Genomic DNA, 134944 nt, shown 5'->3' with positions numbered 1-134944 from the left:
AACAATTGGATCAGTTACAAATGGTTCAGTGTTTTAGTGTAGATAAGGCGCTATTATCTCAGACCTGGCCTGGAAGCCTCCAATCTAGAGAGGAAAAGGTAAACTAGTCTCTGGCACCATTCAGTCACTGAGGCTACCCACAAAGGGAACAAGCAAATGCTTGTTGGGTGGTTTGATCAATTGTCTAGTACAGGGGTCAGCAACCTTTCAGAAGTGGTGTCCCAAGTCTTCATTTAGTCACTCTAATTTAAGGTTTCGCGTGCCAGTAATACATTTTAACATTTGTAGAAGGTCTCTTTCTATAAGTCTATAATATATAACTAAACTATTGTTGTATGTAAAGTAAATAAGGGTTTTAAAATGTTTAAGAATCTTAATTTAAAATTAAATTAAAATGCAGAGCCTCCCGGACCGGTAGCCAGGACCCGGGCAGTGTGAGTGCCACTGAAAATCAGCTTGCGTGCACGTGCCCTAGGTTGCCTACCCCTGCTCTAGTAGCAGTAGCTGGAGTGTCACAAGGTGTCAGTTTTCTGCTGAAAGGGAAAGGGTGTCATTACTATTTAGCAAACAAGAGTCAGACATGCATCACCAAGGGCCTGTGGGCAGAGACTCTCCTGCCATTTTAAAGTGAGTTTAGTGCTGGTGGAAGTTGTAGCTAGACTAACAGCCTAAGAGAGTGGGTGAAGGCTTCTCCCTCCCATATAGAGCCTATACACCCCTTAGGGAATGTCCACATTGCAGCCAGGGATGTGAATGGCAGCTCATGTACAGTACCCGTATTGTACTCTTACTAGTTAGAAGTCAGTCACTGTAGCTTGGGCTGCACAAGCTCAGGTGACCACTTTGGGCACACATTCACTTGTGCATCCAGCACAGAATCCTGTATTGTGGTGCCCACGCTTCCATTTTTAGTGAACCTAGCAAGAGTACAACTAGTATGGGTACCTCTACGTATGCTGCTATTCACGCCCCCAGCTGCAGTGGAGATAGGGTTGCCAGACATTCAGTTTTTGACCGGAATGCTCGGTCAAAAAGGGACCCTGGCAGCCCTAGTCAGCACAGCTGACTGGGCCGCTAAAAATCTGGCTGACTGCAGTGCTAGCAGGGCGGCAGGCTCCATGCCTGGTTCTGTGTGGTGCCCAGGAAGTGGCTGGCATGTGTCTTCAGCTCCTAGGCGGAATGGCGGCCACGGGGGGCTCTGCGTGCTGCCCCAGCCTGCAAGCACCACCCCAAACCCTGGCTCAACAGCTCCCATTGGCCAGGAACCGTGGCAAGGGCAATGCCTATGGGCAGGGGCAGCGCATGGAGCTCCCTGGTTGCCCCGCTGTCTAGGAGCTGGAGGGACATGACAACTACTTCCTGGGAGTCACGTGGACTTTCTCCATCCCTGGGAAATGCCGGGGCTGCCTGAGGTCAGCACCATCCGGAGTCAGCACCCCGAACTCCCTCCTGCACCCCAACCCCTGCCCCAGCTCTGAGCCTCCTCCTGCACCCCAAACCCTTCTCCCCAGCCCCACCCCAGAGCCTGCATCCCTAGCCAGAGCCCTCACCCCCTTGCACCCCAACCCCTGCCCCAGCTCTGAGCCCCCTCCTGCACCCCAAACTCCTCCTCCCCAGCCCCACCCCAAAGCCCACATCCCCAGCCGGAACTCTCCCCACCCTAGCGGGGTAAGGGCGGGGCAAGGCTGTTAAGTTTTCTGCAATTGGAAAGTTGGCAACCTGTGGCAGGGCAACGACTCACCGGTGCAGCGCCTCCTGCTGGTTGTCTAGGGAATTAGCTCTTTTCCAGCTCCAGAGCGCCCTCTGCCGGCTGATATCTTGCCGGCCACTGACCCCGTGTCCCTCCCGGACCCCAGTGCCCTTTGCCCAGGGATTCTGCCCACTGCACTACCCCCTCTGTCTGGGTCTCCCGTCCCAGGGGAACCCCCACCCCATATCCTCACCTTGCCTCAGTGGCTACTGCCATCTCCATTTAGCCCCCGCTCACTAGGGCAGATGGCAGTCTGTAAACCACTCATCATCGGCATGGGGGGTTGGACCAGCTGCCCCTGCCTATTCCTGGGCTGCCCCTCTGCACCCCTAGTACCCTTTTGTGGGCCTTTTACTCGGCCTGAAGCCTGGGGCTTTGCTCTAGGCTGGAGCTCCCCAGCTCCCTCTGCCCTTCTCCAGCACTGCTCCATCCTAGGTACCCTCCTCAGCTTCCCAGGCAGCCAGGTCCTTCTCTCTCTTGAAAGCTAGAGAGAGTGTATGTGTCAGTCTCTGGCCCTCAGCCCCCTTTTAGGGCCAGCTGTGGCCTGATTGGGGCATGGCCCCACTTGTGGCTGCTTCCCCCAATCAGCCTAGCATTTCCCCCCCCCCCACTACAGCCCTCTCCAGGGCTGCTTTTACCTGTCAGGTCAGGAGCGGGGTGACCACCCTGCTATACAACCCTAAATGGAGATGTACCTGTAGCCAGCTCCAGTATGGGTACTGCATAGAACAGATATGTACTACCCTACGCAGGTTCCCTTGCACACCCCAGCCTTGCCAGTAGGGGGCAGATGGGAGCTTGCCATAGTGCAGATCATTACAGAAATTCTGGGGCAACTCCAGATTGCAGAGCAACCTAAGGGCAGCCCATGTAGGGTTGCTGTAACTTAGGGTACATCTACATTGTACACTCCTTATGGTGACATCCCCCATAGTGCACACGGGTCCCTAGCACAGGTATAAATACCAGTGTAGATGGTGAGGCACAGCTTAGTTGAGTAAGGGCATGCCTGAACCCTTAGGGTATGTACCCTACACAGCTCTGTACACACCCAAGCAGCCTCCCCTGTCCACGCGGTTGTTCTTTGCAGTGTATAGTGTTCTGCTGCCTTACTGCTGCCTCAGTCTTTCCCCATGGCAGTGCAAGACCACCAGCAGTGAGAGAAGTCTCTGGCTAAGGGAGGCAGTGGGGAAAGACTCTGTCATCTCCCTGCTGCTGGAACCTTTCCCCGCTGCTTCCCGGCCCTGTCAGAGCCTTTCACTGCCATGTGTAGCTACACACTGCAGTGTGGACACAGCCTGCTTTTCATTATGGTAATTTCGCATACCCTACATGCTGCCACTAGGGGTGTGCAGTGTTGATGTACCTTTAGAGTACTCTGCCTAAATTATGCCTGGGATTGTTAAATCCTGGAGCATCCCAGAATTCCAAGGATGCAAAGGTCACTTAATGCCACCTTTGCATCCCTTCCTTTTGAGCTGCAAGTTCTGTACCATACCTCCTGCAGAATCCCAGCCACTAATCTTCTATTTGTCCCCCATTCAGCACAGCAAGTTTCCCCACCTTGTCCCACCAGTGTGTCCCTCATTTAATTTGAAGGGACCACATCTAGGGGTGAGAAGGGAATTCACTGACCGTGCCTATTAGTTCCTTTGCCTCTCTACTCAGACTCTCCACGAGGGTCATGTACCCACATAAACACCTAGACTTATGATATGTGTGTTAATGGGGCATGTTGCATGGCTGAAAGATGGAAGAGTTATGGTTGCATGGGCAACCTTACTGTGGCATTTCCTGGTTTTCAGACGTTTGAGTTTTGCTCAACTCAGCATTCCACAAGGCAGTGACATGCCACAAAGCAACCTTAACTCTGCCCTAACGTATTTTTTTGTCATTGACTTTACTATTTTTTTTTAATGGAAAAAGAACATTGTTGGTAGAAGTTAATAGTCATTTAGGCAGTTGTACATATCATGTCCTAGAATTAGCATACTGAGCCAGATGCCCCTTCCATGCCTGCCTACACTAGCTGTGCCTCCCCAGCCCTGCTTCAGCACCTCCCAAGCCATGCTCCTGACCCATTCAAAATGTTCCCCCCTCCAACTTGGTCCCTCCCCATGACTGTACCCAGGCCTCCCCATTGGAAGCAGGGAATGGATCTCCCTGAAGTTCTCACTTCCTAGTATACAAATGTTTCTATTGTTGTAACTTCTCCCCTCCTATAACCCAACTCACATGCAGTGCCTGGAGCAAAGGACAACTATGTTACAGTGGAATAGTGCTGGGGTGCAGGGAGCTTGGGGTGAACTGGCGGAGCTGGGGGGCAAGAAGGTTGGGATGCACTGGCAGAGTTGGGGGTGCCGGAAGTTTGGGTTGCAGGGTATTTGGGGTGCACTGGCAGAGCTGGGGGTGCAGGACATTTGGGTTGCAGGGTATTTGGGGTGCACTGGCAGAGCTGGGGGGTGCAGGAGGTTGGGCCACTGGCAGACCTGTGGAGTGCAGGGGGTTGGGGTGCAAGGGCAGAGCTGGGGCATGCTAAGGAGTTGTGACACTTCCCAGAGGAACTGTTGTGAGGCACCTCACTACCACCTGCCCAACCGTGAGGAAGACTTGTCTGTTCCTGTTGGGCGGCAGCTCCCTGACTTCACTGACTACAGGCAACACAAGCACTCTCCCCTTAGCCTACATAGGTTCCCTCTTCAGGTTAGCGATAGACAAGCTCCAAGCCCTGAGACCTCTGAGCATCTTCCTGGAGTGTCCAGCCCCTGGTCCACTGGGCACTCAGAATTCACAGATTCGCTGTGTCTGAAGGAACAGTATACCCAGCTTACTGGTTCCACCTCAGAGCACCATGATGCTGTACACACAGCACTTGGATACATTTATAGCAAAATCAAGCAAAAGTTGATTGAGCACAAAGAGCTGAGATTCAAAGGAAAGCAAGTGGAAATATTGGAAACAAACGGTTACATATAAAATAAAAACATACTGCGCATTTTAGAACCTAGATGGACTTAATTAGTTACTGCCAGGTCTTATAGGGTAAAGCTCACTCAAAATCCTTCCAATGTATTACAGCCAGGCATAGTTGTGACCTTCCATTCACTAGACAAGCCACACTGTTAGCTTGCTCCCTCAGTGGAAAAGATCCACGGGGTCTCCTTATGCCCCAGTTATACTCTCCCAGAACCATTGTATTTACTCAGAAACAGGATGCCCCCCGGCTGGTTATTTTTTTCCTACGTGCCTCTTTCTTGTGGATTTTGCAGTCTGCAGACAGACCTCTGTCGTGAAGCAGACAATACACATATGACCAGCCAGAGAGAAATAAGTGTCTCTTCCCTCCTATCTGACAGAAGCATGTTTATCACTTTCTGGTGACCTACCTTAACAACGTAATTTTAAGTACCAAGGCATAATTTCTTAAATATCATCTGTGCATGTGCTTCACAGTGATTATAACAACCAGTAGGCTGTTGGTTCTTGGTAGAGATCTCAAACACCACCCTTTGATACACTTAGTACGCATACATCTGACACAAAGGATCCCTGACCCCCATGCACCTCCGGGGCCCTCTGCCAGTTGGCACCTAGAGGTTTCTGTGTCACAGGGGTGCAGAAAGATTAGGGTCCAGGGTGCTTGGGGTGCACTTGCAGAGCTGGGGGATGCAGGAAGTTTGAGGTACAGGGTGTTTGAGGTACAGTGGCAGACCTGGGGGTGCCATGTGTCCCTCACCTGAGCCACCAACTTCCTCTGCCTCCCCTGCCAGCCATCCCCAATTATCTCCCTCACTGTAGTCTCCCCCGCTCCGCAAACCATCCCCTAACATCCCTCCCCTCCCAGGAAGTGTTCACATCTCTATTTTTCCCCAAAAATACTTTGATTAAAGTCCCCCCCCAAATGAAACTGCCACCCATGATTCACAAACCTCCAGCCGCTCAGTCCTAAACTCCTTTTGTCTTAGGTGAGGGCTTGTGATTAATTTATCCTTAGTTCTGTTAATTGAATTGAAGGGTGAGCACAGGGCCATCAAGAGGTCTGTGATTCATCCAGTCATTAGTACCTCTCAGTTTTACAGTACAAGGCAATTAAAGGAAACTGGGGTGTTGGTTTTTTTTGGAGGGGGAGGGGTAGTGTAATTCAGGAACATCTCAGTCAAAGAATCCCAAATTTGGATCATTAATGCCTCTTTGCACTCCCATGAGGCACACTAAATGTCAAGCAATCAGGGTAACCGTTTGGATTCTAGAACACTTACACAAGCTGAGCTTTAAAACATATAAAATGGTGGGAATAGAAACCCTGTAGTTGTTTTTCTGTGAGTGAGACCATTTTGATTCACATCACATCAACAGTCTGATCTCTAGCTCTGGGCAAAAATACAAAACAAAACCAACACACCCCTGCCACAAAAAGCATTTGGAAACTTTTTAAAAAATGGTTATTTTTTTCATAGATCATAGCTCCGGAACCCCTGGCTCCAATAACCCAAATTTGGGTCACTAACTTCTGCCTGAGACACCAAATTGTAAAGAAACAGGACTAAGCACGTCATTTTCAGAGGACTTAGAAGTCCGTCAAGTTCCACCTTGAAATGGATGTTGTGATGCAATCGTAACTCTAGTAGTGCTGGCACACCCCTATCATCCTGTCTCTCTTGGCTCACTGCTGAGCCTCTGCCTAGAATCTTCTCCAGCCTCCATCCAGCCTGGCTTCCCAGTACAGAGTTAAAGAAACAGCCCACATATTATCACAGTTTCAGGTTTAGACTTTGTCAAAAAAGATAAAGTCCAACTGCTCAAGCCCATCTCTCTTTCCTAATGGAACTACTGGTTTGGGGGAGTGTTACAAAGAGGTCACACAGCCGTGCGGTGTGCGCTTCTTGCATGACAGAAGGCATATTAATCATCTCTTCCCTTCTGCAGGAAGATAGCCCCTTGAAAAACCAAACTAAACTCTGTAGCCACTGGGCGTAAAGAATGGTCTCTGAGAGATAGGACTAGAGCCCAGACCTAGGTGTTGTTACAGGGAACTGGTCTGCAACAAGTGTTTTGTAGTCTGCCCTAAAGTGGACCCTGAGCCTCTCCCGAGTGTAATGATATCGGATGTCGTCTATAAAGGTGATATCATTACACTCGGGAGAAGCTCAGGGTTGGCTTTAGGGCACTGTGCAGCAGCACAGAGATGCACACTACTGGCTGACAGGGGACGCAGCAAACTCACAGAGGTAATGTGTGGAGGGGCACCCAGCTTTCTCCCTGCTTCCTTCCAGCAGAGGAATGGGGAGGAAGCTGTGATGCACAGATAGTTCTCGCCCTCCAATGTTCCTCTGTGCTCCCGCCTAGGGGGTTGTGTTTGTGAGGTGGGGAGCGAGGGGCAACACCCAGTGCTCCGTGCATCCAAGTCACTTTCCCAACCTGGCCTGTGCTGTGAAGAGAGCATCAGGAGATGCTGCGCTCCTGCCTTCCGCTTATGTAGACTAGGTGGGGGGAGCGAGCAGCAGTGTCAGCTGCTCCATGCATCCAGGTCAGTTTTCCCATGTAGGCGCTGATGGGGAGTGCAGGGGTTAGGGGCATAGGAGGGAGGTCCAAGGGTTGGGGTGAAGGGGACACAGTGCAGCACAAGGTAAGGGTGGTAATACACCGTATACCGTGCCAGCCTTAGTTCTCCGCTGCTGCTGGCGGCGGCACTGCCTTCAGAGGTAGGCATGCAGCCAGCACCCACCTCTCTCCGGCCACCCAGCCAGTGCTTACGTTGTGCTTACGTTGTGCTTACGAGGTGCTGGGGCACCTCTTTCAATACAAATTAAGCACTGGGGGGAGGTAGTGGGGCCCTGACTGGGTGGGAAACCTGGGGAGCACGTGGGGGCCAGGGTTGATGGGGAGCCTGGGACACCAAAATACAAGTTTGCTCAGGGCACCATTTTCCCTAAGGACAGCCCTGGAGGGGCTCCCCTGCACCCTCTAAACTGTAGAGTAAATTGAGATGCAGATTAGTCAATGGCCTTTAAGGAGTTGTATTACAGTCAGAGATTGCCTATTCCTTTACCTCCCTCTGGTGGTTAGAGTATGTCAGTGCTGGTGAGCTACTCAGGAAAATAACTGGAAGCTCTATCTCCATGACCTTGTCTACACTAGGAAAAAAAATCATAGTAATTCACATTCCAGCAGTGGTACAAATTGAGGAAGCTTTAGCACAGATAAGGCACAGGCATTTTTACCACCATGTCATCTAATTCTCTTCAAATATGGGTTGTGACAAAATGTAGACCCATAAGACCTGTTACAAAAGGGGGATCCAGATTGAAGTGTTACCGATAGCATTTGAACCTGGATAAAACATGGATACTGCAGCCTTGTCATATGAGGATGAGAACACATATTTCAATCCCATCTAATGACTTCAGTGGGATCCACACACACGTAGCAAAGTTACTTCTGTCCCAGAGTGACTTCACTCATGTAGAGGTTCAGTATTCCTGGAACTGAAGCTTGCAGATTGCAATGCATTGAAACCATTTGGAACCTTCATTGAAATCCTTTATGAACAGAGTTTTGCTACAAAAGAGTTCAATCTATTTGCAATCTAGTTGCAGTAGGTAATGCCAGGTTTTGTGGAGGGGGGGCAGGGGGAGCTGGCTCTTATGGGCAGAGTTGAATTGACTTCTCTGTGATATCATCTGTTAACTGGCACCCCATCTGATGTCATCAGTGAATAGTGTTTTTTGTATTGTGTCCTCTCAAGACACAGTACGCCCACAGTGGACTGAAGAGCTGTCTTGTTTCAAGGTTAAATGGTCCAACAAAATATTATTACTATTACAAGTGTTTGTTCCTGGTTCACTGTATCCACACTGAGCAGCTTGCATTGTGTAAACCAGTCCAGCATGTCTATGCCTGCAGTCCCTCCAACCATTGCAGTACTAGTGCTTTGTGTGTCTTCTGAGACACCTATCTGTCAATCTAGATAGCTACCCATAAAGGTACTAGTGGTGGTGGGGTCCCTCAGGTGTAGGCAAGCAGTGCTTCACAGCTACAGCCTTCACACACTAGATGTTACCTTCCTGTGGGCCAGACTATCCCTTGCTGGAGCACAGGTGGAGGGAACACAAGGAGCGTTCCCACTCTGTGCCCCTGGGATGCAAACCATCCTAGTTGGCTTGAAGTGGAGGCAGGGACATGGCCACTTCCCCTCCATATTGACTGGTCCACAGAGCTGGCCAGGGCAGTGGGGCCAGAAGGTTCCACCCTCCTTTGGGATGTCATAGTATTTACACCCCACTGAGCACTGCTGGGGGAGGTTGTGCAGGGAGGGATTGTGCTTCTCTAGGCACAAACCTGCAGCGCTCTCGCTGGGGCGCTCCCTCTAGTGAGTCAAGTTACCCACAATCCTAAGTATCAGAGGGATAGCCGTGTTAGTCTGGATCTGTAAAAGCAGCAAAGAATCCTGTGGCACCTTATAGACTAACAGACGTTTTGCAGCATGAGCTTTCGTGGGTGAATACCCACTTCTTTGGATGCAAGAGGATTCTTTGCTGCTTTTTCCACAATCCTAAGAATTTGCTGTACTGGGTCTTTAGGGGGGAACAGAGCCTTAGATCTGCATTTGTGTGTGATAATAGCACCAATTTCTGTTTAGACTATCTAGAAATAATATCTCACTTGAAAAGAATGAGCCTGATTCTTGCCTCATGCTAGGATAACTGCAAAGACCAGTGTAAGTGAGAAGAAAATCCCGCTCAGTGTGTCTGAAATCATAATGATCACTGGGAAATGGGGGGAGAGGGGTGTTTTCACCAGTGACAGGATTTTTAAATAAGCCCTTTGATTCATGATTTCTATTCTGCTGCTTTGCAAATAATCTGCACTTTCATGAGGTCTTTACCAGGTGAACATAGTCTTCAGGCCAGCTGGGCAACAGATTTCTGCAGCATTTCAAGCTGAACATCCATCCAACCTTCCTGCCCTCCCCCAAGAATTAATTAAATATTAAAGAACAAATCAATTCAGCAATAATTCCCAGCCTCAATATCCCTTTCATCTCCTTCTTTCACAAGCATCTCCATGCTTTCTTCTAGGCCAGCCGCTGTGCTTGAAAGGCATTTTCTATACCTATTCCCCAAGCCAGCTCCCTCAGCTCACCCAAATCCCTCCTGATGGGCACAGCCCGGTGTGAGATATCTGCGTGCAAACTGAATCAATCCAGAGTAAATCCAGAATTACACCACAGAAGTTAATGGAGTATCTTCATTCCATATTTATGGCAGTGTAACTTAGATCAGAATCTGCTCCCTTAGATTTGCTGCAATGCCATGAGGGAAGAATTCCAGATTCCAAGGGTGAAGGGAAATTGTGGCATTTGTTAGGCCTTCAAATGAAAAGAACAGGAGTACTTGTGGCACCTTAGAGACTAACAAATTTATTTGAGCATAAGCTTTTGTGGGCTACAGCCCACTTCATCAGATGCATGCAGTGAAAAATACAGTAGGAAGAGATACACACACACACACAGAGGGAACATGAAAAAATGGGTGTTGCCATACCAACTCTAATGAGATTAATTGATTAAGGTAGGCTATTCTCAGCAGGAGAAAAAAAACTTTTGTAGTGATAATCAGTACGGCCCATTTCAAACAGTTGACAAGAAGGTGTGGGTAACAGTAGGGGGAAAATTAATATGGGGAAATAGTTTTTAGTTTGTGTAATGACTCATCCACTCCCAACCTGTATTCAAGCCTAATTTAATGGTGTCCAGTTTGCAAATTAATTCTATTGCAACACCCATTTTTTCATGTTCTCTCTGTGTGTGTATACACATGCACACACGCACACACACACATCTTCCTACTGTATTTTCCACTCCATGCATCCAATGAAGTGGGCTTTAGCCCACAAAAGCTTAGGGTCAAATAAATTTGTTAGTCTCTAAGGTGCCACAAGGACTCCTCGTTCTTTTTGCTGATACAGACTAACACGGCTGCTACTCTGAAACCTGCCTTCAAATGAGGCTGCTTGGGGAGATGGCTGGCTCAGGGGGCAGGAAACAAGATACAGAGCTTGTCACCTCTAGATCCTTTTTTTGAACCTAGACCAGGCAGTAATAACAACTGATAGTTGTTCCCATCTGAACAGCCCTGTGGTGGCTTGTGTGAAATGAGCTGGTCTCTTTCCAGTTTCCTGTGGACAAATAACCACAGCACAAAACCACTACCATGACTGGCACTAACAGGCAATCTAAGCAGAAAGGCTGAGTTGTAGGCAATGGCATGTGAGCTATTTTCTCCCTCCTATGTCAGGGCTCGGGGCATTAGGTAGGTGGGAAGCTTCTGTTGCTGCTACCTGCGCTGCCCGTGCACAGAGGTCAGTCACCCGGGCTGTCAACCCGAGTGCTATTTACACAAAAGAGAGAAAGAACCTGCCTTGGCAGGTGCCCCATCTGGTGAGTCCAGGCATACTTATCACCGTGCGGAGTCCTTCTGACTGCTGGATATTGAGCTATGTGCTGTATATGAGGGCTTAACTATTGCATGAGATTGCTCCATCTGCATTTGGCCCTGCTGCAGATGTCTGGAAATCTGATGAGTCAAGAGATCTGTGCTATTAGCAATTCTTTATAAACACTCCACTGAAACATGTTACCACAATCACACATTTCAGTAGACATGAGAAATGTCAGCACAGGGATCAGCTGAGACACAAGAGAGCAGATGCAAGACCTAGTGCATTAAATCAAACATGGGGGCAAATCCACTCCCCAAGAAGCTGGACACTGGGGAGATTCACAGGGAAGTGAAGAGGAGGAGGTAGAAGCCTCCCAAATGGGCACACAGCTTCTGTGCAGAGACCAAGGCCTTGTCTACACTAGGGATTTACTCCTAGTATGGATTGGTGTAGCTGCACCAATACAAGTGCCTACTGTAAACAGACAAAGCCATAATGAGCTGTGATCTTCAGTGGTTTCAGACAGGAGTGAGCTGCTCTGGAACAAAACCCTGCTTTGCCTCTTTGCACTAGGGGTTTGCACCAACACAGGCACTGACTTTTCAAAGTGCCGGGAGGGTGCTCAACCCCCAGCTCTGACCTAGGCCCGGCCCCCACTCCACCCATTCCCGCAAGGCCCCACCTATGCCCCACCTCTTTCTGCCCCCACTCGACCCCGCCCCTCCTCCTGCTGCCCAGTTCTGCCCCTTCCCGAGTGCACCGCATCCTTGCTCCCCCCCCAGCCTCCTGCACACTGCGAAACAGCTGTTTGCAGCTGGAGGGAGGCACGGGGAGGAAGGGGGAGGCGCTGATCAGCAGGGCCCATCGTCAGGTGGGAGATGCTGGGGGGAGCTTATAAGGGGGCTGCTGGTGGGTGCTCAGCACCCACCATTTCCCCCCAGATGGTGCTCCACCCCTGGAGCACCCACAGAGTTGGAGCCTATGTGCACTAATGCAGCTACACTGTGGCTAACCACTGATGGCTGCAATCCCCAGCATGGAGAAGGCCTAACCTAGTTTAACACAACGCCTGTGACAGCCTTCATTGCTGCCAGCGTGCTCCTTCTAGCTCCACCCCAGTATCCCCAGAGACTCTGCCATGGACAGCTTCTGTTCTATGGGAAGTGACTCCCTTTCATCTGGTGTCACTACCTAGGAGCCACTACAAATAGATGGAAAAGAATGGTTAGATGCACTTCTTAACTATTTTATAATTTGTCTCAGTATTATCCATCAGAGAGCCCAGCTCTGTAGTTGTACGATTAAGTCAATATTAAATTGTTTATTGAGATAAAATAAAGTTCACTCTGGGTCAAAGACTATGTGGCAGACTGGTGTTATGGTAAGCTGATCATAACGGCAATTCACATGATGGGGAAATAGCTCGTCATTAGTAACATTGCATGGGATGCTCCCTAGAGCAGGGGTTCTCAAACTGGGGGTCAGGACCCCTCACAGGGTCACGAGTTTATTACATGGGGAGGGTCGTGAGCTGTCAGCCTCCACCCCAAACCCCACTTTGCCTCCAGCATTTATAATGGTGTTAAATATATTTTAAAAGTGTTTTTAATTTATAAGGGGGGGGAGAGGTTGCACTCAGAGGCTTGCTATGTGAAAGGGGTCACCAGTAAAAAAGTTTGAGAACCACTGCCCTAGAGTATTTTGCAGGATATTGTCAGAGACTGGCATCTCTCTCTCTCTCTCTCTCTCTCTCTCTCTCTCTCTATATATATATATAAATAAAGTAAACTAAAAAGTGTTAAGATGGGAGAGTTCCCATACCCTGAGCTATGTGTACTTGTGGTAAGTGGCACAAGTCCCCGACTCCCCACCAGGTGATGAGTGGGGCTGCTAGGTATGTGGGTTACACTTACAGAGTCCTTCTCCCATTTGTGGCACCCCAGGGATTCTCAAAACAAAAAGGTTCTTTTCCCTCCCAGGCAGAGGGAGAACAAAAGTAAGAGACAAAGGTGGCCAGTCTCTTAGGCAGGTTTTTGGTCACCTTTATGGGGTTCAGCTTGTCTGCAGGTTCTAGTGTCTTTGATCCAGTTTAGGGTCTGCCTCCACCCCTTCTTTTTGGTCACCTGGTCCATACGGTCTCAGGGGCAGCAGGGTCTGCAACTGTCTTCCACTTTGTTGATTTGTTCCTGTCGCTGGCCCAGCTGCCTTCCCCCTAACCACCACACCTTTCTGGCTTTTCCTTTCAAGCTTCCTCCTTCCAGGCAGAGCAAGCCTTACAGGTGTGTCTGGTTAGTGCTGTCTGAGCCCATAAGAGATCATTAGTCTCCTCTCTTCTAGAGTGGGGTGTGCCTCCTCCCAGGACTGTCAAGGAAACTTAAACAGCCCAGCACTTGACTATGTTTATAAATTGCAGAGCAGGTTTAGTGACAGTGTCACAAAAAGGCATTCTGTGAGGGGGAAAAGGAGTTTTGTGCCTTGGTTGGGTTTGTTTTTGTAAGAGTGCGACTCACTACCAGAATGCACCTCTATGGCTTGGCAAGGCATTGCAAAGCCTTCCTCTCACTCATCTCCAAACAGCCATGTAGGCCTGCTGATTGTCCACCCGTTCTTATGATTCGGCCCTTCTGGCTTAAGCCAACAAACAATAGCCTGCCAACTTCACATTGGATCTTCATCCTCACTCCAGACATGCTAGTCCCTACCCCTTGGGTCAAGGGGTCTCAACAGTCCTTACTCCTTGGATCAGGATTTCCAAACCGCCTTCCTCACTGGGCCAGTGTGGTGCCCAGGCCCTCCCTCTCCTCTGAGTTCCAGTCTAGGACCCCTTTAATAGGCAACCAAGACCAGTAAATGCAGACCCCTTGCTGCCTTCATGGACCACTGCCTACCTTCACTGGTTTTAGCCTTTCCCACAGTCTCTTGCCCAGCTCATTGTGTATCAGCATCACTGTCTCTAAGCCTCTCCCCCAGGCTCATTGCAGAGCTTCTTAGCACTCTCCACTGCCCAGCTGGTTCTGCTGCAGGAGAGTTTTCTCTGCTACCCTCACAGGGCAGTCCCTGGCCCAGCAGGAGTCTCCCTGATCCCCACAGGTCTCTCCACCAGCATAGAGAATCCTGGGCCAATTCACTTCCTCCTGCTTTCCTTCCCCACTGCCTGAGGCTCCCAGTTACAGATGTACCTATAACATGAGAATTGGAATTGGAGTCAAGGACCCATATGACCTGGAGGGATTGTTATTGATAGGACACCAGTGGAAACAGGGAATGTGGGGAGTAGGCAGTGCTCAGGGTTTAATACAGTTCCACTCGTTCAACTTAATGTGCATTCATCTGCGCTCTGTGCTAATGAAACAGTACCTTCCTTCAGGGAGGTTCTGTCCACCAGCAGCCCAACTCAGCTCCCTGGCTCCAGCCAGCCTTCGTTCTCTGAGCAAGAGCCAGAAATCTCCTCTCCTTCCCTAGTCAGTCCTCAACTAAGCCAGATTCAGCCCTTTTAGCTCCTCTCTCCAGCCTTGACACCTACTGCAGGCATAACAGGGCAGGGCTGATTGCACCCATGGCCTGTCATTAACCCAATGTGAGGTTTCTACATCCCATCACATTTTTCTTTTGTTTCTCCTTGAAGTGTAAACAAAGCAGGAAAGGCTGGTTGCTTTGTCTTTGTTGTTCATAAGGTGGGGAGGAAGAATGTTTGTGTTTTGCAGAAATATCAGGCATGTTAAGTCTGGCCTTTCCTAGTTGTACCAGGAGACTCATTGGAGATCAGAGAGATGTGAGCTTTCTCAGCCCTGATCTGAAGGGACCGGAATGTTGAATCTGTAACAAAAATATTTTTTCTCTCAAGTTTTTGAATTGAATAAATATGAACCGAAACAAGGAACACAGAGTTTAAGTAGTCCACATAAATACTTCCCCTCTCAATAACTAGGCTTCACTGGCACGGTTATCGCTGACGTCACAATCTTATCAGTTCTCCAGAAATCATAGAGTTTCCCAGGAAAAAAAGAGTAGACAAGATCCACATTTCTAATGTGAAACACAAGTAGAAATAAACCCACTGAAATAAACAAAACCAGACAATCTTTCAGCCCTTCTGGGTTTAAATCTTTTTTCTTTATTTCCTTTGCATGTCTTTCCTTTTTGAACACGTATTCCCTCTGTCTGTTTTATCTACAGCCCTGGCAGAAATGGATAAACCCCAGGTCTAAGGACTGTGTTTTAAAAACTAGAAAACACCAACCCACACATGTATGCATGTTACTGCTGTGCACTGAGAAGCTGGATTGCTATCATTATTGTAATAGCTGAGCTGGTAATTGTTGAATGAGGTGACAGTACTCATTTCAACTACTGGAGAATGTGAGCATCGTGGAATTGGTTGCTAATTGCTTAAATGATCTCCAGATTGTAAAGAAACCTTTATTTTAGACTCAGAAGTGAATGTAGACGGTGTATCATAATTGGTTATTGTTGTAAATCTCTAGTTGGCATTTCTACCAGTAGATGGTGCAATTGAGCATTGTCCATTGATAAAAGTACACCAAAGGGGGCGCTGTCATTTTAAGAGGTGTGCTGGAGGTTGCACTTGAGCGGAACACTGAGTGGAGTTTAGTGCAGTCTCAGTTGTGGATGTTCCAGTCTGGGCGTGTGTGACACAGTAAAACATCAGAGAGCTTCCTCTGGAAAATATTCTAAACTGGGCAGAACTTAGATTAATGAAAATATTTTTGAACAAAACTAGGCCTGCTCTTGAAGGAGCAGGTCTTTTCCAACTCTAATTCCTATGATTCCACGAGTCAGCGGATAACTGGGGCAAGGCATTCTGGATGTTCTGTAAAAATCCTTTTAAGATTTTCTGGCTCATGGGTCTACACAAATTCACCAAGCTCTGAGGAACGCGTTATCAGTACCACCAGGGCCCAATTCTTCATCACATTGCGGCTCTTGTGCCCCATTGGGACTGGCAGAGCTGGTCACCGGTGACTCCTCCCAGCATCAGAGGCTTCCCCAGACAGCGCAGAGTCAGGCAGGCCCCTGCAGGGCTGGGAAAAGGGGAAGTGCAAAGACAGCTTAATGCCACCTTCATTCACTACTTCCATTTCTGGGCCAAGTGTAGCTGAGCCGGAACAGAGAGTCTAGCCCCTAGTTTAGATTCACTGTGGAATGCTTGTTACCGTCTGGTGATAAAAAATGGTTGTACAGGAAGTGGAATCCAGGCATGCTGGGGGATTGGAGTCAGGAAAGGAGGAGATGTTAAAGTAAGAAGCTTTTAAGGAGTTTCACAGAATGGAACAGAAAAAGGGTGGAGAATTTCAAGCAAGGCTGTGTGTATAGGCCCTGCACTGGTGATGAAGGGCTTAAAGAGCTGCTGTGGGCAAGGCTGGCCCCATCCATCCACACTTGTCGATCATGTCAAGGGTGGAATAAGGACTTAAAAACAGGCTGTTTCCAGCAGTTCGTGGTCAGCTCTGGGAGAGAGCAGATGGTGGCTCTACTACAGCTCCCAAAGGAGATTCCTGGAAGCCTTCAAGGGAGCTGCCCTCAGGAAGGCTATTTGCCATTTGTCCCTGTGTTTACAGTTAGACAATGACCCTGCTATGGTGGCTGGGTGGGACAAGTTTGGCAAACCTTGAGGCAAGCTGTTTAGGTGGTTGATGCTGCTTCCCTCTACCCTTTCAGGGTTAGACAATCTGAGGACAGGCCCAAAGGACTAGGGGAGTGGGAGCCAAAAGCCCCACCCCATCAACCTCCAAAAAGACTATCTAACGTAATTTGTGTCACAGAGACTCTAACTTAGGGTATGTCTACACTACAAGAGTAGTTTGATTCAACTTAACTTGAATTTGTGGAATCGACCTTACAAAGTCAAATTTGTGTATCCACACTAAGGACACTAATTCGACTTTGTGAGTCCACACTAACGGGGCAAGCGTCGACATTGGAAGCGGTGCACTGTGGGCAGCTATCCCACAGTTCCCGCAGTTCCCGCTGGCCATTGGAATTCTGGGTCGAGCCCCCAATGCCTGCTGGGGGAAAAAATGTGTCGAGGGTGGTTTTGGGTAACTGTCGTCATTCAACCGTCACTCCCGCCCTCCCTCCCTGAAAGCGCCGGCGGGAAATCTGTTCGCGCACTTTTCTAGTCAGTGACAGCGCGGATGCCACAGCACTGCGAGCATGGAGCCCGCTGCGATCATCGCTGCACTTATGGCCATTGTCAACTCCTCACACCTTATCGTCCACCTCTTCCACAGTCAGCTGCTGAGAAATCGGGCGAGGAGGCTCTGGCAACACGGTGAGGACATGAAGTGTCAGAGTGGCACAGACCTCTCAGAAAGCACAGGATCCCGCGCCGTGGAGATCATGGTGGCAATGGGTCATGTTCATGCTGTGGAACGGCGATTCTGGGCCCGGGAAACAAGCACAGACTGGTGGGACCGCATAATGCTGCAGGTCTGGGATGAATCACAGTGGCTGCGAAACTTTCGCATGCGTAAGGGCACTTTCCTTGAACTGTGTGACTTGCTGTCCCCTGCCCTGAAGCGCAAGGACACCCGGATGCGAGCAGCCCTGACTGTGCAGAAGCGAGTGGCCATAGCCCTCTGGAAACTTGCAACGCCAGACAGCTACCGGTCAGTAGCGAACCACTTTGGCGTGGGCAAATCTACCGTGGGGGTTGCTGTGATGCAAGTAGCCCACGCAATCGTTGAGCTACTGCTCTCAAAGGTAGTGACCCTGGGAAACGTCCAGGTCGTCATAGATGGCTTCGCCGCGATGGGATTCCCAAACTGCGGTGGGCCTTAGATGGAACTCACATCCCTATCCTGGGACCGGCCCACCAGGCCAGCCAGTATATTAACAGAAAGGGCTACTTTTCAATGGTGCTGCAAGCACTGGTGGACCATAGGGGACGCTTTACCAACATCAACATCGGGTGGCCGGGCAAGGTTCATGACGCGTGTGTTTTTAGGAACTCTGGTCTGTTTAGATGCCTGCAGGAAGGTAGTTTCTTCCCGGACCACAAAATAACTGTTGGGGATGTGGAGATGCCTACAGTGATCCTCAGGGACCCAGCCTACCCGCTAATGCCCTGGCTCATGAAGCCCTATACAGGCGCCCTGGACAGTGACAAAGAACTCTTCAACTACCAGCTGAGCAAGTGCAGAATGGTGGTGGAGTGTGCTTTCGGACGTCTCAAGGGGAGATGGAGGAGCTTACTGACTCGCTCGGATCTCAGCGAAACCAATATCCCCATTGTTATTGCAGCTTGCTGTGTGCTCCACAATCTCTGTGAGAGCAAGGGGGAGACCTTTATGGCGGGATGGGAGGTTGAGGCAAATCGCCTGGCTGCTGATTATGCTCAGCCAGACACCCGTGCGATTAGAAGAGCCCAGCGGGAAGCGCGGTGCATCCGGGAGGCTTTGAAAGCTAGGTTCCTCAGCGAGCAGCGTGACCTGTGACTATTCAGTTTCTTTACAGAGAAGCTGAACCTGCCCCTGTTTCTTTACTCAGTTACTGCTGACTATCCTCTGCAGTTACATACCCCGTTCACCCCGTTTCCCCCCTTCCAACACACGTGTAAAAATAAAATACATGTTCCATTGTTACTTAACAAAGGTTTCTTTGTATCAGAGGGGTAGCCGTGTTAGTCTGGATCTGTAAAAGCAGCAAAGAATCCTGTGGCACCTTATAGACTAACAGACGTTTTGCAGCATGAGCTTTCGTGGGTGAATACCCACTTCTTCAGATGCAAGTGGGTTTCTTTATTACTGACTTTGCGTTAAAGGGTTGAAACTGGGACGCAGACTGTGCTGGGTAGGGTGTGCAGTGATGTAAAGACCGCCTCTAAACTCGAGGAATGACAGGCTCCTGCTCCTAGAGCGGTCCGCAGTGCCGGACTGGTTGTTTCAACGGAGCCTGCCATCCCTCCTTTTTGGGACTCTGTGTGCGGGGGCTATGTGACCTTGTTGCGGGGGAGGACGGGTTAACAGATTCCCCTGCTGCGTGGCTCTGTGGTCCAGGACAAGGACCGCTGTATAAGATCTGTAACCGCCCTCCCCCGCTACAAAGTCACGTACCCCCCCACCCACACAGAACATGGAAACCACCTCCCATACCGACCAGGGTGCCTACTGACTGCACTGTGTGTGTGACCTGCTGCTGATCCTGCCCCCGTGTCTGTACCCTGGTAAAGATGACTGTCCTATGCAATTACCAACCCCTTCCCCCCGCACCCCTTCAAACACAGTCTGTACAAAAACATGACGGAAACAGTAATTAACAGCAAAGTATTTTTAATAATCAACTAGACAGTTAGGGGATGAAACTGGGATTGGGGCTTGGGTGAGTCTGGAAGGGAAGGACTTCTCAACATTTAGGGAATGAGAGCCTTCTTGTATTTGTGCACTCTGCAGGGGTGCAGTGACAGTTTTCACGGCCCCTGTCGCCCCTCCTTCTTGTTACTTTGGGTGAGGGGGGTTTGGGACTTTGTGGCGGGGGAGGGCGGTTGCAGATACAGTGCAGGGGGGCTCTGTCCTCCTGCCTGCGGTCCTGCAGAACATCCACAAGGCACCGGAGCATGTCCGTTTGCTCCCTCATTAGTCCAAGCAGCGTTTGAGTCGCCTGCTGGTCCTCCTGACGCCACCTGTCCTCCCGTTCGCTGTGTGAGCGCTGGTACTGAGAGAGGTTCTCCCTCCACTGGCTCTGCTGGGCCGCCTCGGCTCGGGAGCAGCCCATATGTTCAGCGAACATCTCGTCCCTTGTCCTTGTCTTGCGCCTCCTAATCTGCGCCAGCCTCTGTGAGGGGGATGCTGGAACAGGTCTGGATACAGTGGCAGCTGTGTGATGGGAAAAAGGGAGTGAATTCCTTACAAAGATACATTTTTGCGAACTATGAACATAGTCTAGTCAGTCTCTGTGAACAAGACCATGCACAGCACCTATCTCATGAGCACTGACTCAGGACAAGTTCTAATTTTCGGCTTTCGTTTTCATTGCCTGGGGTCTTGCACTGGAGATCAGACAAGCGGGGCAGGACAGCAGAATCCGTGCAGCAGGCAGGCATGGTAAGCCATAGACTTTAGGCTGCTTAAAACTAAATGTATGGCACTGTCCTCTTGCTGCAGGCAATCCGGAAAGCATAAACTCTGCCCCTGTTCCACCTCCTCGCGGCTGTTCCCTGGGAAAGATCCCTTTATGCTGCCCCTCTGCAGCCTCCACCACGTGGCTCTAAACGGAGGCTTATTGTCATGCAAAGGAACAGTCAAGCATTCCCAATACTAACAGTACACAAATTACTCTAATTAAATGCAGGAGTCTCCGAGCGAGATCACCCTGAGGAGGATCACAGGGCGAGATAGAGAGCGCATGCTGCGTGAAAGCCAGCACAAACCAGGGGCCTATGCTGCCATGCTCGTGGAGGCAATGCTCCCAGAATACCTCATGAAAGCCTGGCGCGGAAAAGTGTGCTACCACGGAGCACCCAATAAGGCAGCTCTCCCCAGGAACCTCATGCGGAGGCTTTTCGATTACCTCCAGAAGAGCTTCGTGGAGATCTCCCAGGAGGATTTCTGTTCTATCCCCATATATATAGACCTCCTTTTCACATAGTTCAGATTCCTGTTACATTAATAATAAAAGTTTACATGTTTAAAGCACTTACCGACTGATCCTTCCCCTGATTCAGGGTCCGGGGTAACTGCTGGGGAGGGTTGGTAGGGGATCTCCGTGAGGGTGATGAAGCGATCCTGACTGTCGGGGAAATCAGCGTTGTAAGAGCTGTCGACTGCCTCCTCCTCCTCATCTCCTTCCTCATCTTCCCCGTCCGCGAACATCGCCGAGGAACTGGCCGTCGACACTATCCCATCATCGGAGTCCACGGACACTGGTGGGGCAGTTGTGGCAGACCCACCGAGAATGGCATGCAGTGCCTCGTAGAAGCGGCATGTCTGGGGCTGGGCTCTGGAGCGTCCGTTTGCCGCTTTGATTTTTTGGTAGCCTTGTCTCAGGTCCTTGATTTTCACGCGGCACTGCATTGCATCCCGGCTGTATCCTCTGTATCTCATGGCTTTGGAGACCTTATCGTAGGTCTTTGCATTCCGTTTTTTGGAGCGCAGCTCCGAAAGCACAGACTCATCGCCCCACACAGAGATCCAAGACTTCCCGGTCAGTCCATGCTGGGGCCCTCTTTCTACTCTGAGATTGCATGGACTCCTCTGCTGGAGAGCTCTGCATCGTTGCCATTGCTGCTGAGCTCGCCACGATGTCCAACCAGGAAATGAGATTCAAACTGGCCAGACAGGAAAAGGAATTCAAATTTTCCCTGGGCATTTCCTGTGTGGCTGGTCAGAACATCCAAGCTCGGACTGCTGTCCAGAGCGTTAACAAAGTGGTGCACTGTGGGATAGCTCCCAGAGCTACTAAGGTTGATTTCCGTCCACACATAGCCTAATTCGACATAGCCATGTTGAATTTAGCGCTACTCCCCTCGTCGGGGAGGAGTACAGAATTCGAACTAAAGAGCCCTCTAGGTCGAACTAATTAGCTTCCTGGTGTGGACGGGTGCACGGTTAAGTCGAATTAACGCTGCTAAATTCGACATAAACTCCTAGTGTAGACCAGGCCTTAGGCAGGACTTTTCAGTGCCCATCCAGTAGGAGGTGCCCCTCAGCAGCCTGAGAACTGTCACACTATGTTAGCATAAGGAAGAATTGATAAAGGAGAACTAATAATGCGTCTATATGTGGGAAATAGAAAGAATTATATAGTTTGAAGTCCATATAATAAAGATTTACGCTCCCTTCAGTTAGTCTTCTTTGCATGAGCTAGAGAGAGAGGAAATTGTGCGAGGCTCTGTAACTTGCTGTCAAATTTGGAACAGGGTCAGGGCTTGTCTACACAATCTGCATTAATCTGTATTAAATCAAGTTAACTTGGTTTCAAAATGCTTGCATACACACAAGGCAATCCATCACAGCGCACTAACTGCATTTATCACAAACTCTGGAGTCCTTTTGCAAAGTGGACTAAGTTTGCTGTAAATCAAATTAGTTTGATTTATTGTTTGTGTGCACAATGTTGCTGTGCACCACTTTGGCATGCCTCCAATGGCTATCCCACACTGCTTTGCAGGCAGTCATTACTGACCTGTCTGTTTACCTGTGTGCCCTCCCCCACAGTGGTATCAAGTTGCCAGGACATCCCCTCCTCTATTTAAAAGCTGTGCGGGACCAGATTTTGCCCATTTGTTCAGGGATTTCATTGTATCAGCACTGCTGCAACACTGCTGCGATAGTACTCCAGAAGCCCCACAACATGACTCGTGCAGCCATGTGAAGCTGTGCATCACCATCTGGGGTGAAGCATTGGTGCAGGATGCTCTTGTGGCCAGCCATGGGAATAAAGATCTCTTTGTGGACATTGGAAAGCAGACATCCAAGAGGAGTCATGGCCAGGACACCAAATAATGCTGGATAAAAAGCAAGCAGCTCAGGAGGACCTATATTTAAACCAGGGATGAGAGGAAAAATTCAGGAGGGGACAAGTAACCTGTCCATTTTTTGAGGAACTGGATTGGATTTTGCACCACTACACAACCACCCAGCCCTGGAAGACTGTGGAACCAGCTGCCTGTTCCACACCTCCTCCCAAGGCTCATTGGAAGATGAGCATGAGGAAATCAGCAAGAAGCTGTCCCCTAAGAGCCAAGATCTCTTTGGGACTCAGGCCCCTGACGCTGGCCAGGTAGAAAGCCAACCTAATTCCTGCCCTGCAACAACGGAGCTCAAGCCCCAGCCAGAAACCCAGCCCAGGATCCAAGGGACAGATTCTCTGGCAGGAACTTTGGCAGGTAAGTACCTATCTTTAAATTAATTATTATTGTGCTGTACTACCGTGCTGGCTTCTGTTATGGGTGTCCCATGGCCACAGCTGAGAGCTAGGAGCCTATCTGAGTCTCCAGCCCCCGCCTCCCTGGGCTCATGCTATCTACTCATGCCTCCCATCCCCATACATATTTCCAAGTTGGCAACTGCTCTGCCTGGGTGATAGGCTCTGTCACATGCTAGAACCCTGACCACGGACTGTTTTCAGGCCCATGCCACAGAGGGCAAATGCCCATCTACCTTTCTCCTCCCCTCATCTCTCCTGCCTATCAAACCCCTTCCCTCTCCGCAGCCCCTGTTTGCCATCCACGGTGACCAGATGTCCTGATTTTATAGAGACAGTCCCAATATTTAGGGCTTTTTCCTTTATATAGGCCCCTATTAACCCCCACTTCCTGTCCCGATTTTTCACATTTGCTATTTGGTTCAGGGCCACCCAGAGTATTCGGGAGGCCTGGGGAAAAGCGGGGGAACTGTAGCACTTGTACTCACCCGGCGGCGGTCCAGGTCTTCGGCGGCATTTTGGTGGCGGGGGGCCCTTCAGTCGCTCCGTGTCTTCGGCAGCACTGAAGGGCGCCCCGCCGCCGAAATGCCACTGAAGACCCAGACTGTCGCCGGGCCAGGGCTCGCGGGGCTCCTGCAGGGCCCGGGGCCTGGGGCAAATTGCCCCACTTGCCCCCCCGGGCGGCCCTGATCTGGTCACTCTATTGCCATCTCAAAAAGGCAGCTGGCAGCACGGTGGAGCCACAGCCTCCATCCCACCTTGCCCCCCTGCTGCAGGAGATTCAAATAATGAAAAAATTCATTTGTGCAAAATTCAACAGTTTATGGAGACAGCAGTTACAGGAAAAGATGTTGGGTTAGTATTCTCAGTGGACGTGAGGTACATATGGACATTGCAGGTAGGATGACCAGACAGCAAATGTGAAAAATCGGGACAGCGAGTGGTGGGGTAATAGGAGCCTATATAAGAAAAAGACCCAAAAATTGGGACTGTCCCTATAAAATTGGGACATCTGGTCACCCTAGTTGCAGGCCAATAAAGGTACAAAAAGTACTGCTTCCCATTACTGCCCTGTAACAAGCATTTGGACAGGAAAAGAAGTGACAATCATTGCCGAACCCTATCTGTTTTGCTCTGCGCTTTCTCCATGTATGCAGGGGAGATAAAGCAGAATCTAAGACACAGCAGACATTTCTCCATTTTTGTCTGGACGTTATGGCAGATAGCCACATGGTGATGCCCCCCAACAGAGCTTGCAGCTCCCTTCCATTCCTGCAGCACTCCTGGGGGGACCATCTTGGTGAATAATGTCACCGTATATCTTGCTGGTCTGCCCTTTGCCTTTATGAATAAAGCCATGTTCTGCTTCCTAGTCACCCACCTCAGTGTAATATCATCGAGAGTATGGACAGCCTAGAAGGGGTTACTACCCAGTTCTCCCCAGTATGCGCCCCTTAGTCCCTTCGACACCATATAAGCACCTCCAACACACGACAAAACTGCAAAGCCAAACCAGGAACGTAATTCCCCCTCCTTGTCCTCCTCCCCAGCCTCCAGGGCACCATGGCAAAACCAAACAGCATGTACTGCACAGACAAAACCCCCAATGTGCACACCACTTACCAACTCTGAGATTCCCCCAAAACTGGGAAGAATTTCAGGGAGGTAGAGTCACAAATGCATATAAAAATGCTATCATAGCCTATCTGAAATATGAACAATAACTGTGTTTTTTCATACTCCCACAGCTGCAACAGCCAGACCCTCAAGGACAGGGCATCTATGAACAGCCGAGTGGCTGGCCGGCCTGAGGGGATGAAAATGGAAAACTCAGGATTCAATGTTTGCAGACCTCATCAGAGAGTCCCCGTCCCCCCCGCAAAAAAAATCAAAGTAGCGGAGAGGTGAAGGCAGTATTATCAGATTGAGATGGAAAAAGACAGGGAGCTCTCCCAAGAGAATGTGGCATCACCAAGGAGAGCATGGCAGTTGCCAGGGAAAGCATCGCCATGACCAAAGAGAGCATGGAAAGAGACAGGAAGATGTAGAGGCAACTCATGGATTCAATATTAAGCCAAAATGCTCTGCCGCAAAGCATGCTGTTGGTAGGGCAGCAGGCACTGCCGTCCTGTCAGCCAGGACCCAGCCATGTTCTTCAGACCCTGGGCAATAAAGGCTACTGAAAACACGAGCAACTCCTCCCTGCTGTACCCCCACAGGAGTACTCCCAAGTGCCACTCCCTTCACAAAGCCAACCTCTGGGCACAGGGAACAGTTGCACCTGGGAGCCCAGCTCTTTTGAGCCTTCCAACACCACATGTAACTTCAAGCCACACCACTCAACCCCAGAAGTACCCACAAACAAGAAGGGGCAGAGTCAAGGTGTAAAGTCACCTGTGACTCGAAACCCATCCCCCCCATATTTTTCTTCTGCGCTGCTGTACTTTCAGTTGTGGCTTCGCTGTTGTTTTAATTAAAGGTTTCTTTACCATTGTTAGTTAATATATTCTTTTTAAAATGTATTGTTTTGTACTAAAAATTGTTTTTTTATTGGTTCAGTCGAAACTCTTTTTTGTTTGTTACATAATTGCTGTTTAATAACAAAATGATAAAAATTCATTCCTAGTGGGTCATCACTGCATTAAACACAGAAAACCCTTAAAAGTGAAATAAACCATAGGGTTTAACAAAAATATGTAGGCAGAGACACATGGTAAAATAATCATTACCACAGTGTTCCACTTCCACCACCCAGAAACCAGAGTGTCCAGTTCACATTCCATCCCAGCCTCACCCCCGCCCCTCCCATAGGTTAAAACTGGATGGACAGCTGCACATTTTCAGGCCTGAGACTCCCAATAAGAACAATAGGCTTCCCCGGCAATATTGTCCTGGCTGTTTCTATTTTCTGTGGGATGTGTTGCTGGCTGCTCGAACTTCTGAGCATGCATCCACCCCTCAGTTTCCCACCCATCATTTGGGCTTTCTCCCTTACTCTCACAAATATTGTGCAGAATGCAGCTATAATAGTTGGAATGGAGTTTTTTTCTGCTGTTTGCAACCTATTCCATAAACAGCACCACCCTCCTTTCTAACAGCCACATGCACACTCCACTATCATTGTGCAACTGCTGAGTCGGTAGCTAAAAATGTCCTTCCTTCTGCTCAACCAGCCTGTGAATGGCTCCATTAACCAGGTAAGCAGAAGATAAGCTGGGTCTCCACACCTTTAATGTCCGGAGTGATCATGGGGGCAAACAGTCCTTTCTCCATGAATGTAACCAGAACGGAGTCCCAAAAAATCCTAGCATTGTGGGCCCTTCCAGGCTACCCTGCATTTATGTTCATAAACTTGTCACAGTTGTCAACCAGCCCTTGGAGCACCATGAAGAAATACCCCTTTCTGTTTATAAATTCTGCACCTTGGTGGGGGGAAGGGGCAAGTTATAGGCACATGCCCAATACAGTTTGGGAACCCCATGCTTGCAAAACCATCAATAATCTCCCGTTAAGCTTTTTAACCCAGTGCCACAGTACCTTTTCCATGGCATGACACACCTGCATGACGATAAGCCCAAAGCTGATGTCCCTACACCAGATTGGTTGGCTACAACCAGTAGCATGCAGGGCTGGCCAACTTCCAGATGACAATGGTGACCCACTTCTCCATGGACGTGGGGTACTGCATGTTGGTACACTGCTGCTGCAGCTCCAGCGTCAGTTCAGCGCAGATCTCAAAAAAGGTTGCTTTCCTCAGCCTGAAATTCTCTCGCCATTGCTGGTCATCTGAGGTCTGTAGAACAATCCTTTCCTACTGATCCATGCAGGTTTCCTGAGCCCAGAAATGGTCCTGCACGGTGTGTAGCTGATCCAGGAGTTGGTCCCCTAGCATCCACCACCTGGTGAACTCCTTTTTTTCATTTTCCTCATCCCGCTTCCTCCACTGCTGAATCTCCTCCTGCTGCCAGAGGAGTGGCTGCTGCCATCTCATCACCTGCTTGCATGGGTGTAGTTTGGAGGAGCAGGAGGGCATTGCCCCCCCAAACTGCAAGCCTAGGGCAGGTGTGGAATTTTTCCACCTCCTCCATGTGCGGCCCCATTAGCCTGACTGGAGCTGCTCCTCTCCAAATATAGAAGTGAAACTATGCCTGTGTCTGTTTGGCAGTGCGATGGGTGAAGTCCACAGCTGAATTCAAGTAGTATCTGTGTATTTGCAGTTTCCAGTATAGCAATACAGACCATTGCTGGAGCCATGCTAGTCAAAAGCAATGCAAAAATGGCGCTAGCCTGCCCAAAAAGGAAGTACAGGGTGGTGACATGGAATTAAAAAAAAATTGGAATCTGCCTGGCTTTCCAAAATTCATAATGCAAAAACTCCCAGGATGCACACTGCTCAGCAGCGAAGCAAAGGAGCCTGGGATACCCTCCAAGAATGCCATGCCTGTAGCACACAGCAAGCCAACACTGTGTGTATCCTCAATTTGAACTGAAAGATGGAACCAGGCACTCCGTGTGCACACTCTTGGTGTGGCTTCCGCACTGCATGTTACCTGATGCGCAGCAAAAAGCTTCAGATTAAATCTCCCATGTAGACAAACTCTTAATGTTTCTCCGAAAGTGCTGAACACAATTTTTTTTCAATGAGTAAGTCAGCCTTATGCAGCTGCTAGAGCCCATTGCTGTCTGGGTCAAAATGTTAGCAAGGAAAATACATTGCATGGTTAGAGAAAGGTGCTATTTGGCAATAGCAGGGACAGTATGGTAGTGCCACACAACCCTAACTTCCTTCCCTGGCCAGTGCAGTCCCAGACTGTCACACTCAGCTCTTGTCTTACCTCATGTGTATCTCACTGCCACCCAGCAACTGAGAGCTCCAACTGACACAGGAGCTGTGGGAAGCAGCGTTGATGATTCAGTTGGCAGAGTGCTTTGCTGTGGATGTGGACCAGTACTCCTGCATGGAACTATGTGGGGACCTGACTGCTGAAGGTGCAGACTTAGGGATGTTGGATCAGACTCTGTGCTGTGTATCCCTGGAGCTGCAGCACAAATAGCTCTAACTTTCAGTAGCAGCCCATAGCCACTGGTGGGCAGTCTATAGGCACTGGTGGGCAGTCACTTCCTTCCTTCCTTTCCCACCCTCAGTCACCTCCCAACATGCCTATTCACCAGCTGCTGTGTGACCAACCTATAGCCATCTATGCTCACCACGCACTGCCCCTTCACTGGGGTGTTCCTCAAGAACTGGTTAAGCACCTCAGCCACCAGAAAGGGGCCTCAACAGAGCCCAGAATCAGACCCAAGACATAAAATTGACCTCTTGGCCATTCATGTTCATTAAAGATCTCCTGATACTTTTTATAAGAGCAGGTGTGTTAACTCAGGTGTCTTGGCCGAATCCCACTTTGGAGAATTAGATTCTGCCTTCTGAAAACACTGTTGCTGTTTCACAAAGACATAAGATTCACTTCCATACTTTAACTGCTATGTAGAGTTGCTGTGTGCTGTTAAACAGCTGCCACATTTTGCTTTAGAAATGGCTGCATTTCAGCCCTTGGTGAGGTGAAGGTCCTTGTGAACAGTTTGCAAACTGTTCTGGGGATCCTTTGGGATGAAAGTGTCTGTCAAAATGTCAGCAATTATTAAGGTAGTTCTCTGTGTAAACACAAGCATTTGACCAGTATCAGAGGGGTAGCCATGCTAGTCTGTATCCACAAAAACAACAAGGAGTCCGGTGGCACTTAAAAGACTAACAGATTTATTTGGGCATAAGCTTTCGTGGGTAAAAAAACCACTTCTTCAGATGCATGGAGTGGAAATACAGATACACACATAAATATACTGCAACATGAAGAGAAGGGGGTTACCTTACAAGAGGAGAACCAGTGCTGACAAGGCCAACTCACTCAGGGTGGATGTGGTCCACTCCCAATAATTGATGAGGAGGTGTCAATACCAAAAGAGGGAAAATTGCTTTTGTAGTGAGCCAGCCACTCCCAGTCCCTATTCAAGCCCAGGTTTTAATGATGTTAAGTTTGCAAATGAATTGTAGCTCTGCAGTTTCGCTTTGAAGTCTGTTTTTGAAGTATTATTGTTGAAGGATGGCTACTTTAAAATCTGTTATTGAGTGTCCAGGGAGATTGAAGTGTTCTCATACTGGCTTTTGTATGTTACCATTCCTGATGTCTGATTTGTGTCCATTTGTTCTTTTACATAGTGACTGTCCAGTTTGGCCAATGTACATGGCAGAAGGGCATTGCTGGCACATGATGGCATATATCAGATTAGTAGATGTGCAGGTGAATGAGCCCCTAATGGTGTGGCTGATGTGGTTGGGTCCTCTGATGGTGTCATTAGAGTAGATATGGGGACCGAGTAGGTAACGGGGTTTGTTACAGGAATTGGTTCCTTGGTTAGTGTTTCTGTGGTGTGGTGTGTAGTTGCTGGTGAGTATTTGCTTCAGGTTGAGGGGCTGTCTGTAAGTGAGGACTGGCCTGCCTCTCAAGTTCTGTGAGAGTGAGGGATTGTTGAGTCATCTTCAGTTTCTCTCATTCAGTCATCTCAGTATCTTCAGCCAGATGGCTCGCAAGGCACCCATGGCTTCCAGCATCCTTTCCCCCAACAGTGTCTTGTGCAACCCCCCACAGATCCCTCCATTTGCTCTCCTGCTTCATAAGGCCTCATTTCACAAGCACCATCCTCCCTGCTGCGAACTGCAAGGGATTCCCTTTATCATCCATAACGTTTGCCGCTGGGCAGCATGAGGCAATCCTTCCCCCAAAGCACTGTCACTAAATCACTCTGCCAGCTCCACTCTGGCCTGGGCTCTGATCCAAGATAGTTATGATGACTCTGCAAAGACTATGAGCCTGATCCAAAGACCATTGAAATCAATGGTAGTCTTTCCATTGACTTTAATGGGTTTTGGACCACGCTCCAGATGAGCATAAGACAATAACACACTCTGACCTAATCATGCCTGTGTCTTTGTGATGCAGTGAACCACTCAACACATGTGTGTGAGGAAGTTGTTGGAAAGGAATAGGATGTTAGTGCTGGGGCTTCTCCATCAAGGGACGCAAGTACCTTTTGGCTGTGACCTGTCATGTGGAGATATTGTGGACACCAAAATAATCCCCTGATGGTGTTTCTTTCTCTTGTTAGCCTGCAAGGACTTCTGCCAGGGCAAGATCATTCAGAGGGTGAGAGAGAGGATAGGCTGGCTATGCTAAAGGAGAGCAGAGCAGGACCAGGACAAGAAGCTGAAATAATATTTTCAGCATAGGCAAACAAGAATGGGGATGGGAGGAGATCTCCTAAGTATCGACATGAGGGTGTCTGTAATGGAAAAGTTGGGTCAGAGCACCAATGCACTGTATCCATCCACCTGCCACTGCCAATATGTGAGCTGGGAAATGGCAAACCTTTTCCATCTTTATCACAATGCCTCTGACCATTTTTCCATGTCTTGCAGGAAGGTCACTTTGAGGATGCTAATAAACTAAAACAACTATTCCCATCAAGGGAAAATGTGATCAGGAAAGATTGGTGCCTTCACTCTCTCCTGTCTCTTCTATCTTCTTAGTAGCTGATCTTAAGAGGCGGTCAAATTATTCACTGCCAAGAATATGCCTAGCAAATGTAGGCCTTTTGCTGCTTGCAAGTCATTTAGGAACCAATCCTGATTTCAGCAAATGTATTAGTTATTTATGATCTATTCGCTGGATTATTTGGATGAACAGTTTTCACCCTGTGGGTTGCTCGAGAACCATTCATCTTAGCTGTTTCCTATTCGTTATTCATGCTGTATGCTTGGTCACATACGCCACATGGTATTGTCTCTAGTACCTGATTAAATGAATGAAACATTTAAACAGGAAAATATCAAAAAGAAAATACAGAATAAGGCGCCTCTTACACAAATTTTCAGATGAAAGGTCGTTCATGCTAGAATTGATGAAACAGTCAGGATTCAAGAACATTTTCATGAATACCTGCCAGGCTGCCAGTCATCCAAATAGCCATGCAAACCAAATAACATGACCATTGTGAACAGCCGTGGAGTGAAGTCAGGCTGTTTGTTTGCAAATCCATTTTTCACTGTTCGCCATGGTTTACACTTTCCCATGTGGGGTTCTGGCATCAGCGAGTTAAAGGAAGTCATCGGGGGGGGGGGCGGTGGGGGAGAGGGGAGTGTTTCTTTTAAAAAAGAGAGTGAGATCGAGAGGAGGACACAGGCTCTCAAATACCCTGTCTGTGCTTGGTATATTAGGCAGCCCGTGCTCTTGGCTGGGAGCCCAGACGAGGCTTTTGTAATCAAAACATGATCTTGTATGCTGTGCAACCAGTGCTGAGAAAGGCCGTCTGATGGCTCTCCTCTTTTAGCTCTGCTTTGGAATCCACCAGGCTTCACCACCGAGGTCCAAAATGCAGCGATCTGTGAGTGCTGCCTTTGTTGGTACTGGGAGGGGAATGAGGGGGATTCATTTCTCTTTTAAAAAGCCAAGAAGTGACTTGCGCTCACTCTCTTTTTGTTGTTGTTGTTTTGGGGGGTTGTTTGTTGCCAACAGCTGTGTATCTAAAATGATCTGAGACGCGTGGGAGGGAGGGGAGTGGATTTCATATGCCGGATTTCATGTACTGATCACTGGGGCAGTTTGCGGTTGCTGGCTCAGGATGTTCTTATCCAGAAGGGTGGGGGCATTTGGAGGAAAAAGCCCATAAAGCCAGGTCATGCTGGCCGGTACTCATCCTGGTACTGGAAGTCAGGGGGCTTTCAGCTACAGCTGTCAGATCAGAGGCAGAGAATATTTCTTAGAGAGCTTGTGCACTGGATTTCATAGAGAAATGCTAGTTTAGGGGCCTGTCTCTCTCTCCCTTTCCCTTCCCCCACCTTTTCTCTCTCTCTCACCCTCACTCCCTTCTGAGCTCTCACTTCAGAAACAGCTGATTGTGAAAGTCTGCAGGGAAAGATGCACATAGAAAGATGATTCCTGAGACAGGAGGTGCTCTCAAGCACTGATGAGTTGCATAATGGGGTGCGTGTGATAGGAGTGGGGGGATAGAATGCGACATTGCCTCTTGCTTCCCTCGCCTCCTTTTGTTACATTTTCATTTTTAATAGAAAGAGGTCTTTCTTTACAGTGCTCTCTCTCTGTCTCTGAGGCATCAGGCTCTGCTTTCTGATTCATAGCACACTGCACACTTGTTCTGCCAAACCCATTTATAACTCCCTGCTCTAGTCACTGTGACATACGGGTGCCTTGGTTCCCCGGAAGAGCTTTATGCCGGGTAGGGTGAAGTGTAGCCACTTTTCATCCTAAGTGGCAGCGCAGCCAGCATTCTTCCCAGAGACTCAGGAATGGGCACATACCCTTGTTAGCGACTGGCTCAGAGCAGCAGCTAGTAAGAAAATGCTGACCGTGCTTGGGCGTACAATCAGTGCTCCCCAGAGAATCAATGTCAGGGCTCAAAATGCTGCTCTGCGTTTCTGTGGACAAGTTGTTTTTGTTCGGTTGCTATGTTTTTCTCAGTGGGGCGGGTGTGGATTTCCCTTTGCTTCCCCCAAGTATTTTGATGAAACTGAGCACCCCTTCCCATCACCCAAAAATAGGCTGAATAGCAGCAAAACTTTTCTAGCAGGGACATCTATCAGGCTGGAATAATCTCCCTAGGGAAATGGTGGAAGCCCTGTTGCTAGATTCATTTCAAATTGGACAAAACACTGACAAATATACAATAGGGAACAATCTTGCACAACCAGGGGAAGAACTAGATGACCTAACAGGTCTTTTGCAGTCCTGATTTGCCTTCTAAAAAAATCTGGGTTTGCAATGGCTTCCTGGAATGCAGCTCTGCGGTTCTCCATTTTCGTGAAATTAAAAGTTAAATGTGTATATTTCAAGGAACACAATACACTGATCCCACCCTGAAAAAGGCAACATGCCCACCACTCTGCAAATACATAACCTGCCAACTCAGCACACTCAGAACAGAATCTGTTTAGGGAGACCCTAAATTCAGATTAAACCAGTCTTGCAAAATTATCATAAAATGTACCTTCCCAGGTGCAAAATCTGCTCACCTGCCACTAGATGATTGATGATAATGAAGAAAGAATATTTCAATCATCTGCAAAAATAAAACCAATTAAAAATGGCCCATTAGGAAAATTTTGCAGGACTGGCTTGCAAATTGTGGATCTTTATGAAGGACTGTTACAGCATCATTGAAAAAGTATGATGGAATTCATATTCAATCATGACACAAATGAAAATATGTTGAAACAGAATGGGAGGTACATTTTAGCAAACCAGTTTAGCTATCTTTTCCCTCACTGGTTTCTGACTAGCGACACATTCACTCCTGTTCCTCGATCCCATTGCATCTTACAGTCTAGGTCCTGGTCATGCAATGAGCTCTATGCAGTCAGATCTCTGTGCCCACAGGGGAGCCCATTAATGTCAATGAGGCTCTTCTTGGGGCCAGAGGATCTGCCTGCATGGAGCTCATTGCAGGATCAGGGCCAAAGCACAACTCGGTCAGTACTAGGATGGGAGACCCCCAAGGAACACTTAAGTGCTGCAGGAAGTGAGACTGGTGACCTAGCTGGCACCCTTCCCCACTGTGATGTTAAAAAAAATTGTGGTCCTGGCCCCCTCTAGTTACTAACGATCTCATAGCACTTTTTTTTAAGAGCAGTGGTATTAAATTCTGGCCAAATTCTAGTTTGGTAATTATTATTACTTGTTGTTTTGTATTATCACAGTATTTAGGCTCCGTAGTACTAAGTGCTGCACAAACACAAAACAAAAAGACAGTTGCTGCCCCAGACAGCTTACAACCCAAATATTCTGTTTGATCTGATCTATCATGGTGCTTGTATGGTGCCCTTCTCCTAGGTATCTGAATACCTCTCCAAATTATATGGACATATAATGAGTTAATTCTCGCGGCTTACCTAAGGTTCTCCCTGCACTTTCAAATGGGCCTGGTGTTCCTCTTCACTTTTGTGATGCTTTAGGGGGCTCACCCAGACCAGTAAGGGGTTGTATCACTGCCTTCCCAGTAACCCTGGGTGCTTCTGTGCTGTGCTGCTTTGGCTCCGAGTCCTGACAGCAGCAGCTTCCTCCCAGCACAATGGCATGACCCTGACTCCCACCAGCCTGGTTACTCTGCCCCTCCAGTCCTCAGGCTCCCCAAAACTGTCTCCCCTGCAGCACCCAGTCCCTCTCTCTGCACCCTCACAGAAATGATCAACTTTGCTGCTCCTGGAAAGAGAAAATACACAGCAGGCTGTTGGCTTCACTGGGGTTTACACGCCCTCTACTTCAATGCTCTGCACTGAGTTGGTTTATAGTAAACATCAAACAAGTTCATTAACAAAACAACATAGGCTTAAGTGACATGGAATTGGGACAGAAATGGTTACAAACAAACAAGACTTAAAATATACTTCCAGCATTACAGTCTAACTTAACAAACTAGCATGGGCAGCACATGAATCATCCATCGGGGGAGGCTACCCCCCGGCTCTGCCCCTTCTACCCCCCGGCCCCTCCCGTGCCCTCCCCCACCAGATCCCAGAGTCCCCCGAATGCAGCTGACTGCCTTTCTGCTCCAGCCCCAGGCCGCTCAAATGCCCCCAACACCGCAGTGCTGATGGGATCGCATCATAATGCAGGCATGGGATGACAAGCAGTGGCTGCAGAACTTTAGGATGCTCAAGGCCACATTCCTGAATCTGTGTGCTGAGTTTGCCCCAGGACTCCAGCTCAGGGACAATGAAATGGAAGCTGCACTGGCAGTGGAGAAATGAGTGGCGATCACACTGTAGAAATGTGCAACACTGGATTGCTACAAATCAGTGGGAAAAATTATTTTGGAGTTGGAAAATCCACTGTGGGGGCCATTGTCATGCAAGTGTGCAGGGCCATTAATCATCTCCTGCTACGAAGGTTTGTGATTCTTGGCAATGTGCAGGACATAGTGGATGGATTTGCAGCTATGGGGTTCCTGAACTGCGGTGGAGCGATAGATATCAAGCATATCCCTATTAAGGCACCAGACCACCTTGCTACAGAGTACATCAAACAGAAAGGGCTACTTTTCTATGGTTATGCAAGCATTGGTGGATCACCAGGGATACTTCACTGACATCAATGAGGGCTGGTCGGAGAAGGTGCATGATTCTCCCATCTTTAAGAACACAGGACTTTTCAGAAAGCTACAGGCAGGGAATTTCTTGCCCAACTGGCAGATTATCATTGGCAATGTTGAAATGCCAATAGTGATCCTGGAGAACCCAGCCTACCCCTTGCTCATGAAGCTGTACACCAGTCACCTTGACAGCACCAAGGAAAGATTCAGCTACCAGCTCAGCAAATGCAGAATGACAGTTAAATGCGCTTATGGTAGACTGAAGGAACGCTGGCGCTGTGTACTCACAAGATTTGGTCTCAGTGAGAAAACGATCCCAATGGTTATAGCTGCCTGATGTGCCCTGCATAATATCTGTGAGCGGAAAAAGTTGCCACTAGGTTGGAAGTGGAGCAGCTGTCTGCTGAGCTTGAATAACCAGATATAAGGACTATCAGAAGAGCTTGGTGTGGAGCTATACAGCTCCGGGAGGCTTTGAAAGAGCACTTTAACAGTGAACCACAGTAATGGGTTATGGTGTATTGTGCTCTACCTGGCCCTGCAGTTTGGGGGCCTGTTAGGAATTGTGTGGTGCTTGCTGTACATTTATAACTATTTCACTGTTTGTCACAGATCCTGTTTACAATCACAAAGTTTACAATCACAGGTGCATGGGTGCTTTCAGTACCACCAGCCATACTGCAGAATATGTTAGGAACCAATAAAGATGAATTATTTTAATTTTATTGAGTTACAAAAACATTTCAAATAATTTTGTGCAAGTTAAAAGCAAATACATTAAAACCTTAACAAATTTATGGAACATAATTTAAAGAAGGGGAAGGAACATTCATGTCCATTTTAGCTACATATACATCAACCGTGGCTCTTACTGGCCAATGTATGAGAAGTTGTGGTTGTCAGTGTCCCCCGAAGTGAAGTGGTGGGGTATGGATGTGTTCTCCAATGCCATGTGGAATGTTGAGAGGGATGTAGGGAGGTGCTGCAGTGGAGTTTTCCATGAGTCTGCAGCATCTGTGCTTGCTACCAGAGAAGACCCATCTCCCAGTCTGACTTCTGGGCTTTTCTCCTGTCCACTCTTTCATTCTCCACACAGTCAGCAATGTTCACCCCTCAGGCCCTCTGTTCAGTCTGATGCAGCACTGGCTTGAAGGAATTTACTGAACATGTCAGTCTGAGTCCTCTTCTTTCTCCTCCTTATCTGGCTCAAGATTTCCATGGATCTAGAGGAGGAACCTCAAGGCCACAACAGCAGCAGCTTCAGATAATACACAGAGAGTGACTGTCAGTATAGTCACAATGGAAAATGAAAGTTAAGATTCAGAAGTCCTTCCCTTGCTCCCCTAAAGTTTTAAACACAACATACTTATTGCAACTTCTGCTTTGGAATGCTTGTGCATGGTGCCACTCACAGCACCAACCATAAGTATGGTTCACCAGGAGTGAGAGAACTGAGGATGGAATTGCTCAGTTGCATGAAATATGATAGGGCAATGGCACTGAATGCTGCACCATTTTCCACAGGCAGTGGGGATTTTAGCTGAGATCTCACTCCTGAGTTTTACAAAAGCACAGACAGCACAGCTGCTGCTGCTGTCCTGAAACTGCCCAGGCCCAAAGACTGCTAGTCTGTTTACTGCAATGGTGCCTGACGAAGTTATCACTGACTGGCATGGGAAAGCGTCCTACCGCAGAGGGAGAAATAAGGTTGCCCTCCCTAGAGGCCTTCAGCAGAGGATTGCAGAGTACCTCCGTGAAAGTTTCATCAAGTTCAGACAGGAGGATGCAAGGGATGTCTCTGTGTACATAAACAAACTGCTCCGCATCCCACCCCCAGAGTCTAACTCTACAGGGGAATGACAAGCAGATAACAACACTACCTGTGCTGTACTTATACCTCTTCTAGTATGAGTAAACTAATGAAAAGTCACTAGACATGTCCTGTTAAGTTAGGGGTGCCATCAGTACATCATTGTAACTGGAAATAAATTTACACACTTACCCCAGGTTACTTCCCCTGCGTTGGGCTCGCCCATGTTCGACTGCCAGGACTGACTGCGGTGGAGTCTCAAACAGCTTCTGGCTCACAGCATAGCTTGACCCTCCTGTTGCATGTCCCCCATCCTCCTCCTCCTCCACCTTCTCCTTGTCGGCACCAGGGCCTGTGACACAAACCTAGCCCAATGATGGACCTGGTGGAAGGAGGAGTTCGAGCTGTTCATAGGCCTGGCCATACAGGATGACACAGCAGGAAAGTAAAATTGTTATTTGACCTCACTGGGGAACAAGGCAGAGAAGCCTGCAGCACTCTGAAACTCACCCCTACCTCAAGCCTCGCAGTAGTACAGTCCTAGGAGCCCTGGGGACGTATTGCTCCCCAAAGCAGAATGAAACTGTGGAGTGACACAGGCTTTGCACTAGAGACCAGTCCAAAGGGGAGGGGAAAGACCCCTTATGTTACTGCCTTACACACACTGGCTGCTACATGAAATTCTGGGGACTTGACAGACTTCCCAATTCAGGACAGGATAGTCTGTGGCACTTGGGATCACCACCTGTGGGAGTGGCTGCTCCAGGAAGGCAATCTCACATTAGACAAATGCTTAGACATGGGCTGCAGCGGAAACGTCAAGAGAAAGGATGAAAGCCCTTGGAGGCACAAACACCTCCAGAAGTACATGGAGGGAGGCAACAGCAGAGGCGAGCAGGTGACCAGTGGTCCGTACCCATAGTGAGATGAATTTACTGTGTGAGACAGCAGGAGAAGGTATCGGACATGCGCCCCACACAATGACAGCACTGCAAGGAATGTGGCAAGCTGAACCATTTTAGCCATGTGCACACAAGCAGAGGAAGGTCCCAGAAAGATTCAGTCAGACTTGTCCAAGAGGGGGATCATGGGCAGCGGATATCAAAGGCAGGTGAAGGCTCAGTCTACCCAAACTGCCTGCGTGGCCACACCCATACTCCCCCCACCCCCAGGTTCCCCCCTGCTTCCCGCCGTGCTCTGCTGCAACACTTGGCCGGGGCCCCAGGCCAGCGGTGCTGGAACCGGGGGAGACAGGGGGCCATAGCCCTCCCACTTTTTGAAAGTGGACGGGTCTGGCCCGTCCGCTTTTCACTAGGGTGAACCCCCTCCTCTCCTTTTCCTCCCGAGTCCCCATTCCCGGCCAGACCAGCTTGGAGCCCGGCCTGGGGCAGCTCCCCGCCCCCCCCACCCCGAGGTGCCCCCCACTGCGGCAGCTCCCACCCCCCCGGGGAGCTGTGCGGCACCTCCCCACCCCAGCTCACCTCTGCTCCACTTCCTCCCCGAGCCGCCCCCGCTCTAATTCTCCTCCCAGGCTTGCAGCGCCAAACAGCTGATTGGCACCACAAGCCTGGGAGGCGGGAGAAGTGGAGCAGCGACCGCACGCTCGGGGAGGAACGCTGTAAAAAAAAATTGGGGGTGCCGCTTTTTGGGGCCCCAAAATCTTGGCGCCCTAGGCAACCGCCTAGTTCACCTTAATGGTAGCACCGGCCCTGTGTGATTCTGAGGGGCAGCATTGCCAGAACTAACACAAAATGCTCTAGTGTTAGTAGTGCAGGAGGTGCTACTCAGCCTGGTAATGACGGTTATCGTTCTATAGGGCACTCTAAACTGAGGGCTAATAGTGAGCCAAGGCAGTGATTTGCATCTTACAGGCTGGGAAAACCAACCACATTGTGGTCTGTAGTTCCCAGGACCCTTTCTATGTCATAGGGTAGGGAACGGAGAAGTTGTGACCAGAAGAAGTAGGAGTTTAGTTCTACAGCTTCTCTTCAGTGAATATGTTAAATGTGAAACCTTCACCAGCTCAAGGCATAAGGAATGGTGAGTGTTGGTCTTGCTACAACCTGGCTTTCTTTTATTATAGAACAGCAGCTGTGAAATGTTGCCCTAAGCTAACACCTGCTTAATGAGAGGTTGGTGATAGTGTCATTAAATGCATTTCTAACTCCCTTAAGACTTTTCTTATTCTATTTATTACTGTTACACATAACAGAATGCAGATAACATATCTGATGACTCACAAGGCAGTTCTACAGAATATGATCAAAGGGAATAGAGTCCAGCCTTAAAAAGCAGGTTGATGCCAAAGCAGTAAAGTGGTGGCACTGTACACTCAAGCTTGCAGTGCCCACAAATCCAACACAGTCAACTTGCTATGCCCACAAACCCAATATTCACATCCCTCCCCTTTGCCCCTCAGCCCTTGTTACTTGGTTGTGTGTGTGAACAGAGCAGAACAGTGAATTTGCCATGATCTCTGAAGCATTCAGATACTCTGGTGACTGATAAGCATTATAAAAACACCTTTTAAAAAAGCAAACTGATGTAGCACTTCAGAAATCTTAGCAATTTCATCTGGCTGCTTCACTCAAACACAGACTAGAGCAGAGTCTAGAAAAATGTGCCAGTATGTTATATTGATGTGTACCCATAACAGTCAAATTGGACTAGCTGTTGTTGGCTCACTGAGTCAGCACTTTGCTCTGGGGGTTGCTATCTGCTACTCCAGAATTTTTCAAATGTACATCTGTAAGCCCTGTGGTTGCCAAGATACCCATCAAAATGCAAACAGAATGGGGAGTGTGCTTGAGAGAGACTGACATAATAATTCAAAGAGTTGTGAACTACCCCATTCAACTGAATAGGGTGTTAGCGTGGAAACCTAACAACGATGATTTAACTACTTCATTGCTGATCAAAACATATAAGAAAAGAGAGGGACGACTCTGTTATGATGAATTCAGCCTACTGCGAGTAGCCTCTTGTTTTGGTCTTTTAAGTAGACAGAGCTTGGTTGTGGGCAGAGCTTGGTACAGGACCATTCCTTTTTTCTGCCCAGTGTGACCCTCTACCTCTCGTTGATAAAAACAGAGTGAAGGGGCATTGTGGGCTGTAGGTGGAATCAGAAAAACTGTCCTTGTATCATCAGGCTGCCACGGTGGATGATGCCGTGCTGCGGAAGAAAGAGCAGAAAGATGTTGAACTGGATAAGAAAATCCTGGCTTTGCGGAAAAAGAATGAAGCTCTCATACGAAGGTACCAGGTAAGTTTGCCCCACTGCCTGCCTAGATTTTATCTTCTTCAGGCCCATGTCAGAGCCATCTCCCCTAACACTAACCAGTGTGTCTGCTGAATGTTGCCCATTTTAATAAATCCTGGCAGGGATGTGGAACCTCGCTAGATAAGATCCATCACATTGGAAAGTGTTCAGGTTCTGCCCTTGCGTATGGCTGCTTAATGGCAACTGGCTTCAGAAGGAGTTGTGCATGACCATGCAAGGGCATGTGTTTAGGAAGACAACATTTAGAAATATGCATGAGCTCATTGGATCAGATCCTCAGTTGCCATGAATGAGCCTAGCTCCATTGATTGCACAGGAGTTTTGCCAACGTACAGCAGTTGAAGATCCGTCTGACTATTGGAGTTGGGGTTACATTACCAGGCAGACCTTTACTTCCTCAGTCCCCCATCTCTCTCTCTCTCGCCCTTCACCCTCACATCTTTCTTGCATCTTTTTTTATTTCTTTCCTATCGTTCTCTGCTCTTTCTGGCTTTACCCCTTCTCACACTATGTCCACCTACATATAACTTGCTTTCTCCATTCATCCCCACATGGGGTTCCTCTCTGGCTTTCTATTCCCCCTCCTTCTCCCATCTATCTTGGCTTCTCCCTTTTTGCCCCTTATCTTTCCTATTGCCCCAATCTTGTTTTCCTGTGTATCTAGGAGGATCTAGACTCTTTTGAGCCTCCAAAAAAATCTTTTGCAATCTCCTCTTCCCTTGATTACAGGGGATCCCTTATCCTTTCCATTGCTGCTGGATGGGCCAACAGACTAACTCCATATTTTGTTGTCTCTCTCCTTGCATTCTTGCTCTCCATTACCATGCCCTGCATTAAATCATAGAATCATAGAATCATAGAATTCAAGATCAGAAGGGACCATTATGATCATCTAGTCTGACCTCCTGCAAGATGCAGGCCACATTAGCCGATCTACCCACTCTTTTAGCAAGCGACCCCTGCCCCATGCTTCGGAGGAAGGCGAAAAACCTCCAGGGACACTGCCAATCTGCCCTGGAGGAAAATTCCTTCCCAACCCCAAATATGGCGGTCAGCTGAACCCCGAGCATGTGGGCAAGACTCTCCAGCCATACCCTCTGAAAGAGGTTAAGAATATCATATTATTGACCCAATTTGACCCAATTAAGTACCAGTTTGGCACTTAATTGACCTATTGACTAAGCCCGTTATCCTATTATACCATCTCCTCCATAAACTTATCTAGCTTAATCTTAAAGTCATGATCCAAGTATTCATGCAGAGCACTGACACATTCAGCAAAAGTGCTAGGAGGCACGGTAGGAAAGAGGTGTTGGCTTTGTCAAAAAGCACAGCTGGGATGGGGCAGTCTGTGTGCTGGCTCCCATACTGAGATAGACATTTAAAAATTAGCTCCGTTTGTGGTGCAGTCAGCATCTGCCAATGTTACTGCGGACTGGCTGGGGCCCTATGCCAGGCCATATACTAAACGTAGGCTTCATTAGCCCGTTGGTTATTTCAGCCCTGGTCACCTAGGTAGGAAAAAGAACTTCCAGCCACGTCTTATTTTTCTCCCTTGGATAAATATCTTGTGTGCTGAGAAAGTCTGAAAAAGAAGAAATATTGCTCACCATGGCAGGAGCCTCCTCTTCTTGGCTGAAGATGTTCCCCCAGCACGAGAGATGGTCAGCAACCAAGGTCCAACACCTTAGAGCTTGGGAGTATTTCATATTTAACCTGGACCCAAATCCAAATTTGGCAAGTAGCCTCTGGTTCAGCAATTGGCTGAACCAAACCCCAAGATTAAACTTTGGGGTGTTTGAAATTTGGATCCAGATTTGAATGATTAAGAGTGATTAAATGCCGTGCCTTTCCTCAGCAGGCATCCATCCTTTACCTCCTTGCCACATAAAGCCTGCATGGACTCCCCCTTCCTTCTGACTGCAAGGAAAATGGGCACAATGAAAGGCTATGGGAAGGCTTAAATGTCACGCATGGTCGGGGAAAAGAACTGACAACCATGTGTCAATCAATTCCCTAGCCTCCATCACTTGGCTTGTGGAGTAGGAATCCAGGCCTCAGTTTCCCTCTCTAGGCTCACCGAAAATGCCCCCTCCTACTCTCTATGTGGTTCAAGTAACATTCCCACCCTTGGGACCTGGTTCATAGACACAATGCCATTAGTAAAAGTAGCTCCTCCCCTGGGCAGCAGGGTTCACAAACTGGGCATAGTCCTTTCTGCCCCCTTGGCTTCGGAGCGTGTGCAACCCATTAAACATAAACAGTTCCCCCTCTCTTCCCCTGGAGCCAGGTCTCACAGCCTTCTCCAGGCTCCATAAGCAATCAGCCCTCTGCTTGGCTCATAGTCTCATTGCCTGGTGCAGGATGCTCTGCAGCTCAGCCCCATCTCGGTTTTCTAGTCCATCAGCCTCTCTGCCTGGCTGCTATGGAGAGCCCTATACTTCCACAGGCCCAGGTCTCTCTCCCCGGCTACCCACCTGGTCCATGTGGTAAGCCCCCTCCCAGGTCATTGCCCAACCCTGGAACTTTCCTCTCTGCTGTTCCTGTCTGAGGGTACCTCTACACTGGAGCTGGGAGCATGTGTCCCAGCTTGGTTGAACAGACACACACTAGCTGTGCTCAAGCTAGTGCACTAAAAATAACCGTGTAGTCAGGGGTAGCACGGATGGCAGTTTGGGCTAGCTGCCTGAGTACAAAACTGCCCGGACCCGCTGCGTATGTACCCTGGCAGCTAGCTCAAACCGCCCTGCTACACTGCTATTTATAGTGAGCTAGCTCATCTGTCTACCTGAGCTGGGAAGCATGCTCCCAGCTGCAGTGTAGACGTATCTGGAGCAGGGGCGCTGGAACAATTTGTATAGTGGGGGTGCTGAGAGCCATTGAACCAAACTGTAAACCCTGTATATGATGGAAACCACTTCAAGCCAGGGGATGTGGCAGCACCTCCCGAACTTTTAGTTCCATCACCTATGACGCAGAGAGACAGGAAGCCTTGTCCTATAGATCACATGCTTGTTCCTTGTCAGATACCCTGGGACTACAGTTCCCAGTTCTAAAGGCCTGGGGCTGCTAACAGATGACCAGGGAGCACATGCACTCAAGGAACAGAACTCTGGTACACCTTTCTTGGAGAACAAGCTGTGCTGAGAGTGCACTGACAAAAGACACACAGCAAGTCAACTTTCTTTCAGAATGTTGGTTGGCCCCATGTACTCCCCAGTAGGAATGCAAAATAGGAAAATGGGCCATGACTGTACCTAGCCTGAGGTCCCAGTGAGCATAGAAATCACCTAGCCTTTGCTTCTGTGATTCATTATGGCAGCTCTGGCCCCCTGATGTTGTACATGCAAAGCTCATGGCCCTTTCCTCTCCCTGCCTGAGTGGGTTTGATTCATCACAGGCCTTTGGAAGATCTGATGTTGGATGTGGACTTGCCTGTTTCAGGAAATAGAAGAGGACAGAAAGCGAGCAGAGCAGGAGGGGATGGCTGTCACATCCAGGAGACCCAAGCAGGATGGTCTGACTATTACTATCACCAAGGCCCATAATGTAAGTCTTGCTTCCCTTTTAGTACAAGTGAACTTCTCACTAAAGAATCCCTTCCTTACGAACTCAGAGCTGCTTTCTCTGGAGTAGGTAGCATGTACAACAGGCATTCAGAGTATCAGGAATCAGAACCTAACCACACCCCTAAAGACTTAAAGATTCTGAATAGATTCATGCACAGATATACATTAGCCTGCACACACAAACCTGTTCCCACAAATGCAAGCATGTACACAAATACAAGCAAGCAGATATGTGTGCATGTACATATGCACACTCACATGTATATGAACTCCCAGACATGAATAAAAACATGGTCGCAGACATATATCCAAAATAGACGTGCTTTATCTCTGCTGTAGGGTGAAAAATAGGAGTTCCAAATGTGTGTCAAGGCATGGGTTTAACTGCAGAACACACATAAGAAGAAAATATCATAGGTCCAAACAGGGCATTCTCCCTCCTTCCCTTAAACAACGGTCAGCCTTAAGAACAAGCGAAACAAGTGGCCATTAGGGATTCCTACGCATGGTTTCCAATAGTGTTTCCCATGCAAACTCTGCAACTCATGGGCTGTCCCAGTCTTTTTTTTAATATCTCTGGGTCTAGAGGGGGATTAAACAAATCACCAACAGACAGTCCTCCCCATTCACTAGCAGCAGGATTAGAGAGGAGGCAATTCATGGCCTGATCCACCCCTCCCAGCACTTTAGACCCAACACGTCACAAGGCCAGTCCTCCTTGACACTCTGCATGCAGCAATGTGTTAAAGGGAATGCAATGACAGCAGAGCTCATGGAATAAGTAGCCCAAACATACCCTTGTCTCTTTCCCTGATGTTGGATTGTTCACACAATTACTTTATTAGGTTCATTTGTAGACTGTCTTTCCCTCTTTCCAGCAACCCACTGGCCCTTGCTTTACTGTAGGCTTGCACTGTTGCACAATTTTCCCCTTTCATACAGGAGATGAAAGATGTTATTAACCAGAAACTGAACATTCTGCGGACTAGATTGTCCAACTCTTATAATGGTGAGCACTTACTCACACCAGTAGTCTGCTGGTGTCAACAATAAATGATCAGCACTAGGAGTTAGGGTTGCTGTATGCAATCTAGCTGTAAGCGTTAACAAGAAAATGATGACATCTGTTTCCTAAACCTTTGACATTTTAGTCTGAAATGTCAGATTTGTAAATGCAATGGGTTTTCCGGACCCACTTAGATTTGTGGGTTTCACAGCTAATCAGACAATGTGCCTGTTGTTTTGCTCTTTTGGAAGAATGTCATGGTATTGTAATGGGAGCGAAAAGCAACTCATGGAGCAAGTTCTAACATTTCCACAGCTGCCCTCTCCCAGCTGTTGAAGCAGAGGTTTTTCCTAAAATGGAAACACGCCGGTAACCCCAAAAGGACTTGTTTTCTAACCAGACCGATTGGCTTTTCAGGAGAAAAGGGTGGTGAGTGAGAAATGGGGCAGCAGCTGCCCCACCAGCCCAGGGTTTGGAGTCGGCAGTGAGGAGGAAGATGAGGAGGAAGCAGATCATATGTTTACATTCAGGATGGGGAAGAGGATGCAGCTGGCTGTTACTATGGACAACAAAGCCAAGGTGGGTCTTTAAAATGATGCATCACTCAAGACTTAATATATTGCTTTCTCTGTGCTGTAAGGGGTCCCTGTTCTCATTCTCTCAACTTGGAGCTTTGTTCAATGTCTTCCTGTTCCTTACTGCACTGATGCTTGCAATTACTTCCTCGAGGACTCCCTGTTTAAATATGCTCCTGTGATCTGTGTGTACATGGTGCTACTCTGGATTCCTCCTGCCAAAGGCATCCTATTTCCAAGCCTGACAGTAATTTCCATACCTTTCCCCATTTTATACTCGTGGCTTACTCTCAGAGATGAGATACCATCCATAGTCAGTTACAGCTGCAAGTTAAACTGGACTTGAAAAACATTCAGATGCTAACTTGAAGCACAAGTTGGTGCCTTAACAAGGGAAACTTTTAAAGTGTGTCAGACTTAGACTTTTGCTTCTAGGTCACTGGCTTGAACTAGAAATGGACCTGAACCTCACACTTTAGGGACGTTCCAATTTGAATGTGGATCTGAAATTCACAGCTTGGGACCATTTCTAGTTAGAATCCAACCCAGGTGGGTGGAACCAGAAATCTGATGACTGGTTTTTGGCCTATTATTTTTATATATTCTATTTATAAAATGCACTCATAGCATCCTCTAGACATACAAACCATAACAACAGCTGGCAATCTCAATCCAGTTCCCAACGGACAGATGTCCACATCACTAGTCACCATCACAACTGGCACTAATTGGCACCCTAGCTAGCAATCTCTGCAGATTGACTGGGCACGGAAACTGACCATTTGTTTCAATTTTAGGTATGGTCCCTCCAAATCGTGGTTGAGACACGAGGAGGGTTACATCCTCACAGCCCTTTCTATGCCTATGGCTGTCAATACAACACCTTCTCCCACCACTAAAATATATTTAAAAGCAAGAGAAACAATTTACATTAAATTTGAATCACATTTACCATTAATGTGTTTTTACGTCTTCCTAACTTTGCTAATTATTGAAGATATTTGTGATTTTAAAAGAGCAAATCCTTCCCAATCCACCTTCTCATTACTTGATCCTGCAGTGAATGCTTATTCTGTGTTTCAGGTTGCTGCCAAGCCAGGCACTATGGGTTTTCCTTTCCATGTCTGATTAACAGGCAGAAGTCACCAATCCTGAATTTTCTGTGCCCTCAGAAGGTCCAACAGCTGCCTCCAGCTGCATAGAGTCAGTCCCTTTCCTCTGCCTCTCAACTGATCAGTCACAGCAGTGCCCCTTCTGCTGAGAAGAATCAAAAACAGAGTTGCTAAATTCAATACATTTGCTATGGAAATGAAAAAGAAACACTGTAAGTAAAATGAGGACACCAGTCCACCAGCTGTGATGAAACTATACTGTGCTCTCCAGGCAGGTAGTTATGCCCAATAGATGAAAGTGGTAACACTTCTCATGCTGATATGGTACCAGACCCTAATTCAGTTCCACAAAGTTCTAAACATAAAGAGAAAAGTAGATACCTGGATGTCCATTGCATACCAAGCACTTGCAAGTGCAATGGCCACCCAATGTCAAAGTTGACAAAGTGGGACCCTCATCTTTCCCACAACTTTCTCCATATTACAGCATTGCTATTGTGACATTAGAGTTAAGGTTGAGATGGGGTTTCTCTACAAACCCCTGATCATCAATCACGCATAATCATGGCAAACTCAGAGTATTAATCATTTGGATGTACTACTGACCACAAAGGCAGTAAACGTCTTTTCTTCAGATGAAAATGAACTAAACCTCAGTGAAGCACTATAGATATACACTCACAGGGAAAGGTATCAACTGATGGGCTGGTCATATCCTACATGCCACTGATTCCTTGGGACCATCTCCATTCAAGACTTGCTTATGGACTGACACTGGACTCACAAAAACGTACTCTAGGCCAGAAATGTCTTCTTCCAATGAACGTGGAGTTCATTTTATCATGGTGACTGAAAGAGGAGACCAATGCTTTGGGACTCTGGAAACGTAAACCTGAAGACAGATGCCAAACCTTCAGGGTGATGGGACTTGCCAGGAATTTTCCTTACCCTACCCTGGAGCAAATGATATTCTTGTGAGAGAAGGGATCCTGTTTCTGGGCAGAAATCCCTATGTCCTGACTCAGATTTTAAGAGTTTCTTACTCAAGCAAGCTTGCGTGGAAGTAAAACATTAAAGTGGCTACAGTTGCCATTGAAATCAGTGGGAGTCTGCCTGAGCAAAGACTGAATAAAAACAGAGCAGGGACTTTAGGTTTTGGCTCTTTATTCTGGAATTATCTGGTTTATTTTATTAGCTCAAAATAAAACAAAACTAGGTGTTCATAGGATGATATAGATGGACAATACAGCTGCTCTAGCATACTGTATATATCAGGGATCAAGATGCTTTCCAGGCAGGGGCGGCTCCAGGCTCCAGCATGCCAAGCATGTGCCTGGGGCGGCAACCCATGGGGGGCGCTCAGCTGGTCGCCACGAAGGTGGCAGGCAGGTTGCCTTCCGCGGCTTGCCTGAGGAGGGTCTGCTGGTCCCGCGGCTTCGGCAGACCTCCCGCAGGCTGCCGCCGAATCCACAGGACCGGGGACCTCCCACAGGCAAGCCACCGAAGGCAGCCTGCCTGCCGTGCTTGGGGCGGCAAAATACCTAGAGCCGCCCCTGTTTCCAGGAATGAAGGAGATGCTAAGTCTAGTCATGTGGCCAGCAAGAATGCTCTAATGGTGTTTTGTGTCCCAGGGATACATATTGTTAGAGATGATAAGTTAAGCAGAACTGGAATTCTTCTTGGGAATCAGTCTCCTCACCAACAAGCCTGCCAGATGACTGTAAGAAAATGGAGATTTTCATTCGTCTGCTTGTTTGTAGCCAGTAGCCAACTTTCAGAGCAGTAAATTCATAACAGATGGACATTTCAAATAGCCTAAGCATTTCTGCCAAACCCTCCTTTGTGCAAAGAACTAAAACCGGTAACAAAAATATGATGCTGGGTCATCCTGGTGGCTCCCAGCTGGCCCAGAAGAGCTGGGTATAAAGAACTAATTGGCTAACCCCAGATGCAGGGCTCTGAAATGCCCTTTTCTTCCCCAAATGCTGTCACTGCGAAAAGTATTACGTCTTCAAGCTTGATCAGAGATTGTTAGACAAGGCAGAAGTCATCCAAAAAGTTACCTCTTCACTTCTGAACACTTGTGAAGTCTGCGTGCCCATGTGCAAAGATGAAAAGAATCTCAGCCATGGCTTCTGTTCTGTCAGAAGTTATTTGTGAAGAAGGACTTGATAAAGATCTGGCAGTTAGTATTGTAAGGATACAGGCATCGGTGCTCAGTTGCATGAGGGTCTGATGTACCCTGTGGGTCTGATCCTGTTCTCATTGAAGTCTGTGATTTTGCCATTGACTTCAGTGGGAGCAAGAGTAAACCCCCTGAAGGGACTCACTAAATAATAACTTGAATTGAGTTATTTAAAAGCTGCCTTTTCACCTTTAAAAGCTTTAGAACAGAGAGATACTAAGTTTTTCCAGTGAAGATGGGCACTTAATTCACTCAGAATGGTGAGTGTCATAATATTGATTATTAATAATAATGAAACATTTATTATTAGACAGCTAGCACATAAGGCCTGACTCACCGGTGACTGACACAGCCTTTACATTAGGACTCTTTCATGTTGGCAGAGTCAAAGCTGCACTAATGGACCCCAGTAAATGCCCCGAGCATAGGAGGAGTCCCAGGATGGCATGGGATTGGCACCCTGTGCAAGGCTCCTGCTGAGCCCTTGTGGAGTAGGGGGCATGCCAGAACAAAGGAGCCATGGCCAGGCTACACCTCAGCTATTACTGGCTGATGAAGGGGCCCATCAGGGCTATGGTCAGCCAAGTGCAAGTTAGGGCAGCCCCGCTGGCTGTTCCAGCCTCTGCCAGACAACCCAGCATGGTGGAGGCATACAGGTGACAAAGTTTTGCCTTATTGGGAGTCCTGGTGCCTGGCCCCAAGCTCAGCTCTGGTACAGGGATGAATTTGGCTCATAGTATCTGGGTGCATTTACATGGCTTAGCTTAAAGCCAAAAACATTTTCCAAGTATATGAAGCTAATACCCCACAACTCCCACTATGCAGAGATGAAGAAAACCTTGCAGGTAGCCTAAATGTACATAGAGTCACTTAGGGTGACCAGACAGCAAATGTGAAAAATCAGGACAGAGGTGGGGGGTAATAGGAGCCTATATAAGAAAAAGACCCAAAAATCAGGACTGTCCCTATAAAATCGGGACGTCTGGTCATCCTAGAGTCACTTCTCCTTTATAAGGTGGTTTGGAAAAGCAATCCTGGTTTTGTGCCTCTGGTGCCTTTTGAATTCCATCTCTCCCTGTTGTGTTTGCCCTTCTCCACAAAGGAGATGTGGCTGCAATCACTGCTATTGTAGAACCATTAAATGTTACCTTAAAGGAACCAAATCATTTGGGAAATAAGATTGCTTTCAAAATTATTGTTCAGGGGCATCGGAAAGGATTCAGGCCCCTCATTTCATTCTTTACAAATAGATTGACAGTTGCATTAAATATGCTTCTCCCCTTCAAATGAAATCACATTCCCCTACAACCAAAGCCCCTCATGAGATGAAAAAAAGAGATGCTTCTGGGCTTGGACTATGGAGTGTCTACCTGTAAATCGCTACACCCAGTATTTACTGAACATTACAAATGAAATATTTAAACCTCCATCAGTGCCTCTTTTGGCTACATACTTCTGCTTGTGGTCTTAGATGTGGATTAATAACATTTTCTTTGTATATGGCTCTTCCACATAGGCGCTAACCCCTGGAGCCCAGAACGTGACCTACAGCATAAAATCCAAGTTCTCATCCTGGTCTCCCACATGTTAGTGTAAAGCTGTGACCATTAGCCTGGATTGGAGCTGGAGGAAAATCAGTTTGTTTTATGTGTTTCAATGGTGTCACTGCAGAACCCTCATTTAGTTACATTCAATTTAATTATTAAAATGGGAATTGGAGGAGTGTGTGTATAAGGGAGGGACCATGTGTGGTGGAGAAGGGGAAAGCAATTGTGTAGAATCTTGGTCTAAGTTGTATATTATTTCAGATCGGCTGCTGACTTATCTACTACTGCTGTCCTATTAAGGCATTTATTGGAACTCTGAAGGCCTGAGAAGTTGCTAGGTGGCAATTAGGCTCCACCGCCTAGGAATCAAATGTGGACTGGAAAACCCTATTGTGTCTTGGATGGTGGCACTGAGATATAAACCACAGTTATTAAATTAAATCACTTTGTTAAATCATCCTCCTTCCCATGGCAAACGCCAGGGCCCTTGCAAGGGGAATATTTTCATTCAAACATAAATATCTAAAGTAACTATAAACAGAGAATGCAAGGAAGGACTGGCTGAGCAAAGTATGTAAACTATATAATGCTCAGTTCTGTTTGTGTTTGTCCAAGCTTGCTCCACTATGAAACTTCCTCCTAAATGGGCAGTTTTTAAACCTTGGATTTTTGTTGCCATATTAAAATACACAGGTTGCAGTGCAGAGTGTACATCACAAGTTACAGAATAGCAGCTAATCAGTATAAATGATGCGGCTGCAGCTTCTCTGACTACATCTAAACATCTAACGTCAGAGCCTCTAATCACATGTTGTCCGTTTCAGTCACAGAGAAAGATGTGAAGCCAGGAAAGGGCAGGTAGGGCCAATAGAAGAACTCTGCAAAGGCATAACTGGCATTTATTATGGGTTCATTATTCCAGCTGGCGCTTCAGCAGGCTTTCTTCCTGCTGTGACAGCCTCTTCACTGTAAAAACAACAAGGAGTAGGTGCCACAAGGACTCCTCTTTGTTTTTGCTGATACAGACTAACATGGCTCCCACTCTGAAACCTCTTCACTGTGAGAGTCCATGCAGGGTCAGCTTCTACAAGCTTTCTGTGGGAGGGATTCTCATTGAAGTCAATGAGAAGTCTGCACATGGAGGGCTTGCAGGTATGAGGCCTTGGACCACAGACATTCAAGAGTCTCAGATATGGCCAAAGAGCTAATACCCTGATTCATGCTCATTTGTTTAGTGATTCATCACTGCAAATACTAAATTTACAACACCACTTGAAGTCAACAGGAGCCTTTCCGTTGACTTCAACGGGCTTTGGATCAGGCCCTGTATCACCAACATTTGTGAATAAGTGAAAGTGTTGGTGGCTAACTCCTGGGAGGCTCAAAGCAGTTGAAACACCGCAGACCCCAACTGGCTCTCCACAGCCTGCAGAGATTTTCTGAGCAAGCTGAAGCTCTGCAGGGGCACTACTATATTTAAGCAGGAAAAGACAACTGGGGACTCTCTGTTGCTGAGTGCATATCGCGGCCTGGGTTTATTGTTCAGCCAGAGACTGAGAGGCAGAAACCCCTGGGAAGTGTCAGTATCCCCCACAGAGCACGCTCTTACTGTGATTAAAGGATCCCTCTGGACGCTCGAGATTAGAAACAAGAGACTAATGAAGTAACCGATACTATTCTGCCAGGAAAAGGAGTTAAAGAAAACACATGAACATTAAATCAAGTGGCTGGAATGAGGATATTGTGAATTAGTTTGCTGGAAAGGATGCTGGGAGGGAAACATTTCCAGAAAATCCAGTCAATTTTCTGTAATCTCCACGTCTGACTTTTTTTCAAAACTAGTCATAATGCTACTAAGTAGATCTGTCTCCTGTGTTCTACCTTAATAAAAGCATCACTCCCCCCAAGCCCAGATAATCTGTGCTGTGCTTAATTGCCTCACTTGTACTCTATTCCCTCCTAATGGTACATTTAATTCTAATGATAAATTGTCTAGATGTGCTGTATCTGCTGCAAATCCAATAAACACTTTTCAGCACTCACCCCTAATTGGTTAACTTTATTTAAATATTGGTTTCTCTTTGATTGTCAGGTTTCACTGGCGCTTTGCATAATTCCTCTCCCATAGCCTCTCACCACCACTTCTGACCTTTCTAAATCCTTGGGTATTAGAGAGGCTACATTCACAGAGTTTCCCAAATCTGCTGTGATCCATCTGGAGTCAGCTGGAAACAGGGGCGGCTCTAGCTATTTCGCCGCCCCAAGCACGGCGGCACGCGCGGGGGGGGGGGCCCTCTGCCGGTTGCCGGTCCCGCGGCTCCGGTGGACTTCCCACAGACGTGCCTGCGGAGGGTCCGCTGGTCCCGTGGCTTCAGTGGACCTCCCACAGGCGTGCCTGCGGATGCTCCACCGAAGCCGCGGGACCAGTGGACCCTCCGCAGGCACACCTGCGGGAGGTCCACCGGAGCCGCCTGCCCTCTCCTGGCAACCGGCAGAGCGCCCCCCGTGGCATGCTGTCCCAAGCATGTGCTTGGCGTGCTGGGGCCTGGAGCCACCCCTGGCTGGAAATCTGGGCCCCTTCTCCACTCGGGAGGGATTCTCTGTGGGCACAGCTGGTAGCTGTCACTTAAAAAGTGAAGTTGCTCAATTGACAGGCCTGCAGAGCTCTGCTACATACCCATGGAAAGCCTGCTCCTGCTCGCCTGGTCTTCAATGGGAGCAGGGTCTTCAATGGGAGCAGGGTCAGCACAACTATAACCCAGGCACCAGCAGTGCAAGGTTTCATACTCAGTTCCCTCCAGTGTGTCTCATCCTTATTCTGGAGCAGTGTTTCTCAAACTGGGGTCGCCACTTGTGTAGGAAAAGCGCCTAGCGGGCTGGGCCGGTTTGTTTACCTGCCCTGTCCGCAGGTCCGGCCGATCGCGGCTCCCACTGGCCGCGGTTCACCACTGCAGGCCAATGGGAGCTGCTGGAAGCGGCAGCCAGTAAGTCCCTTGGCCCACGCCACTTCCAGCAGCTCCCATTGGCCTGGAGCAGCGACCGCGGCCAGTGGGAGCTGCGATCGGCTGAACCTGCGGACGGGGCAGGTAAACACACTGTCCCGGCCCGCCAGGGGCTTTCCCTATACAAGCGGCAACCCCAGTTTAAGAAACACTGTTCTGGAGGGACCACCGGTGGGAGGTTAATTTATTCTCCATGCCCATTCAGTCCTAGGGCAGGTCTACACTACAGCCGGGATCAGGGCCAGCTCCAGGGTTTTTCCCTCCCTAAGCAGGGGGGAAAAAAAAAAAAAAGAAAGTCATGATCGGCGGCAGCTCCACCACGCCGCTTTCTTCTTTGGTGGCAATTCGGCGGCCGGTCCTTCCCTCTGAGAGGGACCGAGGGACCCGCCGTCGAATTGCTGCCAAACAGCCTGACGTGCAACCACTTCCCCTTGGCCGCCCCAAGCACCTGCTTGCTGAGCTGGTGCCTGGAGCCTGCTCTGGCCGGGATCCATGCTCTGAGATCAATGCACCAGCAGTCGATTTAGTGGGTCTAGTGAAAACCGGCCAAATCAACAGCAGATCGCTGAGTTTCTCCCATCGACCCCCAGCAATGTAGACCCTGTGGTAACTCGACCTAAAGTATGTTGACTCCTGCTACGTTATTCACATAGCTGGAGTTGCGTAGCATAGGTCGACTTACCGCAGTAGTGTAGACATAGCCGTAGGTCTCTCTTCTGAGTGCCTATTTGTGATGGTGTTATCTGTGTAACAGGAACTGGACTGAGATCATTTGCATAGACCACTGAATGGCACCAGGTATCAACTACTGATGTAGACTGGATTTGAGTTGTTGATGTAGAGTTTATAGGTTAGTAGCTCATTATTAGTACTCTGAGCCACCCAAAACTACTAGAGACTCCCCCATGTCCACCCCCAAACTGGCCTTTTTTATAAAAATGCTGCCCACAGTGCTGAGCAGCTCACATCAGTGCATCACTCTGGGCAGGGAACCCCAATTCTCCAGCTCATTAATTAACCACATAGCTTAGTGTACCAGATGGGTTTGTTGGACTTAAGGGTGACAAAATGTACTTCCAATAGCGTCCCTCACGCTAGGTTAATCACCAGTGGAGCACAGATGTTCTATGGCAATATTGATACTTGAGAGAATGCTGACAACACCAGCGAGACATCAGACTCGAGCAATATGCCATGGTTAGTAAAGCTGAGTTAGAAGTTCTAAGTCATCCTAGACATGGGACAAGGACACTCAGCCACAGGTAGCGCTTTAAAGGTCCTATCCTGCAAGGTGCTGAGCAACCCACTAATGTCAGTAGGCACCAAGGGTACTCAGGGATATATCATGACCTTGCAGGATCTGGCCCTAGAGGACAAATGGATCCATTTTGAAAAAGAAATGGTCACTGCTGTGGTTCCCAGCAGTTCTTCACGGTGATGGGAGAAAATTATTGTCCATTTCTATTAAAATGGTGATAAAGAAGGAATCTAGTATTTTGGATGCAGTGTTCTTTAATAGTGGTACATAACTCACTCGAGCAGAGTGTTGGTGGTGGGATGCAGGAGATGGGTAACTGAAGGAGATATGATAAATTTCTGCCTTCAGGAAAGCAGCTGGGGACCCAAAAAAGAATAGTTTTTAAAAGGGGGAAATTAGGGTAGAGGAGGGAAAGGAAAGGGCGAAACCTTGCACCTCTTTTACTCTATACAGAGGTGTCATTTGGCGCCACAGGGCAGCCCCTCCTAGCTTTTCATAGGTTTTTATGCTCCATTATGTCTTCCGGTCCTCCCACCATGACCCTTTCTCCCCCAACTTTGCAGGATATAATATAATCACACCATGTTCTATATGCTGAAATGACTTTGCTCCCTCCCCTTGAATTTTTCTGAAACGTTGCTCCTGATTCCAAAGCATGTAAGCCATATTTATCCTGATGTAACTCCACTGACTTCAGTGGTGTTATACCACAGCTGCAGCTGACCTCTAATTAATGCATACATGCCTCAAGATTATGATGAGCATATTTTTTTAAGTATCAAAAACCAAATTAGATATTAAGGCACTTTATAAAGGGAGCTTCATGAGGCATATTGAGACTCACTACATAGGTTTTGGCTTGAAAAAATGTAATAAGAACATAAAGCTGAGATTTTTCAAAGCCACCAGCAGGATTTGGAGTCCTATTTTCCAGTAATTTTTATGAGAATTGGGCATCCAAATTCCGTTGGTGACTGAGGAAATCTCACTATAAGTGTTTTCATGACACCTTTTCCAGAAAAACAAAGATAGGAGAATTTTTGGCTATAAACACTGCCCCATAGTAGTGTGAACCCAAAGATAACAGCGGGTGGGATTTTCAGAATTGCCTGTGTGATTTAGATAAACACAAGACAAGCTGTTCAGAGGTTTAATTCTGCTCTCACCACGTTCAGTTCATGTTTACTCTACAAATGTAGAATCTAATTGCACTCTACAATTTGAGTAAAACTGAGAAAGTAAACACAAACACATAAATGGTGAAAAGTAAGCCAGATTTGAAAGATTTGTTTAGTTATAAAATCCAAGGTATTACAAGTATATATCACATTATAAGAACATGAATAGAGGAGAATTAAAAAAAAGGAACTAAAAATAAATACATGTTTTTTATCTTGACAGTATCCCTTTAAAACATTCAGCTGAGTATAATTCATAACATCCCATTCAAACATCCTGTGTTTTGACTGGCCAACTGTGTGTATTCATGGAGGTTTATTGATATTACTGATGACATGATTCAACAAATGAGAAATGGGGTGTTAATCAAAGCCAGAATCTAATAACTCCTTAACTTTCTAGATGTTTGAATGGTTGACGCTAAAAAAGATTTGGGGTCATGGTGAATAATCAGCGGAACATGAGTTCCCAGTGCAATGCTGTGGCCAAAAGGGTTAATGCAATTCTCAGATGAATAAGCAGAGAAATCTCAAATTGGAGTAGAGCGGTTATTTCACCTCTATACTGTGGTGCAGCCAGTGCCAGAATACTGTGTCCAGTTCTGATGTCCACAATCCAAGAAGGATGTTGATAAATTGGAGAGTTCAGAGAAGAGCCATGAGAATGAGGAAAGGATTAGAAAACATGCTTTATAGTCATAGACTCAAGGAGCTCCATCTATTTAGCTTAACAAAGATACAGTTCAAGGGAGACTTGATCACAGTCTATAAGTACCTACATGGGAACACGTATTTGATAATGGGCTTGTCAGTCTAGCAGAGAAAGGTCTAACATCATCCAATGGCTGGAAGTTGAAACTAGACAAATTCAGACTGGAAATAAGGTAGAGTAATTGGAACAAATTACCATGGGTTGTGGTGGATTCTGCATCACTGAACAATTTTAAAATCAAGATAGGATGTTTTTCGAAAAGCTCCGCTGTAGGAATTATTTTGAGGGAAGTTACCTGGTCTGTGTTATATAGGAGGTCAGACTAGATGATCACAGTGGTTCCTTCTGGCCTTGGAATCTATGAATCTGGATCCTGATCTGCACTACCTGGCTGGTCACTATTGTAAAAAACCCATGTGCTGCAGACAACTGGCAAATTTATTAATCGCACGCACAGTGCTAGGTCTAGACCCCTGTTCCTTCTGCTCCAAAACCGCGGACTTCTTGCCCTTTAACTAAAGAAGAATGTCCTTACTTTGCAATTGTAATAGCCGTAGTCAGCCGACTCTCAACCTGGGATCAGTTGTAGTCTCTTTGAATCTGTTACCCATGGGTCCCCTACATACACCCACTGCCAAGCAATCTGACTGTTTCCAGCAGGAGTTCAGTTCACTCTCAGGGTCCTTTCTGACTCTTGAGTCTAGTCATGTTCACTTGCCTCTTGTCCCTGGCAGCATTCCCCAGGTCCCACCGCAGCTCACTGGATGCAAGGACCCCTTCAGCATCCTTCGTCCATATCAGGCTCATAATGCCAGTCTGCCCCAGACAAGGAAGGGGAGAAGGATGGGCTAGCAACTGCCTCAGACTGAGCTCCCCTTGCTAGCAGTCCCTGGCATCTTCCCTGCTCCTAGGAAGAAAACAAAGCCAACCCTCTAGTTTGTGTGGCCAGTCTCACCCTTTTAAACTCCACTTCTCCAAGTGGAGCTTGTTCTGCAGGTGCACATAACTGGCACTGCCTCAGTGCAGAATGCTCGTTAGCTTATCAGTAAGATGGGGGCATGTCCCATCACATAGTCCCTGTGGGCTAGCCACTAGAGGGCAACACTATATATACACCAAAACCCAGTACATTGCACTATAGAACTGATGGAATGCAAACCTTGGATCGGACAACGGAATTTTGGAGGAGTTTGGATCCAGATTTGAACTTTGTGGCTCAGGTCCAACTCTAATAAACCCAAGTAAGTTCCTCTCTGTGGCGCTCTGCCAAGATATCAGAATGGCCATCAACCAGCCAATATACAGGACTTCCAAAAGCCTTTAACACAGTTTATATAATTTGTGAGGATGGAGATCTCTACAGCATTCAGTTCTCCTAGGCTCAATAGTTAACCTGTCCCTGGATATCTGACTGCAATGGCCTCCAAGACAGTTTGCATTGTGCATTAAAATGACTGCTCGTTCTTTTGACGGTCAGATTGGATTCTGAATTAATTTTAAACTCTTATGAAAAAGATCTAGACCTGTGATACTCAGATTGACGCTTGCAAGCCGCTCTTTAATGTGCCTCTTTGCAGCACATGATACTGAAACACTGTGTGCTTTAATTATTAACCAATCAAGATGCTTTTACTATGTTATTAACCAATTGTAGTTAATAATAATACTTGGTCAGTTATTTTGCTGTGAATATATATATATATATATATTTCCCTATCATACTGTTTAAATATTAATATACTGTATAGTACTATAGTAAATGAAACAATGAATTCACACTACTGTGACTCTTTGGGTAATGTTGATTGCTAATTTGCCTCCTGAACCACTCTTTATCATTGATCTGGACATCCCTGGGGATGGCTCACTGAAGACATCCACTCAATTCACAGCAACCGTCAAACTAGCACATCAAATGTTAGGCTGTGTTGACATGGGGATAGGGAACAATGCAGAAACTATTAGAATGATGTTCAACTGACTGATGGCGGAGCCTCACCTTTCATACAATATTTGTTTTCAAATGATCTCATCTCAAAAAGGATACAGCAGAAATAGAAAAAGTCCCAAGAAAGGCAACAAAAATTATTAGAGGCTACACTGCGTGAATGTTTGCTATGAAATTTGAAACTAAAGCTGTGTCTACGCTAGGAAATTGTACAAAAAATTCCCACCACTGTTAGAACAGGCTCTGGATATTAGAACCAGCAGGAGCCCTCAGCCCTGATTCTCTTCTCACTTATACCAGTGTAAATCAAGAGTAACTCCTATGAAGTTAATGGAGGTATGCAGAGTTAAACCAGTGTAAGCAAGAGGATAATAAACCCCTGATGTAGAAAAAGGCTCTGAGAGCTTCCAGAACTTTTACCACGTGTTATTTAAACGTGCTGAATGGCTGCATTGAAACAGTTGAGAAAAATTGGTCTGGCTGAAGGATCCTTGTCTGCACTTGGCCATGGGGCTAACACCTGGTCAGCTGAACCTCTGACAGAACCTAGTATTGATAAGGCTACAGTGAAACATGTTTGGTTTCAGGTGTCATTACAAATTCAATGAAAGTACTGCTGAGGTTTGCAAACTTTTTGAACAAACCTGGGTCCAGTTAAGGTTTTACATGCAAATCATATGAAATTTGCTGTTATAAAGGAGCTCTCTAATTTTAACTACATTTTGTTTTGAAATTTTGAGTTAATTCACCAAGTTCACTCAGATGTGAGTGAAACCCCCCCAGATTGACAGTGAAGAACATGCACCTCCCCTTGCGAAATGAAACAGCCGAGTTCTGCACAGCACTGTTAGAGGCGAGCTAAGGACGGCATCCACATGAAGAGAGAATAAGGAGACATAGGGTAACATTTTCAAAAGTGCCTGTGTGATTTAGGAGCATAAGTACCATTATTCAGGCTCCTAAGTCACCTACTTGCTTTTGAAAAATTTACTCTAGAAATTATTTGGAAAGAAGAAAACTAAGAAGAGATATGACAGAGCTATCTATAGAATACTGACTAGTATAAAGACGACCTGTCAAATTCTCCAATTTACCCTTTCCTGTAATATGAGAACAAAATGGCACACAGTGAAACAGAAAGATAAAGATATATTTACTCTGTGGAACTCACTGCTGAGGGATATTACCAGGAGCTGAATTGACTGTGAAGATAATAATCAGAATAAAAACCAGACATAAACAGATGCAGCGAAGTGTTTCTGAATCAGCAGACAGCCTGAAGCAATAACTCTGAAAGGTATGAACGGCCCATGTCATCTGAAGCTCATGACAAGAGTTTAAATGTCAACATTGTCAACTATTTCACTATTTGATCAGTAGTTCAATTGTTCTACTGTTGATCAAATCATTCAAGAAAGGAGAGGGACAATGATATTATGAAGATCACAGAGTCTCAGGTGACAAGGGCATGGTTTGTGTGTGGGTTTAGGGGAGTATCGCTACTCCGACTCCCCCTTCTCCCTCCCCCATTTTCACCCTTGGATTTTATGGAGGCAAATATCTTAGTAAGAATCAAAAGAGAATACAACTAGCAACACCTGACTATAATTCACTATAAAATAAAAATGATAAAGGCTGTCAATCAATACTCAAGTTTTGGAGCAATGAAGACAAGAAGAAACGTTCCTCATTGGATAGTTGTACACAATAAGCCAATATTTCTCAAACTTGTTCCGCCACTTGTGCAGGGAAAGCCCTTGGCAGGCTGGGCCAGTTTGTTTACCTGCCCAGTCTGCAGATCCGGCTGATCGTGGCGTCCACTGGCCGCGGTTTGCCGCTGCAGACCAATGGGAGCTGCTGGAAGCAGTGGCCAGTAAGTCCCTCAGCCCGCATCACTTCCAGTAGCTCCCATTAGCCTGGAGCAGTGAACCGTGGCCAGTGGGAGCTGCGATCGGCTGGACCTGCGGATGGGGCAGGTAAACACACCAGCCCGGCCTGCCAGGGGTTTTATCTACACAAGCGGCGACCCGAGTTTGAGAAACACTGCAATAAGCTAAGTGAATTTATGTGAACTTTACATTTTCCTCCAAAGTTCCCAATATTTGCCACCGTCAGAGCTTGGAGGCTGAACTGGACTGGAGGGACCATTGATTTGTTCTGTTATGCCAATTCCTAAATTCACCACCAGCCCCTCTGTGTCTATGATTATAGTGATAGGCTGATACAGGAAGAGGGATGCTTCTAAATTTTGTGTCATTATGTGTATGTTGCTCTTGCTCTGTTGTTTCCAGGGGAAGCGGATTGTCAGTGAGAAACGGAGTTCAGAAGGCCTCCTGAGTCAAGGTGGGGACCCAGACCTGAGCGAGGAAGAGGTGGATCACCTGGTAGCTCTCCGCAGAGGGAGACGGATGCAGATTGCCATCACCATGGACAACAAGGAAAAAGTGAGTGCATTCCGGCAGCAGGCCAGTTGGAGATAGTGTTTTTTAGTAGTGTGGGAGTTATCAGGGCTAAAGCTGTCTGGCTAGCCTAGCTCAGGAGACAAGGCCATAGGCCCTGATCCACGTTCCCTTCTCTGTGATCCTAGCTCTATCTATCTCCAGACTTGTTCAGTTTTGACCTCAGCAGATTCTTCAACATGATCCCCAAAGGAATCTCATATGATGCTTCTTTGAGGGGAACAAGGGGAGGGGCAGGCATTGCCATGTACTTGCCTTGTATTTAAGAAGGAAAGAATGCAAAAGTTATCATCTTTTAGAGCCACAGGCCTCAGGGACACCTAAAGCCAGCTTTCCACCCAGGGCCATGGTGTAGGACACGGTCAAAGAGCCCTATCCCAGGCAGACAGACAGTACAACTTAAAAGTTAATTGGGGTGGGCAATATTCATGTCCAAAACAAACTGATGTCACCCATGGGGCAGCCCATTTGATGATTTTGTTGAACCTTTTAGATTTTGGAAACACGGACCAAATACTCTATTGCAAACTCCTTCCTCGCAAAAATGATGTATCTCAATACAAGAGAATACAGAGCCAAGCAAGAGTGTGCCTCCAACACCCAGTGCTCAGGATCATGAAAGATAACAAGAGAAAACATAAAGCTAAAATACACAAAACAAGGTTGTACATAAAGGTCAAAGGCAATTTCCCTCAGTGGGACTGCAGCCAAAGTGTGCTGCTAATTGCCTAGGGTATTCCCCAGCTTTTTCTCCTCCCCACTGAGAGTTTGACTAGAGATACAGGACCCTACTATCTGTTTCCCTATGGTCACTTTACATTGAATGTCATAGAGAACCAGATAAGTCAGCAAATTGAGCAACCATTGAATACTCAGCAGTGCAGGGGGTTTCCATGGTAGCACAGAACTAGTGTAATAGTTCTACAACACAGGCCCTGCCGAAGGGAAATTGTCAGGGCATGTTTGGGGGATAGGGGATGTAGCCTGTGCACCAGTGTGCTGAGGCTATTCTTGCCTGCGCAAACAGCCCTTGGAGTAATTGAAAACCAATGCATATATTAGAGCAACCTCAAGGCTGCTCTATCTTATGCCATGGGGATTGGTAAAAGCCATGTTTCCCCTCCCCCTATTCCTGCCCAAAGTGTATCTCCTGAAGATCTAATAATCAGAGCCCTAATGTTTGAGAAAAAGGAGCTGCATTCATAACGCTCTATCTCCTCCCCATTCAGTGCCCTACCTGCTACCTACAAGCTACACTTTGCCATAGTTAAAGCTAAACAGAGGACACTTAGAAAATTAATAGGAATTTGGGGGGGGCATGCTCAGTAGGGATCATTGCTGCTTCATAAAGGGAGCCTGCCTTCAAATTCTCCTCCTCCAAAATGTAAATATATGCTGCAATTCAGTTTTCAGGCAGACTCAGGAGAAAGTCCATAACAGCCCAAAAGGCTTGGCTTTCCCACCCCTCAAATAACTTTCTAATCACGCTGTTCTACCACACTTTAAAGACAATGTTCCCAATTAACTTACCTAACTGGGTATCCCAGGGAGAGGAGCCAACATTTCCCTGTCACTGCCTCCTATTCTCCATTTGCAAATGGCCACAGTGTATTCAGTGGACTTTGTCAAAATTTAATCCAGATAATCCCCAATTAATGCTTCTCTGCAAACACTCAGCCTGTGCTGTCCTCCTCCGACACCAGTGTTCATGTTTGAATTTTGAAATAGAAGCAAGTGGTCTGGGTAGGAAAGGAGAGAGAACTTGCACTCCTGCGTTCTGGTGGACACGTGCGCACGAAGGGGTGGCCATGAGAAATGACAAAGTGGGTGCCATTATCCACCCTGAGAAGAATTCCACAAAGTCATTTGGTCACATTCACCGCTTTGCTGCTGCACAGCGAAGTGTCAAATGCATAGGATAGGTGCAGAAAAAACAAAACTGGAGCTTAATATAAAAGAGTCTAAATACTGCACCTAGTGTACAGAAGCAAGAAGTACATCACTAAGCAGCGTTTAAGAGTCTGAAGGCAATGAAAAGGAAGAATTAAGAATGTTGTATGATTTCACCGTCTCCTTATTGGTGGGTTAGTGCAGTCAGGCTGAGTCCTGAACTAATGACACTGTCATGATCTCACTTTAATAAAAAAAGCCACCTCTATTTATTACTGGCAAAGAGTACAGAGGCAGCGCCCCTCCTGCTGTTGGTACAAAGAGCTTCATTCTCTCCCCAGGCAGAGAATTCTCAGAGTTACTTCCTGAGACAGGCATCCTGCCCCTGTACAAAGAGCCATGCTCTTTAGGAGATGTCTGTCGATATGCTAAAAAACACCCAGTCACTCAGCCAGCAAGCAAACAAGGAGCTACCATTCTGACCCTCAGAGAAGGCAGAGTGGAACTGAGAAAATGAAGGTCCTAACAGAAACTACTGGACAGTAGATTCTCAAACCCTGTGCTCATTTTAGTTAAATAGGTTTTTAAAAAAATGTTTTTGTAGATTGACTAGTTGTTAAATCAGCCATAATATAAAAAAGGTGATTGAGCTGACTTCTGAAACCCTAATTTCCAATAGTTATTAGTTGAACCTCAATATTCTACATTCCAATCCGCTGCATGAGATTCGCCCACCTATTGGGAAATACAACGCTGTCTCCTCTACCTTGTTAATTATTAGTATTTGATTTGTAACGTGGTAGCACCTGGAGGCCCAGGCCCATTGTGCTGGACGCTATACTGACATATCACAAAGAGATGGTTCCTGTCGCAGAGAGCTTAGAACCTAATGCTATGTGTGTACTGCAGCATGGTGTAGAATATGGGCGTGTGACTTGCAGCATGCACCAAAGTGCTGTGCTGCAACTGCCCTGTATGGATGCTGCTAGCATGAACTACAAGGTCCCTAGTTTGCATTAATGTCATCCTCTTCAAATAGGACTATGTTAATGTGAACTAAGTACCTATTAGTTCACACCAGCAGCATCCCCACAGGGCAGTTACAGCACAGCACTCTTTTGAGTGCAGCAATTCTCACCCCTGTAGTAGTCCAAATTGCAGGGGCATGTAGACAAGCCCTAAGTATGAGATGAGAGACAACGGATTGCTCTGGGTGTGTCTACACTGCAATTAAAAACCCGCAGCTGGCCCGTGCCAGTGAACATGACCTATGAAGGAAGGCTGAAAGAATTGGGTTTGTTTAGTTTGGAAAAGAGAAGACTGAGAGGGGACATGATAGCAGTTTTCAGGTATCTAAAAGGGCGTCATCAGGAGGAGGGAGAAAACTTGTTCACCTTAGCCTCGAAGGATAGACCAAGAAGCAAGGGGCTTAAACTGCAGCAAGGGAGGTTAAGGATGGACATTAGGAAAAAGTTCCTAACTGTCAGGGTGGTTAAACATTGGAATAAACTGCAGAGGGAGGTTGTGGAATCTTCATCTCTGGAGATATTTAAGAGTAGGTTAGATAAATGTCTATCAGGGATGGTCTAGACAGTATTTGGTCCTGCCATGAGGGCAGGGGACTGGACTCGATGACCTCTCGAAGTCCCTTCCCATCCTAGAATCTATGAATCTATGACTCAGGTTGCGGGGCTGTTTAGTTGCCGTGTAGACTTCTGGGCTCAGGCTGGAGTCTGAGTTCTGGGACCCTCCCACCTTGCAGGGTCCTAGAGCCCAGGCTCCAGCCCAAGCCCAGAAGTCTACACTGCAATGAAACAGCCCCACCGCCCACACCCTGTGAGCCCATGTCAGCTGGCATGGGCCAGCTGTGGCTGTCTAATCGCAGTGTAGACATACCCAAAGGGAACACAAGGTACTACTGAGACAACTGCTTGATAAGCAGTACTCAGCCACAAGCAGCCTACAACCAATGAGTCACAGATTTGGAAACAGCGTAGTTAAAGTATCTGAGGGGTAGCCGTGTTAATCTGGATCTGTAAAAAGTGACAAAGAGTCCTGTGGCACCTTATAGACCAACAGAAGTACTGGAGCGTAAGCTTTCGTGGGTGAATACCCACTTTGTCAGACGCATGGTTAAAGTGTGTAGCGTCGATGGGACCTCACCAAGCCCAGTCTGAGGGATATGCATAGGTTCCTCACTATGCTACAGATGTTAAACATGTGGTAACTAGAATCAGTTAGACATGCAGTGCAGATGGAGCCTAAAATGACAGCTGCCCCTTGTCCACCTGCAGTTCAGCTTGCACCTGTTGCACCTAGAAACATTTTCTGAAATGGTTTTGTCCAGCCTACACTGTCACTTCAGTCATTTCTGATACAGATTTGGGAGGGAGCATTGTCAGCAATGCATCCATTTACTAGTGCTGACAGGACTCCAAAAAGCCAAAGACAGATACATCTGTCTCTCCCACTCTGCCGCCGATTAACCTCCCTCCTGAGAGCACTGGTGTGCATCAGGCTAATTAATAGTAAGAACACAGGAATGAATTCATTAATATTTTTTGGTCTGACTATCTCAGAGTAGTTCACAGAGGTGAATAAGTACATTAACCCATTTTACAGATGAGGAAACTGAAGCACAGAAAGGTTCAGTGACTTGTCCAAAGCCACAGAGAAAATCTGTGACATAATCAGGTTCCAATGACTAGGGTGCTAGTCTGGAACTCAGGAGATTTGCCTTCAATTCCCTGCTCCCCCACAGACTTCTTGGGTGATCCCAGGCAAGTTATTTTCTCTCTCTGTCAGTAAGCTGGGGATAATAGCACTTCCCTACCTCACAGGAGCATTGTGATGATAAATACACCACAGAGTGTGAGGTGCTCAGATCCTATACTAATGGGGATGGTTTAACTATCTCAGGGAGAGAGAAGAGAATCCTGATTGGCAGTCCCTGTTTCTAGCCTTTAGAAACACTGCGTCCTCCTGTACCACACAGCCCAGGCGGGAGGCACAGGGCTGGCTTTGTGCTTGAAGGGGCAGCTGCATTATTTGTGTTCTCTAGTGGAGATTAAATGTCGCTTTGAACTGCGCTCTAGCAGCCTGAGATTGACAGAGCCTTGGCTACATTCTGCTGATGCGGGGGGCCATTCACTCAAGCACTGCACAATTCAATCCGCCTGATTCAGCAGCAGCTCTTGCACTCTGCCCTCTTCTCAGCGTGGTATCCGCAGGAAGAAAGCATGTCTCTGTGCTGTCGACACTGTGCTGCATGCCATGAGTGGGGGCATGGGAGGGTCTTACACAGTAAGATGGGCAGGTCTGTTCCTTTTCGCCTGCACGGCTCGGGGTGTAGAATGGTTGACAGGACAGCAGGGAGCACAAAGAGACAATGAAATTGAGATTGTAAATCATGCTGGGAGAGTTGGTAAGCACGGCTGGCAGAGTCGCTTGGCTCTCACGGGCAGTGCCTGCCTTTGCGTTTCCATAACACCATGCCGTTTGTCCTCGAGCCAGGGAGCCACTCCACCTCACAGCATGAAATAGATATTGGGATTGCTGAAGCATTTTAAACTGCTTTTTGCTAGAAAGAGCTTTTGTTTTAATTTGAGTGTGACAGAGCTCCCAACTTTCCCTACTCCTCACGCAAGGGAGAATTGTTCACATTAAAAGAGGGGGGTGCCCAGAGCTAGAGGGTGGTAAAGAAGGAGGGGCCCCTTTCTATTTAGGGCCTAATCCTGCTCCTACTGACGTCATTGCAAGGTTTGCACTGAGTCTATGATTATGTGATTTGTGATTTTTGAAAAATATCATAAACACCATCCCCCCCCCCCACTGATTATATTCCTTTCTCTCCTCTTTTTCCCTTGCACATGCTTCCCTCCTGCCTGGTCTTCCTATTCCCCTGCACCAGCTGCCACAGCCCTGGTCCCCTGCTTTTATGCTCTTGCCCATGCTGGCCTGCCATGTAGTCTCCCTGCTCCCAGGCACATTCTGCAGGACAATCTTGTCCTTGGTTCCCTTCTCTTCTGTTCCACTGGCAGCTTCTGGGGGGTGGCTGGTACCGCCACACGTACTGCTGGCTCTAGTCCTCGAGGAGTAGACTGTTTCTTTTCCCCGTCTTTCTCCTATGCAGAAGCAGTCAGCAGTGGAGGCAACTAAGTTGGCTCTTCCATTTCATTTCCAGATGCTTCTGCAGACACTCAGTCTCTTCATAGGAAGCTTCCTACCACTGTATCTCAACCTGGGGATGGACCATCCTAAGGGACAAGAGGGTAATTCTGCTTATATTCCCATTCAGTCCAGGGCTTTTTACTGAGATTACTAGCCAGGGTGCTAATCCACACCAATTGTGATGGTGGTTTTTGTGGTGTGAATGCCTGTCCACAAAGAACTGAACTGAACTGCCGTCTCAATATACAGGCAGCTGAACAGATGGTGATTACTGCCAGCAGTTACCAGCCTCATCTAGATTGGCAATGATGACCTATAAGCAAAAGGCCCTCCCCTTCTCTTCCGTATCCCCTTGTCCTGAGCCATCCAGTCTGTCCAAGCTAACAATTTCCACATTCACTCAGCCCTGGCTACACATGCTCTCCTCCTTCACTCTCTTGCACCCTCACAGATCAATTCATTCCTTGCTCACTCTTTAACACCCACTCTGTCCCTCCCTCAGACAGATGCAGCGCTCTGTGGGGTGGCTTGGACTGTCTAGAACGCCCTGTGGATGGCTCAACAGCTTTGACACCCCGTCTTGAGCTATCCAGACACTTGGTCCTTTTCCTTTCTCTGGTGGCTGTGGTGTAGGAGTTGCTTTCAGATCTCCAGACTCTCTTTTAGAAGCGAGTTTGCATGAAGCCTGTTGACATTTTGCTGGATTGCGCAGGTGACTAGAACCTTACCCAACCTATCACAGGGTCGTATCCAACATTTTAAGAATCAATATGGGTGTAAAGTGCTTACCTTGTCTCTCCTCCCAGAGAGCCATGGGGTTGTGAGACAACAACCCCTCTGGCCACATGTAGCACAGCAGAAATCTTCACCTCTTGTAAGTTTTCTCTTAAACAAAGACCAAACAGCACCTTTCATGCAGAATCAGGTTGTCTTTTAGAATAACAAACCACAAAAGTAAAGTCTCCATGAGAGAGCACGGTGTGATCGTGTCTCCTCCCTAGTAGGCTGCAGCAGCTCTGCCTCTCAAAATGTCTGCCTGGCTCTGCAGACAGAGTTCTTAGAGATTTAAAGGTGCAGCACTCAGAAAGCAAAGGCAAAACACTTAGAGCTAACTAGACCACAGGCTCCAACTTAGAAGTGATGGCATAAAACTGAGAAGCCACATTCATAAACCTTTCACTCCCACTCACTGTTGCCATGACAGACCACAGGCTCTCCATCTTGGACTCCCCACGCTGCTGCTCTCACTGACAGGTTGCAGCCAGGGAGCCCACCAAAAGCCAGTCGGACACTAATATGCTCTTCCCTCTTGGGTGATGAGTGAGGTGGTGCTGTGCCTGTCAGCCTGAGAATGGGGCAGCAGCATGGGAAAGCTGAGCATGCCAGTACCCACCTGTGGTCTGGAGGTGGACATGGCTCCCACGATTTTTTCATCAATCGCAATCTGGAGCTGAAGTGCAAGATATCTGGTGGTGGGTTAAGTAGCTTTACCATGGCAACTGCCTAAGAGCCCACAGTTTAGAAAATGTATAGGACTGGATCCCACCCTCAGGATCTGTGCATGGAACGGATGCTGCATGCAATTCTCCCCACCATACAGAAGGAGAAATCAGCTGCCTCCATGGCAGCAGTCCTGTGTTCCCTCAGCCCTCACTGAAAGCTCTCTATGGTGTCTGGGGATACCCAAGGGATGAGGGCTTGGGAACTGGCTGTGGAGGACCCACATTTCTCACACCTTCATTTCCTGCATCCAGCAGAAACAACAGAGAAAAATTTGAGCCAGAAGCCATAGTCCTGTTCCTACAGAACACTCTCTGTCCCTCTGAGCTGGAGCGCTGGGGAGCTGGAGTAGGGGACCCAGAGCCCATGAAGAAGCACTGGGACTCCATGCAGCTGGCCCTGTGCATCAAGCATATGCCTGAGCTCACAGTGGACATCAGAGTTCCTGATCCCTGTGCAGATGTTTCCACAATGGAACATGATCTGGCCTGCTTGGGGGAGTGGAGCCCTTTGTCCCTGGCAACTTTGAGAATTCAACTCTGCTTCACCCTGTGTGCAGAGACAGAAATGAAATCAAACATGGCTTCCACTCCCACAGAAACTAATAAAATTAGCTCCTACAAAAGCTGGGGGAATTGAAGAGCAGCCATGTTTTCCCCTCCCCTTACTGTCTGTATCCATGACTTTCCCCTGGTTGCAGGATTCTGATTATTGGCAGTAGGGCTGAGAGCAAGTTTCACTGGCTGTGTGTTTGGTAGCAGTTTTCCTAAGAGGCCTCTCCATGCTCTGGCATTTTTCATGGCTATGTTTCAGGAGAATCATTTTATGCATTAGAGCTGTGAGCCAGCACACTGGAACCACTGGAGCATGCCTGTTAATTAACATCTTACATCTTGCAAACAGACAGGTAGGTATGTGGCTTCTGGGTGTTTTACATTGCCTATTTATTAACAGCGTTTCCCTAGGTAATACATCACAAGTGAAGCCATTTCCAGTCTGGAGATGGACGAACTGCCCTCACTGGCTCAGCTATACGTGTTAGAATATATGTCACCCCTCCCCACAATAGAGAAAAACCCACTGCCAAGAAGAGAAGGAGAGAGAAAGTGTTCCATTTGACACTGCAGATGTGGTTTTCCAAAGAACTCAGCTTCCATACGGGCATCACAGTAGGTGGTCAGAAAATATAATTCACCCAATATGCTGAGCTTTTTTGAAAATCTGGCTCCATTTGTGGGTGCTGAGCACTTGGAAATCTGGCTCTGAGCTCCTTTGAAAATCTAGCCCCACATAACTAGGGTCTGCTGCTTTTACTCACATGGACTAGCACCTTCCTCTGCAGTTACTCCCATTCATTTTAGTGGGACTACCTGTGAAGTAAGAGTAGCAAATCTGACCCTAAAGAGAAACCATATTAATGTATCTCCTCCAACCAGGATCTGCAGATGGCATCTGCTTGATTGAGTCATGTGATTTATCATCTTCATTTTGAAAATAAAAATTCAATGAGATGGTCTAGATCCCAAAATGAACTCATTTAATCTTACCTACCTGTGGGGATCTTACCAAGTGTGGGATTTGCATGTACTGTGTCAGTGGCAGCATTTGAAAACGAGGCTTCTCGAGTAATACTAGCTTGAAAGATCCCAAACAAACCTAGGGCGTGGTCCTTCAGCTGCCTGTCCTCTTCCTCCTGCAAGGAGGTCCCACTGAAGTCAAATGGACTCTGTGAAGGAGCAAAGTTCAAGCATGCAGATCCTTTGGCAGAACTGGGCTCCTAGAAAGGAGCAGACACATGACCCTCGCTCCTCTCCCTTCCTCCGGAGAACAGCATTTCTTCTGAAAGCCCACCCTCAGAAACACCAATGCTGCCATCAACATCTGTGTGACAATTCCTACTTGGGGCATAGGCTTGAGAGGCAGCATGATCTGGTGACCTGAGCAAAGAGCTGGGAGCACAGATCCAGGCTTTCTGATCCTGGTGCAGTGATTGTCTCACTGTTGGGTGTTAACCTTTCTGTGCCTCAGTTTCCCCATGTGTAGAAGGGCAATAACATTATTCACCTCACAGGGGCATTGTATGGAGCAGGAAGTTAACGTTCGTAGATTGCTTTTCAAATAAAGTGTTATGTCAGTGCCAAGTGTTGGTAGCACACAGAAGATTCTGGCCAGAGTTTTTATTGCATCCAAGGACATGCAAATGACCTCTCTGTGGCTGGACTTGCATGATCATGTTTGGTGCTAAATCAAAGGGAAAGGTTTGACAGCATGGGAAGCTTTCAAGCTAGAGTGGTCAGACAGAGGCAGTGATGGTGGCAAGGTTGAATTAAGGCAGTCTGGGACTTTAGGCACAACCCATATGGGCCCCTCATGCCCCTCCCCCACAATGTTGTAGCACTGCCCCTCCTTGGGTCAGCAGCATCCATGAGTGGGGCAGTTTACATCTCTTGGAGCTACAGGTTCAAGCTGTCTGCAGACTCAGGCAGGCATCAGTCACACTTGGGGCACATTTTCAAGCTTCGCCTTGCATCCCTGAGAGATAGTATCATAGAAGAGTAGGGTTGGAAGGGACCTCAGAAGGTCATCCAGTCCAACCCCCTGCTCAAAGCAAGACCAATCCCCAGACAGATTTTTACCCCAGTTCCCTAAATGGCCCCCTCAAGGACTGAACTCACAACCCTGGGTTTAGCAGGCCAATGCTCAAACCACTGAGCTATCCCTCATCATCATTTTAAAAACTTGAAAGCTGAGATTCTGATCTCGTCATGTGAGTTTGGGAACTGGTGTGCTAAGTGTAAGGCCAATGGGATGCCTACGCCTTAATCTGGCCATAGGTGGTAGATCCTGTGCAACACCAGAAATGTAAACTGCAGATCATTGCTGTGTCCCCAGATGCTCAGAGCTTCTTGAATCAGAGTCCTGATACTGAAATAACTGTCAGTATTCACACAGTACTCTAACTAGCTAACCTCCTCTCTTACCATACTGCCCCCGGGGATGGCTTCTCTGGAAGCAGAGTCTTTTCCACAACAGCACACACAACACCTTCCTATTGTCATTTCTGAGCATCTTTTTAAAACTCTATTAGCCAATTCTGATCCCACTTGCCCTGATTGTTCTGTGTAACTCCAAGTAATCTCAGTTAAGGTGCTCCTGATTCTATGTGCTATAGAAACTTGTGGAGATAGATTCACTGGATTGCCACGTGATTTTCACCAGCATAATGAAAGAAGAATCAGGCCCTATAGTTTCAATATTTTGATTAATTCCTCATCACCCTTTGCCTTGTTTCAGTAATACCCTTTAATGGCATCTAAGAGTTTTGATATTTGGCTAAAAATCACACTAAGCAACTAGCCAGAATAAGATTCCTGTTTTCAGATCTGACCTGACTTCACAGAGTTCTCATTTCCAAGCTGTTTGTGCTGTGAATTTGCTCTTTGTATTTTTGTTTTCCTTTGATGTGCAAAGCTCAGGTGAGCTGATGGCCTCGGGCCCACACGCATCTTTCCAGTAACACTCCCGTAGGGGGAGGGTTGGGTGCAATTTTAGAAATCCCTTGGCTATGACTTTGCCTTTCCAATGCTATTCCGCTCCCGAGGGAGTTGTTGGTGTCCCTCCTGCAAAATAACAAGTTGCTGGATCCGCATGGAATTTGTGTAGTCAGCCCCTACGCGGCCATGTATGGTTACAAAACTGGAGGTGACAGCAGTGATAAATGCTGTGTCATTTGGCAGCAAAATGTGCGGAAGATCATGTGATGCAGCAGCAATCAGTGGGCAGCAGAGGCAGCTCGAGTAGGGATACAGCAGCCCCTGTGGGCAGTATACAGAGCAGGATGTTGTGGCTGTGCCATCGTCATCAGGCCAGTGGGGTTTGCTGCAGTTTCTTCAGCTGATGGTTCACCTACTGGAGCTGCTTTTTCATCTTATTGGCAGTTCTCCAGTCCAAATGCTGGTTGGTAAGAATGAAGCAGTGATCCAGAGGATCCCACAGTTTGTGTAATTCTCCAGTGAGGGGATGCAGGACCATTCCCAGTTAGGCAGCAGGCAGGGTCTCATAGCAAAGAACAGATACAGGTGAGGAGCTTCTGAGCCTGAGGGGTTCAGGGCTTGTCTACCTGGGGAAATTATACCAGAATAAGGCAGAGGGTGGATTTAAAGCAGTAGAGTGTTCCAGAGTAGCTCCCCATGTGGACACTCTTGCTCTGGAATAGCTCCAGCACTTTAAATTCACACTTTACCTTATTCTGGAATAAGTGTGGACAAGCCCTAAGCTTGTCTCAGCCATTCACGTGATTGCTGTTTATAACAGCGGAGTCTGAGGAGTTGAAGGGTAGGGAGAATAGGAGAGGCGCATCCAACAAGCACAATCTCTTTCCTGCCCACCCTTCCCGTTTTATTTGAAAGGCGCAAGAGATTAACATTGAAAGAAATTGACACATGAGGGCCGATGGTTTTCATACTCCTTGCTACTCTGGAAAGTGGGTGCTAGCCTCCCTCTGCCGTATACTGTGCTCCTGTCATGAGTTTCTGTGAGCGTGACCCACACAGCTGTACACTCTATGATTCTGTGACTGCACCTGAGTTTTTTTCTGAAAGTCTTCCCCTTTCTCCCCCCCTCCCCATGCTGTATGTCCCTGCTGCTGCCTGGAGGCATTAAGAAAGTCATGCAATTCCCTACCTTACTGTCTCCCCACCGAATGTACTCTCTCAGTGGTACTTGCAGTATGTTTATACTTCATGAAGTTTCCAGGCTCTGATTGTTCCTGGAGTAGGTTTCAGGAAACAGCACTGGGTCTCACTACCAAGCTAGAGTTGTGAAGGAGCAATGTGGAAAAGCTTGTGCTCCTACCGGAGGTTACTAGCTGCTCCATCGGTGTCTCTTGCAAGTAACACTGCACCAAGTGACCGTGCAATTTGCTTTGGAGAAGGGCACGTTTCTGCATTCCTAGTTACAAATGCAGCACAAGTACTGCAGTCCACAAGCGAGAGGGAAGAGTGTATGGGGAAGGAAAGGGGCAGGGGAGCCTCAGGACTTCACTGGGGCCAACCGGAGCAAGTGACAACCAGTGATCAAAGAGAACAGGGTGGGGGTGGAAGGGCACCACAAAAACAAAATGTCACACTGAAAGGAACCAGCAGGAACTGCATCCCCAGGAAGACAGTCCGAGAGTCGGGAGCCATGAATTCAATTCAAGCTCTACTACAGACTTCCTTTGTGCCCTTGGGCAAGTCATTTACCTATCCCTGCTTCAGCCCCCTGGTTTCTGATGATAATGATCAGTGATCTCGCAGGGAGACTGTGAAGCTAGTCTTATCTACCCATAAAGCACGTTGACACTGAGCTGGAAGGCCCTGTAGATGTGATCTGTAATCACCCAAGATGGCAACAGAAGAGTAACAGGCAGTGGAGGCAATGCAATAGAGAATAGCGCTTGTTGCAGTAAATCAATTTAACACCAAAGGTATCCCACAGGTAGAGCTGACTTCAGGGCCTTCATTGAAGAAGGGCTTAAAGTGGGTGGGGTTTTCATGATCGAAGGAGGGGTGCCAGGGCTCCTGTATCAGTGTTCATGGGGGATCCCCTGTGATCTTTGCCAGCCTTGTCCATAGCTGACTGTACTTGTCAGAACATGGCATCAGTCTTGCAGTGGGCCAGAGAACTGCCTGTTTCATTTGCTTAATGCTTTGTCCATGGTTCACTAAGAGTGGGGAGGGTAACTCTAAGGCAACGGTCTGGGGATCTGTTACAATACAGTTCAAGATAGTGTAGATGGGACCTAATTGTGTCCCGCTAAGCGTGTTAGAGAGGTGGACTCTCAAGACTTTAGCCTGGATACAGGGACATGGGCACATCCTGTTAGGAGTGCTAGTGCCAATGTAGGTTCCAGGCCTGTAGTTTGGTCTAAAATAGTATTTTAATCTGCTTGCCTGTTTGATTTTTAATATATATATTTTCTTACTAATATGGGTGAACAAAAGGATCCTTAATAAGGACAAAGCCAGACACTGTATATCAGGGGTAGGCAACCTATGGCACGTGTGCCGAAGGCGGCACGCGAGCTGATTTTCAATGGCACTCACACTGCCCGGGTCCTGGCCACCGGTCCGAGGGGGCTCTGCATTTTAATTTAATTTTAAATGAAGCTTCTTAAACATTTTAAAAACCTTATTTACTTTATAAACAACAATAGTTTAGTTATATATTATAGACTTATAGAAAGGGACCTTCTAAAAATGTTAAAATGTATTACTGGCACGCGAAATCTTAAATTAGAGTGAATAAATGAAGACTCGGCACACCACTTCTGAAAGGTTGCTGACCCCTGTTGCCGACCTCTGCCTAACCCAAATGGGTTTGTTAGTATAATGGGAACAAATAAAAGCAGTGAAAGTGTTACTGGCCATGGTGGAAGTGTAATATATAAATGCACACTTAAAAACTGCCTCAACTCCTTATCTCAAGGCAAGGTCAAGCAACCAGTTAGAAGGGGCAAGGGGGGTTGGGGTGAAAGGTAAAACACTAAAAGACAAAAAAAGTGCCTGCCCCTGACCATAGCACAACCTCACTCCTTACCCCTCCCCTGTGGTACACAAGGAGTGGCATAAAGACCCCAGACCTATGACCCCCCAAAATAGAACATGACCATAAGTTGTAAGGGGTGGAAGTGTGGGTGTGCATTACAGGTATAATTATGCCTGCTAAGAAGAGGGAAGTGGGAAACACTGGAAAACAAGGCTCTGTGGCGTCAAAGTTATGGGACACAGGTTTGCTGAAAACTTACCCCAATAAACATTGCATTGCCTGCACTTCAAACTTCTGGTCTTCTGCTTTCTGTCTGCGTAACAAGAACCAGGGGAAAGACACCCCAGCTTTACCATAGCAACATTTAACCAGGTTGCAATTGGTTCCCTGACTCCACTACAGAGCCTCAAGGCTATTTAGGCACCTAACCACAACTGAAATGCCTTTGAGGATCTGGTTTTTGGTGCTTTAAGCTTTCTCCAGATCAGCTTTCCTCTTTGGCAGCATGGTGGAGTAGAGAGATCAACGGGAATGTGTCCCTTTTTGCTGCTGTCCTCCTTGCATCTTGTTGCCCGCTGTTTTCCCTTGCTAGTGTCGATTTGACTCAGTGCATCTTCTGTTCGCCTTTTGTCTCCTGAGAAATCCCGTTTGGTTTTGCACAGTTGCTCAAAGGCCTGGCACTAGTTCCTCACTCTAGAGTCCATGCACAATTGTGAATCATGTCTCTTCTGTATCCCTACAGGTGGATGAAAGGAGAACAGTGGAGAGGAGGCGATCAGACACTGATAAGTGTTCAGAGAGTGAACACAACATAAAGGTGAGAGGTATCCTTGGTGCTGATTGGTGTTCATGTGAAGGGGGTCGTGATGTAGTGAACCGTAGGCCCTGATTGTCAGAGGGACTGACCATCCACAGCTGCCATTGAAGTTAATGGGAGCTTTGGGTGCTCAGCCTCGCTGGCAATCAGCCCTCACGGCATTCTTGGCAGTGCCTGTCTTCATTGCAATAGTGACTGCTCAGGTTGCCTTGAGTATGGAGTGGAGTCCTCTCCCTGACTGCCTCTTTCACCACTCACCAGACTCATCCCAAAGGAACGGACAAGCTAGCTCATAAAACTATAGACCTTAGAGATGGAAAAGATGAACCAAGTCACCTGGCCCATCCCCCCATTGATGGAGGATTGTGCCCCAGGGTATTATCCAGAGCTTTATCCCAGATGGCTTTAAATTATATGATCATGAGGAAAAATGCGAACTACTCAAGAACTGACATGCCTTTTAACTGTGTGGGTTGTTTGGGAGCATTAGTGCTGGAGCAGTTGTTAGCCTGCTATGCAGGGCCCAAAGTACCTTCTCTCCAGCCACCAAAGGTTCCCCTTGCCTTTGTCCCTCTGCTGTGCCCAGTTCTCTGTGACGATGGGCAAAGTATAAATGCCTAGACTGACAGAAAGGTCCTGAAGCACACAGCTTTGAGATGGCCGCCCCAGTAGAGATTGGCTGCAGAGTGACATAAGGTGGATTTCTATAAAGAATCTCCGAATCGTGCTGAAGTTCTTTTCCTTAGTGATAAGCAAGACTACACATTTTTACTGCACCAGCCAGTTTGACTTCAGCTCCATGACCTGAGATTCCTCCGAAGAGTTGTACCTGGAAATAAAGCAACATTTCCTAATTTTCCTTCTGCTGAGTTGGAAGGTCCTTTTGCCACGTCTTCTGGGATGCCTTTGGCCCTTCCCCCCTTCTCCCCGTGGTCTTTCCTTTGTGATCACACTTACCTCAGGCTGTGTGAAATGGAAATCCAGTGAGCGTTGAATCCTATCTCGGTGCTGTTCAGTAGAAGGGCCAGCAGAGGGTACTCTAAGAACAGCATGACCATAAACAGGTGACCATCATCTTTTCACAGAGGCAGGGAACAAAAGGCAGAGGTGGCTGTCTAAGCCTAGCATGCCAGTGCTGCTGCCAGAATGCTTGCTCAGCCCCAGGACGAGCGCCATTGCATTAGCTGTTTTCTCTGTGGCTATCATTTGCTTGTGGGTTGAAAGATTCAGACTGCATTAGCCACAGTCCGTTGCTTTAGCAGGAGCTGGCCAGGGTTGTGGTAAATTAAAGTTTGTGCCTTCCTGCTGGCTGTTTAATGCAAACCCTGGAGGAAGCACTGGCTCCCCTGATAGCAGACACTCTTAATTAATGGAGCACAAATTGAATAGTCCCCGTCCCCATGCGATTCATTAGGAGAACACAGATGGGTTCCTAAGCATCAATCCCAGTTGCGCCCAGCAGAGTGGCAGAGGGCTCCTTGATTGGACTCCCGCTTGGTCCAGCAGACACAGCTGCGTTCAAGCTGAGCAGAGCCCTAGGTTGGTAAACAGCTCCTCACCCTTGCACTTGGCAGGCAGCAGATGTACATCTTCTCTTTATTTACCAGATAAACAGCACAGATGCTCGGTGAGAAACACACCATCTGACAGCTGCAATACCTCTGTCATTCACTGGTTTGGAGCCACCAGCAATTTTGCTAGGGGATCCAGGGACAAGATGGATGAGGGCTCTGGCCTTTCACCTCTGCACAGCCGGGATAAAGTCTTATTTTAGGTCTCCCATAGAAATTAATTTTCCATATCTTGACTAATCTTCATTTGTGTGTGCCAGGCGGCAGGGCTGTCAGTCTCTGCTCAGGAGAGGTGTCGGGGTCATAGGTCAGGTCTGAGAGGTGCATTGGCAGCTGGGGAAGCTTGCGCAGAGCCCTCCTGTAGCATGTATGGCTCACACTGCTGCTGCTGCTCCCTGCTCTCCAGAGCACTGAACTCGCTCACCAATCATGGCATGCCCCTTGGGATGTGCATTAAGCAGCTGGGGAGGGGCTGGAAGCTGCAGGGAGTGTTTCAGAACCACCTTCTTCTCAGTCTAAGAACAGGCCTTCTAGGACCACAGCCTGGCATTCCTTTGCCCAAGAATGGAGGGCTGAGCATCTTTCCTCCCCTCTTGTTCCTGGCTGGGCTTGCCAGGTCCCTGACTCTCTTTGGTAAAGAACTAATGAGCTGTTTCTCCTTCCCCCAGTCTCTCTGCACACACAGGTGGGTCTCCTTGGCAACAGGTTTTTCAGTCACTCCTGTTCCTCCAATCTATTTTGATCTGCAGTGAAATGCCAGGGAGATTAATTCCTGTTTTGGAGAAGGTGGGACGGGGAGGGTGGGCTTTGAAGGTGGGAAATGTGGAGTAGTGAATTATCCACCAAAAATTACCATCCCAGGACTCGCTTTGTGCTAAGCTATTCATTATACATCTCTACTTGATAGCAGGCCATGGTCAGTTGGTTCTCACCTCCAGTACAAGGCTGAAATTCATTCCTTATTCCCAGTTCCTTAGGTGTGGTACCAGCTCTTTTTTTCCTGGGTCCCCAGTTTCTTATTCAAAGGCCAAATCTATTCAAAATATATCAATGTAAGTCTCAATTTTTAGAAATGTCGTCAAATTAGTGTGTTTGAATGTGGTAAAGAATTAAAATACTAATTACTTATTTATTAATTAAATAATCAAATAAGGAGCTCAGATTTGAGTGTCTGTACATGACAAAATAAGTCTTGGGTCACCCCAAATGACAAATCCCTGCAACCAACAGACTGTTCTGAAGGATCTGGGACATACTACTTGCAATCTGAAGCTTTGTTCCTGCGCACGCTGCCATCTGTTAGGTCCTGTCCCACTTCCATATTGTACATAGAGCTTAAATACGGAAGAGGGTTTTGACAGACTGTACATGACATAATGCATCTCAGGTCACCCCATGTGCCATCCCATCCCCCTGTGACCATTATTTCGTTATGAAGAGATGTTATGCCACTTCCTTTCTGGTCTGATAAATATATTACCCCAGTTTTTATTTTGTTAGTTAACAGAGAAAATGCATGTACAAATCAACAAAAAGCCATATGCAGTCAGTTTGTTGCAAATCCAGCTATAATGTTTTCACAGAAACTATACGATAGTTAAAAATGAAGAATTCTATAGGAACCTTGGTTTGTTGTTAGATGAATTAAGAGGAGGAAAAATGGCTAAATTTATCAACATTTCTTTAACTGTGTTACAGATATAAAAGCATTTGTTGTTGTTTTGCTCATTACACAACAAATATAAAATGAACACAAGGCTTGAGCTCAGTGAGCTCCCAAATAATCTTGTTTATTAACTACATGTAGACATGCAAGTATGCTGAATGCATACTGCGGTTCTGAGTGGTTTCTGATAGCTTTTAAAATATAGAAAACAGTGAACACCATTAGAGCACTCACAAACTATTAAAGGAATACTGCCCTACTCCTATATACTACAATTAGCTGATCCAGTCTTCAGTGTTGCTATGGGACTTGTACAACAACAATGTGGCTTGATATACTTTAGAAGATTTTGGAGAACTCTATCTGTGGCTAGAATATCTGCATCTCCTTTCCTTTTTAATTCCAAAACTCCAAACTAGAAATGTCAGACCTCTGTTTGTCCAAGTTTGTGGAAACATATAAAATGTTGTATAACAGCAACTTCGTACCTATAATGGTAACACCTTTGTTTAAATAAACTCTACTGCAGGGCTCGGCAACCTTTGGCACATGGCTTGCTAGAGTAAGCACCCTGGCGGGCCAGGCTGGTTTATTTACCTGCCGCGTCCGCAGGTTCGGCGGATTGCGGCTCCCACTGGCCGCGGTTCGCCACTCCAGGCCAATGAGGGCTGCGGGAAGCTGTGCAGGCTGAGGAATGTACTGGCTATGGCTTCTCGCAGCCCCCATTGGCCTGGAGCGGCGAACCGCGGCCAGTGGGAGCCATGATTGGCTGAACCTGTGGACGCAGCAGTTAAACAAACAGGCCCGGCCCACCAGGGTGCTTACCCTGGAGAGCCACGTGCCAAAGGTTGCCGATCCTTGCTCTACTGTTTATGCAAATAATGTTGCTGACTTCTGTTGAACTGATCAATATTTGAACATTATTTTAAATATTGTTATATTTAAGTTACATGAAAAAATACTATAGAGAAGCAGGTGAAGGATTTTTCTGTGGTAGGGACATTTCCTTTTTTGCTGCAAATGGTATTAGAGAAGACATGAGTCACTATTTTGAGATGCAGCCACAAAAATGCAACTTAGTTTTTTCCAATTTATTTACTATCAGACCCAGAAATTTCTGATGGAAATAGCTGAGTGTCAAGTTTTTGATTATTTCCGCGATTAGACTTAATTGCAAATGAAAAGAATAAGATGCATGGTTCACCATTAAAGAAATGGTGTGTACTCAATTGACATAGTATTTGCTCACTTTGACTCTAAAACTGTAAAATGAGTAAAGAAGTTTCAATGTATTATAATAAAAATACTTTACTTGAGTAATTGGTGCTGCTGCTAGTGCTGATCACTGGTGACCCCTGTATTTAAGCATTCCTAAGGATTTGTATGCTAAGACCCCTGTTTTGCACAGACGGGAAGTTTCTTAATTTCTCCATAAAATTGCTGCAGCCATCACCAAATTATGCCTCTCCTTAAGGAGGTTTTTATGGTCTATAATCCTGACACAACCAACTACTGCATCAAACATCCACCTGGAGGGGGAAACTTTGATAAAGGTGCATGTGCCAAATGACCAGTAGCAGCATTTCATAGATTCAGAGTTTTTTAGGTCGAAGAGGATGATTAGGTCATCTAGTCTGACCTCCTGTGTATCACCATAGGATTTCATCCAGCTACCCTGGTACTGAGCCAAGTAACAATTTGTGTTGGACTAAAATGATGTTTTCTGGAATGGCATCCATGCTTGGTTTGGAAACATCAAAAGCTGGAGAATCCGTCACTTCCCTTGACCATTTGTTCCAATGGTTGATCACCCTCACTGTTAAAATTTGGTGCCTAATTTCTAATGTCAATGTGTCTGTGTCAGAGTCTACCCTCACTTGAAACTGGGCGGTTTCAAAGTGAGGACCCGCATGTCTTCCCCCACCCCAAAATCCTAGGGTAGGTCTTCCCTTCGGCTGCCACCACCCGGTCAATTCCTTCACAGAGGAGGAACCTTCCCCCTCCCCCCTGATTCAACTCCTTGAATCTCACACACACAGGGAAGCAGCCCACTTCCCCTCCCCTTACCTGAATTTCCCCAAGGGAAGGAATTAACCAAGTCCAAAGAAAAGAAAAGAATTTATTAAAGAATAAAAAGAAAAATACAGAATCTCTATGAGCCCAAGCTGGACACTCATAGGGTATAACCTTATCAATCTCTGGAGAGAATCCCCTCTCCCCCTTTTCTCAGTAAGCAATATCAGCAAACAGGAATAAAGCATTTCCTTTAGCAAACACACAATTGCAAATATAGAAATCAAATCATAAGACTAATTTGCCTTTCTAATTAATACTCACTATTAATTAGTAGAAACTACTCCAGGAGAACTTGGGGACATGACTGTCCTCTGTTAAATCCAAAAACAGTTCTCACACAGACAAAGGCTTCCCTCCACAGAGATTTGAAAAAATCTTATCTCTGATTGGTCCTCTGGTCAGGTGGTCACCAGGTACTACATGTTAACCCTTTACAGGTAAAACAGACTTTAACCCCTAACTATCTGTTTATGACAGTCTGGCTTCAGCTTCCAGACTGTGATAAATAAAGGGGGGATAGCTTCATTTGATAGACACCTAGCCAGCCAGTTAGCTGTAAAATCCCTTTTGGTAGCTGTTCTTTACTTGCTTTACCTGTAAAAGGTTAAAAAGTCTCCCAGGTAAAGAAAAAAAGTGGGCACCTGACCAAAAGAGCCAATGGGAAGGTAGAACTTTTTAAAATTTGGTGTCCTAAGAGGTTTGTTCATGTTATTTGATTAGTTGGTAGCCACAGCTAATTTCCTTTGTTTCCCTTCTCAGCTCTTCCCCGGAGGGAGGGAGAAAAGAGCTTGAGGGTACCACACAGGGAGAAATTCCCAAGTGCTCCTTCCTGGGTTCAAAGGGGGTTTTGTTGCATTTGGGTGGTGGGAACGTTTACCAAGCCAAGGTCAGAAAAAAGCTGTAACCTTGGGAGTTTAATACAAGCCTGGCAAGTATTAATTTTTAAAATCCTTGCGGGCCCCACTTCTGCACTCGAAGTGACAGAGTTGGGATTCAGTCTTGACACAGCCATTGGTTCTTTTTCTGCCTTTCTCTGCTAGATTAATGAGCCCTTCAGTAACCAGTATTTTGTCCACTTAAAAGGTACTTAAACGCTGTAATCAAGTCATGTCTCAACTTTTTTTTGTTTTTTGGATAAGCTAAACAGATTGAGCTCTTTCACTCTCTCATGTCTGGCCTTTTCTCCAGCCCTCACATAATTTTTGTGGCTCTTTTCTTTGCCCTTTACAATTTTTCAACACCCTTTTAAGATATGGACGCCAGAACTGGATGCAGTAGTCTAGTATTGATCTCACCAAGGCCATAAACAGAGGTAAAAATCACCTCCTGCTCCTACTCCTTACTTCCATTTATACATCCAAGGATCACATTAGCCCTTTTTGCCACAGCATTGCTCTGGGAGCTCATGTTCAGTTGCTTGTCTCCTTCATTAATTTGGATAATGGAATGGAGAGTATGCTTATAAAATTTGCAGATGACACTGAGCTGGAAGGGTCTGCAAACACTTTGGAAGCCAGGATTAGAATTAAAAATGACCTTGACAAAGTGGAGAACTGGTTTGAAATCAGCAAGATGAAATTCAGTAAAGAAAAATGCAACATACTACACTTAGGAAGTCAAAATCAGACACACAAATGGGGAATAACTGGGTGGGCAGTAGTACTTCAGAAAACGATCTCAGGGTTACAGTGGATCACAAACTGAATATGAATCAATGTGATGCAGTTGCAAAAAAGACTCGTATCATTCTGAGAGGTAGTGTGGTATGCAAGACATAATTGTTCTGCTCTACTCAGCACTGGTGTGATCTCAGCTGGAGTACTGTGTCCAGTTTTGGGCGCCACATTTTAAGAAGATGTGGACAAACTGGAGAGAATTTAGAGGAAAGCAATAAAAATGATATAAGGTTGAGAAAGCCTGCCCTAACAGGAAAGGTTTTAAAAAACAGGCATGTTTAGACTTGTGAAAAGAAGATTGAGAGGGGACTTGATAAAGACTTCAAGCATCTAAAAGATTATAACGAAGATGGTGATCTGTTGTTCTCCATGTCCACCGAAGGTAGGAGTAGTAGTAACGGGCGTAATCTGAAGCAAAGGAGGTTTAGTTAGATATTAGGGGAAAATGTCCTAAGTATAAGGTAGTTAAGCTCTGGAAGAGACTAGAAAGAGAGGGTGTGGAATCCCCATCATTGGAGGTTTTAAAAACCAGGTAGACAAACATTTGTCTAGGTATACTTGGTGCTGGCTCAGCTCGGGGGAATGGAGAAGATGACTTTGGAGGGCCCTTCCAGGCCTACATTGCTATGATTCTATGATCCTTAAATCCTTTTCAGAGTCATGCTTTTCAGGACACAGTCCCTCCTTCCGGACCGTATGGCCTGCATTCCTTGTTCCCAGATGTGTTAAAAGGTACTTTATTTGAATGCAGATTACTCTGAAGGACTGCTTTGTCCTTACCATTATTTACCACTCCTCCAATCCTTGTCTCAGCCACAAATTTTATCAGCAGTGATTTTATATTTATTTCCTGGCTGTTGGTGAAAATGTTGAACAGCATCGGGCCTAGTATTGATCCTGGCAGACCTCACTAGAAACACACATGCTCAATGATAACTCCCCACTGGCAACTGTTTTTTGAGACCTCTCACTTACCCATTTCTTAATCCATTTAACATGGGCTTTGTTGACATTGTATAGTTCTAACTTTTAAAATCAGAATGTCATATGGTATTAAGTCAAACGCCTTACAAAACTCTAAGTATTTTATATCTATTTTGTAGAGGTTCTTATGCTGAGCTTATCAGTTTCGGGGCACCTTCTGAGCATTAATGCACCTTCCAGTAGTGCATTAAGCAGTGTGACTACACATCTGTCATGTGGTGCTTGTTCTCTCATCCTCTACCCAGGGATAGAAGCATGTGTAGTGGAGTGTCTTGTTTTGGCAGGGTTTGAGATTTATTTATTTAAATATGCATATTGCTGTGTGTGTGTTAGAGAAGGCATGGTCAAAGAAATGAGCCTTGCACGTGGAGCAGAAGGTGGTGAGGTTCGTGATTGTCCTTAGTTCCTGGGGGAGTTTATTGCACAGTATGGGACCAGCTCCCCAGAAAGCTCTGTCTACTGCCCAGACAAAACTTTGCCTTTATTGTAGAGAGTTCCATTGTGCCTGAGGAGTGGCGTTGTCGATCACGGTCTTTGTTCTGGAATTTAATAAATCTTTTCAAGAACCTTGGCTCAGGCCATTCCATGCCTTGAAGATAAGGATGATACTTTGAACTTGATCTGAAATTCTGTGTGAAGCCAGTATAGAGAGCAGAGGACAGGTGTGACATGTTCGTGGTAACCTGTGTTGCTGAGGAGATGCGCTGAAGCAGTCTGTACTAAATGAAGTTTCCTATATGCTGATGGTTTCATGCCCAGGTGCAGCACAGTGCTTTCAGCCAGCCGAGAGGTAACGAAGGTGTGAACAACTTAGGCCAGGTTATTGTTCACCAGGATAGGAGAGAGTATCATAGCCAACCGGAGATGGCAGAAAGTATTACTCTTGGCTTCTGCTATGTGAGAGCTTAGCATCAACAAGGAATCAAAGAGTACTGTTGTATTAATTTAGATGGAATATATGGGCCCAGAGAGTCAAAGTGTTAATGTGACCCTCTCTCTATCCAACATTAAGCAGTTATAAAAAGGTTGGGGGGTTGGTCCACAGAGACCTCAGCCAGTTTAGTGCCATGAGAAACATACCATTAAAATGTTTTTTTCCTTTAATTAAAGAAAAAGAAGGAAAAACAGTTAAAGCATTTGACAGTCTCCTGGATGGGATTAACGGTGGTAATAATTGTCCTTTTTGGGAAACAGAGAAGAAGTTAGTTGAAATGGACTAGAGCTGTTGTTTCTGTAGCCTGACCCCATTTTCTAAAAGCCTGGACAAAACACACACAAAAGGGGAAAGAAAAGAACAGCAAAGATAAAATATGCAGCTTGTCTCTGGTGTTGATTCTTACTTGCAACCTCACTGCTAGAGAAATACAGACTTGGCACACAGGCTTATTAGCCACCCCAAAACCTGGGAAACTTGTACCAGAACTAGATTGTTTAGGGAATTGCTTTTATCTGACTCTTGGTCATGAATTTATAGCAGTGTTGAAAAATAAGCAGCCTTGGCCAACTAAGCCAGACTCTTATTAGACAGAAGGAAAAAGGAAAAGGACTGAAAAGAAAAGGTGGGGAAGGAAAAGGACACATGGCGGGAGGAACGGGGATGTGTGTGACAAAGTGAGAGTTAGCCAGAGCCAGTGGAGGTCTCAGCAAACCGGATGTTCAACAAATTGGTCTCTCTGCCTCCTACATGAAGTCCGTGTCTCACTTATGGACACAAAAACATCTTTGGTTGAGACAAATTTCAGGATCTATCTAAATATTACCTGTTCTGCTATACAGGTCAGAAAACTGGATCTTTTTACTGGCAAACTTGGAGTGGCTAGAAGCATTCCATATGCCCCATCAGTGCCAAATCCTGAGCATACAGAGGTTTCACTTTGTGCAAAATGTCACAATCTTGCAAAGATCTTATCTTCCTTGTCACTCAATATAGTCAAAAGCAGCATTGCATGCTCTTTGGCCAAGTCTCCAGGATGAACAAAAACACCCTGTGACAGGTTCACTACACCTCCCTGGGTCCCACTTGGAACTGGGGTACCATTGACCCCACCTGACACACCTGCATGGGCTCCCTTCACACTGTATTGCTGAGGCAAGCCAGCCATGCCGTCCCTCAGGCTTCAGACTGCATTTTACCAGCACACATGCAGGTAGGGGCACATCCAGTTGCAGCTATACACACAGATGCTGAGATAAAGCTCTGCATGGGAAGGCTCCGCTAAGACACTGGCCAGTTACTCAAGTGCACCTTCCCTCCCGCTCCGCCCCCTGGAGTGTAAACCCAAAATTGTACCATCTTGCACTGCTCATGAAATTCGCCCCCTCCCTCAGTGTGGAGAAAGATATACACAGCCTTCTGCCCCAAGTTATGAATTCCATACATTGGCTTTTAGACAAAACAAAACAAGTTTATTAACTACAAAAGATAGAGTTTAAGTGATTATAAGGGATAGTAAACAGATCAGAGCAGATTAGCCAGCAAATAAAACAAAATGCAATCTAAGATTAATATACTAAAGAAATTGGTTACAAGTAGCAAATTCTCACCCTAAATGATGTTTTGGGCAGATTACAGAGACTTGCTTGAAGCTTAAAACTCCAGATATTCCTTTCACAGATCAGACACCCTCTAGCCTGGGACCATCATTTCCCACAGTTCAGTCTTTATTCCTCAGGTATTTCCAGGCGTGTTGTCCAGGGAGAGTGAGATACCCTCATGATGTCATTGTGACATCTGTGACTAACGTACCCTATATATCTCATTCTGTATGTCAATAAATACCACGTGTATGCTGATGGCTCACAGATCTACCTCTCCACTCCTGACCTGTCTCCTTCTTTCCAAACTAAAATCACAGCTTGTCTTTCCGACATCTCCTTGTGGATGTCCAACCATCATTATATCTTCTTTTCAATTGCTGGAAAGTTCTTTTGCTGTGACCTGGGTCAAACAGTTCCCATTATGTAGTGCTATCTCTGAGAGGTTTCTATTGTACACAGTTCCTGGAGTAATCCTTGTGCTTGTGTGCATTGCCTCAATTAGCCATTAGCATTGTTTGGCCTTTTTACTGTTGTACCTGAAAGGCTGCTTGTGGGTGTTTTTAACCTCACAACATGTTTCAGTAAAACATACATAGCCAAATTTCATAACGTCACATACGACGATAGCACATATAATCCAACGATATATTAATGTCTAGCAGATCAAGATTTATAGAATGATACCTCACAAGGCATACTTTGTACAAAACATATCCTAATACATGACAGTGGTGAATATTGGGGTGCCAGAATGTCACACACCCCAGCACACCATGCTCTCAAACTGTCCATGGACGCGTGAAAGGGGTGCATGCCTGACCTTACCTGACACCGCCCTTAGGGCTGTCCCAGAGATTTGTGTATTTGCAGGATCGAGTCAGATCTGGGAACTTCACTACATGCAGAGAAGAGTTAGGGGAGATTTGATAGCAGCCTTCAACAACCTGAAGGGGGGTTCCAAAGAGGATGGAGCTAGGCTGTTCTGAGTGGTGGCAGATGACAGAACAAGAAGCAATGGTCTCAAGTTGCAGTGGGGAAGGTCTAGGTTGGATATTAGGAAAGACTATTTCACTAGGAGTGTGGTGAAGCACTGGAATGGGTTACCTAGGGAGGAGGTGGAATCTTCATCCTTAGAGGTTTTTAAGGCCTGGCTTGACAAAGCCTTGGCTTGGATGATTTAGTTGGTGTTGGTCCTGCTTTGAGCAGGGGATTTGACTAGATGATCTCCTGAGGTCTCTTCCAACCATAATATTCTATGATTCTATGATGCCTAGAGTGACACCATCAACTGTGGTGGCAATGGTCCTTAGCAGACTGTGCGTGTTTGATAAGCAGAGGTGAGGATGTCATCTGGGTCCCTTTCTTGGCCCAGTCATCAGGACATCTCAGGATTAGGACGATGAATGCCCAGCAGAGGCAGCTGCCCCGCCCCCTCCCCACGCCGCTCTGAGTGGGGCGGGGCTCAGGCCCCGTTGGAGCTCCCAGCCGCCTTGATGCGCTGAGGCTCCAGGAGAGGGGCGGAGGCGGGAGCCTCCGCTCTTCTCTTGGGGGCCCCTGCGGAGCCCGGGGCAAATTGCCCCCCCCTCTGGGCGGCCCTGCTGGTGGCAGCCATGATGGTAAAGCTCAGTCCTTCCCCTTCTTTCAGTCAACAATTGACCCCTTTGCTCTGCCATTGCTAATTTTCACCCTCCCAAATTCTCTTTGAAAACCCCAAAAGGGAGTGATGGATGGAATAATTTATCCCCTCATTATTTTGTCCATCTGTTAGGCCTAATGTCCAACAAACCAAGTTTGGTCCATTGATTTCTGGTCCCTCACTTTTTTAGTTTACCAGGCATGATTTTAACACAGTTCTTGAGTTCTATCAGCAGGCTTTTTTGTTTGGACTAACTCAGGCTGTCTCCCTTTTGCATCTTTCCCCATCAATATTTATTGTTATAAGTTATTGTAGCATTTAATGAACTTTCATTCACTTCTTACAACTGAATTTAAAATTGGGTAAATTTGTAGGACAAACTATTTTAACAGTAATCCTAAACTATAGATCTAATTGACTAATTATGGGTGTGTCTCCTTCAACCAAAGGAGACTGCACTGTAGCTGAAAAGGCTTTACCTTTATCAATTAAGTTTGTAATGTCAAAGAATGAAATCAGGTTTCTTTGGCAAGACCTGTTTTCCATAAAACCGTGTTGACTAGAATTAATTATATTCCTAGTCTTTAATACTGTAGCAACTGAATCTGATATCAGCTTTTCCATATTTTTCCCTGGTATTAATGTCAAGCTAAGTGTCCTATAGTTATCTAGTTCATACCGCTTGGACTTTCTGAATATTGGCACAACATTAGTACTCTTCTGGTCTTTTGGAATTTCTCTGGGATGAAGATCTCCTTAGCCAACTCTTTTAGGACTCTTGGGTGCAAGTTATTAGGGCCTGCTGATGGGATGGAAAGAAATTCATCAGCCTCGTATCGTACGAATACATCATCCTGCTTCTTTCCAAATACAGAACAGAAATATTTATTGAACACTTTTTACATCATTATTAACAATTTTACCATCTCCATCTAATAATGTGCTTATATCCATAGACTTATAGACTTTAAGGACAGAAGGGACCATCATGGTCATCTAGTCTGACCTCTTGCACATCGCAGGCCACAGAACCACATCCACCCACTCCTGTAATAGACTCATAATCTCGGGCTGAATTATTGAAGTCCTCAAATCATGATTTAAAGACTTTGAGTTACAGAGACTCCACCATTTGACCCACACCATTGCTGGTATTTATTTAGTTCTTAATAGTCTTTAGAAGCTCCTTATTGTCCTTAGACTGTCCAGCCATGGAGTTTTCCCTGATGTCTTTAGCTTCCTTTATCCATTTTCTACACTTCATAAATTTTTATTTACATTGATTGCTCTGTACATCGATTGCTGCATGAGACCTCCAGCATGTCTCCCAAATTGAACTCCTCAATAAGAACACCATTTCTGTCAACACACTAAACATCTATCTGTAAAGAATAACTCATTTTGTTTTCTGGTTTGATTCAGTGGCCTGTAACAGACCCCTCACCAGACCACATCCTGAGCTTTGTTAGTCACCACATTGATCCATATGTATTCAAGATCTTGTGGTTCTGAATTATCAACAGGGTCCTAGTTTTCCATGGTAAAAACCCAAAATTCTACAATTTAAAAAAAACATAAAAATCCATGTTTTTCTGCAATTAAAATGAAACACTGAACTTTGGTTTCCCTAGCCACAAGATATATAGGTATCAACTGAACACAGTGTTTTACTAATACAGTGAAACCCCGTTTATCCGATCTAATTGGGACCAGGGCCAGATTAGATAATCAAAAATTCAGATAATCTGGAGAGCTTCAGCTGCGAGTGGCCGGGCATGGGCTGTCAGCGCTGTTTTGGTTAATACAGAGAGCCAGATAATGGAAGCTTGGACAAATGGGGTTCTATTGTACATGTTTTTATTTTTTCACAAAATGTAAAAACTAAAGATTCTCTTTAAAAATGCAAATTTTGTGTTTTTCCAGGGAAAACGGATTTCTAGGATCCCTGATTATCAAGCAACACCGACTAATGTAGAGTGCCCCCACCCCCAACACACACATGCACACACACCTTTTACCCACTCTAGTCCTCCTAAAGAGGTGATAATCCATCATGTGAAATGTCCCACCAGGTTTCAGTATTGCCAATTGCATATATTTTTCTCAGTGAGAATTTCTTATTCCTCGTAGCTGTTAACCAGACTCCTAGCATTGGTATAGAAGCGACTGAAAAATGTCTTCTCTTCACGTGTTTTGTCACATCAGTTCAATTTGTTTGTGATGTCTTGAGTTTTAGTTTTGTACAGCATTTGTCTCCATAGCACCTCCTCTTGTGTAGGTAGCTCAATGCCCTCCTAGCTGCTCCAACTAGTCTTCTACAGAGAAGGTTAGCCCCTGATCTGTGAGACGCCAGCCATCCCATATGTACAGCCTCCACTCCCACTGGAATGTGGCCACAAAACCTATACCTTCAGCCTCACACCAGCTGTGCAGCCAACAGTTCACCTCCTGTATTTTCTGCTTTCTTTTGCTCATTGGATTGGAAGGATCTCTAATGAGATCACTTGGACTTTCCTTTTTTTCCAATCCCTTCCAAGGTGCCTAAGGTCTCCTCTAATTTGAACAGTTCCATGTGATGCTGTGTCATTAGCTCCAATGTGTATCATCATCAGTGGACAAACAACTTCATAATCTTGTCTAGTCATTCAGTTACCTCTCATATTTTCACTCCAGGGAGACAGCACACTTATCGTCCCTGTGTCCTTTCTTCTTAATATTGAGTTACCAATGATGATTGTCTGTATTCTTATGATGGTTGACGAACCTCACTTGGTTGCTGCTCATTTCATACCACAAGAACACCCATCAGGTATGTCCCCAGGTATGTTCCATTCCTCTAGAGACAGGTTCTTCTGTAGCTGACTGGCTGAGCCTCTGAAAATGCTTTGATACTTCTGGTGAAGTTGTGAAGTTGAACGACTCTTGGCTCTCTTTCCCCTCTTGTTAAAAATCACCTGTCCACTCTGGTTTCTACTCCCTCCAATTGCCTTATTGCTGATCCGTCCCCTTGTGGCATCTGACAGTGGTTTCCAAATCTGGTTGTCCAAGAAGTCTTTGCTGTCTCAGATGCTGTACAATATTACAAATTATGCTTCCAGACAACATATCTTCTCCTCCAGTACAGCCACCAGCCTGCATTTCATACACCAGAAATCTATTCTGTCTTCTGGCAGAAAGTAAAACATAGCACGTCCAAGGTGGATCACAGCACTTGTTCTCTCCTAAGCCATAGCTGCTCTCTGGTGTAGAGCCAAACCTAAAAGAGGAATCACACTCCCTCTCTAAACTCCCACCAAAACTCCTCCAGTATACCATACCCATTTGCCTGGCAACTGACATACGCCAAACCTCACTACTCAGCTCCCACCCTCACAAACAAGGAGGGAATAACCACACAAATTTCAAAAACTGGTTCTATTCAAAGCCCCACAAATCACAGCAACAAGACCCTCACTGAGACACAAACAGACCCATCTCACCTGGCCATTCAGAGGCCCCCAGCCCAGCCATACCACCCACCCTCCCAAAGAACAACCAACCAACAGATGCAACAAATACAACATGCACCAAGTCCCTCTACCTGCTAGTCTAGGATCCACAGCTTCATCCTCAGACTCCCTTGTTTACTGTTCCAGTTGCCCAGCTAACGGGCGTGTATGTGTTTGAGGGTGGGGGAGGAGGGCTGGTGACATGGGCCACAATTTTTTGCAAAGAAGAAGTTCCAAATAAGGGCGTTCCAATGTCTCAGCTACAGCAGAACAGTTCAATGGTTGTACTGACCTGAGACTTATTTTATCACATACAGCCAGTCAAAACCCAGTTCAGTCACCATTTACAATATGGAAATGGGAGTGGTGGCATAACAGGTGACAGCATATTGCTCATAAGCAGCTTTGGTCAGTAAGTGGCATGACCCAGTCCTTCAGAGCTATCTGATGCTCGCAGGGATGTGTCACTTGGGGTGACTGAGACTTATTTCGTCATATACAGTCACTCAAATCCCAGCTCCTTATTTGATTATTTAGTTAAGTAATTAAGGAATTAGCCATTTAATTTTTATCACATTAACTTATTGTAAGATTCAATTTTTAGAAATCTCATCGATTTTAAAAAAATATAATTTTGGCCTTTGAATAAGGAACAGAGAACTCTGAGTAAGGAGTTGGTACCACAAATAAGGAACTGGGAAAAGGAACCAACTTCAGCCTCCTCCTCCAGTGGAGCCTATTAAGCTGTCACTGTGTTACACACATCTCCCTCTGATACACTCAGCTTTGTCTTGCACTGTCTCTTTGTTGAACAGCAACAGCACTCAGCTCTTACAACATAGCGGGGGACACAAGTGGTGAAAGTAAACAATCCTCTGCTCAAAGGATATTGTTCTGACTTATGCATGTGATGCTCATTATACAGTGCACTCTGAACTAGGTGTCAGCATCAGCCAGTCCATCTTGAGCTACAGAGCACTCACCAATGGTTGCAAAGTGACTCTCTTCCCTACTCCCCAATGTTGGAGGGTGAAAGGGTTGGGGCAAAAGATTGTGCCTGTTATCTTGGACCCATAAAGAATTCCAGGGTCGTTTGGAATTTTTATTCCCTGGCCTTCTGAATTCACATAATGTAGTTACTCAGAAATTGTTCTCTACAGAAAAAACATTGGCGAACTCTGTTCCAAGCACTTCTAGGAGTAGCTAGATACACTAGGCAACACTGGGCTGCTTTGGATGAGTGCCTTTTCTGGGAACAACAAGAAGGGTGTGATTTTTTTAACCTATTAATCATGAAGTTGCGGAGACACAGTGCATGAATGACTGCTGCCTAATTTATGCATCTAATTACTGGGACTTAATACAGAAATCAGGTAAATTGAACATGGGAATCAGGTAACGTTGGCCATTTGCACGCACGAGCACAGTAACGTGTTTTCAAAATGGTTACAACTCAAGGCATATATCTAGACAGAGAATATTTAGACAGAAAAATCACATTTCAGAGCAGCTGTTACCAGTTTCTAAAAGCAAGTTGTTTAAAAGGCTTCTAATAGAATTCGCACTGGCCTAATGCGGAAATCTTGTTGGACACAGTTTCTGGTTGATGGTATTGTATTAATGAGTTGCCCATTTGTTTCCTCTAGGAGGGAGGGAAACCTCTCCAGAAGAGTCCAGGAGACATGGGTTTCACCATGACTGGACGGGAACGCTCAGAATACGTGCGATGGAAGAAAGAACGAGATCAGATCGACCTCGAGAGGCTAGCGCGCCACAAGAACGCAAAGGGCGAATGGCGACGGGCTTGGGATATAGAAAAGTCAGAGCACATGTAGGTCATCTACACCCCTGAGGTGCCTAGCATGCTACAAGCCCTATTATGGCAAATGATAGGTTCTGGCAGTAGGTCTGTATTCTGATGGGACATTGTGAACTGGCAAACTGTGAAACATTAAATCCCAGAGGCTGATCAGCATGGGTTCTACAGGGAGTCTGAGAGTTGTAGAGGGGGTTGAATCACATCCCATTCTCTCTACCTCTATAGAGGGGTTAATCCCCAGTTAATTCCACTGGTCCTCCACAACTTCAGGCATATGGGACTGATGGAGGCAGGAAGAAGCTAGGGCTGTTCCAAAAGGGACAGTTGGGCAAATCCGCTTTGATATTTCAAACCTTGTCCAGTCATCATGATTTCTCCTTGTCATTCCCATAAAAAGCCAGCCCACCTACATCATCCTTACCATATAAAGTAACCTCCTGCAGACATTCCAGTGTACTCGCTGTCATGGGCAGGGCCATCCTGTGTCAGATCAATGACTGGCACGGTATATAGTACTGTGGGACAACTCTCATCATGGTATTGCTGAGTAATGAGGTAGCTTCTCTTCATTTACATTCTGCCTCTTTAGCAACCCGCACCCAGCTGAAATGCACTGGCCAGGTGGCTTTTGGGAGTGGAACACACTGCACACACTGGTCCAAGGGCTTTGGAGTATGGCTCGTTACATGCACTGGATTGAAGATTCATACCATTATATGCTCTAGACAGAGCGGTTTTCCTGGTGCCAGACTCACATCATGCACTATACAGAGGGCTTTTACAGGACAGGTATGGGAGATGGTCCTTTGGTTAAGCGCTAGAATGGGTAGCTGGAAGATCTCAGTTCTGTTCCCACCTCTAACACAAACTTCCCATGTGATCTTGAGAAAGTTACTTAAAGCCTGATTTTTGCAGAGATGCATTGGGAGTTGTCTGCGTATAGCACCTCTGAAAATATGGCTCTTAACCTTTCTGTACCTCAGTTGACCCATTTGTAAAACAGGGATAATACTCACCTAACTCACAGCCAGTTGGTGAGGCTCCATTTATTAACATTAGTAAAGTACTTTGAGATCCTCAAACAGAAAGTTCTATGAAAGTGCATAAAGTTAATACTTATTACTTTATTTATTATATGTATTAGGTGGTGAGCTTCTGGGGGTGGAACTGTGCACAGGGCAGAAAGCTTTTGGCAAGAAAGCTCCCACAGAGAAGTTTTTTACCATTCACTGTTTCAGCAGCTGCCCTATATACACGGTAGAAAGCCACATGATAAATTCATTTATCATGCACCCTTGACAATCTCACCTGTACTCTGCTCACTGACCCATCTCCCTGGGACTTGCTGTAATGTTCCAAGTCACCAAACAGCTTCCAACAGGCTCTCACCTTTTTAAAATAAAGTCTCCCTGCTAGGATTAAAGAGATGGCCAGCAAATTTGTTACATTTACCCCTGGAGGAGTTGGAGGGCTCTTTTTACCTCTAAGATGTCAGTGATTATATTATTTCAGCTGTCTTGTGACACTGTCATGTAAGATGGAGGTCTTTAAAATGAAAATTAAAAACAAACCCTCAATCTGCCATAGATTCGTTTCCTCTGTCTCCCCCAAATGTGGAACTTCCACCCCAAAAATTACCCTGGCTTGAGGCCTAATTAATATTCAGACAGGTTGTAACGATGCTGCCAGTGGGAGCCAGCTGAGGTCATTCAATTAGGGTGAATTGCAGACAGAACAGGGCAGACAAACCCCCAAAGCTGGTGGATATTCCAATACTTAGATTTGCCAAGCCAGCACAAAACAGCTTCTGTATTACCTCACTGGTTACTTGGAAGTCCAAACAACACAGTTCCCTTAAAGTGCCCAACCTCAGGCCTCCATCCAGTCATCCATGTCAAACATATTATGATGATTACTGAAAATCTTATCTCATCATATAAAAGAAAAGGTTCTTCTGATCCCAAAGGACCAGCCACAGCCCTAGGTCAATATAAAACTTAGATCTTATCCCAAATACACACTTATAGCCAATCCTTAATAACTAAACTAAAATTTATTAAAAAAGAAGAGAGAGAGAGTTGGTTAAAAAATCAATATACATACAGACTTTAATTCAGTTCTTGAGGTTCAGATACATAGCAGAGATGAGCTTGTAGTTGCCAAAAGTCCTTTTAGAAATAGTCCATAGGTTATAGTCCAATGTCCATACTCAGGGTGACTCCAGTCAGTGACTGGGGATCTCAATGCTTATGGCTCAGGGTTTCCCCTTCTTGAAACCCAAAGCAGTTCTGAGATGAAGAAGGATCATGTCCCAGGGTTTTTATACCTTTCCTGCAGCCTTTTGGCCTGAGAAAACAATAGGCTTAACTCTCTTTCTCCCAAACATCATGGCAATTAGCACAGGATAACTTATCCGTCAAGCAGTTCAGATACAGGTTACCACAACCTTCAAAGAAACATATAGACAATAATACTTATTTCACTCAAGTGTCTTCCTAAATATCACTACTCCTTTTTTGATCTTTGAATCAAAGCCATGGTAATAGACAAGATTTATTTGCTTACATCACAAGACCTGAGCCAGGGGCGGGTCCAGGCATCAGCACGCCAAGCGCGTGCTTGGGGCGGCAAGCCACTGGGGGCACTCTGCCGGTCACCGCGAGGGCGGCAGGCAGGTTGCCTTCGGCAGCTTGCCTGAGGAGGGTCTGCTGGTCCCGTGGCTTCGGTGGATCTCCCGCAGGCGTGCCGCCGAATCTGCGGGACCGGGGACCTCCCGCAGGCAAGCCCCCGAAGGCAGCCTGCCTGCCGTGCTTGGGGCAGCAAAATGCCTAGAGCCGCCCCTGACCTGAGCAAACATCTACCCTTCTATCTCTAACAATGCAGGGTTGCATTTTAAAGCTCTATTCATTTATATATCTTCCTAACCAGTCTCTAAAGTTCAGCCATGGGTCAGGTCAGTCTGTGAGTTAATTAACTCTTTCTGGCCCTGTCACCTTTCAATGAGATATTATATTACACTCATAACGTCACACAGGTCAATAATAGGTTTTCTGTACATAAAGATATCACATAAAGATGTCCAGTATCTTGCAGCTGTATGGAGATAGAATCGGGTACTTTATACCAATGGAAAGGGGAAATTCCCAGCTTCCTAACTGGAGGCACCGCCAGGAGGAGCCCACGATATTGTAACCTTTTAAGATTATTGTCAGAGACAGACTATTGAACTAGATGGGCTACTTCTCTGATCTAGTATGACAAACCCTATGTTCCTAGAGAAAAGGGATTTTAGGTCATTTTTAGTAGTTTGTGTGGCTCCCCCCTGCACCTTGCATAATTAGGCTCATGGGAACAAGGGCACCTGGCTTTACAGGTGGACGATACAAAAAATAATCCTGATTAAAAAATCTTAACATCGCCAAAAGATTCCTAAAATAGTTTCCCTGTAATACATGTGTCATATACAGAATACAAGATGGTCTGTTGTGGGTTTAAGAGCTTTAGAAGGTCTCCTTTGGGGTAAGTAACATGCTCAGTAAAATGTGCTTTTAGAAGGTCTCCTTTGTGGTGGAAGTGTATGTGACTGATGGATTTGGCTTCTCTAGGAACTAGTCAACACTTGCAGCTGAGCTGCTGAAGTATTTCAGTACTTCAGTGTAGCCACTCGCTACAGTGATGGGCGGGGTGCTCATAGATTTTAAGGTCTGTCAGCACCTTCCCAAGAGAGGGAAGCTAGGTCAACAGAAGAATTAGGGGGATAGGTCATCTTAATTATGCCACTCAGGTGTGGATTTTTCATATCTCTGAGCAACGTAGCTGAGTTGACTTCACTTTTGAGCGTAGACCTGCCTGCTGCTTGCTTATTGAAGTGCGTGGGTTTGTATCTGACAATGCCCTGTTTTTACTTGCAGGTTTGAGGAGGACTTTACTAAGGATGGGGAGCCAGTCTTGGATAATCTCAGCAGTAAGAAAGGTGAGCAAGGGAGACACCGGTTCTATTTTGACATTTGTTAGCCATGAACATGTGTAGGGATATTAAAGAAGGTTTATATTAGACATGGTTTATATGAAAAATGACTTATTGTTAATTGATGCCTCATAACTAAAGGTTTATGTTAAAAGTAAATTTGTGATTCTAACCTGCAAGCCACCAGCTGTGTCTGTGTGAAGCCTGCTCAAAGAAATACTTTGTATAAAACTTGTTAAACATTAATTAACTCTAAGTAAGCCAAAACAGTGAAATAGATGTGATTAAGATAGAGAATGTATGTGACTGAATGGTTAGGGAGTCACCAGCCTGAAGAATTCAGTGTTGGCTGAAGAAGGTGTCAAGTGGGATCAACCAGATGACCCCCGGAGGGCAAACTGGAATCCACCCACCACACCTCAAAGGAAGGAAAAACAAAACATCTAATAACATGGAGCCAGCCATCTGCTGATTGATTTAGCAACAGCAGAATGAAGCAACTCCTATCAACTAACATAGGGAAAAATCCCTATAAAACTGGACTCTAAAGAATAAGGACTTTGAGTCTATGGTTCTGATACCAACCTCCAGGAGCATCAGATGCATCTGACACAGACTCGGCTCCATCCTCATGACCAAGGTACCTGGCCAGTAACTTGGCATGAGCAACATCTAGGCTGGTAACTATAACATCTATACAGAACCTGAATGAATGATTGTGTGAATGAATATGTGTGTGTGTGTGTGTGTGTGTGTGTGTGTGTGTGTGTGTGTGTGTGTGTGTGTGTGTGTGTGTCTGTGTCTGTGTCTGTGTCTGTGTCTGTGTGTGTATAAGGAATAAGTAGTAATGGAAACAAGTAGGAAAACATTGTCTTTTGTTTTGTTATGGTATTTACAATAAATGTGGCATCTTTGCCTTATCCCTCTTAATAAGATCCTGCTGGTTTTTATTATATTGGTATAACATTTTGGTGGAGAATGCGGGCAGAATTTTACTTTTCCTACTACCCACCCGGGGGCCAGCAGGTTTTGTTAACAATTTTACTTTTCCTACTACCCACCCGGGGGCCAGCAGTTTTTGTTAACAATTTTACTTTTCCTACTACCCACCCGGGGGCCAGCAGGTTTTGTTAACAATTTTACTTTTCCTACTACCCACCCGGGGGCCAGCAGGTTTTGTTAACAATTTTACTTTTCCTACTACCCACCCGGGGGCCAGCAGGTTTTGTTAACAATTTTACTTTTCCTACTACCCACCCGGGGGCCAGCAGGTTTTGTTAAAAATCTTATGAGCTCTTTATTTTTTTCTGCTACCCACACAGGGGCCAGCAGTTTTGGTTAACCAAGAATAGAACCGTGCTCTGTAGAGCCGGTTGTGTGCACACAGATTGGTTTACAATAAGTGAGGCAAAAATACCAATAATCCCCCTTTCGCTATTCTCCACCAAAATGTTATCCCTCTTAATAAGATCCTGCTGGTTTTTATTATATTGGTATAACACATGTGGCTTACTGGTCCATGTCAGGTGTGAAAGATTCAGTCCTGGGATGCTTTCCTATCCATCAGGCCTGCACAGAAATGGCTCTAAAATCAGTACATAGGTCTTAACACTCTCTGCTTTGCAGAGTGCTCAGTGGATCTGAATTGTGTGTGTAGTGTCACTACTCTCCGTTCCCCAGAGTGCAGCCGTGACTAATTCAATAACTTGGGCCCAGATTCTCAATGGGAGTTGAACACCGAAATGCCTTTGAGGATCTAGGCCTTGAACTCTCTGCTCTTTATGATGTTATAGCATATAGAGAAGCTTAGAATTGGCTCCTTTCCCAAGCGCTGGTTTCACAAGGAGTCATATTGCCGCGTTCTCCTGCAGCTCATCATCTGTGCTCCCAGGGGCACATGCCAGCTTCTTAATTAGGATAAATCCACCACAGTTCCCGTTCTCAGGAGATGTACTGAGGCTTTGCTGCTAGAACACATCACATGAACAACATGCTCTCCATTGTGCTTTCATTATATAACCCTACTGCCTTTTTGTGCATGCTGTATCCGTTCAGGGGGAAGAAATGCCAGGAAATTCCAGCACAGATCCTTTCCTTCTGAAGGGAGAGGTGAGTAGAGCCCGTGAATGGCCTTAAGTTGAACTACTGGGCACTCCCTCTCATTACACCATGCTGTTGTCCAGGGTCTCAATGAGGGAGTTCCATGCAGGTGGGAGTTGGGGCTGGAGTACCATCTCAATAGTGGACATGTTGGATATCAGGAGACCTGGGAATACAAGGTCCATGCATGCTTCAGGTTGCATTTTCCTAGTGGCTGCCTCCTTTAGCCATGTTCCTTACCCCTCTCTGTAATGGGACCGTGTAGCAGGGTGGAACCTGCTCCTGCTGAGAAGGGGTTTAAAAAGTGGCCTGGCAGGGCTTGAGAGCAGTGGCTCTCAAGGCTGAGCTGATCAGGGAAGTGGCTGCAGCTGGGGGCCACGCCCCAAACTGAGGAACAGGGCCTTATAAGAAGGCAGGGAAGCCAGGAGCTACACAGTCTCTCGCTGGTGATAGAGAGAGATGGGCCTAGCGGCTTGGTAGACGAGACAAGGTACCTAGGGTGAAGCAGGGCTGGGGATAGGCTGGGGAGCTCTGGCCTGGAAAGCCCCAGGCTGCGGCCTAGCAGAGGGCAGAAGGTACTGGGAGGTTGCAGGGGGCAACTTAAGGTTAGGCCAAGGCTGCAGGTCCAAACCCCCTTTGCTAATGATGAGTACTGGATACTGCAGTCTGCCCCAGTGAAGGGGGGCTAAATAGAGACTGGTCAGTAGCCACTACTGAGGCGAAGTGGGGATAGTAGGGTGGGGGGTTCCCAAGGAAGGGGAAACCCAGACAGAGTAAGAAAGGGGTTATTGCCAGGGGGCAGCACCCCAGAGAAAGGGGCACCGGGTCCGAGGAGGGACACGGGGGCCTACGAACAGGGGGATCACCAGCCTGCCGAGGGTGCTCCAGGGCTGAACAGAGCAAATTTGGAGAGCAACCAGCAGGAGGCGCCGCAGGGGTGAGTCCAACCCGTTTACAGACCGATACCTGCAGAAGGATCCTGGGGGGCAGTGTGGTAGCTAAGTGACACTGAACTGAAACAGAGATAATGGGGGATTGTGGTCAGGGGGGATTTTGGCTTTGCAGCTTTATATTTTCCTCCCCTCCCACACAGCCCCCTTCTTTAGGAAATACAGTCACAAACTCTAATGATAAAATGAATCTGGCCCCCACCTGCATGAGTACAGAGCATAAAACCACCAGACAGACCTTATTGTTATAACTTTCTGCTGTCCCTTAGCTCAATGCCAGGCAGCAGAGCTGTAGGAGGAGAGGTGCTAGGACAGCACCAGTTTCCAGGGCAAACCCACTGCTGGATATATTAGCCCCAAGCTCTTTGTACATCCTGTCTTTCAGGTGGAGGACAAAGCACGATGACCACAAGTGAGCCTGCTTCCAAACCAGTACCAGTTGTGAGCAGTAAAGCCAGAGGAAAGGATAGACTGACTGGCAGAGCCAGAAGGTAGGAGGACAGTAAGCAGGACATTATGGAAACCATTTTGTAACCATTGCTAGAGGTCTTGCTGTTCAGTTCCTTGCTTAATTTGGAATGACTGAGCTGCTACGATCCAGGGGGAGTGCTTCAGGCCAGGGATTATATCATTAGAATTGCATCCCCATTTTTGTGACAGAGCCTGGTGGGACATCCAGTCAGAGACTTGGGCTCCCTATAGAAGGATTGTGTCCCCCTCACACACCAGCTGCACAATATTCATTGATGGGGCACAAATAACTGATAGATCAGACAAACGAGTCCTGACAGACTGGGCAATACTTGCCCACTCCCAACCCCCCAGCCTGCTGAACATGTCCTCTCCTGTTTTCGGGCTTTGCTGGCCCAGGGAGCAGGCCTCCTGAGACTGTTCCCAGGGGAGTAGCTAGTAATTAGAACGACTGACTCCTTCTAGAGACCTTCCCTCTAGCACTCAGCAACTTTTATGAATATGTATATATACATCTTGTATTTAAAAATATTGAGAGGGACTCTCCCCTCAGCTCAGCCCCACACCCTGTATGTGACTGGAGTGGTGTAAAGGGACCATAAAAGCCCTGATTGAGCCAGGGCAGAATTCTCCAGCACAGGCACATTGGGCTTGTCTACAAGGAGACTTAGTGCACAGCCAGCCAGGGTGTAAATCTACAGTGCACTAGCCTGCCTCAGACTAAGTTGCCCTGGAGTCCTGCTGCTGTGCACTACAAGTTCCAGAGTGTGCTTTGGCATACTGCTGTTTGAAACAACCTCTGTTAGTAAAACAAGCCTGGGTGTTCTAAGGATAGGGAGCCCAGCTGTGTGATGGGCATGTTGGGAGACGCAGGGCCATACTACGTAAAGATTTCAGATAATGCTGCTACCCATAAACACCTCACAGGGCACTGCCCCAAACTGCAGAAATCGTCAAAATCAAAAAGGGCATGAAGCTGCTTACAGCTATCTTAGCCCCTACTCCCCCTGGGTTGCAAGTTTTGTCCTGAGCTTCTTAAAGGTACAACACAAAATGATACCCATCAAGAAGACATTGCTCGTAACTGCAGAGTTAAGATCACATTGAGATAAGCAGGACTAAAATCCCTGGGCCTTATTCGCCTATTGCAACAGTTTTGCTCTGATCTAATTCCACTGACTTCAGTGAAACATCTATTGATTACACTGGTGTAAGGGAGAGGAGAATCCAGCTAGCCATGTCTGTTTTATACTTTAATGATTCAGTTTAGCCTCCAATTTTGGCACACTTCAAGGCAAACTCCAGGCTTCCAGTGCTACGCTACCTAACGGTTTAATAACAATTCTAATCTTCAGACTACAATCATACTGTGTACCAGCCAACAAGAGAAGTCCAAGTTGATTATCTATATCTATATATCCAAAACTTAACACAAACAAAATTCTACTATATGTTTATAGTGTGTTCCTAAAATAATCAGGTCAGTCATGCAACAAACACACAGCTACACTGATGCAGAAACAGATATGTTTGCTATGTACACCTACAATATGTTACAGAACGTTGGTAAGCTGGTACCTTGCTGTGTAGTATTCGTTTCTTGATATGTGCACTAAAGGTGATAGCACTCTTGAATTGAAATTGAATGTGCTAGAGAGGCTGATCATGTGAAGTATGGTGACATGTCATGATGCTAGTGGGACTGGCATTGTCTTGTATATGGCTGTTTTAACTTACGGTTTCCTTTCTTTTTAGTTTCTGCATTGTGAGGAAAGACATTTGTGCAACCTTAACTCTATGTTAATTACATTTTGTGTTGGAATACATTTATAACAGAGAGATGGGCCCTGTTACGTCTCCTCAAATCCAATCAGCTAATCACATAAGTTAATTACAAAACATTAATTGGGTAAGAATAACATCAACAGCAAAAAATAATCAAGTTATCACAGTCTTTGTTTATAAGCTACATTAAGCCCCTCTTCATTCTGAGGTTCCATCTCCAATCAGCCACAGTAGCAGCTGTTTCCAAAAGAAAAGGTGCCATGCAACTCTGCCACACAGACAGTTCTTGACCTCAAAAGGGAAAGTAACTACCCAATGTCACCCCAGTTCCTAATGCTCTAGCCCCCACAGACCCAAACCAGATTCCCAGATCTGGACAACTCCAAACTTGAAGTTTGTGATTTAGGGCCATCTGTAATATATGCACAGGAATTACTTCACCCAATGAACTGCAGCCACCTCTGGGGTAGACTACCCAACACTGTATAACAGGAAGCAAAGGAGAGTACTGTATCCATCTGAAATTACTGGGGAAATTTAGAGAGGTCAAATATAGTTACCCAGTGCTGTTGTGAGAATGAAGGTACTATGGACTTATAACCACAGGTGCTCGTGACATTAGTTTGCCATCTCATATGAAAGACAGCACTTTCACAACACAGTGTCCCCGACCCCATACTGGGGGTAGGGTGACCACCCATCCCGATGGGTGGGACAGTCTAGAAATGCAGAGTTCAGGTGCCGGTCCCGGGCTGAATGACTCCGGGACAGCATTTGTCCTGGATTCCCTGTGGTGCTGCTCCATGCCTGCCTGAGGCTCAGGGGCGGCACCAGCCTCTTCCCAGTGTGTGTCGGGGGTGAGGTGGCCATTTCCCCCCACCACCACGAAGCCCCGCCCCTGCTCCTCCTTCTCCCCCCAAACCATGCCCCCGGCCAGGTCAGAAGCTGGAGCTGGGCCATGGTAAGAACTGCCCAGGGAGTCCAGACTACTGTGGGGAGCCCCAGACCCCCCACCTGCCCTGGGCAGTGTGCACCAGGGGGCTTCCAGGCACCCTGACTCCCTGCTCGGGGCAGGTGGAGGGGCCGGTGCTCCCCACAGCAGCCTGGGCTCCCTGGGTGGCTCTTACCATGGCCTGGCTCTTCCAGTCTGGACAAGAGGTGGGGGCCTCAGGGGAAGAAAAGGATCCGGGAGGGGGGGGTGGCTTCAGGGGGAGAGGAGAGGAGGGGCAGGGGCAGGGCCATGGAGGGGACAGGGCTCCTGTATGTGTCCTGCTTTTGCCTTTTGAAAAGGTGGTCACTCTAACTGGGTTGTTGGTTCAGCCCTGTATCAGAGGAAAGACTACCAGCTCCAGAAACACCATCCCTGGTTCCTCCAGCACTTCAGCAGTTAAGTTAGTATCACTGCTCAAAACTGCATGCCAAGCCGAGTGTCCAAAACTCATTTTATAATGGACTGTGATCCATTCCTTGAAAATAAACACACTAACAGTCCCCACCTCTGGAGAGTTTGCTGGACAACTTCTTGTTCCCAGAACAGGCTGTGTCTTGCTAAGGGAGATGCACATAAGTCCCCCAAGAGCAGCTACTCTAGGAAACTGAACAGAACAAACAAATTGTGTTTTCCCTGGCTGGGCTGCCCTGGGAATGCGAGCTGAGCCATTATAAAGATGATTTTCTTTCTTCTGTCTTCTTTTATTCCTCCTTCCCTTTAGAGTCTGCTAGTTTTCAGGACTTTTTGTGAGGACGGGGTTGCGAGGGGTAGTTTAAGGTTGCTGAGCATGCAGTAGCTGTGAATTCTCCTTAGCCTGGGCCTCCCACCCTATTCTCTAGAATGATGTCCGCTAAGAAGTGCTGGTGAGGGACTGGGCTTGGGGTACTTGCTTAGGAATCACATCTGCTTGGGATAAGTGCCCCAAAGAGTCACATAAAAGACCCCTGATAACTGCTCTGGAGCTCATATTCTGGATGATTGGCTGGGAGGGATGAATTGCAGGTGCACTTTGCCTTTTGAAACAGTCTAATTCCTCATGAATAAAATGCTGTGTGGTGACTGACAGCTGTATTGCTGCCGCTCCTAAGGGTCTGGAGATACAGAGGGGCAGAACGGCTTCATACACTGGGAAGGGTGGTTTATTTTGGTCAAAGCTCAGTTTCACATCTTTGGCTATGCACCACTTTTCCCATGGAGAGAAGGCTAGGACATGCCTCTGGGCCGTTCTGGGAAAGGCAAATGCAGCCAAGATGATGGGAACCATGAAGTAAATTCATCAGCAAGTAGTCTATCTGCCAAGTGTTGGCTGCTTTGATTCTGGTCCATGCCCTCTCTGTGCTCTCTCCCTTCTCCCAATCAGTGGGATATAAGGAGCTGGTTTAGGAAGAATGACGATGTTAGAAAAACCTAACAACATTAGGCCTCATCCCCTCCAAATGTTTAATCTTTAATACAGCCTAATTCTAGTTGGTTCCTAGGCAGTGAGCTAAGTAGTTGATGTATTCTTGTCTGATAGATATTTTAGCTATAAAATTAGGCTCTGTATAATTAGTTTTGTGTGTAATTATCATTAAAATGCTATGCACTAAAAAGCAGTCCAAGTTCTTGAGCTGCTTATTGGAATTAACAAGGAGAGTTGTTTGTTTCCATTTGAGATAGGCAGACTGACAACAGCATGTTATACAATGCTCCATGCTGGCTGGAACATAGCAATTGCCATACTGCAGTAGGCACAGGTGGGATAATCTTCCCCCGACCCCACTGTAGATCTCCTCTTGATCTCTGATAGCTGGAGGAGATTGGATTTAGCCCTGAGCATGAGGTTTGAAATTCAAGGCAGGGCTGGCTTTAAGCCGATTCCCCCAATTCCCTGGAATCGGGCCCCACGCCTTAGGTGTCTTTTTAATTTTTTTTTTTACTCCCCCAGCGGCGGGCGGGAGGGGAGTCCAGAGCGGACTCCCTGCCACCGAAGTGCCACCAAGCCCCGGATCACCGCCAGGTATTCAAATCAGGCCCCACCGTTCATAAAGCCGGCCCTGATTCAAGGTGCTGGTTAGTAACCATAAAGCTTTAACTGGTTCCTGGACCATTTAGTTTAGAGATAGTATCTTTTGTTTCCAGTCAGGACTGTGCTCAGAAGGAATGCTGTGGCTTTCTGTCACAAGGCTAAAGTTCACAGAAGCAAGGGTGTTCCCAGTGTCAGGTCCTTATCTCTGGAATCTTACCCCGGTGCATATACATCTGAGCCTGAAATTGGCCAGTTTTAGAGTGAGCTGCAGAACATCTTTGTTCTTGCTTCCCACCAACAGCAAGCCTGGGAATCTCCTCACACCGGAGCTGGCTTTTTGCCTCTACTGATGCTCCCAAGAAAGATGGGTCAGTTTTTGCAGAGGCCATGCTCCCTGCTTTGGGGACATGATGCATGGTACCATTCTTAACTATGTAAAGTTGTACCAGTGACAGGTACTTTATAAAGGCTTGTAAAAATATAAGGTTAATTTGCGCTACCAGAGCCCCACTTATGAACAGGGATCCAAACAAGCTAAGATCCTTTGTGCCTTGGACATCTCCTATGATGGTCTGGCTGTGCTTTTTAGAAGTCCACTACCACTGCTTTGGTCTTAAGGAAATAATTATTCCTGCTATACCTGATGTGGTCACTGGTGGGTGTGTGATGCCTGCACACTGCTGGGCCTTCCTTTCGCGGCAGCCCAGGCCTTCTGAGCATTGAAACGGCAGTTTGTCATTCCTGAGCATTGGGCTTCAACCAGTTTGCACATTCACTTAGGGCTGGTCTACACTGGGGGGGAGGGGGGGGAAATCGATCTAAGATACGCAACTTCAGCTACGTGAATAGCGTAGCTGAAGTCGAAGTACCTTAGATCGAATTACTTAACTTACTGTCCTCACGGCGCGGGATCGACGTCCGCGGCTCCCCATGTCGACTCCGCTACCGCCATTCGCGTTGGTGGAGTTCCGGAGTCGACAGGAGCGCGTTGGGGGATCGATATATCGCGTCTAGATGAGACACGATATATCGATCCCCGAGAAATTGATTGCTACCCGCCGATACGGCCGGTAGTGAAGACGTACCCACAGACTCAGCTCAATCAGTGGCAGAATCAAAACAAGCCGGTTCTGTGGGAAGGTTTTAAAGCAAAAAGATCTTCCCTGTGGAGATAGAATTCCCCACAAACCCTTCTTTGTTCCTCTGCCCCACCCTTCTTTTTGGGCCGCCAAACCTCAGCTTTTTACAACCTTCTGATGAAGGGTTCAAAGCATGTGCTTCAACGAGTATATTTGGCCTGTCATTATTATTCCTTTTTTGTATTATCGTAGAAGCTAGGATCCCTAGTCATGGGCCAGGACACCATTGTGGTAGGTGTTGTCAGATGCTACCAGTGTGGTGCTCTGCTCTATTCAATGTTAATATCAGTCGGTTGCGTGCGTGTGCTCCCTCTGTGTCCTGCCCCGGCTCTGCACAGATAGCTGGCACAGCAGACCCCGAGAGAACCCCCAGTGACCACAGACTCTGTTAAAGTACAAAGGCACCCGGGCCAGGTTTATTGCTGAAGAGAAACACGGTCTCTAGCTCCCCGGATTAGATATCCAAGGTGCTGCTAGTTAGTACATATGTGCCCCCTGGTAATGGACCGGCTCAGTCAGTGGCGGGACTTTCCACTGCCCCCTAGGCCGGACAGAGACATCGCCCCAGGGGTGCATTCTTATACACAGGTCCAAACAAGTTACACATCACTCCTGACGTAGTGAGGTGCAACCCCTCTACCTAGCAAGGTGCCACCTCTCACTTTGTACATGTTGGTTCGAACAAAACAACTCTATCCAGGGCTGGCTTTTTGTTTTGCTTCAGTGGCGGCACCCCTCCCCCCCCCTTTTTTTTTTTTTTTGCTTGGGGCAGCAAAAAACCTGGAGCCGGCCCTGACTATATCCATCATATTACCCTTCTGGCCCTGTCATTGGGATGAGTCAACCTGTTCCTTGTTATCTGTGTGGAATGTACAAGTATGCGAATGTTCTGATATCTGGTGTCCAGTACCTTTTAGGTACGTCTCTTTTTGCAGCATCAGCCCTTTCCTTGCCAGCTTCTGTGAGCAGGGCCTGCCTCTGGCTCACAGCTTAACTTTGCTTTATGTTAGCAAAGTCTTGACCATTACTTTAGTTCAGGCCTTAGGCCTCATACCGGGCCTGTGATAAGGGTTTATGTTTCAGGGCCTCATCTTATTACAGTAGGTACCATCCAGACACAGAACGTAGTGGCAGTCCCTGTCCCAACAAGCCTCAGAGCCTCTAACAGCTTGTTCCTTCTCTCACAACAGGTTTGAGAGGAAGTACATTTCTCTGACTCAGGTGTAGTGGCTTGATCGCATTCTAGTGCATCTCAGAGAGGAAATGAGGGCTCCTGTAGGTATATCAGGATCTCATTCAGGGCAATGTAAGGTATTTGGATCCTACATGATGATATCCCCACAAATACATCACTATGTTTGTTTTTCCTTTTTCTCATCCTTATTGTCTCGTTGCAGCTCTTTTCCCTTCCCCCCAATCTCTTCATTTTCACTTAATGCTCCAGTAAATCTGGACTCTTTGTCGTGCTTATCAGCTACAAGGTAGAGAAAATGAGATTTGTTTTAAGCTAAAAAAATGGGACCACTGTAACATCTAGCAGGAGCATGTGGCATAGATACCAATTCCCTACCCTCCAGCTGGTAGGGCCAGATTAACCATTAGGCTAATAAGGTTATAGCCTAAGGCCTTCCTATTTTTTAGGCCCCACTGGTCAGGCAGAAGGTGCAGCTGGGATGGGGCAGTGTGGGGGGAGTGAGTTTGCTCATGCAGCCCTGTGGAAGTGCTCCTGCCACCAGGAAAGGCAAAGCAGCCCGTGGCTTGGAAGGAGCTCAGCTGGCAGCCTGCTGCTTCCACTCCCTCCCGTCTGCATCTCCCTGCGTTGCAGGAACACACTGTCAGGTATCCCGTTAACACTGGTGACTGGACACTAAAAATCCAGTTACCACAGGAGGGTGTAGCGAGAGCAGGAATTGTGGGTGTAGCAGAGCAGGAATTGTGTCCCGTCGTCCCCCAACCCCGCAGCTCCCCACATCTCCTATTTCTCCGGAGCTCTGCTTAGCTGTCAGGGAGGGAAGAGGCTCCCTCTGTCCCTCTCCTCCACTGAGGCTGGCAGGCAGCTCCAGGACACTGCCTCCTGGGTCCTAGTGCCTATCACCGTAATCTTCTATGTGTACCTGGCTGTGGGGGTGGCGCGGGGAAGAGGCAGTATCAGAGTGGTAGGGTAGGAAACTTGCACAACACCTGCACACACTATCCAGCTCCAGACATTCTGGATACCTGCACTTTAAATGTTACAGTATCTTCCATTGAGGGGCTTCAGATTTATGACGCGCTGTGTTCAATACTGTATTGAACTGTACTAAAAATCAAAGAAATCAATTGTTTTCTTTGATGTATTTTTCTGTACTGGGATGCACAGGCAACCAAGTTCTTTCCTTATGCTCAGCCTAGTTCCACAGGCCAATGCAGCTTTTTTAAGGGGTTGCAAAAGCACTGGAGGAAGCTCAACACCCAAGGTTGTAGGTTTCTCCCTCCCCTCAGCCTCAAGGATTTTAAATCCACTTCTTAGCAGGCTATGATAGAAAGACTGGCTGAATAAGCTAAAGGCATGTTTGGTCCATTTGCAGTTCAATCCATCATAAAAGTACCTCACATTTGATTTCTTTTGAGTTTCATTCCAAAAGCTTAACGCTAAATAAACCTGACATTAGTCCTCATTTGTCTGCGCCAACTCAAACTAATTTCTTTCCCAAGAGGAAAATGTTGGGTAAGCATGGGATGTGTGTGATTCGAGAAGAGAATGAGAACACAGGCTAGTTCCTGCTGACAGTTACATTTGTGTAGCCTTATTGATTTCAGGGAGAACAGATTTTTGCACAAGAATACATTTTGGTCCCTTCTGCTTTTTCACACCTGGTATAAGCAGAATCTCATTCACTTTCCTCCCCTAAACTCTGAGCACTTTAAGGAAAAAAAATAAGCAAGGTCTGCTTGATTTACACATGAAAATGAAACAGGAAGCTTTCCCTTCATTCTACACCCGCCTTAAACAAACACCAAACCTGATGTAACAAGGGTGTCACTACAGCAGCCTTGGTTGGACTGTTCTTTTGAAAGAGCCTTAATGGTTCTTTTAAGATGCTGATTTTCAGTGAAGTCTTTTTGTTCACGGGGGCAGAGAACACAACAGGGAATAGCTCTTTTTTGTCAACTCCTAGTCATTCAAAAGCTAAAAGGCTTTAGATTAAGTTTGTTTAATGTTTGCACAGAGCTAACATACTACATAAGTGCTAAATATTATGACTGGGCAACTATCTAAAAATCTGCGTCACTTCTAGCTGTTACCTTTTTCTTAAAGAAAGCTTAAAGCAAACAAATGCAAACCGTAGGGGGCTGGTACACACAGAACTCATGATTAAAAACATCATGTCAGAGCTGCTAATCACACATTCTAGAACAGATAATACTTAGTCCTGCCATGACTGCAGGGGACCGGACTAGATGACCTCTTGAGGTCCTTTCCAATCCTATGATTCTATTCTATGATTCTACTTGTGGAAGAGCTTGGTGACAGAATGGGCTGATGTGGTGAATCATTGGAGATTAACTACACAAACTGGCTATCATCCCACAAATAATATTTGGGTTCAATGTGAAAACAGTAATTCATTGTCCTCAGCCAGGGCAACACTGGGAGGCAGCTGTCAAAGCAAGACAGCCTAAAATACAATGCCACCCAATGTAATTTTCCCACTACTACTGCCTCCGCTTCAGTGGATTTTACACCTGAGTGGTTTTCTTGTACATAATAAAAGCTGGCTGTCTCCCAGACTGCAGTCAGAGTGAGATAGGGTATGTGGTGTGGAGTCCAGAGCTTGGGGGAAAACACCTGCAGGGCTTGGCTTTGCACTGTGCCATGTGGAGAGCTCAGGGTGGAAGCAGGATGGGGAATGCTGCAGTGTTCATCCTCATACAGATGAGCACTCCACTACCTAGGAGGAAGGAGGCCTAAGAGAAGGACAGCAGAGCATCCCTCGTGCTACCTCTTACTCAGAAATACCTGTTTGAAGAAGTGAGAGTAGAATAAACTTGTTAATTTTACATAAATAAATAATATGTAAATATGTATGTAGAGAAATGTTTGATGACTTCATTATTTTTTTGCAGTATATAATTCATACTTAGGCCCTTCCCTCCCATTAGCCTTAGGCCCCTTATAACCTTAATCTGGCCCTACCAGCTGAGAATGTTAAAGATGTGGAATCAAAGGATTTGTCTGTTGAAACATCACCACAACCCCAGCTAGCTCCGCTGGGTCTCTATTCATTTCAGGAGCAGTTCAGAATTGTGCTTCTTATTTTTAGCCCTTCATCCTACCTCATGGCTCTTGTCTAATTCCAGTTCCCTCTTCACTGCTCCTGCTGCTCTCTGTTCACCTCATGGTGGCCTGTTCTCTGTCCCTCCAAACACTCATGGCTCTGGTGCTGCAAGAGCCTTCTCCTCTGCATTGTCTTTCTTCAGGACCAGTCAGTTGTTATTGAGTGTCTCATCTAATTTCAAAACACAGCTGAAAAATGCCTTGACTAAACTTCTCCATTTTTTTTTGTTTTGTTTTTTGTTTGGGCTGCTATTTTTCAGTATTTACCACTAGCTAGCAGGGCCAAACTCTAGTCTCTATTATGCCCAAAGTGTCCCAACGAAGCCACAAGGGTTGCATGGGTGCAACTAAGAGCAGCATTAGCCCTTGTAACTTATCTTATTCTGTGAAGTGTTGGGAGCTACAGCTTGCATGAAAAAATAGAATGACTATATCATGCTTTAAATGCACGGAATGCTTACAAACAGGGCCGAATATGCACAAATACCCCTTTTGGAGGCAGCTAAGTAAGGAGCTGTTATCCCTGTTTGATAGATCAGAAAACTGAGGCAGAGAGGTTACAGACCAAAGTTTCCAAGGGTTACCTACAGTTTTTGGTGGCCATCTTTAGAACTTAAGGCCAGATTTTCAGAGATGCTGAGGACACTGTGGGTTCACCTCTGACAATCAGATCACAGGTGTCCAAAGATGGCCACCAAAAGCTAGAGGTCACACTTAAATTTGGTCTTTAATCTCACTGCCTTGGTTTCCCTATATATAAAATGGGGATGAAAGCTACCTATACAGCTGCTTCCAAATTAGAGGTCGTTTTTTTCAAATGTGTGCCTTAGGGACTTATGTGAGGCCACACAGCAAGCCAGTGGGAGAGCTAGTATTAGAATCCAGTACTTAGCATTCCCTGGCCTGTGCGCTAAGTACTAGATCAAATGGCCTCTCAGTGTGGTATTGGATGATTCAATTTACAATCAACTATTTAAAGGATGGGTGTAACTCTGATGAAAAATTGGATGCATCTACATTTCCCACTTAATTCCATTAGAGTCTGATTCAAAACCATCTAAGGCATCAGATTCAGTGCTTTTAAGTGCATTGCCACATTACTATCTGTGTGCTGTGACATTTAGGGTATGCCTTCACTAGCAACGTTAAAGCGCTGCCACGGCAGCACTTTAACGTGGCTGTGTAGTCGCGGCACCAGTGCTGGGAGAGAGCTTTCCCAGTGCTGTAAAAAAAAAAACCACCTCCATGAAGGGCGCAGCTACCAGCGCTGGGAGTGCGGCTCCCAGTGCTTGTGCACTGTCTAACGCTGCCACTTTACAACGCTGAAACTTGCAGCGCTCAGGGGTTGGGTTTTTTTCACACCCCTGAGCGAGAGAGTTGCAGCGCTGTAAAGTGGCAGTGTAGACAAGGCCCTAATCTCAGCAAAATCCACATTGGGACAGTAACTCAATAGCTGCTGAGAAACCACCCTTTATGGTTGCACCATGGTAACTTTATGATCATTTCACTAATATTATGACAAGTAGGTGCCATGCATAGCAAACGCATGAGAGAAAAGTAGTCAGTGAAAGCTTACATCCAGCCAGACGCATGGTTCACATAACTGACACAAATTTTCTTTGTCATTGTTTTTACTGCTGTGACTCTCTAAGAGAGAAATTAAACTACCATTTTAGGCTCAAACTTGTGAGACTGCTTAGTTCTGGTCCTCATTTACATTAAGGCTACTTTCTACTACTCTAGTTCTGCAAGAATGCCTTAAAGTGGATATAAATATAATTGACTTCCACTTTAAGGCCTCTTCACGCCATGGCCCACCCACTTAGCATCCAAGCCCACCCCCCAGTCCTGGCTCTGCTCTGGCCCCAGCACTTGCCCCACTCCACCCACTTGCCTGGCATAGGCACGGGAACTAAGGGTGCTGGGGGTGCTGCAGCACCCCCAGGTTTTATGCGGAGCTCTGCTCCCGGGATCCCTGCTGCCAGCCCCACACCCACCTCGAGCTGTGGCCCCAGCATCGGCTCCCTTACCCCGTCTAGTTCCCCCCCCCCCCCCGCTGGAGACACGGCTCTTCTCCCGGCCCCAGCTCTGGGAGGGAAGGGGTAAGAGGGCTGGCTTTCAGCACCCCCACTATTTAAAGTGTTCCAGCACCACTGCTGCCCGGTGCTCCTGCCAGGCAGTGGGGTTGGGGCGCGGGGGCTTGTCCCGCTCTGCCCGCTCAGTGCTCCAGTCAGGGAGAGGGGTCAAGGCACAGGGGCTTGCCCCGACCCCATGCTCCGGCTGGAGAACCAGGCGGGCAGGCGGAGCGGAACAAGCCCCTGTGTCCAGATCCCACTCCCAAGATGGAGCGCCAGGCGGGTGGGCAAAGTGGAGCAAGCCCTCGTGCTCCCACCTAATCCACCACTGGGAGGAGGGCGAGCAAACGGGCGTCCATAGAGGAGATCTTCAAAAAAGATAGGCCCACTGCCTGGGGGAGCCAGGCTCGGTGTCGGGTGGTGGGACCTGGAAGGGAGCCAGGAGCGCAGCATCTCCTCCCAGAGCTGGGTGTGCATCCGAGGCCTTGGGGAGCCCCTGGCCAGAGGGTCCATCTATCGCCCCCTGCAAGGCCAGCTGAAGGGGGTGGAGGAGGCAGGCCCCCATCCCTCCTGCCCTCACAGCCACCCCTCTTTCCTCCCCGGTAATTGCCCGCCCACTCGAAGTCAGGGCCCACCCAAATATCCCATGCTGGCTTTGCCAATGCTTCACGCTGCCAGAGTACTGCAAAGTGGCTTTAGTTTAACTGAGGGTCAGGGTCCCTGAGTATAATTTGTTCACACAATTATCATGACTGCACACACAGTCACTATAAGTGTGCGCATGCACTTTTGAAAATTTGGGACTCTGCATGTCCTAAAAAAATGCCTTTTAAGTTTTCATATTTTGGCCCAAATTTATCAAGAGAGACCAAGCAGCTAGGGGCTTTATTGACCTCAGTAGAGTTACATCAGGGATGAATGAAGCCAGTGTGCATACTTCCCCTCTTTTTTCTAAATGAGGGGAGGGGGCAGCAGACCCTGCATTTCTATTAAAAATTGAAACCAAATTAACAAATAATTCCAGCAATAACTACTAATTTCTACAGGTATCGAAAGCCTAGACTATCCACATACCAAGCTGTGCTGCTCTCTAGCAGCAAACCTTAGAAAATAAAAGCCAAGACTACATGGTAGGTTTTCTAGTCCATCCCCAACTGATGCAGGATAATTACTCTAAAGTTCCCTCTGATATATATGTAGGACTTCACCCAGTCTAGTCTGAAACGATTCATTAAGGGGGTACGTACTTGCTCTCTAGAAATACAGAATTAGACTTTTCACCACATACAAATGTTACCTATTTTTGAATGCTAGAGGCCAATGTCACTTATTTCATAAGCATATCTCCTTATTCTTTGGTCTAGCCCTGAGTAATCTGGGCTTCTCCCTCCATATATGTAGTAGCTGGCAGAGTTCTGAAACATATGGGCCCCATCAGTGTTAGTACAGTAAAGCTGAGACAGTGGCAGACATCAGAAGAAACAACTGGTACATGTGATTAGTCTAGTCTAATGACAGGTGTCTGTACTGGAAACTGGATTGTATGATTTCATTAGATTAGAATGTTTAGATTTAGTGGCCTCAGAAGAGTTCCTCCTTGTCAGGAGAAGTGCTTTGCAGGTGACATCAATATACAAGCAAGTATGGGAGCAAGTCAAGTGAATCTGAGCCTATTTAGAAGAAAAATTGCTAGAAGGGCTAGTGACTTTAGAAGATGGCTGGTTCCCCACCCCCCCACATCAGTATTTCACAGTTGCACCATTCCTCATCATCTGCTTTATCAAGATGCTTTCCCACAGTGATTTGTACCATAGCCAGTCTGCATCCTTGCCAGATGACCAGTCACATTTTCCTTTTCTACTAAATAGTTATTCTCCAAGGGATGGCCTAGTGGTCTGGACCAGATCTCTGAGTTACATCTGAGTTATATCTGGGGTGGGAGTGCGGTGTTTGGATGGAATGAGAGTCTGAGTCCCAAATCCAGTGTTCTGTTCCTCAGGCCACCTGGACTCAGGTATTTTGTAGACATAAGATTTGCAAGTTATGACAAGGTTCACCTCCATGTGGCCCAACAGAGCCCTACTCACCCTGTCATGGGGTCTCAGTTGGTTGCCGCCTCTCACAGGTCCAGTGCAATGGTGCTTTAGTCCCCTGGCTAAGACCCACTTGAGTCCCAGGCCCTGAGGGGTATTAAAGTCCAAAAATAAAGGAATGCTACAAGCTCAAAACAAGGTCATCCAATGAGTCTTCAGGCAAGACCTCACCTGCCTACTCTGGGCCTGTCTTCATGCAGCCAGTGCTTTTTGTCAGTCTCCCGGGGCCCAGTGATCCCGCCACTGGGAGGCTTGTCCAATCCTGGCTGAAACCAGGCTTCTCTCACTGAGGGAGAAGCAGAGCTCCGCTCTCCTTCCTGGCTTGCCTTAGGCTCCCCTCTCCACTCCTGATATCTGTCCTACGTGTAGCAGGATGGAGTCAATTTCCTCCAAAGGCTCTCATTAACCTTCTCCTTGCCAGTGCGGGGCCTGTATGCCCCATCACACAAATCCAGATTAGCAATTTGAACCATTGCAGTAGAAGCACACTGCGGGTAAGGAGCCCTTTTCTTCCATCACAGACTAGGATAGTGCAATGCCTCCTGGGAGGACTGGGATCACACTGATGGAGTATCTACATAGCCTTATCAAGAAGGAGGGACTGGTTGGGTGGCAGGTAGGAATGTTAAGGCAGGAAAAAGTTTGTGCCCCAATCAGCACAATAAACTCCGAGACCGAATGGGCCTTGGATCTGTGTCCAAGCCTGCCAAAGCACTAGTACAGCAAGAAGCGTTTGGGAGGGAGAAGGAGGATGTAAAGTGTGTGTGTGTGGGGGGGGTTCCTCTAGGATAGAAGGAAGGGGAAATGTCCTCCTTTCCTTGCCATAACAAAAAAAAAACCACTTCTGTGTGCAAGCAGTAGGTTGAAGAGCTGCCTGGTCATGTATCACATGCTCTATGTATGATCAGGAATTATGAGGACAAAAGATCGACACGTTCTGTAGTTAGTCGAGGCCCACCCCTACTATTTCCTTGGAAGCAAAGTCTTATGAGTCAGTTTTCTCCTGTGCTATGAATTTAGAAGTGAGCCAACAGAAGGAAGTCAGCATCTCAATCCTCTAGAAAGGTTCTGAAACACCTCCTGTATTGACTCAACAAAGGTAACCAGGAAGCACTGTAAAGTCCTACTCTGTGGCATTTTATTTAATAAATGAATCCACCGGATGAGTGGCTCTTGCTCTTCCCTGCCATAGAGCTAAGTTCATTCAGCTTCCAGTCTATGTATCTTGTTCCCTGGCTCAGGAGCACTTTGTATCACCCAGCAGTTCATCCTTTTGGCCACTTATTGACTCTGTAGGGATTCCTGTCTATGCCCCAGGATGGGAGTGGTGCTTTGTCATCTGAAGAGCTGACAGAACCAAATTCTGTGTTTTATTTTGACAGATGGGATGCGAAGGAAGGTGAAGACATGTCCTTTCTAAAGGATGACCCTGATAACCAGGTGAGTTTAAAGAAAATCTGCTCAATTCTTGCAGTTAGTCTTGAATAAAAACTTGCAGTCTCAGGTAAATTGGGATCTATTGGTTAGAGTACAGAACTGAGAGATAGGAGACTTGGGATGTACATCTAACTCAGTCACAGACCTCCCCCTCTCCCACCTTTGACCTAGGATAAGTCCTTATACTTCTCTATGGTTCAGTTTCCCCCTCTGAAAAATCAGGATAATACTTATTTAGCTTTGGGAAACATATGTCTTCAGAGGAGAAGTTCAATATAATTGCATATTGATATTTTAAATAAACCGAACTAAATGGTTCTCATTCTCTCTTTTCTCATTCCAGGGATCCACCAGTGCTGACACACTGAAAAGCAAAGTTCCAGCTGGCAGGGAGGTGACGGAACAGAATTGCATGGCAGATCAGGAAGTGAACATGGAGCAGCAAAGGCCCCAAGACCCTGGTTTCTTCTCATCACAAGGGGAGAGAGGTGGGAAGGTTCTGTCTGCACAGGACAATCAGAGGGAGAAACAGCAGGCAGGGAAGTACCTCAGCAAGGAAGTGGCAGTGTCCAGTGTGAGTGACTCAGAGCCAGAATCCAAGCAAAGTCAGGAAAGAATTCTGGAAGCTAACACTGAGAAGCCTAGCACTACCAATCTCTCCCAGCAGGGCAGCTGCATGAACAGCAGCACTTCCCAAATCATCACTACAAGCACTATGCAAGCTGCTGGCCCTGGCAGTAAGGGAAGCACGTCAACACCCCTGGGAAATGGGTTAGAGAAAAATGCTCTGTCAGAAAGAGAACCCATTGAGGACTCTTCAGAAAGCTTCAGCGGAAACCTGGAAGAGGCAGCACGTGGTAGATGTGATGGAGCCAAAGGACTATCACTGAGGAGAGTGGCTGAGGTGTCCCAATACACTGGTTCTGAGGGGCAAAAAGTCACACTGAAAGGAGGCAAGGTAGCCACATGCCTTGAACACAGAGGGGATCCTGCATCCCCAAGGAAAGACATCTCAGACAAGATTGGGGTCTCACAGAACAGGAAAGGTGACCAGCCTGAGAAGTGCAGTTATAAAAACAGTGGGGACGGTCAGAACTCAAGGAGAATACACTGGATTGCAAGAGATTGAAGGTGAGTGCACGGTCCATAGCTCACTCTGAGGTATTTTAATAATCCCAGGTGCACTTAATTGAGTGCAGACTTGAGACAGGTCCACAGCTCAGCCTTTTTTTGGGTCAGCAGGGCAATTTACTAAATATTTGCCCAAATATGCTCATGAATTTTAACACTGAGTAGACAGTATCTGCACCCAATTTGTCTCATCCTCATGGTTCCAAATTACATGAATCAACTGTGAAAATCTAAATCTCCACACCACAATTACTTGCCCCTGGAATACAGTGAAGAGAGAAACCTTAGAAGGTTTCCCCATGGCTGTTTCCTGCTGGTGGCATGTAGTATTCAACAATTCAGGGGGCTCAGACTTTGAGATTGGCTACTTGTTTCAGATCTTCCTGGAATTTCAGAGACTAAGTGGCAACCCCTTGCGTGGACCTTTCCTTCTGACTATGCAGCGATCACAGGTAGAAAAATTAGTGGCCTATTGAGTGCCATTCCAACAACATCTTTCTTCGTATTATAGGCCCCTCTTGTCTGCAATAGTTTGAACATCAGGCTAGAGGATCAGGAGGATCATGTGATTCTCTCCCCAGCGCATGAAGTGCAAACAAACGCCTAATAAAATTATTTATATGGCAACACTAATGTATATGGCACTTTACAAACATAAAGGATGACAACGTTCCTTCTCCAGAGACCTTTTAATTGAAACAGAAGGCAGAAAAAATCCACTCTGGTTAAATTGAAAAGCTCAGGATATTAGTTAAGTCAACTATGCATCTTCCAAAAAAAATTGAAATCCCACTCAAGTGATGACAGTCGAAAAGAATATAAACTGTGGCAGGCAAAAACAAGATGTAAATTAGGAGGAATGGCTTAGAGGGAATTTGAAAAGCTAAAGACATAAAACAAAATAATAAGAAATTCCTTCAGTAGCTCAGAAGCAGGAAGCCTGTGAGAGATTCAGTGGGTCCCCAGGACTACCAGGGAGTGAAGGGAGCAGATAGAGAGGAAAAGGATATTGCATAGAAGCAAAATGATTTATTTGCATCAGTATTCACCACAAAGGCTGTCAGGGGAGATCTGCTCTTTTCAGGTAATAAGGATGAGGCATTGTCATAGATTGGTGTGTCAACAGAGAAGGTGCTAAAACAAACTGATAAATTAGGGCCTAAGCCTGAAGCCCCAATCCACAACACCCAACTTTTATGTGTCTGGAAAGTCACTGGAATAACAGTGTGATCCACAGAGCCCGAGTTAAGCACCTAGGCTCCGTATACAATGCCTAACGAGAGAGAGATGCCTTACAGTGAGACCCACAAAGCCAGCATGCTGGGCAGGGGGACACCTAAACTAGCCAACAGAAGATGTAGATGAGGCGGGTGCGTGCCAAGTCCCATCCTGCTCTCAGCTTTCTCCAGACTCCAGGGAGGTGCCTATCTCTGCTTGTGATTCATGAACTGGGGCCACCTAAGTCACATGTAGGGCTTGATCGGTAGTCATGCTTAGAGGCTGTCTAGTGCCACACAAAACCGCTGGGTATGGGAGGAAGAGGACTTCCCTTATAACTTTTAGCCCAGGGGTGGGCAAACTACAACCCTGGGGTGCGGGATCTGGGGCTTGCCCCGCTCCAGTGCTCCAGCTGGGGCACAGGGTCAGGGGCAGTACCATGTGGCTCCCGGAAGCGGCAGCATGGCCCTGCTTTGGCGCTCCAGCCAGGGCGCAGGGCTGGGGGCCGCTCCACGAGGCTCCTGGAAGCCACGGCATGGCCCCACTCTGGCTCCTACATACTCCAATGGCCCCCTCCGGTGCTTCAATGGGAGCTGCAGGGGCAGTGCTTGAGGACGGAGCAGCGTGCAGAGGTGCCTAGCCATGCCTCCATGGTAGGAGCTGGAGTAGGGACATGCCGCTGCTTCTGGAGACGCTTGAGGTAAGTGCCGCTCGGAGTCTGCACCACTGAGCCTCTCCCCACACCACAACTCCCTGTCCCAGCCCAGATCCCCCTCCCACCCTCTGAAGCCCTCAATCCCAGCCCAGAGCACCCTCCTGCACCCCAAACCTCTCACCTGCAGCCCCACCCCAGAGCCTGCACCCCAGCTAGAGCCTGCACCCCAACTCCTGCTCCAGCCCAGAACCCCCTCCTGCACCCAGTGGCAGGGGGAATCCCCACTGCTCCCATGCACCGCGGGTGGCAGGGGGAATCCACAGAGCTCCTGACTACTGCGGCTAGCAAGAGAGATCCCCAACACTCAGATCCCTGCTGCCATGGGCAGCAAGAGGGTGCCCCGGAGCTCAGTGGCAGGGGGGACCCCCAGCAGCTCCCAGCTGCAGCTGGGGATGGGAGAGGGAACCCTGGACCTCCCAGTCCCCCTCTCCCCCAGCTGCCCAGGCTACCCCCATTTTGTCATGGGTGTTTTTAGTAAAAGTTAAGGACAGGTCATAGGCTTCCATGAATTTTTCATATTACCCGTGACCTGTCCGTGACTTACTAAAAATATCCGTGACAAAAACATAGCCTGTCATAGACACAAGGAGCTCAAGCTATTTAGCTTGACAAAGAGAAGGTTAAGGGGTGAAGTGGTCAGCCTCTGAGTACCTACATGGGGAACAAATATATGATAATGGGCTAGCAGACAGAAGTATAACAAACTCCAGTGGCTGGATATTGAAGTTAGACAAATTCAGTTTGGAAATAATCTGTACTTTTTTTTAAAAAAACAGTGAGGGTAATTAACCTTTGGAACAATTTACCGAGGGTCATGGTGGATTCTCCATTGCTAGCAAATTTCATGTCAAGATTAGATTATTTTTTTTAAACAGATATGCTCTAGTTCAAAAGGAAATATTTAGTTCTGCAGTCTGTGTTATACATAAGGTCAGAGTAGATGATCACAATCGTCCCTTCTGGCCTTGGAATCCATATGAAAGGCAAATTAGTTGATACAATCATTAAAAATAGACTTAGAAAACATCTAGGTGTACATGACATGAGAAACATAAACCAGCATGGCTCAGTAGATAAAGGGGAAGCAGCTGACATACTTTATTCAGCCTTTCAGAAGTCTTGCACAAAGTCCTACGCAAGAGGTTATTAAGGAAACTAAGTTGCCATGGGGTGAGAAAAAGTACATTCATGGATTAGACACTGGCAAAGAGGAAACAAATAGTGGGAAATATCTATTTTTTTCCAAGGCAACTGGTTAGCACTAGATTCACTTAACACATCCTTGATGCTATCCCTCTTTGGCAAAGTACTTAAGCACGTTTAAAGTTAAGCACCTCATTAAGTCTGACTGAAGTCAATGGGAAATCAGTGGGACTTAAGCAAATATTTAATCACGTACTTACGTGCTTTGCTGAACTGGGACATAAGAAAAGTATTGTTCGATATACATAATATGTTTATGATTTGGACACAGGCAAATGTAGTGATGTGGCACTATTTGCACAACACAAAGTTATTTAGGTTATTCAAGGCTTAGGAAGACTAAGTAATTTCAGAGGGGCCTAACAAAGATAGGAGACCTGGCAGCACAATGGCAGGAGACATTCAGTGTTGACAAATTCAGGGCAATGCACATTTGAAGTAACAATTTGAAGTACAACTACACATTGCTAGGTTCTAAATTAACTGTAACCATTCAGGGAAAAGACCCAAGTATCATTGCATGTAGCTCTATAAAAATCTCTCCTCAGTGCAGTCAGAAAAGGAAGCAAAACATTTGGATCATAACCAGTGTGATAGAGAATAACACTGAAAATAACATATTGCCATTATACAAATCAGAGGTGTGATTTTAATCGAGAATACTAAACTCGCTTCCTCTGAACCAGAGTCACCTGACACATATAAAACAATTTGTCATTGAACTCCATAAATCTAATTAATTGCCAGATTGGAATGCTGAGCTTGGATACACAAAGAAGAGAGATCAGGTGTCGAGTTGCAGTGTATCTTTCTCTCATCCAGGCTTGCCATTTCTACTATTGGGACTTGAACATCAGTGACACCCCAAGGGGTTGGCCTTACACAACTGTTTATAGGAAGGCCGTTTTGTTTAATGGCTTGTTGGGGTTTCACAGCACACAGTTCTCTCCTCCCAAAGGCTGACTCCACCAAGGTCCATTCATCTAGCTTGTAGTGCCTGGCTAACGTGAGTGTGACATTGTACACTTTCTTATAGGATCCAGACAGTTTCTCAGCCTGAGATCAATCAAGCCTTAGTTGGATGAGTTTATTTGTCCTGCAAGAGTTTAATCTTTTGTCTCTTTTGCTTCTTTAAAACACAATGTTTTAACCAATTCCTGCTGAATGATGCAGGACAAGCTGAGTGTTTGATTTTCTACATGCTTGAATTCTCACCAGATAGATCTCAACAGCTCTGTGGACAGCCAGCACATGAGTTTTAAATAGGCTTTTCCTGTGCTCTGTAGAGGAGGAAGTAGCAGGTGTGGAAACTGTGCCACTTCAGTGGGCAGCAAGAATGGGGCTGGTTTTCCTGATAGGGAATTAAACCTCTTGCTTGGTGACTGACAGGTTTAGTCCCACCTCCTCAACTGCAGAGTAGAGGGAATGCCCAGGAGTAGGAATGAAGGGCCTGGATAGTAGAGAGAACAAGGGGACTTTCAAAAGACAACAGATGAAATCCTGGCTCCACTGAAGTCAATAGCAAACCTACCACAGACTTCAGAAGGGCCAGGATTTCTCCCTGCATATTTAGAAGGGGTAAAGGGACATTTTAATGCGGTGCATAATTGACTCTGGAACTCTTGATGGCAAGAGCCAAGTACGGCTCAGAAAAGGATAAGACATTTATATGCATAACAGGAACACTCACAGTCATCTCAGACAAGATGGAAATACAAGGTCTTAAAATCAGGAGCATAAACCCTCACGTTTCAGGGCATGAGCCTATCACTAACTCACTGCAGAGTCATGAAGAAACTTCCCCTCTTTGCAAATTATTCAATAGTTGTCCAGTATGGAGTTTCTTGCCCCTAGCCCGGAGCATCCGGCAGTGGGTGCCGTCAGAGACAGGATGCCTGACTGGAGGGGGCACAGGTCTGAGCCCATATGGCAATCCCAGTGTTCCTTAGCACAGGTTATTTGTTTTTATCTTTTAAATTAAAACAGTGTTTAACTAAATTATTTTTGATTGCTTGGAATTGACAATTGCTTGATTGTACTTCTTTAGTGACTTAATAGACCTGTGATAGGGACACCTCAGACTAGTCACATGTCACTAGTGAGCCTCAGCACACATTGCTCTGTCTTTGCCCCAGCATCCATGAATGTAGTTCCCCTGTCAGGGACAGATTTCCCATTTGCAGGTGGTGTGATATTTTGCCATGGTTTATTTAGGGTGGGGAAAGCACAGAAGCCAGAGAGAAAAAGTTCTGCCTTTAACTCTGTTTCCCAGCTCTGAATCATCAGTAACAAATCTTGCAGGGAGAGAGATGTAATGAGCCAGCCAGTATGTATTTCTAACATCTAAATCAGCAGAATCAGAATTATTTCTCTGCATATCCTAATACAGATGCTGCTAAGAGTTTAAAAACAAGTCTTAACTCAAATGGTCAGCAGTCTATGCATTTGGAGCAAGAAGGTTTCAGTTCTACTCCAGCTGTTGCTTTCAAAGTCCCTATATCAACATGGTAATGACATGCAGAGCAATGACAGCCCTGGCATCCTTAGAACAATCATGGGCTGGTTGCAGTAGCTTCCCTGCTCCCCCAGCCTCTGTTTTTCGGTGGTCTGTACACAAATGATTTGCTAGACCACATTACACAAAGCTCTGCAAAATTCAATTTTATTTCCACAGGAGTTTGGGCAAAGTTCTGTTGTTTCACACAAGCAGCATACCCCAGGCTTTCCCTGATTAGCAGGTTGCACAACAGGATTCTTTTTGCCTTTAAAAAGAACGGACATTTTGCGTGTTTTCAGTGCAAAGCCTTGTGCAGTGAACAAACTGGTCAGGTTTTGCTCAGGTCAGGTTTTGGCCCAGTTTTGCTTGAAAACGGACCCATTATTTGTTGGAAAATAGCCTTGCTTTTGCTCCAACAATCACATGCCTCATCCAAATTTCCTGCAGGAATGGGCCTGTTTCCAATTTGTAACCAAATGCAAAAACTCCAAGGATTTTTGCATTTTATCTGTCACATACTCGGGCAATTACAAAATGTTATTACCATGGGTACTCGGCTATAAAAAACTTTAGTTTCTGTGACATCTTTCCCTTCTAGGGACTTCATATCATTGGTACCTTGGTCAATGATATTTAAAATGCTATTAACAGATATGCCAAGATAATGTGGCTCCTTTTACATCGGAATATGGCCCAAGATTTTCAATACTGACTAGGGATTCTGGATCCTCAGTTTGAGACACCTTTAAAGGGGACTGATTTTCTGAACATGCTAAGAAGCCACCCTCTGAAAAAAATCAGTGCTCTTTAAGGTTGTCTCTGGTAGGGCACCAAAACTCAATAGCTGATTGTAGACGTCCGCTGTTGGGGTCGCCCCTCCCTGGGGTGACTGGGAGCCGGCCCAGGCCGCCTCACTACACGAGTCCGGTGAGCTGGCGAGTTAGCCTGGTGAGGCAGGAAACAGTCAGGAGCTCAGGCCCTCAGGCAGGGGCTGAGCAAAGTAGCTCAGTATATAAGCCCAGGCCCTTGGTCAGGGCGGGGCAGCAAACAACAGTTCGGGGCTCAGACCCTCAGGCAGGGGCTGAGCGAACAGTTCAATATTAAGCCCAGGCCCTAGGTCCTGAGCGTCGGGGTGAGGGGGAGACTGCCACCCATGAGTGGGGTGTCAGGGGGGACACAGGCCCACCCACTCCTCTGCGTCCCAGCCCGGGGCCCTAACAGCAGCAGGCAGCCTGCTGCTGTGTCAGTGGGGATCCTGGCCGCAACACACTGACATTGGCTCTGGGTGTGCTGCAGCCAGACTAGGGTCAGCTGCCCCCGGGCTACTTCCGACCTCCCTCTCTACCTGTACCTGCGTCTCAGCAGCGTCTTCCACGGTGTCTAGCACCATGGGCTCCTCGGGATACTGAGCGAGGGGTAAACTGGGCAGCTCCTCTGGGTCCCTTTGTACTGGTCGGCTTACTGGCTTTTCCGGCGTCAGGTCAACGTCCAGCCTCCGCAGGTATGGCCAGTCCTCGGGTCGGTCACAGGTGGCGGGAGTCTCCCCAGTGGGACCTGGGGCATCAGCATCTGGCCTCTCCAGCAGCCAGCCCGCTTCCGAGCCCTGGGACTGGGCTTTTATACTTCCTGCCCTGCGCCTTGACCTCTGGGGGACGGGCGCAGGCTCCAGTGACTCTGCCCACTTTGGCGTCCGTAAGGGCTCGTCCCTCTCTGGGGCGGTTGGGAGCAGGGCCGGCTCCAGACCCCAGCGCGCCAAGCGCGCGCTTGGGGCAGCGTCCCGCGGGAGGGCGGCAGGCGGCTCCAGCAGACCTCCCGCAGGCATGCCTGCGGAAGGTCTGCTGGTCCCGCGGCGCCACTGGACCTCCCGCAGACGTGCCTGCGGAGGGGCCGCTGGTCCCGCGGCTCCGGTGGAGCATCCGCAGGGATGCCTGCGGGAGGTCCACCGGCGCCGCGGGACTGGCGACCGGCAGAGCGCCCCCCACGGCGTGCCGCCCTGCTTGGGGCGGCGGAAATCCTAGAGCCGCCCCTGGTTGGGAGCCAGGCCGCCTCACTACACTGATTTTGAAAATTTAGGCCAAAGAATCTGCCCTATTGAGCTTGCAGGGAGAGAGATGTAATGAGCCAGCCAGAGCTTGTCCTGGCAAAGCTGGTATCTTGCCTCTAGCAGTAGCTAGTTCAGAGAAAGGCAACCCCCCACCTTTCTCCCCCAACCCTCTCCCACAGAAAAACCACCACATAACCTATAACAAAACTAGCTAGGTGTGGATTACTGGTGAATTTGCCTCTCTCACTATGAGTCTGCTAAAAGAGCCAGCATTACTTCATGGGTTTCTGCAAGAGCCAAGATCAGAGAATTGTTCAAGCAACCAAAAGAGTGATAATCACCTCAGCTGTTACATCAAACAAAGAGTGGCATTTCCCATTCTTTTATTATGATGTAAAAATAAAGGTCCAGTGTCCAGGGGCACCTTTACCAGCCACTGCTTTCTTATGGCCATGCATGGTGGTGTGGCAACTCTGCCTCAGTTCCCTCACCACAACAGTCCTTTGTCTCTGTGTGAGATGGCTGCTGCTTCTTAGGACTCCAGCCAGGTTGTTAATAACCTCTCCCTTTCCAGGGCAATAAAGAGTCCAATAGACCAGGATTCCTATGACTGTATCAAAAACGCAACAATCCCAGGTCCACCCACTCTTCTGGGTTCCAGCCCAGGGACCCTGTGTTAAATCGCCAGAACTGGTTTGTCCCAATCCCTGGCTGCTTCCCTGCACCTTCTCCCTTGTCTCTTTAGTAGACCTTTTCCTCGCTGAGTCTCTTTCTCTGGAAGTCCGGAGAGGCTTCCTACCAGTCTGCTATTGAAAGACTTTCCTCATGGTAGTCTCTGTGGCAGCCACCCCTCTCCTCTCATCTGCAGACTTCTAATGCCCCAGTTGTTACTGAGCCAGCAATTAGCAGCAGTTGAGGAGATAGCTAAGCTAACTGTCAACCCATGAGTGGCTGTGGTCTGATGGGGTCTATATTTCCCATGACATCCAGTTATTTCTCCAGTTTGTAGACCATAAATCCTGATACCAAAATTGCCTTGATTATTTGCCTCCTCTTCCCATTTGAAGAATTGGCAGCCCTGAGTGAATGGGCCCTAATGCATTCCAGGGGCTGAAGGCTGGTGCCTTGTGAATAGTTTTGAACAGTTTATGTTTACATTGTCTTGCTGACGTCAATGCATAATCTTATTGATCCTTTGTCAGGCCAACACAATTACAAGATTATCCTTTTACCACAGGGAGACGGGGTGTTTTTCACCATCTGGTGTATCAACAGCAACAGAGTGTGTACTTTTTAACACAAAAGATTTTATTCCTTAAATGGGCTGCAATTATACAAGTCTCCTTGGGAAGGCAGTCATACCGTCTTGGTGACTCCAGTATGGCCCAGCAGGAAGCTTCTATTATGTTCTGCATTGGTGTTTAGCACCAGGAATCACAGGTGCTGGCACCAGGGAGTTTAGTCAGAAGGTTGATTTGATAATGCACCCAAAGTCACACATGGGTTTGAATACTGTGCTGCGGAGGACCAGATTTCAAGCATAAGGCAACACTGGAAAAGGAATGTGCTATTAAAAAAACTGGCAGAAGTTTTGAGAGCCGCAATACTCAGGATACCAAAGGGGTATGAGCGAGGGCAGGTAGGGCATCCTAGAATGTAGCAGAAGAGGGGGAGTGCAGTAGTGAAGTGGGAAGGTAACTAGTGTAACAGGGAAGGCAGTATGGGGTATGATCTGCATTAAAGGGGGCAATCTGCATGGGGCGTAATCCTGTGGACTAATGATAGTCCTCTAAACTGCTATACTGCAGACTCAAATTCTTTTTGTTACCAGTCTCTCACCCCTCTCCCTGGGAACACTGCAAAGGTATTGTGCTCAGCAGTTGAAGAGGCAAGGTCCTGCTTAGACTTGGTCCAAAATTTTCCAATGGAATAACTTTTCTGTCAGAAAATGCTGATTGGTCAAAAGTAAACAGTTATTTTGACAGAATTTCATTTAGGAATAAAAGTGGAATGGAGCATTCCAATCAGGTCGAAATAGAACGGTTCAACCTTTTCAGAATGGAACATTTTGATTTTCTGCTTTGAAATCACTTTTCATTTCAATGTTTTTTAAAATAATCCAATATAAACATTTTAAAAAGTCAAAATCAGAACATAGTATGTTGACTGCATTGAAATGAAACATTCCAATTGACCCAAAGTGAACTCTTCTTCAGAATTTCTTATGTTCTGTTTCTGTTCCATTTCAGAATGGAAAAAAAGTTGAACTCATGGAATTCAAAATAGAAAATCTGGTTCCTGCCCAGTACTAGTCCTGCTAGCTCTCAGTGAGCCCTTCCGTGGCTAAAGGAATGACACTGATTGTCTCTGAAAGGAGCCCCTGCCAATCCCATTGAGCAGAAGGATGATGGCTGTGATGTGGAGCTTAGGCCAGAGGAAGAATGCAGAGTTGGCATAAATGAGATCATAAGGGATCTAAAACTCCAAGGAGGATTCCCTGAAGGATAAATTTCTTTCTGAAAATCTCTGGGCCATTGAATGGATGCCCCATTCCACCCACCATCCTTTAGACATTAGCAGTATGAGTAACACTAGATACTCTGGAGGGGGCTTCCATCTGTCCCTTAACACGCCCTTTGTTGGAGTGGCATTAACTTTAACACCCACATACAATTTCCCACAGCATAAGCAATCTGTACATCCTGACAGAACCCCAGCTCTGTGCAGCACTCACCTTAGACACAAGGCTGGCCACTGGAATCTCACACTGTCCGCTGTTAATGTCTGTTTAATTGCCCTGCAAAGAACATTCAAACCATACCCTCGGCCCAATGGGAGAGGCTGTTCAGAGCACCTGTGGGGGCTTTCGTCCTCTCCTTCAAGGAACAAGAAATAAATATTTACCCAAAGTGCAGGCCTGGAATCCCCTGAAAAGTCCCAGAGAAATAAATGATGCAAAAAACTCGCACAGAAACTTTCCTTCAATTCTCTTGAGAAAATTAAGCTTAGCCTTTTAGATTAAATGCAGCTGGGGAGTTTCCAAAGCAGCGACAGGGATCTGACCTCGCTGCTTTCACTGACGTAAACAGGAGCCAAAGCCCTGTATGCTGCAGGATTGAAAAGGACATAGGTAGTCACGTTTCTGATGCAAACCAGTGCTAAAGGTTACAGCCTCAAGCAATGTATGCAGAAACTGGCACTTCTCAATAAATTCAGAGAAACATTGGTAGAAAGAGGGCTTCAGTTTTCTGTGGACCTACAGGAAATAAAGGAAACCAACTGCCATCAGCCTTCAGAGGTGTGATAAATTGGGGAGCCTATGTAACTGGCTTGAGCGATGCCCATTGCAGAACTCTCCTAGGCTTTGTAGCCCTTGGGGTGTACCCATGTTCCAGACAACTTGCATGAGGCTCTCCTCCCAGCCTGCTGTAATGCTGGCTTCGGGGCTGAGCCCTGAAATGCCACCCAAGTTTTGAATTCACCTGCACTCTCTTGCAATGTATTATGGAGTACTACAGATCCCAGAAACACATTCTGCACAGTGTGCTGCACAGCAGAGTGGGAGAATTTAGTACTCCAGCAAAATTAGGTAGTGCAGCAATCAAATACAGAGCTGGACAAGCCATTTAAGAGAAGGTTTTCAAAAGTGCATAAGAGATTTAGGAGCATAGGTCTTTCAGTGGAACTTCTGTTCCTACATAAATTCAGCACTTTTGAAAATCTGCCCCTATTGCTTCTTTGATACATCATGATGACTTATGAAGGCAGAGTATAGAGAAGAAACATCTAGGAGCTACTGAATTATTAGTGACAGACAAAGGGTTACATTCAGAGGCAATGGATAAGGATATATAAATTGGACCACCTTACACCCTCTTAGACGTCCTTAGAGCTACTTACTGATGTATAACAGTGTCTTAAGTGTGATTTAGATGCCAAGGAGCCAGAAGGTACAAAAAGCCATTGTCATACAGTAACTTACACCTTCTTCTGACTCCCTGGTGTGTAAGTTACACTACCTTAGACACTTTTACCTACTGTTAAAATGGGTACGTCTAAGGGAGGAAATCTGAATATCTAACTTACACTTCTTAGACATTACTTCTGAGTTTTACTGTATGATGTTTCACAGGACCAATCAGCTGAGTGGTTCACTGTCAGAACAGAATGTTCACCCAGGGATTCAGGAACCTTGTGGGTCCAACTATCGCCAAGGATGTATCAATAAACTAAGTACTCCAACCTGATCAAATAAAGGATAAGCCCTGGTCTCAGCCCAAAGGAGGTAATGACCTAACTGTGACAAGGGGAATATCACCACACTATTTTCAGTCCCAGCTCAAAAGAAGCCAGCCACCTTTGTGCGCTTAGCCAGAAACTACCTGTAATAGCATTAGAATTTTTATCATAGTCAACCATGAGGTCCTGAGTCAATCTCTTATTGGCATGGCTGTCAGTGTCCCACGACCAAAAGCCTCAGTGACTTTCAACACGAAACCAAACTCAATTGGGTTGGAAAATTTGTAGTGCATCAGTGCTATACACAGCCATAAATCCAAATATAATCCAATACCAAGACTCACCTGAGGCTGATGCATACAAATTTGTCAAATTTAGCACCTCTGACACTTGCATCCCTAGAAAAAAGAAAGAGACAAATCATAGCAATATCTCCTTCCTGAGCCTCTGCTCATGCCAAAGAGAGAACCTGTCAGGAGAATGTTGTACCAATACAGGACCTGCTGCATCTACCAGCCAGGTGTTGAGTTATGCAAGCGAGATAAGATGCACTGTAATATAATAATGCCCAACTCTTATATAGCGCTTTTTATCCCTAGATCTCAAAGTACTCAACAAAGGAGGCCAGTAACATGATCCCCATTTTACAGATGGGGAAACTGAGTGATTCTAATCATTGCATCATTTCACCCTAATCACTAGAGCCCTGCGCGAATACAAAATTTGTATCTGCATCCGATCCACAAACATGGTCCATGGAAATCAGCAGGTTTGCAGGGCTCTACTAATTACTATGTTGAATTACAAAGATGAATAAATAACTTTTAAAAAGTCAGTGTTTTAGTAAAGAAGAGTAGTTAACAAAGAGTAGGAATGTGGCTATTTTGAAAGGCTGATGCTACAGAATAGAAGAGAGAATTCAGATCCTACTTGAAAGCACGGGAAATCAAGGAGCTTTCAAAATGGCTGGGTTTTGTTTGTTTGTAACTGACTAAATTGGATATAATCATCTGTTAAATTACTAAAAATTGTCAAAAGAAAGAGCTAGAACTTACGAATCACAAACACACCTATGAAAATCTCTGATTTCCAACCCTTTCCAATAGGAGCCAAGTTCTCCATCTTTATGCCTGGCCTCTGCTGGGAAGCACACTGCTGCATCATTTAAAGTGGCATCCCCATTGTGAGAAAAAGAGAGAGAGAGAGACACCAACCCAACTCATTGAATGTAGACACCGGAACAGTGACAAGTGTTTGCAAGAACTGTTTTGAAAATTCTGATTAGCTTTAGTAACTGTTTATTTTTGTGTCTAAGGTATTATTACAAATCACTGCCGTGCAGCCTCTTATCCAATGTGCATGACTATGTTCTTAAATGCTTCTCAGTGTCTTTCCTTTTTTTTGTCCGAAGGCTATTTCTCTCCTTCTTTCATGGTACTTCACATGCCTGTCTCCTTTTATATCCCTCCCTTCTGTCATCCCCACTCTTTCTTGTGCACACTGGGTGTTAAAATCTGCATCAGCAAAATGCAGGTCCATGGATTTAAACACAGATGCCTGAAAATGCTAATTCAGTAACTCTGATGGGCACTGGAGCAGCCAGTGAAGGAAAAGAAAAACTGTCTTTCCTTGTTAAAATCAATGTATCTAGGTCTGGAAGCTGCTACAGGGCAAAGGTCCAGTACATGGGAAATACCATGATATGTCCAGTAAAGAGCTGATATACCCCTCCTCATCTACATTTGTTGCTTCAACACCAAGCCACATGAACCTCATGGGATCAAATTTATTATTATTTACTATTTATATTACAGTAGTGCCCAGAGGCTCCAGTCCCCATTGTATGAGGTGCTGTACAAGTACATACAAAGACATAGTCCCTGTAGTGAAGATATTTAGCACTTGCTGGTCAAGACAAAAAGTTAGAGTAATAATAATAATAGGAGATATGCCAATCTCCTAGAACTGGAAGGGACCTTGAAAGGTCATCTAGTCCAGCCCCTGCCTTCACTAGCAGGACCAATTTTTTCCCCAGATCCCTAAGTGGCCTCCTCAAGGATTGAACTCACAACCCTGGGTTTAGCAGGCCAATGCTCAAACCACTGAGCTATCCCTCCCCCCATTATTATTGGAAAGAGAGGAGGATTCAGTCTCTATGTTTTATCTAGTATCAGAGGGGTAGCCGTGTTAGTCTGGTTCTGTAAAAGCAGCAAAGAATCCTGTGGCACCTTATAGACTAACAGACGTTTTGCAGCATGAGCTTTCATGGGTGAATACCCACTTCTTCAGATGCAAGTCCGATATGTTTTATCTAGACATTTACACCACACTTATCCCCCTGGTGTCTGCTGCTACCATTAGATCTACAAGCTAAGCCTCCAGGTAGATTAGGCTTAAACTTGACAGGATTAGATATTTTTATATATATAATTTCAACACATAATACTGACATATATTTATAAGCATCTTTTCTATTTTTATCTATTTCAATTTTCACAGTTGTGGGAAATTATGCAGAGGTCAGACAATAACTATTTAATGATAGTAAACAGATTCAAAAAGTTAAAACTTTATAACCATTAAAACACAAATTGTCAACATCAAATGTCAAAATATACAAAGTAAACACCCTTAAATCAGACTCTAATAAGTTCTCAAGCAGCATTTTTCATACTTTGCCGATTTGTACATTTTTATTATTGATGGAAATATTTTTTCATTGGTTTGTGTACGTACAGTGAAATTGACATTTACTGACATTTCCCAATAAACTCTAATCCTTCCCAGCCTAATTATGATGGAATCCTGTGGGCATCCTATCTATGCAGGAAGATCACATTAGCACTCAGTAGACACTTTAATTTGCTGCTCAGCAGTTCTCTGCAGGCTGATAATTCTGGCATTTTTTGTTTTGATTTTCCAGGACAAAGTGCTAAGGGGTGGTTGATGAGAAAGGAAGCTGAGCACAATCTTCTCCTCACTCTCAGAGCTTGTATGAAATCAACTTTGGGCACCAGGCCTTCACCTTTCATCATCCAATATCAACATTCACCACAAACTAGATCCCACTGGTCAGTAGCCATTCACCTCCCTGAAACTGAGTGTTCACCATTTTGGTATCACCTCTCGGTACCTGTCTCTGTGCCAAATGACAGAGAAACCTACAAATCAAGTTGCTAGAGGGGAGAGAAGATGAAACACTGTCACTTTTATTTTGTATTTGTTTTTCTTACATTATGAGTGTGTGGCAAGCCATGACTTATATACTGTATGCACTTTATTTTACTTAATAACCAATTCTATTTAAAACTGAGGTTTGGTTTTCAGCGCCTCCCTCCTGCTTAAAGGCTGACAGGATACTGCACCCTCCAGGAAAGGCTGATAGAAGTGTTTAAAGGTTTTTGGGGAGCGCTCATCTTGAAGCTTTGAAGTTAATGGGCAACTGCCAAATTAGAACGTATTAGGATGCGGGTTCCTGTCTCCTCATGAGAAAGGGTGACGGACGAGATGGATTTTTTGGGGAGGTGTTAAAGTGTAGTTTTGTAGGTGGTTGAGAAATTGAAGGGTGTTGGGTAAGGCGGATTATACTAGTGCCTCAAAATGGCTGAAGAGTTGGCAGGGATGCAAGGACATACTGTCATCCTCTAGACAACAGGGCATTGAGGAGGTAGAGTGTTAAGGAGTTACACTGTGGTTCATGAATAATTTTGAAAGGCTCAGAATGACTCATTGGTGCCACTATGTTATTCAGGAGCTCACCATTTCCTCCTTTTGGATTTAGCAGGCACAAGTGGCAGGCAGCACATTAACTCTGTGGAGATTAGGCTTTCCTGAGTAGGATACTGGATTGAATGGATACGAGTGCCACTTGAAGGGATCCTGGTAAAGTGCCAGGTCTGCTTCTTAAAACCCAGTAGCAACTGGCACTTACTTGGTCAAGTGAGCTAATGGCACCTAAAATCACATGCACCAGGCCGGGTTAGGAGGGGCATTCAAACATGGTAATCCTCCTTCTCTACCTAACCCACCAAGAATTTGCTAGGACATGTGAGGATATTTGTGGAAAGACTTCTGGGCTAGTTAAGGTTGAACATCCAGGTTTCCTCTGAGATCCTTTCACTTTCCTAACCACACCCTCTGCTCTCTTAACCTTCCAAAGCCTTCTGCTTGCATAAGGTGGCACAGTAGTGACTTCCCAGGAATCTGCCACATTAGGTTTTGTTTTAGCCTTAAGACAAAACACCTTTCATAAGGAGTTGACTAATCCTTTACTAGGGTAAATCAGAATAGCTTCATTAATTTCAATGGAAACATGCTAATTTACATCAAGGACTTGGCTCAAAAATGTCATCCAATTAAAGAAAAGATGGGAAGTGGGCTTGAGAGATAACATTACATATTTTCAGGCTGATGACTTACAGAAAAGGGGGACTGTCCTCATTTTCAAACCTGGCCCTGAGATGTGAAGCAGTTTCATCCTCTCCATTGAAGGGAGATGTGAATGTGTGTGTGGCTGTGTGCATGTGAGCATGGAGATTTATTTGGTTTCCCTGAAAGAAGTGTTGCTAATCCAAATGGCAGACTGCTTTACTGAGGTTGGCATGAGTGCACTGGAATGCTGTTTTAATAAACTAATATTTGCACAGAGAGATGTTCTGGTTTTCCCCATAATTCAGAGCCAATGCATTTAGCTGGCTTTCACTCAAGAGGACAGAGTTAGGCAATCTCTTCTGTGTGCCAAATTTGTGATAGTTCACTGACCCACCCTGAGGCTGTTAGCAAGAGAAGAAGCAGAAGATAAAACATGATTATAGCATGCTATTAGAAACAATTTTCCTGCCATTTAGAGCTAAAGTTACAGATGAAGTGGGTTATAAAACTGCTTCAATTCCTGGAAGTTCTTCTAGCTCATTAAAGGGTGAATTTCCTCATACCATAAGATACTGGGTTGGAGGAGCAGCTGGATCAGGGGACTAGTAATTTGGTTACAAACTCATTTATATCTAGCATGCTGACCTCATTCTGAACCAGATTGGAATTTTAAAGTAATTAGCACTATATAGCTTTATAGTTTGGTAGCCTATGTAAAAAGGAGATGGTAATCTCAGTCGAATTCCCAGAAGGTTCACAACTAAAATATTCCCTTCTTCCTGGAGGGTGTCAGACGTAAGGCACCATGGATGGAGTAGTATGCAAAAGGTTTCACTGCCACATGACTCCACTTCTACAGCTAAAGAGATGAGTTCAGTTTCAATTGTGGTACACTTAGCATCTTGTGCTAGGCTAAATTCAGCATCAGGAAAAACTGCTGCTTAATTCCCCCCTCCTCC

General features: G+C 46.5%; 1 protein-coding gene and 2 long non-coding RNA genes across 6 annotated transcripts; 1 reads left to right on the top strand and 2 right to left on the bottom strand.

The window, feature by feature from the left end:
- Positions 1-31321: 31321 nt before the first annotated feature.
- On the top strand, positions 31322-134127 carry CCDC9B (coiled-coil domain containing 9B). Of its 4 annotated transcripts, none has more exons than XM_045016543.1 (13): positions 31322-31513; positions 40192-40305; positions 43768-43872; positions 45316-45477; positions 60707-60859; positions 75705-75779; positions 93061-93245; positions 97145-97206; positions 99256-99309; positions 100636-100741; positions 116513-116570; positions 116911-117698; positions 130721-131532. In XM_045016543.1, the coding sequence occupies exons 1-12, from the start codon at positions 31502-31504 to the stop codon at positions 117694-117696; spliced, it is 1872 nt and encodes a 623-aa protein (XP_044872478.1). In that variant the 5' UTR covers positions 31322-31501; the 3' UTR covers positions 117697-117698; positions 130721-131532. The 4 variants fall into 4 exon arrangements, with proteins under 4 accessions (XP_044872478.1, XP_044872477.1, XP_044872479.1 ...); XM_045016542.1 differs by lacking the exon at positions 130721-131532 and adding an exon at positions 132538-134127 and having other exon boundaries at positions 31323-31513; XM_045016544.1 differs by lacking the exons at positions 31322-31513; positions 130721-131532 and adding exons at positions 39079-39083; positions 132538-134127.
- Positions 36055-67922, bottom strand: LOC123370209. The gene is made up of 3 exons (XR_006579309.1): positions 67724-67922; positions 37236-37425; positions 36055-36491 (listed from the first exon to the last, which is right to left on the bottom strand). It is a non-coding gene; the product is annotated as an uncharacterized LOC123370209 (long non-coding RNA).
- On the bottom strand, positions 126720-134127 carry LOC123370210. Its single transcript, XR_006579310.1, has 4 exons — positions 134034-134127; positions 129959-130012; positions 128110-128251; positions 126720-126926 (listed from the first exon to the last, which is right to left on the bottom strand). It is a non-coding gene; the product is annotated as an uncharacterized LOC123370210 (long non-coding RNA).
- Positions 134128-134944: the final 817 nt, after the last annotated feature.

This window comes from Mauremys mutica, chromosome 4 (assembly GCF_020497125.1).
Source record: "Mauremys mutica isolate MM-2020 ecotype Southern chromosome 4, ASM2049712v1, whole genome shotgun sequence".
In the NCBI taxonomy this organism is placed as follows: domain Eukaryota; kingdom Metazoa; phylum Chordata; order Testudines; family Geoemydidae; genus Mauremys; species Mauremys mutica.
Note: the sequence above shows the minus strand (reverse complement) of the source record. Positions and strands in the feature narration are given on the sequence as shown.

Excerpts from the sequence above, each read along its gene's own strand:
- CCDC9B (XM_045016542.1), top strand. Across the intron at positions 60,860-75,704 it reads CCATGGACAACAAGGAAAAA|GTGGATGAAAGGAGAACAGT; the intron begins GTGAGTGCATTC and ends GTATCCCTACAG. Across the intron at positions 75,780-93,060 it reads AGAGTGAACACAACATAAAG|GAGGGAGGGAAACCTCTCCA; the intron begins GTGAGAGGTATC and ends TGTTTCCTCTAG.